Source organism: Strix uralensis, chromosome 3 (genome assembly GCF_047716275.1).
Source record: "Strix uralensis isolate ZFMK-TIS-50842 chromosome 3, bStrUra1, whole genome shotgun sequence".
Lineage (NCBI taxonomy): Eukaryota > Metazoa > Chordata > Aves > Strigiformes > Strigidae > Strix > Strix uralensis.
Genome location: NC_133974.1, coordinates 134,641,140 through 134,763,035, shown reverse-complemented (window position 1 = coordinate 134,763,035; position 121,896 = coordinate 134,641,140). Strand labels below are relative to the sequence as shown.

Here is a 121,896-nt window from a genome sequence, read left to right as displayed (position 1 = left end):
GACTGCCCTGTATACAAGGGCACAAAACCCAGCTGAAAATATACCAATCCTTTATTTCTGTAAGACCAACAGGTCACAGTCGGTCTGCTTAGACCCTTTTTCCCCAGAAAACAAAGAGGCAGCAAACTGCTTTTTACTTATTCATTCCTCATTTACCTGAAAGATGTTTGTTATTTTGTCAGATGCATTGATGTTTATCATGTAACACTCCTCGGATGGTCCTTGCTCAGCACAAGCTGCTTCCTCAGTGTGTGTCACTATGTATGTTCACTTGCTCTCCAGAAACCTCAGGTCCTTCTCAAAAAGTCTGGGAGGAAGGACAGAATGTTTCTCTGCTCCCACATCACGGTTTGGCACAGTGACCTATCACCTTTCTTAGAGTCTAAACCTTTTTCTTCCTTTGTTCAAGAACTACCTCAGACCAGAATCCAAAGAGTTGAAACTGTTAAAAGAGTATCAGCTGATATTCACATATTCAAGCAAATCTTCACTCTGCTTTAAGCCTTCCCGTATTCCATTTTTATGTGGAAAACTGCCTAACAAGCAATTTCCAAATAAATGTGACTCTCACTGCTCCTCTATTCCTATCGATGGGTTTTCTCATTCTGAAAAACTTTGCCCTACACACCCAGATAAACTTGGCTCGATTTTGGCGCTCCTGCGGGTGGCCGTAGGCCGTTTTTCCAACTGCCCCCACAGACCTGTCCCGAGGGGAGAACACCCATTTCTGCGATTTCAAGCCCTAGGGAGACACAGCCCCACGAAACCCCCGCCATCCCCAAACCCCCAGCAGCCAGGGGAGGCGCAGCCAACCTCCGGCCGGCAGGGAGCGCCTCCCGCGTTCGTGAGGGGGCCGAGGCGCCGCCTCGCTGAGGGCGGCCGCGGTGCATTGTGGGAGCGGCAGCTGCCGCGCTCCCGCCCAGCGCTGCGGCGGGACTACGGCTCCCGACAGGCCGCAGCGCGGGGCCGGCGGCGGGGGCAGCCGGGAGCCGTAGTCCCGCCGAGCCGCCCGCCCCTCCCGCGGCGCGGGTGGAAACCCCGTGCGGGGCGGTGCGCCGCTCTTTCGGGCAGCCGCCATTCCGCGAGCAGCGCGCGGGTGAGTCCTCGCTGCGCGGCCGCACGCGTGGCCGCCTCCCCTCTGCCCCCCCCTCCCCCCCCCCGCGCCCCTCACCGTCTCTCCCCTGCAGGTGCCGGCCTCGCCATGCAGATCTTCGTGAAGACCCTCACGGGGAAAACCATCACCCTCGAGGTGAGCCGCCGCGGCCCCCTCCCCGCGCTGCCCCCTCCCCGCGCGGCCCCGGCGGGCGAGGCAGGCGGGAGCGGTGCCCGCGAGCACCGGGCGCGACCCGGGGCAGGCCGGCAAGGCCTCAGCGCAGCCCGGCCCCGTGCGGCGGCAGGGCCGCGCCCCCCCGCCTCGGCCTTGCCGGGCCAGCCGGTGCCTTCGGGGGCCCCGAAATGTCGGGATGCCGCGAGAAAGACCGACCGGTGCCTTCTGGGGCCCCGAAATGTCGGAATGTGGGGAAAAAGGCCGGGCCTGCCCCGAGCTGCCTAGGCCGAAATGGCCGTGACAGCATCGGTGGTACGGCGGAAGCTCCTCCTGGGTTTTGTGCTTTTTTGGGGCTAATTAAAAGGCAGAGCGCGTTTTGACTCGTTGTTTTGTTTGGTAATAGGTTGAGCCTTCTGATACTATAGAAAATGTAAAAACTAAGATCCAGGATAAGGAGGGTAAGTTCAAGATGCACTTACTCCTCCCTGTTGGATTGATGTGTATCTTAACGCAGATGTGATTTGTCTGCAGCAGCCTTTTATTTTACCGTAGAATGTCATAGGTCACGTTCCTCATTTAATCTCGATTTATCTCATCGTTAGGCATTCCTCCTGACCAGCAGCGACTGATTTTTGCTGGTAAGCAGCTAGAAGATGGACGCACGCTGTCTGACTACAATATTCAAAAAGTGAGTAGGAAAGGCTGAACAGAGTGGTGTCGTACCAACTAGCTGGCACTACTGGAGCAGACCAACCTTTGCTGCTGCTCAGCCCAAGAAATGTTTCAAAGGGATTCAACCATATCAATTGATTTCGGGTTGGGTAGCACTTCTCACTGGGGAAGTACTGATGCTAGGCCTAGAACTGACAGTTGTTGCAGCCCAGTCTCTAGTTTCAATTCAGAAGAAAACATTTCTCACAGCTTCCACTTCCAGTGCTTCCCCTCCGTCAGCCCTGGCCTCTGGCACGCTGTGGTGAGCTGATTTAGGGGGATAACGTGAAAAATCCTGCTCACTTCTGAGAGCAGGCCAGTGAGTGCCACTAGAAAGGAGGAGCAACAAATAGTCCTGAGTTTGGCTTAGTTATATCATGAAACTATTGTGCGAGTGCAGTTAGAACAGTGAGATGTACTCACAATAGATTTTATAGTTATTGAACCATACGGGGTTGGGGGTGCAGCAGCCCCTGTGCTCTGGAGCCCATGCGTTTGCACATTAATAGCAAATAATCCTTTTAGAGCTTTCCTCATTACCTGGCACTAGAGATCTACTTTCTGTAGATAAAAGGAAAAGCCTGCTTCACTGCTACTCTTGTCTTAAGAAAGCACTTTGAGTCTCTTTCATGTGCTTTACAAATAGGAATCAACTCTTCACCTTGTGTTGAGACTTCGTGGTGGTGCCAAGAAAAGAAAGAAGAAGTCTTACACTACTCCTAAGAAGAACAAGCATAAGAGAAAGAAGGTTAAGCTTGCGGTGCTTAAGTACTACAAGGTATGTAGAACTAACTCTAGGAGAAACTTGATGAAAACTTAGCTCTCACCAGGCAGGACGTGAAGGCTCTTAACATGGTAGCCTGGTGTATTGTATTTGCAAACACCCCCCCTGTTAATCAAAGAGAAGCTGTTGCGGTTGGGTACCTGCTTCAAGAAGTTTGACATACTAACTATCACAAAAACGACTTTGCCAAAGAAAAATACTCAAAATGATCATCAGTGCTAAAATGTGGCGAGTGTATGTGTGAGATGTTCCCTCTTTGGCCTTCCCAGGTGGATGAGAATGGCAAGATCAGTCGTCTGCGCCGGGAGTGCCCCTCTGAAGAGTGTGGAGCTGGAGTCTTCATGGCTAGTCACTTCGACAGACACTACTGTGGCAAGTGCTGTCTGACCTACTGCTTCAATAAACCAGAAGACAAGTAGATGTACTAGACAATAAAAATCTTAAGTTCTGTACTGTTTAAGGATTTATTTCTACTTTCTAGGGCACTGTGTTTCCTCTCTGCTGCTAAGCAATAAAAATCTGAAACTTTGGATGCTGACTGCCAACTAGGATGAAATACTTTGGCTCTAGAACTGAAGCACCAACTTCTTTTAAAAAGAGTGGCTGTGGTTAGTTAAGTCCTTCGAAGGAGATAATGGGTAGCAATGGCAGAGGAAAAAAAAGAAAACGCAACACTCTAGCTAACCTTAGGAGTGGTCTCTAAACCTGAGAGGAATAGACAGTACAGTAGTCCTAATCTGGAAAAACAGGAGAGGAAGAGGGCTGCAGTCATGCCTACAAGTGGGGCAGTGCTAGAGAGACAGGGAGCAGCGTCCCAACAAAACGCAGACCACATCCCCATAAACTGTACAGCAGCACTGAGGGGGAGAAAGAAGATGGGTCTGCTATTCTGGAACCAAAAGATGGTTATTAGAAACGTTTATACTGTGATGGTTTTACACCCTTGAAGTGCTTACAATTAATTGCTGCAGTTTGTTCTGTGTTCCAATGAGGGAAGCTGGTTGCTTGACAAGATTTAAAAGCAGAATGTTGTTACGGAAGCATTAGATACAAAGAAACTCATGTGTGTCTCTGAAAGTCCATTTAATGTTAAGAGTTGAAGGCCAGCCAGGAATAATACGTGTTCTTGAGTGTTCATGTACTCAAATGTATTTTAAAATCCTGGATCCCAGGAAGTTGTCTGTTGAACTTCTTTTTCTTCATAACAGATAATCCCATCTCCAATACTGAATTCTAGATACTTGTCCAAACTCAATCCGCAATCCATACCCGCTTTGATTACCTGGACATCATCTTTATGATGCTTCAGCGAAGATAAAGATCCTACAGAGAGAAATTGTGTCAAAGGAAGAGAGCTCGCTAACATCAGAGCATGGAAGTGTTCTGGTTTGTCCTTACAGAATTCATGTTTTGCCTTGTAGTTACAAAATGAAAGCAAGAAAACGTAGGGATTATGAGCACTTGCAGATAATGAAAGTCAGACATCAGTCCTTCTCAGCAGGTAAATCCTGTGCTGCTCCTGCTTTCCTGTCAGAGGTGGTGGTTAGAAAAAAGACTGGATAGCAGTGCAGTGGCATGGGGCAGCTTTTCTCTAGTTGGAGCAACTCCCTCCCGAGCAGCATCGGGGATTGCCCTACGATCAGCTGCGTACATTTTGCACTAACTTCACTGGGAACCAGCAGTGTCCAATACTGAATGCAGATACATGTTTCTGTGGCAATTACACTTACCTTTCCAAATAACATCCCTGTTACGGATTAACTTGAATTTCATTTTTTTGTCTAGCAGCCCCTTCTGTACTCTGCATCCAGCTACTGGAATTTTGTTTTTTCCTACGGTGACAGAGAAGATGTTGAGAACAGAAGCTTCCCCTAAAAGAAAAAAGTGAAGTTGTACGAAGTACACAAGAGTAACAAAATGGCAATAAGTTGAAGCAAGCTACACTATTCCATGTGTCAAGCTTATAACAAAACAAAAGCAGCTACAGAGGAATATAAAACATTTGACACAGTAGGAACACTTCACTGGAGAATAAACTGTAAGCCACGTTGCGAAGCAAAACTTTTTAACAAGTCAGTGAAAACTCACCTATTGTGTTCTCCACCACAGATGGGGGTAGTCTGCTATTTAGCTCATCTTTCAAGTCTTCAATAAGCTTGTAGATTATATTGTGAAGTTTAATTTTTATTCCCTTTTTAGCAGCCAGTTGTTTAATGCTTTCATTGGCTTTCACACTGAATCCAAATACAACGCCTGGTAAATGAAACAATGGGCAAGCGGTGACTGTAAGAGATCACTCTCTAAAGGGTACGTCTGCTGTGTCTGTTCTTTAGTGTTCAACTTGCAGCATGCGTTAGAATTGGCGGTCAGCAAAACAAGAAACAGAATTTTACTACTATTTCCCTTTCAAGGAGGGACCATTTATTTCTGCCACTGGTGCACATCGAATGCTGCTAACTTAATAAATAAATTAACAAAATAAATGGCTCAAAAAAGCCCTCATAGAAAGTTCCCCAATGAGAGAATGGGAGGTACCAAAGCAGACAGTAAGTATTACACACAGCTCACCAGAGCTTACATAAAGGGACAAGGACCTCCCGTTTTTGGGCTGGAAAAGGAGTGTGGCTGTCCCAGTAAAGCTGAAAGTGAACTCATTCTCATCCAACTGTGGACTACAGCAGGTCCAAGGACCTCACCCCCTCTACAGCAGGTGAGAATTGCAGGGTACCAACAGGAACAGCTACTGACACAGTCTTTCCAGTTACCTCCCTGAGCAAAAGGAAGTTCTTCTGTAACCTCCTTTTCAAGCGTTGCCCTGTTTGAGCATCATAAAGCAACCTGAGTGAAGAGTTGAACCTTAACAGTTCAACTACTGGCAACAGCTTGTCAAGAGTCCTTCCACTGGCATGTGATTTCTAGCCTTCCCCGCCTGCTCTACTGTTTGATGTTACACATTTTTAAGACAGATACAGCTTTACCGTGTTGATGCTGCTAATTATTATTGAGAAACCAAAACCCGAACGAGACCCACCCATTTCAATAGTTTGTAGTACTTGTAAACTGATTTTTAAGAACACACTCACCATTGAATGCTTCAGCAAGATTTATATCGGTTTCACTGATATCTCCCATTCCAAAATGAATGACGTCCAACTTACATTCATCGTCAGCATCGTAGCTGTCCAGAATGTTCAGAACAGCTTCTACAGAGCCATCCACATCACCTGCGTGGAGAAACACAAGTCCTGCTGACGTTGTGTACATCAAAGAAACACTGAAGTAGAACTAAGGGGATGACAACTCCACGCCGTGCAACATAAAGTCTTCTGACAACTCTCATTCTCACTATTTTCAGTAGTCTGTTAAAACACATCTAACAAGTCTATCAATTCCAAAAATGAACTGAATCAATACAATAGGAGCAGAGGCTCCACATCTGCTGTCAAGTTTGCAGTTTTTCAGCTACTACCATCACTGTGAGGTCAAACCAAGTTCCTCCTGTCCCACTTCAACTCATCTATAATTATTCTTGTCCTTCATTTTGTTGATGCAGTACTGCTGCTCATAGAGCTTGTGGGGTTTTTTTAAACATGTACTTTTTAAAATTTTTATATATATATAGGCACTTGTATGGGTTTTAGTCAGGAGTAAAAGGGGTAAGGGGGTTAGGTTCCAATTTTCCTGTTGCTGCAGGCCTGCAGGAAGCACATCCTTCTGACGACTGGATGTTTTCTGATGCCCCTCCTCCTATTGAGAGAAGTTCAAGAATCTGTTCAGTTTTGAACTTCTGGTAACAGTTCAGAGCTATGCTTCAGACTGAACACTGGAGAAGCAGAAAAACAACGGAGCAGTAAACAGAACAGGACAGCACCTTTAACAATTACCGATAGCACATTTTTGTCCATCTCTGTTCTCTCCTTAGGCCTTGAAAACATTAGGTGCTTGTTGGCCTTGTAGAGCACTGCCTTCCTCTGTCTCCAGGTCAGATGCGCTAGCTTCTGTTGCTTCTTCTCATATTCCATCCTGTGTTCCTTTTGCTTGGCTTCAATAACTTCCACCTCCCTTTTCATCCTCTCCTGTTGTTCAGCATAGGTTCTCCACGACACAACTTCATGCGCCCTTTGCTGGGCAGGACGACAGAAACATTATCTTTAAAACACTGCTTCAGAAAACTCCACATTAACGCAATTTCATCCTTTTGCATCTCCTCTACAGGCGCACTCATTTTCTTTCACACGTAACAATAGGTTTTGCTGCAAGCATGGCAGAGAATGAGCACAACAGCTTCCTCTCTGGGCTACAGCATGACTCAGTATGTCTGCACTGCAGAAGAGAATAAGTTACTGTTCACTCTTCCATGTGTTATCTGTCTAGCTCTCGCAACACCTATTTCAAGCTGTATTTTATGCATATTTTCTTAGAAACTAGTTCTGTCATTCTAAATTTAAAACACTGATACCATTAAGTACTGGACTGTTCCCCGGGTAAGGCGATAGTGGGATCATATAAACCAGAAAAGCCTCTGTGCCTTTAGAAAGGGAACACGTTAGAACATATCCCAAACAACCGCGTCAGGAGCCATTCAGGCGCGGTCACTGCAAAGCCAGCACGGAGGAAGGCAGGATGACCACCAGAAGCAAAAGCATGAACCAGAGGTGACTCATCTTTACCTCCAGAGACAGCCTACTTGCTTCATGGGATTGCAGAGGAGGTTAATCTGGATGCATGGGGATGAGGAGAGGACAGTCTGGCTGGGGAGACGTGGGGGCAGTGGAAAATAGAGGCAAAATGCAAATCCTTATTATTCCTCTTACACGACACCTAGCTCAGGTCTCTTAATACCCGTGCTTGGCCTTCATCTGTCATCGCACTACCCAAGTGATTTAGAATGAAAGCTATCGCTTATTTTGTACTCAGCTCCCTCCCACCCACCTTACTGCAGTGTAAGTTTCCCATTAAACCATTCTTTCTGTACCTCAGATTCTACTTCAAGGATTTCATCTCCCGCCGAAGGGACTTCCTTCCAGCCCATGATTTCCACCGGGATGCCCGGAGAGGCTGCTTCTACAGCTTTGCCATTCTCATCAAACATGAAACGCACTTTCGCCCACGTCTTCCCTGCAACCAGAACACAGCCCTTCCGCAGAGTTCCTCTTTGCACGATGGCTGTGGTAACTGGACTAGTGAAAAGCAGAGGAGAAAAAGAACAGGAAAAGATTAAATTGACTCTTCTCCCTGTTTTCACGGTCAGTGTGGGTGAGCAAACACAAAGCAGAAGGTACTTACTTGTAATCAATCACAGGTAGAATATTCCTGTGACCCATTTTATTACAGCTCTAAGAAAATTTTAAAGTGACTTGCAAAAAGCCCAGAACCTGTACTGTGGTCTCTCAGTTTCTACACATCAATACAAAAATTGGCATTTGTGAAATCAGCAACAGACCGATTTTACACATTAAGTGACACCACCCCCCACCCCAAACTCCAACAACTTTCTAGAATTCAGTTCCTTTTTAGAGAGGGCAGAACACACCTTGTTTACAAGAACCTGCAAAAGGAGCAAGATTTTTAAAATAGTAAAATGTCACGTTACATACGATTCACCAAGAATTGTACATGTATTACATTACGACTATCAACTTCATTGTTCCTACTTTTTTAATGATGTTTTTAAAAATACATCTGTTCTAGCATTTTAAACTACTTCCTGTGCTTACAGGATTTCATTTCAGTGATAGGACGGATTTTGCCCCATCAGTTTATTACTTCTTTTTCTGGCCTGCATGCTGTAGAGTAACATTTCAATGCTTTTTACAAACACTGCACAGAAACTGTTACAGTTTAACAACAAGAAGTTCATGTTAAACATGAATACCGAGGTACAAACCACCTGAACAGCATCTCTGCACTGTTACAAATTGCTTCATTCACGTTGTAAAGGCAGCAGATTACTTACTTACCCTTTACCTTTGTCTTTGCGAGACTCAATTACGGTCCCCTCTACCAGACCTGTGGAATCTGCCTTCAGTTCTAACATCTCTGCTAAAGCAACAGTTGCTTCGGCTAAAACCATCAGGTTTTCACCCTGTATAAAACCACACATATGCAAAAATACATAGAATAAAGGAAGTGCCTAATTAAAATAAGATCAGAAGTTGAAATCTTAGGGCTTAAATTCCCCCCTTTAATTCAGAACTTCTAACAATGCAATAGAGTCCAACAGCCCAGACCCCTCTGCCTTCAAGACTAGATGGCACTAAAGCAATGAACTATCCATACTGCTGCACAGCTGGTCCAGAACGCACAACACATTAGGAAGGACACTTGCCTTGCTTCTCTGCTCACGGCAGCCGGGTTAAGAACGCAGAAAAAGACGCTGCCATATTCTGCTACAAGTATATTAGGAATGCAGATTTAAAAAAAAACCAACAAACAAAACACTTAAACAGCCAAACTGAAACTTGAGGACATCTACCACCTGATCAAGGCTCCAGGACATCAGACACAAAACTGTTAGTCTGTTTTCTTTTTTTTTTTCCCTTTGTTCTAATTACATGTGATTTTTGAGAACAGATACAACGAGCTACAGCATCCTGATCTACAGGATTTAGGGCAACAACATGTGCTACAGAGCTGAACGGAGAAGCCATTTTTATATAAGTCTATTTTAAAGTGTAAGGGCATGTCTTCAAAAGGTCTTGCCTGAAATTTTAGAAAATTACTTGGGATGCATTTAGAAAGACAGCAATAAGGCCAAGATACTGCTGCGTCAGTTTGGACAAAGTTGCTCCGGCCACCACAAAACTGAAGTTCAGATTCTAGTTTGGTTTTGTGCTGGGTTTGTGTGGCGGGGTTTTTGGTAGCAGGAGACAGGGCTACAGCGGTGGACGCCTGCGAGAAGCTTCTCAAAGCTCCCCGGAAGAAGGCGAGGACCCCATGGGAAAAAGAAGTCCTGGCTGTTGTAGTTCAGCGCTGGGAGGACTGTGGCACGTGGGGGTGACCCACGCCGGAGCATCTCGAGAAGAATGCATCCCGTGGGGAGGACTCACAACACAGAAAGTCTGTGAAGGACTGTGTCCCGTGAGAGGAGAACCACGCTGGAGGAGGGGAGTGCCTCCCCTTCCCTTGGAGGGACGAGCAGCGGACTGACTGAAAACCCCCCAATCCCTGTCCCTGCACCATTGGGAGAACGAGGTACTGATATTAGGAACAAAACTGAGCCCAGGAAGAAGGGAGGGGTAGGGGAAAAGTGTTTTTTAAGATGTGGTAATGCTTCTCACTGTCCCACTCTGCCTGTTAAGTGTTGCCTTGGTTAGTGTTTGAATTAAAGTGATGTTGTTTTTCTTCCCCTGAGTTTGTCTTTTGCCCATTTTATAATGGGTGAGCCACCCGTCCCTGTCCTTATCTCAATTCCTGAGCCTTTTGATTTACTTTCTCCTTCCCAGTGCTGGAGGAAAAGGGGTGAGTGAATGGCTGTGTGGTGCTCAGTTGCCCTCTGGGCTCAAACCACACCAGGTTTTTAGCTATCAGTTGTTTGTAAGGATAAGATGGTAAATCTTGTATGACCACTACAAAATTATGTTCCTGTGATTAGGCATGTGTTAGGAAAATATTTATTTACCCCGTTTGAGTTTTTCTCTTCATGCATGGCATTATCACCAACCTTGGTTTTGCACTGATTTCATACAATGAGCAAATATACGAGGAAACCAATTAGGATTACCCTGAAAAATATCCACTAAATTCCCATAAGAAAAATGAGATATTGTTGCTCGCTGAAGGTCTGAGCCTTAAAATACAATACAAGTATGTTTCAAATAATTCTGGTGAGAGCCAGCAGCACTTAGCTCATAGTAAGATATCAAATACCAGGAAGATAAGCATTTTATTTTCCAGCTGCCAAATAAAAATGCAGCTCTACCCACATATTAGACATTCACGAAGACCATTTTTTTCCACCAAAACTTTACCTTGAGCGCAGAAATATTTACAGCTTGAACATCACCTCCAAACTCTTCACAGACCACGTCGTGAGCCAGCAATTCCTTCTTTACTCTTTCAGGATCAGCTTCAGGTTTGTCACATTTATTAATGGCGAGGATAAGAGGAACTAAAAAGAGAACAAACAAACTCATCACCAACCTAACCAAAACTTGCCACTACTAGCACAACTGCAATAGAAGGTGAGCACTGGTTATGACCACTTAGAACAAATTATCTCACTTGGTGCCTGTTCCCTGAGCAGCCACGGGGATCTGAGCTACCAGGAGTAAGCTGGAGGAGTTATCCTAGTAGGGAAGGGGAAAAACCCCAAAAGAACAAAACCAACCCTCCCACACACCCTTATGAATGCTTTTGTCGCAAACCTGCGAGTCCTGCAAAAATATTAGTATTTAAATATCTTCACATATTACTGCAACATTCAGTGTATCTTCCAACACCTTCTTAGGGGAGAAGGAAGGGGCTATGACAGTTATTTCCCAAGTTCTGTGGATTCCAGTTCAAGGAGTTTTTCTTGAGAGGTGAATAAACGTTGGCAAAGTGCTCATTATTTGAGCCGCATAGTAACACACACCTCGGATACTAACTTTGTGTACTGGCCTTGCCATTCACTTCAAAACGTACTATTAACAAATTAAGCACCGTACCTCCTGCATTTTTAGCATGCTGAATGGATTCTACCGTTTGTTGCATCACCCCGTCTTCTGCCGCCACAACCAGTATGACGATGTCGGTAACATGGGTACCTCTTGCTCGCATGGCTGAAAAAGCTGCATGTCCAGGAGTATCGAGAAAAGTTATCTTTTCCCCAGAAGGCAAATGCACTGTGAACAAATGCATACAGTACATTTTAAAAATCAGAATCACAGAATCATCCAGGTTGGAAAGGACCTTGAAGATCATTCAGTCCAACCATTAACCTAACATTGACAGTTCTCAACTCCACCACATCCCTCAGCGCTATGTCGACCCGACTCTTAAACACCTCCAGGGATGGGGACTCCACCACCTCCCTGGGCAGCCCATTCCAACGCCTGACTACCCGTTCTGTAAAGAAAGGCTTCCTAATATCTAGTCTAAACCTTCCCTGGCGCAAGTTGAGGCCATTACCTCTTGTCCTATCACTTGTTACTTGGTTAAAGAGACTCATCCCCAGTTCTCTGCAACCTCCTTTCAGGGATGAGGTCTCCCCTCAGCCTCTTCTTCTCCAGACTAAACAACCCCAGTTCCCTCAGCCGCTCCCCATCAGACCTGTGCTCCAGACCCTGCACCAGCTCCATTGCCGTTCTCTGGACACGCTCGAGTCATTCAATGGCCTTTTTGTAGTGAGGGGCCCAAAACTGAACACAGTCATCGAGGTGCAGCCTCACCAGTGCCGAGTACAGGGGCAAGATCCCTTCCCTGTCCCTGCTGGCCACGCTATTGCTGATACAAGCCAGGATACCATTGGCCTTGGCCACCTGGGCACACTGCTGGCTCATGTTCAGCCAGCTGTTAATCAACCCCCCCAGGTCCCTCTCTGACTGGCAGCTCTCCAGCCACTCCTCCCCAAGCCTGTAGCGCTGCTGGGGGTTGTTGTGGCCCAAGTGCAGCACCCGGCATTTGGCCTTATTGAAACTCCTCCAGCTGGCCTCAGCCCATCTCTCCAGCCTGTCCAGATCTCTCTGCAGAGCCTCCCTACCCTCGAGCCGATCAACACTCCCATCCAACTTGGTGTCAGCTGCAAACTTACTGAGGGGGCACTCGATCCCCTCGCCTAGATCATCAATAAAGATGTTGAACAGGAGTGGCCCCAAAACCCAGCCCTGGGGGACACCACTCGTGACCGGCCGCCAACTGGATTTAACTCCGTTCATCAGCGTTTCACGTAGCTTTATTTGACCTATTGTAAATCAAGCATCACTCCTTCGAGAACTTTTTTAATGATAAAGACATATTTTAGGCAGATAACTGTTGGCATGGAAGTCAGAAGTGCTTTTGACTCCTGAGGGAAAAAAAAAGAAGTGTCCTGGGATCTTTCATAACCCAGAATAGCCTAATGTAATTTCAACTGCACAGACAATTGACTTCAAAGTTCCATCCACATAGTTATGACAGCTATCACAAGTTATGACTTCCTTTTTCACTGCTTACCTATAAACTGTTTATGCTGCAACATTTTTCCCCAATGAACTGGCAGCAAGTCAGCCCACTATGCAAGCTGGAGAATAAACTGTTCTATACACAAGCAGGTACACATGAATCCTACCGAGAAAAGCCCCAATGTGCTGTGTAATGCCTCCTGCTTCCATTGATGCCACTTGAGTTTTTCGCAGACTGTCAAGTAAGGTTGTTTTCCCATGATCAACGTGGCCCAAGATAGTAACAACCGGGGGCCGTGGGGTTAGTGCTGCTGGGTCTGCAGGAGGCCTACAATTAAAACAAAAATGTGTTTTGTAAATATCAAAACAATTCAGAGTGACACACGTGCTCCCTACAGCAAACGAAGAGCCATTTTCCAGAATTCAGTGATGAAGAGGTGAGGCCCGCTTCTTCCTCCTGGGATCACAAGTCCTAGCTACGCCACAGTTACCCCTCTTAGTGCTCAGTCTTACTGCTGCATCAATTAATACAGCAATTCAGCACAACAAATAAGAATTGCCTTTTCTTCAGAAAATGGCACAGGAAAAGCTCACCTAAACCAAATCAAATCCAAGTATCAGTTTTATGACCCAAGAAATAAAAATAGTAAACTCTACCTTTTAAATATTATCACATTAAGACTGTATCGGATATTATCAACATACCATCACAACAAAGAAAATACCATGTATGAAAAACACTTGCAGAAACAAACAGGATAAAAAGAGTCTAAAAGAACAGTTCACAGCTTACCTTTTCACAGCATCTGTGTTTACTCTTTCTTTTTCCTCTTTCAGTTTTGCTGATTTAAACTTCATTCCTGATTTTTTGACAACTAGTTTGATATGGTCTTCATATAAAATGGAATCTGGTTCTACTGAATCAAGGTCAATGTCTGTGTATAGCAGCGCTTCATAAATGTGATCTGCAGAAAGAATAAAGACATTTAACAATTACATCCACAAAAACATGTGGGACAAAAAACCCCCACTTCATACAGTTTAAGACTTATTCATTATTAGTTTATATCACGTAATAAGTTTCACTCACCAAGCATTTTTCTTTTAGTTAGATTTATCTAAAAGTTCCTGTTACACTACATACTTGCAGAGAAGAACGTGGTTCAGAAAGGTTGACTGAAAATGACTGCCTGATTAGATGCTACAATCTTATTTTTCACTCACATTTTTATAGCCTACTTTTCCATTAATCTCTATGCACAAAACAACTGAAACTCATCTAAATCAAACAGCTAAGAAGTGATTCGGTGAGGAAGAAAATTTGATAACTCTGTTCATATGCCGCTTTCTTTGGTACTAGAAATACAGAACATACTGCAGTAGTCAAAAATTGTTACACGCTGACCTAAGTACCATTACAAATCTATCTCAGAAATGTACAGCAAGACACGACAGACTTCTCTGCTTCTCTCCTCATCAATGAGAGGGAAGTTTGCCAGAAAAAGTACCCAGCTGGATAAAAAGAGATTGGAGATTGATATTATACAGACATGGAACTATTTCAAATGTCAATAGTCAAAACATGCTAATAACCCCCTGAAATATCACTGAAGACTGGTCAAGCTGAGCCACTTACAACCAGGAAAGGTTCATGGGATTAAAAGCACAAACCTGCTCCTGTAACTGTTAGGGCAGCCACCTGAAGAGGGGAGTGTTTCCAGACAAGTCCTGCCCGCTCCCAGTTAATCAAATGACTGTTTAAGTGGAATGCGTATCGCTCCTGAAACCACGATTCCTGCTCCCAGGTGAATACCTAACGGTTGGATTATGGGCTGAAGCTCTTTTGCACCTTCTCTCTATAGCCATGAATTCTTTACTCACAGGGGTCCAGCTTCGACAAACCAGGGTGCAATGTTTTCCCCTCCAGAATAATTTAGCACTTAGGAAACGGTCATAAAGAGCACCCTACCTGCATCTGAAGCCTTTCTGCTGGAGACAGAAGAGTCCTGGCTTCTTCAGGTTAAAATGTCTTGCCTGGTAATTTGGATGACCCAACTTTTTTTCCCATTAGTCTGCCATTGTGTCTACCAACACTTTGTTTGGAATGGGTACAACCTACCTTGCTAAGGGAGGAATTAGCAACCACTAACTAATGCCATCGTAGACATCTTCGCCTTTACCGCTCATCAAAGGGGCATGTCAGATTTCAACTGCTGTGTTTCCACAACAGAGTAGGCTCTCACCTATGTCTTTACCCATAGCTTGTGCAAGTTCCTCAACAGTCATCTTCTGCCTTATCTCCACTTCACCTTTTGTCACTGGTGTCTTCTTTTTCTTCTTTTTTGTCTCCTACATGGAATTAGATACGTATATAGGAAGACATAGCTGGCATAAACTAAGAAATAATAAAAACAATAAGAAGAAGACAATGATCTCAAGCCATATGATGTAAGCCTATCTTTTTTACTACAATACTAGTGAATTACAATAAATGAATGACTTAACAAATCATACTGAATATTAAAAATGTATAGTGTACTACACAATCTTTTTTCATTATTAATTTTTCAAAACAAGGAAAAAAATCAACAACATCATTTTCATTTTTGTAATAATTTCCTCCTGCCTCTGAAAGAGTCATTATGCTGCTGGTATAAGCACTTTAAGTCAGTATTTGAGAGGGAGTCACAATACAGTCATACATTAAGGACATTTTGTCTTATAAATTTAGAATAACTTCTCTATATTCATTATAAAGCTCTTTTCTTTTGTAATTAAAACGCTCAAACTGAGCTCCCGTAGTTTGAAATTTCACATAAACCCAGAGATTACTGGATTTTGTTCATTACCTCCTTTGTAGCTAGCTGTCTGCATTGCGATAAGGCAACACTGATTAATTTGTCTTTCTGCCAGAGCTGCGGATACAGCAGGACGGACCTCACGGGCTGTGCAGATGACTGCACAGGCTCCCATTGTGCTCTGTAAACTCTTCTGTGGGAGAGAGTACGCAGCTGCCGGCACACACCACGTAACTGGACCAGATTTTCAAACTTTAGTATCAACCCTCGATTCATTTCCTCACTGAAAATACAAAGGACACATTGAAATCAGTCTCAAAGCTGAGAAATGCTCTTTGCTATTATACGGACAGGAACACAAGGCACGAATGTTGTGTTTCAAAACAGGCTTTTTAATACTGAAAAAGTTGAACTATTTAGTAACCGTTCCAGTTTCAGTTTCCTTAAGTGCTTCACCTTTCTCCACCAGCCTGCCACAGACACACAGATCTACGAATACAGCCACAGCTGACAAATCTTTTACCCAACTCCAATGATTTTCAACAGAAACTACTCAAGTCCCCATTTCAGGTTGACACCACCTAGAAAGAAAAGGGACATCTGCACTCTTTGTGCTATAGTGACAGTTATCCAGGTGCAACCTACCTCTCTAAGCCAGTAAAACACATTTGCAAAATGCTGCTTACACAGTGTATACACCACTAAAAGACCATAGCACTGCAGTAACGCCGGTGTTGTCACACGGACAGAGACATCCTTTGAGGCCAAGGTCTGGCTTAGCAATTAAGGTTTACAAGATGCTTCTGTCAGATCATCCCACATCTTGTTTTAACCACCTTAATTTTGGTTTGAGTGATTTTGCTAATCATCCTGTACAACAATCTCCTATTTGAACTTCTCTTCTTGCTCGGAGTTGCCTATTATGCCGTCCTGCTCAGTGATGCCACTCTCTGCACCTTCTACGTCTGGTCTCAGAGGTGGCTTTGTACCCCTCCGAGCAGCTCCCCAGGAGTGAAACGCTCAGGTCTTCTCACAGTGCCTGCGGCCCCTTTAAAAACTCTCCGGTATCCGGAGACCTGCAGGAAGCGAGCAGATGACAAACGAACCAACCAAGAACAACTACTTTTTTTTTTTTTCCCCCCTAAAGAGCACTTTGAAGGGGCAGAATCGGTAAAGCCGAGGACCGCGCAGGAGCTGCCACAAGACGCTGCAAACACCCCAACGTAAGGTCACGGCGAGACCGGAGAAGCTCCCAGCGGAGCAATGCACGCGGGGCTGTCACTGCAGAGAAACCCCTCGGCACCCCCGCGGCCACCGGCGGCGAGGGCAGGCGCGTCCCGCAGCAACACCCGCACCCTGCTGCGGGCCGGCCGGCACCGCCACGGCGACGGCCGCGGCCCTCCCCTCCCCTTCCCCCGCTGCCCTCATACCCTTCCCCCGCGGCCCGCCGCCCCGGCACGGCGCTGCCCGGCGATGGCGGCCCCGACCCGCGCTCCCTGCGCAGGCGCCGGCCGGCCCGAGGCCACCGCGCAGGCGCAGGGGCACCGCGCAGGCGCAGGGGCACAGCGCGCCGCTCCCCGGGAGGGGGCGGAGCCTCTTTCTCCTCCCAGGGGGAGGGAGATCCCTTGCTAGGCCGGCGGCGGCTCACCTTCCTCCTAGGGTCGTGAATTTTTTTTTTTTTTTTAAATATATACACTTAAATTTGGTTTTTTCCCGCCTACCAGGAGGTAGTTGCTTTTCTTTGCAATGTCCTCCCGCCCACCTCCAATCTAAAGCTTTAACATGATTGATTTTTAAAGTTCTAATTGGGCATCTCTAAAATAGTATCACTTAGTAGACCAGGGGAAAAAAAAATCTAAGGGGGAACTCTAAGTGTTTTTTGAAAAATTCTTAACGTCCCCTCGATGCCTGCGAGCAGTTGGTGCCTGCAAGTTGAGGCGCGTTACAATCAGCGATAAGAAAAGCATCCCATGGTCATGTTGTACCCAGATGTGTACACTGCAAGGCCCAAAGGGGGGATTATTAAGAAATTCTTTTACCAAACAATGTTTAACTTTGTGTGTAACAAGGCCTGAGTGATGAAAATGTACAGAGAAATATCCTAACCTTGAGAACAGATACATCCTGGCAGAAATGCTCAAACGAGGTGGGTAAGAAAGAACAGCTTGGCTGGACGACAAAGTTGGGAAACATCCAAAGAGAACAAATTGTCCTCAAAAGACTCGTGACCATAACAGGGAACGAGGAGCAGGGGCCCAACTCCACAGACAACCACCGACATCACTGAGACCCCCGCACATGCGCAGGGTAGTTTTGCAACGCCAGCATCATGTAAACGTGATAGACGGAAAGGTGGAAACTTCTTGGAAAACATATCAATATTCATGTCTTTAAGGTATATAAAGGATGAACATTTGTTTCTGTGTATGCACGTTAGCTGGAATGATCCCCCATGCATCAAGCCCTGCAATAAAGATTGCCTGCTTTCTGAAACTCCAGAATGAGTTTTAGAGAGCTCCTCTGCCAGCTTTTATGGTAACACCCTCGTTAATGCCATTTGTGAAACCCAGAGATGATCCCAAGTTCTATCCTATGACATCCTTCGGTGTCTGCGAGGGACAGCACTGCTCTTACAGCAGTCTCCATCAAGCAGCTGCAAATTGCTTGTTGCCAGTAATAACTGTCATTTCCTCTACATATATTTGAGCTGTGTATTTTAGACACTTTGCCTGTAATACGGGGCTTGTGGTAGGACACACAAAGGTGGTTTTCCGTACGCCTGCAAAAGGCAGTAGCTACGTGTTTTGCTGCTCTCCACATCGTGCTTCAGCAAGTACTTGCTCTTTTATGATGCTGATAATTGACAAAAAAATAGGTGTCCTGTATTTCAAAGGCACCATCTGCTGATTAATGTGTCAGGTACCGATAACCTTAAAATGCACAGGGCCCTCGAGGGTTTCTCCAAAAGTAAAATGGGAAAAATAATCTCAAAACCAAACCACAGTAAAAACCACTGAAATATCAAAGGTTGTCCAAGGGGAATTAAATACAGCCTGTGCTCCCGCGCAGGGAGACAAATCAGGCAGAAAGACAGCGTGAGCACACAGACTCCGCAAGTGGAGGGCAACGCGTCCTTCGTGTGATGGGACTCTCTCCTGAGTCTGGGATTGACCTGAAAAACCTTTGATACGAAAGATAAATTTAGCATGCAAAACAGTCACCAGTTTACTGCAAATCTGCTTTTTGAGTTGATCTTCTGTTGGATGCTGCCTGAAAATCTTTCTGTGTGCTGCTGTAAGGCTCTGGGAATTAGCGTGGGATCATATTTTATCCATATGTCTCCTAACCACAGATTCATACTGTTTTAATTTAAAGCTTTATTATAGATTGCCTGTTTTTCTGAAGGGCAAACTGAAAACAAATAATTTCTGATGTCATAGGTCAGGACGATGGTTTTGGTTGCAGAAATATTTTCCACTTAACTATGTGGCCGTTAAGGCTTGGCTTTGTCCCTTAGTTGCAATTCTTGATTATTATTGGTTGCCTTTAAAAAAACCTGATTATGCAGGTCTCATTTTTAATGTGTAAATTTAGTGTAATTTTGATTTTTCTAGCTTTAATATTTCTTATTTAGCAGCAACATTCCCAGCAAAACTGTACATAGGCATGTGAAATTACAGTAAGCATGTATTCTAAAAAATTAATTGGTATTTGGGACAAATACCTGTTTTGAAATCAATGTTTGATTGATGTGAAAACCTGGTGTATGTCAGAGCAGTGTATTGTTCTAATGTCCCTATTTGACAAGAGATTGTTTTAAGAAAGATGAGATACATAGAACTGCGCAGGAGGAGAGGCACAGGCAGTCCCGACAGAGCAGTGCTGTGGAGAACTTTGTTCTCCAGCCAGGTGAGGCTGAAGCAGGACGGCACGAGGCCGTCAGGTGAGAGGGACAGCTGGATTTTTCTGCCCCAGAGGAAACAGCAAGCTCTGGCCTCTGGTGTGTCACAGGATCATGGAACTGTGGAGGTGGGAAAGCACTCCCAGACACCGACAAAAGCCCCAGCTCAAGCAGGGTCCGAGCGAGCCGGCTGCCCAGGATTGTGTCCCCTCAGGTTGGGACAATCTCCTCAGAGAAGCGTCTGGTTCCACTGTTTGGTTTTACGGCAGCGGCCTACCACAGCCGGCTCTGGATTGCCGCGGATGGCCAAGGCTGCTCATTTTTTGAAGTGCACTCCGTGTTCACACACTTCAGATACAACTTAGGAAAAAAAAAAAAAAAAAGACCCAAAACCCGACTCCCAAATTAGAAGTGTTGGAGCTGTAATGCCTTCAGCCGTTATACCCAGCTATGAACTCTAGGGGTTCTTCCCCTTATCCAAACTTACTGTAAATCTATTCTCTAAACCTGCTCTCGGACCTCGTTCGGCGGCCGGTCCATCCCTCTGCTCTTCCCCAGCCGCCGCGGAGCCCAGCGCGGCCCGCAGGCCCCGCGGAGGGGCGGCTCTCCCGCGGGCCGCGCGCCCCCCTGAGGCGCAGCCGCCATTTTAGCGCTGCCCGCCGGAAGAGGCGGGGGCGGCGCGGGCCGGGATGGCGGCGGAGCTGCGGGAGGCGCTGGGCCAGCGCCTGCGGGATTTGGGCATCGCTACGGTCACCGCCGAGCACCCCCAGGTAGGGGCAGGGGCCGCCGCTGCCTCTCGGCATCCTCCTTACCTTCCTTCCATCCGGAACCACCGCTAGGGACAGGACACGGTGGCGCACTCTGAGGCCCTGTACAGAATTTACAGAATTTTATCACTAGGGAATTTCTCGCCAAATAGACCTCCAGGCGCCGGGCCTGGAGTAATATTTTAGTGCATTTTGGGGCCGTTTTGCGCACAGCCGCCAGGTTCCCCCTCTTTTATTTCTGCTGCCCAGATCTCCCTTTTCCCCTCCAGTTCCCCGGTGATTCCAGGAGCAACAGCCCATCCACTTCTTCACGGCCCAGGCACCAGTCTAGGATGCTTTCCAGACTTCTTCTCCCTCCCAGTTAGAAGTGCACGTACCACATCATTCCAGTCTGGCTGCAGTGGAGCCGCAAAAAGGAAGGGTGTCGGGGCAGCCCTCCTGTGTTCTTAGGGTGATATTCTTGCTGTATATGAGACAGAAATGATTCAGAGAGCGTGCAGGAGAAGCATGTCACATTTTATTTGTGTTCTTTTAAAATTTCTTCATAAAAGGGTACAGTTTTTAGGCTGAGTATAACATTCAATATTTTCCAAGTATTTAACAGATGATACCTGCCAGCACGCAACTCTCAGTCTAATGGGATATATAGAGTCTCACACTACACTGATGATATTTTCCAGGTGTTCACTGTTGAAGAAATGATGCCCCACGTCCAACACATGAAAGGCGGTCACAGTAAAAACCTTTTTCTTAAAGACAAAAAGAAGAAAGGATTCTGGCTGGTGACTGTTCTGCACGACAGGCAAATCAATTTAAACGATCTTGCTAAAAAACTGGGTGTTGGAAGTGGAAACCTAAGGTTTGCTGATGAAAACGCTATGCTGGAAAAACTGAAAGTGGGCCAGGGCTGTGCGACACCCCTCGCCCTCTTCTGTGACCAGGGAGATGTGAGGTTTGTGCTGGATGCTGGATTTCTGGAAGGTGGCCATGAAAAGGTGTATTTTCATCCAATGACAAATTCTGCAACCATGGGCTTAAGCCCCAACGACTTTCTGAAGTTCGTGAGATCAACAGGCCATGATCCAATCATCATACATTTTGACGAACACATGAAGTAGATGCTGTTTTCTGTCACTAGGCATTGATTTTGTAGAGTATAAAAGCAAAACTGGTGAAAGTCTTATTATAAATAAAATTTTTCAAGTTTTGTCTCCTTATCATGAGTAAAATTGCCAATTACATGGGTTTTTTTTTTTCCAATTGTGTTAAGTTTATATTGTATAATCTGGTGTGAAAAAAATACCATCTTGGGGTATTAGATGTTTTAACAGAGTATCTTTCAATGGTGTTAAGTTTATATTGTATAATATAAAGAAAAAAATGAGAAAGAAAAAAGTGAGAAAAAAACCCAACCCTGTCTTTGGGGTATTAGATGTTTTAACAGAATATTCTTTACAAGACAAGACATGTTTGCAATCTACCACGAAATAACCACTAAGTAGAGGAGGTGTTATTTAAAGGATGTTAGAGTCTTTATTAATAAAATGGACAAACCTGGAACTTTCTGTGCATGGTACTGACCTTGAAGGTTTAAACTTCAAGGAACATTATTAGGAAATAACAAATTAACTTGAAGTTCTAAAATATTTGTCAGTACACACAGAACAGAGATGTTTAGATTGTGTACCCGTACCCATTTATCCCCAGCTACATGTTGCTTTCTTTTTATTATTTTTACCTAGAAAAAAATCAACTTGCCTACACTACAGAAAACGCATTTGATTGTCTACGTTTTTAGTTGCATTTTCAGAGTCTCCTCCCCTTGGGAGATGATGGAGCCTGCTGGTAATGGCCCCATGACCATGGGCACATGCCTTGCCCATTTTTAGAGCCCCGCAGAAGGGGCAGGACACCCGGAGTCACCAGCCAGCCACAGGTTGGGGGGACCCTGGTGCCAGCCTCGCCCCGGCAGCGTTGCTCCAGGGAGTAACGTTACTGCGGGCTCCTGACCCAGTGTCGTGTGTCTTGGGGACAGCTCCTCTCTCCCACCTAAATGAATAAAATCCCTCCCAACATTGTGTGTTGAAGACAGAAGTGGCAGAAACTGTGCAGTCCAATAAACATACTGTGGTAACGAGTACCCCCACAACACCCAAAGAGGGGAGAGGTGAAAGTGAGGGACAAAATGTGAAGATGATGGGGAAAAAGGCTTTTGAATGGAGCCTAACGAAAAGGTCCCGTACAAACTATGGCAAAAGGCAAGTGGTAGTGTCCACACAACTTGGGACAGAATGGAAATAAAGATTACGGAAGAGTGAAGAAAAAACCCCACAAAAGGCCTTGCCATCTTGGATGGCTGTTTGCTGCTGCACCATGCTACAGGAGGCAATGGGAACTGAGAAAGGGAAACACTTCGTAAAAACACAAGGCAGAAACCAGTCAATCTGACTGGGTTCCATTCTACACGGCCAAGACAGTTCTGCGAGCTGAGAACATCATTAACATGGGTTGGGTTTTTTCCCCTGTAAGGAAATCTTCTAATTCTACAGAATGAACAGCTGCCATTAACAGAGTAAGGAAAAGCATCTTCTAGGGCAAGGCAAGTTACTTCACAAACATCCTTACCATGGTTTCCTTGATTTCTGAAGGATTTGGCCGCTGTTCTGAGGGGTGAACTTGACAGAATACTTCATACACAGCAGTTTAAATCCTCCCCTCCACCTTCGAAAGACATGAACCAACCCCCCCCATCTATCACGGCAGTCGTCTCAAACGGGAAAGAAGTGACCTAAAAATGTTGAAGCTCTAGGGAGAGTCACTAGAAAGATGTCCAGATACATGTGATTTTACGTTTGTTAAGTGAAAGACTGAAAAGAACATCTGGTATTTGGGAATATTGGGTTGATTAATGAACTCTGGATTGACAAATGCATTACTAAATTAGCTAGATATTAAGATACAGTCTTATGTGTCTCTAAAAGTAAAATTTATCTTACCCTCAGCCTGTCACTCACTCTCTCTCTCCCCTTTAGGGTTTCTTCTTTGTGGTACCCCAAAATCCTTTAGCACTTAAATATTAAATTTGACTCGTCAAGGTTTTTTTAATCCAGAAAGCTCTAAATGTGAAAAATTGAGACATGTGCACAATAGCAGTTTACTATGCTTCACAAATCTTTATCTCTAAAATTTAACTACCTCTGTCCTCCCAAGAGATACTGAGACTTGTCTCAGCAAAAAACCACCAAGCAAAATCAAAGCTTTAAATACTACATCTGGCAAATCTATAATGATTTCTTTTTCTATTTACTTATGAAATTAGTGTCTTTTTTTTAAAATAATATCAAAATAGCATATAGTTAAAAGGTACACTGGCCTACACAAATAAACAACACAAAAACTACACACTGTCCAGAAAAATTCTGCTACAGTTTTATCATTTTCCTTCCAGAAGAAATACTCACTGAACACATCACCAACTGACCACAACGCCATTACTTCACACCAATATCCTTCCAGTAACATCAGTTTCCAGCAAAAAGTGTGTATAAATGTACACACAAAATAAGAATAAAAATTATTTGGTTTGGCATTTTAATAACATCATTAATAAATGTATACAATGGCAAACATTAAAAAAAAAATCAATATGTAAAGGAAATTACAGTTTTAAATAAGAGCTTTTTGAGTTTTGTTTCACACCTAGGTACATTCCTTTAAGGCAGTTTTATTAATATCAAAGCATTATTTACATATACATTATCATCTAACTCTAAAAATCATACATGAGCTCCTTTGTTGAGGCTGCATCATGTCTTGGGAAAAAGTTTAGAAATAATATGTGTTGGGGATGTTACTAAACCCTCAGCAGACTATCAGAAAAGTAAATTCAAATTATACATTGTGTAGTACTACAACCTCTTCTGTAATCTTGAACTAGCAGTGACAGATTTGGCAACTCTTGGGGTAAAAAGCTGTGTACTCTCCTTGTACGCTGTCCAACCGCTGCCGTGTTCCTCCCCTGGGAGTCTGTGTTTGAGAAAACGTCAAGCGGCTCGCAAATTAAATTTCCGGTTTTATTTTATTTTAAGGGCACAGACTGAAAAGATTAAGAAAGGAAAACAATAATTTAAGCATCATCAGAGCACAGAGAACATCCTGACTGCTCTTCTGCTCTGAAACTTCTTTGCAAAAGAAGGTGCTCACAGAAGTAGCTTCTGATCTTAAATGCAAACCCTGTCTGTGATCGCACAGATGCTTTAAGAAGATGTAATAATACACAAAAAGCAAGCGTAGAAGTTGTGCCGGGTGATCTTGGCCAACTTAACGAACACAGAAAGGAGCTGAGCTAACAACTGAAACGTCAGGAGATGTCCGTGCGACGGAAGCGACGCAGCGCGTGTGGCGAGGGCAGGTTACACATGCCCAGCAGCGCTCCTGGCCACGCGGCCACGGCGATACGCCACTCCTGCCTAACTCCCAGGGCCTCGGAGAGTCTACCCAAACACACACAACTGCTCGGGTTCTCGGAATACAAACACCATTTGGCACTACAGTTTAAATCTGTTAATTCAAGACACGTACGTTCTTCTAAGAATAGGAACGCTACTAAAGGGCTAGTGTTTGATAGCCTGAAATGCATCGGCCCTCTGTTTCAGAGCGAGCTAGGAGAATCCAGTCACAATCAGACCCTGAAATGAGCTTGAAAAAACCATCGTTTAGAGTCAAGAGATTATTTTCCTAACATTTATGGTATTTCATTCTCTCTCATAACAGCTATGCCTTTAGTAAGTGCTACCGGCATTCTAGACCGCGTACCTTTGCTTATGAATTCTGAAAAGGCAACTTTTCCTTCAGCCTGTGGCTCTGCCTACCTTGCAGCACCGAGTGGCACAGAAACCAAGCAATTCTTACTGCTTAGAGCGCTCTCCTCCTGGAGCACACCAGGGCTCGGGCTGTCTCACCTGGTATTGGGGGAGAAACTCGGCTGCCCCCCGAGCTCCAAGTGCACGCAGGAACACCCCAATTACCTGGACACAGGCCCTGAGCAACAGCACCTCCCCAGCCACTGCCATCCATCCCATCCGCCCCGCTGGTAACATCTCACAGCTCTCACTGCACGGCTTGGAACGCCCCGAATCCTCCTCAAAAACATCACGCGATGCCCCAAATCCTTCACAAAACCATCACGGGATCAGTTACAATATGGGAAATTATTCCACGTAGGCAGCAACTGAGCTCTGGCGGCCTACAAAAGCATCGTGGAGCTGGATTTCAGGAGTGCTCTGGGCCTCAGATCACTCCTGGGACTGCTCATCTGTGTTGATACTCTGCAAAACTCGCCATGCGGCCACTGAAATCCGTGAACATCCTGACACTGAGAATAAGGGATCACAAATGGATGCTAGTGGGATGCTAGTAATCAAAAAACGCCAATGATTTTAATGAAATACCAGAAATGTCTTCAGAGCAAGACTGGAAATTCTGTATGGTGGAAAGCTACAAAATTGGTCCTATTTTCACTCAAAAAAACCCTCAAAAATGTTTAAATTCTATGTGAAAACAATCCCAGGCTGAACCAAGTATTTTTACTGCAAAACCAAAATAATCTGTTTAGATCTAGATTTTTTAGCACATTTTACCACAACAAATATTTCAGAAGGAAGTCACTTTAAGGAAAAAACAACAAAAAAAAATTCCCCTTCTAAATCTTATTCAACTTTCCTCTTTTCTTCCTGTTTTTGACAAAATTTCAGTAAAAATCAAAAGATGACTTGCCAGTATGCTTTGGATCTGCTGAACGGCATTCTCCCTCCAGTGCAAGATGATTCTGTTGCACCTGTCCCTGACAGCTGGAGAGTTTAGACACCACAAAGCCTGTAAAAGCTGTTTGGGAGCTGAAGAAGCTGTAGCAGCTCTCCCAGTGTCAGCAGCAGCGGGCCCCACGTAGAGGCAGCCCGCCACCTCCTTCTGCTGACACCTCAGCCTTGCCTTCACTTACGCCACTGGAGATAGCTGGGGGGGAAGTCACCTATGTGAGTGCTGGCAGATGGGACACGAGGAGGTTACCCACTGAACCACCCCTTAGAACAGGAATATAAACGCGCTTACCCGTTTGTAATAAAACATGAATGTGGTAACTCATTTTGGATCTGCTTGTAAGTTCATGTACGCTTCCTCTGAGCTCTCTGCAAATGCTTTCACAACAACAAATGTATGCAACCACTGAATGTACCAATAACATTTGTTGACTTTAATATAAATCAATAATGAACAAAATGTATCTTACTAGTAAAAGATAACCTTAAGGGGAACAGATTGTAAAATGCATATGATATTATTTACATTTCTTTTTGCCATCAAGAAACCTCCTAAGCCACAATCAGCTCATGTCAACAGACAAACAATAAAAAAAATTAGTCAATACACAAACATCGTAAGACAGTCTTATCCTGGAAATGCCATTTGTTGAAAACAGCCTTATATTAAAATAAAAGTTATAGAAAACTCATACCTGACGATTTCCTGCCAGAAACATCTGAACATATATATGCAGAATAACTTGGGAATGTGAAAAAAACAAACGACAAACAATTTCTATATAACACCATTATCCCGTGACTCCCACTTTTGTTAGTTATTGAACTTTTTCATGTATGTAAACAGATTTTTCTCTCGCAGTATGCAACAAAAATCAGCATAGACTTTAAGAGCAATTTCATGCAGATTATGCTAACCAAATAAGGCAGTGAAGTGCCAGTAAGCTGTGAGGTTTTTGTATCTGTATATACAGTAAATTTCAACAAAATACTACAGCATTTACTTTAGATTTACAGAAGTAAATATAAACTGCTAGTTATGGGTTTTTTTAGCTAACTATTAGCAGAAGCTTAAGCAAATCAGTGGCTAATTTCAGAAACAGAAGATGAAAGAAGTTTTGTTTTTTTTTCCCTGGAGTAATTCTTGAGACCTTAAAATTCTTGGTCCTTAGGGAGATGAGAACTGTCCTTTATTCAGTAGATCTTAACAGTGCAATGTGCAATAATTCCTAAGACCATCTACAAATTTTCGGCAGTAGACTCCAGTAGAGCTCCTTGATTCAAGGAAGGAAGGAAGGTAGGTAGGTTTTTATTTCTTGCCTGCTCTAGTCACGAAGAATGTAAAAAATTCCCTTAATTTTTATTAATGATTCCTACAGTCGCTGTCTTGTTACTTCAGATATAAAGGCTTCATACTGAGATACTGAAGGACACTTTTCTCTCTGTGTACAGTTGAAAGGTAGAAAGAGAAAAGAACGTAAGAAAAGCTTAAAGTGTAGAAGTATAAAATACAGAGTTAAGTCACTAACAGAACTAACAGCACTAATAGCATGCATCAAAGATGTTTTAATGAAGTCAAGAGAAGGACAGAATGCCAGAGACAAGCTTTATACAAAGGCAGTTTCCTTGTCGTATAGACTACTTTGTTTTGTTAAACTATTCTTTCAGATTTATCTGTCCCTTTCTAAAAACTTACTTCAATATTACTTCTTAATGTGATTTCTTTGAACTTTCAGGAGATGAGAAAAATAAATTGTCGTTTTTACAGGCAAAAGACTAAATGGGATGAAGTTCCCTGTGTACACAGGCAAAATAACTGCTGAAAAACAACCTATTCTGGCTTAACTAATAAGCAAGACAGAAGCCAGTTAAGCAAGCAGTATTTACATCTGGTTAATGCAATGTGCACTTGTTCTTATATGTAATGCTGTTAGTTTTTTGTAAATGAAATTAATCTCATTTACATTTTGGGCAGGAAACTCACCACTTGGCCCACATCTCATGTAGTGGGCAATAGAATTAGGAGCTTTGTTGCTCCCTAGACCTGCTTTTTGAATTTCTGCTTTCTGGGATAGCTTCCACATCTGCAGAGAAAAGCATTTCATGTTATTCATTGTGTTCATCAGGACATGAAAAAAAACCCTCATGCATTAAAATACATTCTACTTATTAGTAGAGCAAAAGGATATAATAAACATTTTTTTTTTTTTTTTTAAGAGGAAAGGACAGAGGAGAGGGATAGAAGAAACCCACTGGAAGTGCCTATTCAACTGCACTCATTAAAATTCCTCTTAGCATTTAGAATAACCAGGTATTACTTTCAAAGCCACAATCAGATAGACTTAACTTTTAGATAAACTAATCCTAAATTTCTGCCTGCGTGAAAAGGAAAAAAAATAAAAAATCAGATGTAATCATGACTGAATGTACCTAGCACAGAACTTAACTCATCTTTGCATTTCTACCTGCTACACATCGACAGAAACGTTCACATTCAGTTCTGCAAAACAGAAAATGATCTTGCATGCAACAGCTTGAACGTGCAAAATGCAGTGTCTCCATTTGCTGTTCACTTAAAGCAAAGCATCAAGCAAACCTTCAACTGCAAGCAAATTATTGAGCCTGAACAACAAAACCTTTTTTGGCTGGCAGCCACATATTTAGTGTTTATAATTACCATGCAAAGCCCTAATTTATCATTTTTTAAAGGCAGCAGGGACCAAGGAATGAGCAAGTGCATCTGAATGGCCCAGGAGCGGTGGTGACTGGGTCTGGAAGGCACTTCATGGATCCTTCCACTAGTTGAGCACAGACGGAAAGAGACATCCATTATGTATCTATTGTTAAAGCATAAAGTCCAAAAAATGGAGGAAAAAATAATTCTTCTGTACATGAAAACATTTGTTGTCTTTCATATGTACTAAACAAATGTTGACAACTCATTTTTCAGTCACATTAAGAAGTCTCTAGCAGCATGCTTTCACTGCTGCACCTGAACTCAATGGAGCAAAAAGAGGAGCACAAAAAGTTATCATCCTCACCACTAAAACGCAATTCATTACAAATGTATAAAGCCATGCAAAATAGTATCTTGAGCTGGACAAGGTTACTCTAGAACTCCCCCAGAGGATCTGAGACACTAGTGTTCAAAGACACTAACACACTCCGTTATTCTGAAGCCCTTTGTGTTTAGGAGAGAAGCTGATTTAATGCTGTTGTCCCCCTGCCCCAAAGGAGTAAGGTAAAACACAGGCTAAAAAGGCATTAAATATCAGGCATAAATATTCACTGTCAGATTTGGTTTGCACGTGAAAGCTCAGTGCTGTGAAAAGAAATGAAACAATGCCAACTCAAGTGCCCCATGGGCAGTGGCTGGAAAAAATGTACTTCGTTGCCTTGTGAGTGAGCTTTAACTTCACCCCACAGGCTTAACCTTTAAAATTTATTTTTAGGCATTGGCCTTGCTCATGATTACAATCAGGGTTCAGTGGTCATGCTGGAGAGTTCGTAATAAACATATCTGGAGACAATACTGGTATTTTTTTGTCGCTGTGACAGTCTAAGGACCCAATCAAGACAAGGCTGGCAAATGAGATAACAGCGTGCCTGAAAGCTTATCCCATTTCTCCAACGAGAGCAGGTGATCTAAACAGAAGATACTACCTCTAGCAACAAACCTTGTTCTGCTCACAACAAGCAGTCTCACTGCAAGACACAGGCTTGCAATCAATTAAGAAAACTACAGATACTGGTAGCACAGGGTGAGTTCATAACAAGTACTATCAGAGCTAAGAAGATTTTCTCTCCAATTCCTTAAATAACTTGCAAAATGTATTATGCACGTCACTTCAGCTAACAGCACTGTTCAACTCAAAGCTAATTCAAACACACCTATAGATGAACAGAAACGAAACCAAACGCCATGACCCAAGATCAGAACACTGATCTCGCTGTGTGAGAGTAAACGTCTGTGAAATTAAGATTGTATTTCAGATTTGGATTTTTTTCCAAACGAGACAAATTCTAGAGGGGATACAGCACTAACTGACAACACACTGTGAACAACACTGAAGAGAAGGGAGCAATTTATCAGCCCAATCATAACGGATGCCTGCACGCATGCTAAAGGATGGCTGCTTTGCTTTTTGAAATGGCAATTTTACCCTGCACAGAATGGCTCTGAGACATCCAATCGTCTCCTCTCGTTCCTTTTCCCCACCTTCAAACGTAGCTGGAGCTCTGCAAAGAGCTATCTCCGCAGTTTATTACCAACTCTCCTGTATGAAATGGAGCCCTTGCAGACTAAGCTACAGGACGTCTGCTGCTCTTCCCTGAGGAGCTGTGTGTCCGCAGCACTTCTGCCCCTTCCTACTCACTGAGGAACTAAAGCACACCCCACACAGCAGCACCACGACAGCCACCGAACTGCCAGCAAAGTAAATTCAATTGTAAAAATCAGAAGATGACATTCATTATTTTTAATATATAGTTTGAATTATATATATTTTTTCTTCTAGATATATTTTTATTCAGGTTTTTTTACAGCGTATGTAATTTTGGCCTACAGTAAGTGTCAGAAACTATTTCCTCTTGCAAAAAATTGCTCATGTCTAAAGCCTCATGTAACTAGTTTAAGTAAGATACAATTTTAAACTCTGTTTATATTTATGATTAAGAAGCTTCAGGAAATGGCAGAGCCTGCGTTCTATTAAGTAATGACTTTTCAACATTCCTCTTTGATCATCTGGAATTTCATGAGTTATTGGCTTAAGCATTCTTGTAAATTTGCAAGCAAGGTGTTTTTGTTGTTTGGTTGGTTTTTTGTTTGGGTTTTTTTAAAGTGTGTTAATTTAACATTTTCCTGTTATTTTTGTTACACACCTTGTTTTCTATTATATTAGTGTTACTTCTATTAAGAAGAAAAAATGAATTTCCACCATCATCAGTACATGTTTTTATTACCATACATCACAAGGAGTCTCATGTAACTCTGTTATTTGACTCCTAATAAGACCATACACTTCACCACATTTGTACACCAGACGTGGAAAGACAAAGCATACAAAAGGGAAAAGGTGGAAAGGGTCATTTTTTCATTACAAGTGCTGCACATCATGTGACTACTTATTACCTCTTCATAAGAATTATCATTTATGTTTAGGATTATGAATGGCCTTTGTATTTATTAGTGGTCAAATATTTTAATAACTGTGAACAGTAGTTCATATTTATTGTGCAAGCTAGAGGCACTGAATTACTGGGCTCTAAGCTGTTCCTTGTGCAAAGTGCATTTATGGCAGGACATGGCATAAATGACAAGGGCAAGACACCGAAATCTCCCTAAACGCTTCATAAGTATCTCGTTTGTGAAAGAAGAGGGGAAAAAAGTATTTTTACCCCAAGTACATAATCAATGTGTTACTGATTCATCTGAAAGCACGAGCACAACTGAAAAATACTGTCTTTGTACCAGAAGTGCTGTTGTTCACTGTGCCATTTCTGGCAATGCAGCATGCGACTGGTTTGACATGCATTCAGTAACGTACAGCAAAATACCAAAATATTTGTAATGCGTGACAAATAACAACACAGCTGGCATTATAAAGACTTTTAAAGGCATGCAAAATATATACAGTGCAATTAATGTTTCATGCAAACTTTGGTGAGGTTACAATTTTACATTCAGACATGCTGGAGTAAACAACTGAACCCTATGCCATTGTTCTTAGAAAACCACAAGCCACAGATCTAACAGGGAATTCTTTTTTCATTGTAGTGAAATTTTCTCTAAACCCAGTGGACACTGAGAAGAACACTTACATGTCACATTAGACTATACGTGTATATATATAATACAACTTCCTTATACACAACCATACTCATACCACACAGTTTTATTATCTTCAGAAACCAGCAGTGGGGCTTCAGCCTCACTAGTGTTCACACATGTGGTAGGACCCAATTCACTAGTCAGAACTGCCCGTAGGTCACTACGATCAGATTTCTGATTAGCAGAAGGCTGTTCTTGGTTTCTCGGTACTGATCTAAATGCTGACAGATTTGCCTGATCAGTTGTTTTGGATGTAGATCTTGGAGGCAATCCACTTATATTACTAACTAATTCGGTGTTAAGGGATAAAAATGGCTGAGCCACAGTAAATGACCCTGTGCTGTCATTACCAGATATACTGACTTTATCATTAAACACACTCGTGCTTAGCAAAGTTCTCTCACGAAAATTTGACCTTTCCATCCTTGAGGTCTTAGGCACATCAGAGTTACAGCCTAAAAGATGTGGTTTAACTGCCTTAGCTGCATCGCTCTGTGGAACACAATCTACTCTGTAAGCCACACAGTGACAAAAATTAGAGGGTAACTGGTGTGCTGAGTACTCACTAGAGGCTGCTGGAACACTTCTGTCAGCGGTGGGTGGTGCTGGATCAACTGATACAGGTTGCCTACTGTCCTTAGACAAAAAATCGTGGATGCTTGTCCTTCGAGTAGTTCCTTCCGCCGTAGAAATCACGCTGCTTGCACGAGGTAAGGTAGCATAAGGATTGCAATCTCTTGATTGTCGCTGTGATACAGTTGCCTGTATCTTTTCTTTAACGGATTTGGCCTTCCCTTGAGTGCCCGATGTAAATTTTATTGGAGAGCTAGTAAAGTAGGTATCTTCAGTTTTACGAAGGCTGGGCCTTACAAGTTGTTCTGGTTTAACGGATCGTCCATCTGAGAAATCAACTGTGTTTTTCACACTTAAGGATCTCACAATACCACAACCAGCAGATGGCTGTTTTCTTAGCTTTTCCCTTCCTGTCAGCTCCACAGACTCAGATAAGCTTTTCATGACTTCATCTAAAAGATTCTCTTCACTTGCAGATTTCATCTGTCAGAAAACCCAAAACACCAATTTATGAATTGTCATTTTGACGTTTCTTAAGCAAGCTTTGCGGACATAAATGAAAAAATTCTAAAAAGTTTTTTTAAGTTTCCAGACCTAAAAGCCGTATTAAACATTTATGGTACATACTGATGAGTTTTCTGTACAGCTTACAAGCAAGTACTTTGAAAACCAGGTATCGGACAGATCACAACTACCTGGAGTTAGTTCCTGTCATCCTGATTAACTCAACAAGTCAGATGATCAAAACTTCCAGTCACCTTTTCACTCACTTGCCCTCTGTCATCACTCCTCACTACTTCCCAGGCTATTTCATAGACACTATTCTTTTGACTTATACTGATCACCCAGAGGTAAAAGCTTAAATTCTCTATACGCTCAAATCATAAAGAGAAGAATCTCAGAAAGTAATACAAAGCACAGAACGTTTAGGTACCCTTGGTGCCTAAACTTGCACCAGACAGCTCCCGATTTTTTCTTTTTGGAGAAAAGACTTCAGAGCTAGAAAAAGCAGTTTAGGTGAATACTCCTCACAGACTCAGTGGAGAAAGACTGCAGTCTTTTTCAAACTGGTGAGAGAGATAATTTGGAAACAATTAAGCTAAAAGCATTACAGAAATGCTCTGGAGGAAGACTGTAAAGAGACCTCTTCAATACCCTTCCAATCTGAATGATTCTGTGATGAAAGGGATTAATGAACAGCCATGGACTAGATTTGATGACTCAGGTGGTTTCTTTCATTTCTGTTGCCAGAAGAATATTGTCTAATGCTTAAAAACCAAAAATCCTTGTCAGAGAGACCATAGGTGAGAGGTCATGTTATGTAACAAAAAAATCCAGAAACACAGTCCAGACTCAAGTCACAGACTACCTCCATCAATTCAGCTGTGAATGGATATGTTTCAAGTTCAATTGCGTCGTTAAAAATAGATGGAGTCTCATCCTTATTCTTGAGAGGTCCTCGTCACAGTAACTGGCTTGCTTTATCCTAGAGCACTGCTGGGTTTTGGACAGATCTACTCAAGAAATTAGAATACTAGCAGAGACAAGGTGATTTTGGGCTTCTAACAAACCATCACTGATTTACAGAAATATTCTATTTGTCTTACTCCTCTCAGATTTCCATGAACTCCAAGGTCATTTTTTTTGCCCAGTAGAGTTAAAAAGATGAAACTGAAGCAGACAAGAGTCTCTCCTCAGGGAATGAAGTAAAGCACCTTCCTTCCCGTTGATGTACGACAGATCTGACAACAGCTCTTACTGAAGACAAGTGCTGAACTGGAAGAAGAAGAGTAAATCTACTTTGCATCTATGGCCTTCCATCTGAACCCTGATGAGCGTACCACGCATCAGTACACTGGACAATTTTATGCCCTAGAGATTGACTGTCTTACCAAATTCAGTGACCCGGAAAGGGTCAAGCTGCGAAATTCCAGATGATTTTATGTGTAACACAGCAAGTACAGTTTCTCAGGACACAGTCCACACTACTGAATGCAGATGTAAACAGTATCTCCACAAAGTTTTAAAGCAAATCTACTCGTTAAAAGTGTTACATCAGTTCTGTGTCCATATATGGGATACCACACAGTTAAAATATTTTTTAAACTAACCTCACTTGAGGTACTCTTGTTGCTTTCTTCTAAAAACTGTTGCAGGGTAACAACTTCACTTCCAGGAGAACCGGTTTTGATCTGTTTTCCATGACTATCCAGTGTTTCCGGCGTTCTTTGCTGGAGCACAGGACTGGACTGTGTATGACCTTTCAGATACTGAATAGGACTGCTGCTGCTGCTAGACCAAGCCTCATGCTCATGTAGCAGACTGAATTCCCCACTGCTGTGACTCTGTGGCCTGCTTTGATTGTTAACTGCACCTGCTTTTGGGGTACAGGGTATTAAGTATTTCCGTAAGAAAAAAAAAAAATAGATGAAAGTTGTTAAACAGTATAACCTACTCAAATCTGGAACATTATCAGATTCAGTTAACAATAATTCTACTTAAAATACTAAAAAAACATTTGTCCTTTTTTACTCAACCCAAATATATTATTAATACAATTGCACTCCCCTGACTTACCTCTTAAAGCTCTTTAAACATGATGTGATGGCTTCTGAACTAAAACACCACCTTTCACTTGTAATCTGCGCCCCCCATCTCCATAACACCATATTGCCTCCACTCTTGCTCAGCATCACTATGAGGCCCACGCTCTAATATAGTATTAATGAGTTTTTACATTAAACAAAATACAAAGAAGGGAATGGAAAGAAAATATTTTCTTCATAGTTCTTCAATAAGAACTATTTAGGAATGCTGCTCCTCTCCAACAGTTTCTGCCGTTACTTCTAGTTTATTACAATTGTGACCTGAAGGAAGCATATGCCATTAAATGCAAAAAAAATTTCCACAACACCATTTCTTGTTATTTTTCAATAATTGTGAATTGCTTAAATAGACGATGAATAAGGAATTATTTCCTACTCCATGTTACTCCTAAGAAATGAACTTAAGTTTGAAGAATGATCCATTGTTTACAGCAGAAATTTCTAATACCGTATAGAAACTGGGGCAAGGACTACCCCAAAGAATCTTTTACAGAAGGGAGTAAGGAAGAGACACAAAAATAAACTAATAAAAATCTTAAGCTAGCATACGTCTCTAAATTTCCAAAGAGATACTGCCATAAATATTAAAGTGAAGTCTTCAGTTGGCAGCACTCTAGTCTAGCACGTACAATGGTCTCCAGCTAGAATGGCCCTTACAAACAAAAATATATCAAGGCTCATAATATATGAAATTTAGAAAATATTGTTAAATCCAGGAATGTTGTTAGTCTTTTAAAAACAAAATACAGAAGTTTTGAGGATGGTATTACATATGCCATTTTGTCTGGTTTGTGTTGTATGCTATACAGCTTTAGAGCAGCAGTGCACACGTAGTAGGATGCGAGGAGATGAAAAATGGAGCAACTCCTCTGCTTAAAAACATGCAATTCTAACGTAATTGGGGGCAATTCTTATTCTGGAACATCATTACTTGGGTTAGGTTTGGTTTAAAATCGTTTGAAACTAATATCACCCTTATAATATTTATTAAAAACTAAGTTCTATTAATGCTGGTATCCTTTCCTAATCTGGGGAATGAAGGCTCTAACATGCTTAAAGAAAAACATGCTGTGGTATGTTGTGGGAGTATTTTTTTTTCTTTTAACCTATATAGATGATCTTACAGAGAAAGTAATGGAAATGAAGCGTGTATGCAAATTCCCCTACAGCATACCTTTGACTTCATGGAGTGAAGCATTGTTATTGCTATTGCTAGTGGATGTCCTGCCACTATCAAGGCTGGCTGGTCTGGAAGCTAAATGGAAAATTAGGAGACACTGTGATGAACAAAATTTTAGCAGAAGACATGGTACCTTTACATTCTGCTCTCAGAATGCTCAGAGGCAGGAATCATGCACTATTTCACAGGCTGAGCATGCCCATTGTCAACAAAGTGGTTTCTTACAGATCAGAAAGCGAAGGGATTTCCAGGCAGTCCAAGAGGACACTTTAGAAAAGGGCACTACAGGAATAGTAAGGTACAAGGGAGAGGAAGAGAGAAATAGAGTGTACATTTAGAATTGAAACTGATTGGTTAGTGGGAAACCAGGATTTCAGATGAAAGGATGGGCATGCAGAAAGCTGCTCGTGATTAGGTCACTTACAACAGATTTGACAAGGAACCTTGCACATTGTTGAAATGCCACGAACAGGAGGAGCAAGAGCATCTGCACAGATAATGTCCTGTACTCCTATCCAATACAACGGAAATGCACTGTTACTATCTTCAAAAACGTTTGTTGCTCATACTAATTTCAAGTGTTTATACTAGTCTTAAAACTTCACGTCTAAATAATCTATTACAGCTTTCACTTCATAGCTTTGCTTGAAGGAACACACAATGATTTTATAAAACACGGTACATGGCAAATTTAGGTTTCACTGAACAATAAACGATGAAGACATCAGGCCAGATTTGGGTTTTTTAGGATGGAAATGACAACTTCTTCTATTTCATTATTAACTCCAAATAAATTTTTCAAAGGGAAAATGTTTTCATCCTGTTCAGATGCACTTCACAGATACTTTCTACTAGAGATATAGAACATCTATCTGATGCAGTAGTTCAGAAAGAAAAGAGTAATCTGAAGAAATGATACTATCCATTCAAGAGATATGCAAATCACAGAAAGCATGCTCACTTGTAATGATGCCATTCACTTTTTTTTTTGCAAACGTCGTTAACATTCACATAATATATCCTTAATTCATTTAATTCAAGTTCACATCTTACCATGAACTCTTGATCCTGTACTAGAATCATCACTAATACCTTGTGGACTTACATCTTCAAAGGATGTAGTATCTATACACAGAGACATAAAAGACGATGTAAAATAAAATGAAATTAAAATATTACTGAAATACTTATCATCTGTAAAACAAACAAAAACATTTTTCAAACCAATCCATTTTTACTTAGGTAACATTCTGTAGGAAAAATCCTGAAACATTTTATAACTGCAGTTATTAAACCCATTTGGTATCTTAGCACTGCAACTCAATTATTTAGGTTGCTTTTTGCCGAAAAACTTAAAACATAAGTAAAGGCAATATTTATATGAAATTGCTGCTACACATAGTCACATCACTGTGCAAAAAGCTTCCACCTATACCTTTATTATTTAGCAACTGCTTGGATCTGAAGCCTGTAGAAGAGTTGACAGTTGCAAAGTTGATAGCTGTAGTAGAGAAGGCCATAGCTCCCAATTCTTTCCTCCTTTTACCCGTAGATATATCATCAGGACCCTCCAGATGCTCAGAACTACCTGTCCATTGTCCTCCTGCTAGGACCATGGACTGCACCAGGTCATTCATGGCTGGGATGCAAATGAAAGCAAATGATCAGCATGGTCAATGTATTTGCTTCTGTTCTTATTTTGTATTGCAAAATGCTGGACAGTTTTCTAAGCATTAAAGCACATTGAATACTGGAAGATATAAACACAAGATCATCCATGTTATGACATGCAATCAGCTCAATGAATGAGAAGTGGTGTAAGTCAGAGATATCTTTCAGCTCAGTATGGTTCTTAAAACTGATTTTATTAGTTATAATCACCATGCTTGTGCTGCAATGATACGCAATATGTGTGTCAGAAGCTTTGATAGACTGTTTGCAATGATAAAATGGAATGAATAAGGATAAAATGGGCAAAGGTGCTAATACAATATAATGTCAACAATGATACGGGATCCTTGTACAGTGCAGGTTACTGCAGGGATACTGTATTTTACATAATAACAAATAAAAGGATCTGAAAAAGATGACATCTGATGATATTCACCTTTACTTCACAAAGCTAGAGAAAATTGTCCATCCCTCATTACAAAATAAAATAAAATAAAATAAATCAATACAACATTTTGGCAACAACAAGTGATGAATACTCGAAGAGTGACAGACCACCATATAGCCTTGCACTATTTTCTACACTTTCCTTTAACAAAAAGTTACAGTGATCTCTTAACAAAAGGCTTATGAAATGTGTAATTTAGAACTGCTTAAGTTAACACAGTGCACTGTAAATTTATATACACAGAGATGTGTGTATATAGACAACTATGTATACAAATATATGCCATCACAATGCACTGAATATATATATGTATGTGCGTGTGCTTGTGCATGTACATGTGGGGGTACGTGTGTGCACATGTGCACATATATAAAGTATTCAGTGCCAAGGTTTAAAAAAAAAAAAAGAAAAAAGAAAAAAAGAAAAAGCTCCAGCTCCTTGTATTGTAGCAGGACTTGCACATTGCAAAATAGGAGGAAAAATACAGCGCAGTCCAGGGAGAGGTTAGTGAAAAATTAGTAATGGAAGCCAGTGTAGCCATTTAAAAGAAGCTGAACTGTCATAAAGTCTTACACATGGAGCGACGGTAGAAGGCCTTCATTTTGTCTTTTTCCTTCGGTCTGTTCCTCAAAAAGGGCAGTCTTTTCAGTGCAACCACTTTTATGTCATAGCATGAGGAAAAACGGAAACAGGGAAATGAAAGAAAAAAAGGGAGAAGAACAGATGGAAGTTAAATGTTGAAACTAAGGACAGAAATGAATGTCTGAGTTTAAGCTATGTATGCTATGCTAAAAGCTATCATTCCCATGCTTCCGTGTGATAATGAGATATGAAAACTACACTGAAATATGAAAATTACACTATGAAAACTTTAATATACTCAGAAATGCACCGAAAACAATGGTGAAGAGTGTAACACAGTTAGAAATTTCTGTCAAGCTCTTGAAAAAAATATATGTAACTTCTTTGCAGATGATTATAGAAATTGACGATTATATAGTTTTACTGTGAAAAATAACATTTCTTGAACATAAAGAAAAATGTGAAGCAAAAAAAGCTTAACATGAAAGCAACTCTAAGTACAACTTATACTTTAAAATATGTTCACATCATTATTTTTTGAGATTCATAACTTTTTATAATGTTTTGCCCAGCATCTCTAGTAGGACACAACCTATTACCAATCTTCATTTGTTACATTTTGGGCTCATTAATAGTTTTTGTCATCTACCGTCTTGTACAAAAATTACACAGACCTTATGTTCAATGTACTGTTTGTGTGCAGTGATTTTAATATTTTAGTGAAATAATCCACTTCAAATTTCTAATAAGAAAAATAAAATGAAGATTTATTGGCTGGAATGGTATACACCAATTTTCTTAGCTGAAAAAAATACCAAAGATTAAAAAGAAATAGCAAAAGAAAATCCAATGTGAGCGTTGCTGTAACATTTGGAGAGGGCTAAGAGAAAGTTGTGATACATAATACCAAGAAACAGAGTTAAAATTACTAATAGTATTAGAAGATGGAGGAGGGGGAAATCACAAGTTAATCTTGACCTTAGATTCAGCTCTTCTGCATTAGTTATTGATTACTGGCAGACACCTGCATTGTGAAGCATCAGATAAATGTGTCAGCTGACTGCCAAGCACACAGGAGCCACATGCAAACAACTGGCATGTAAAGATCCAGAAAGAAATGCATAATGAAATTACCGAAAAGGTCTTATTTATGCAGATATGAAAGCAGCGTAGTCCAGTCTATCAGCCCAAAATCTGCTTATTTTAGCGCTCTCAAGTCACTTTTGAGACACGAGCTTTGTCGTTTGCCTTGGTTTCCTGCTCAAGCAGCAGCTGGGCATACAGCAGCTTCTATTTGATATAGCAGTGCATATATACATACGCATTTACAAGTGCACATTGTAAATGTTACCCTGAAAGAGAAACCTTTCTGCCTCTCCATCACATGGTTCTGTGCTTGCACTTACAGCAACAAGTTTACAGTGCTATACATCTTACAGCTCCCAACGAGCGCATGACTGGAACAGCCACGAGTGTCCAAAACCAACACAGAAGTTCTCACACTGGCAGAATCTCACTCCGTCGTGATCGGAGAGGGACAGCAAACGCCCCCCTCTGTCAGCTCCTTATGACACGGGGTGGGGAAGACAAGAAAGGTACTTGTGCTACCTCTGCGAGATAGGAGTATACTAACTACAAGTTCACTTTGGAATTATTCGCTACATAGGTACACAGATATTGTATTATCTACAGATACTTGGAGGTACTTCGAAGTAACCAGAGTTTTGTTTTGGTTTGCTTCAGATCAATAAAGCATTCCTCCTCTTGTAGATCCTGAGGAAACAAGCCAAAACCAACATAAACAGAGATGCTGACTGGCCCAAAAAAAGAAGCAAGGCTGCTAAACCTCCCATAAAGGAGACATGCGTGTTGTCTATCTAATTGCATGTAAAAGTACATTTCTAATAACTCCCTGCCAAAGGAACATGAGGCACCGCATCAGACTGATTTTCTAACAGGTAAATAACTAAATAGTTTTGGCACTAATCCCATTCAAAGAGATAATTCTATTTCTAACTTTTTGTCACCATGGTGAAACATGATTCTTTTGTAACTTCTATAACCCTTTGAAGACAAGATAACTGATCCCTCTATAATGCTTTATAGACAACTGATATGGACAAGATAACCGATCCCTCTTAATTAAAAACGTCCACCCTCATCTTATTAACAAGTAACCAGAGGATGTTCAAGAATCCTTTGAGTCATCTGTGATTCTTGTTCATTAACACAGATCACTCCAAAAGGACTGATTTATGGCTCTCAGCAACTGTACCGAACAGAAAACTCCACTGCAACTACTGATGTCCTGGAAATCGTACATCAAAACCTGTCCTTTGGCAAAATGCAACCTCCTGAGACAAGGATTTACACAAGTAATTTCTGCCTAGAACAAAAAATACTGGATTGGCAGAGCTACAGCAGAAACAAACAGGACATCACAAAGTTTAGGTTAAGCAGCTTTAGCTCTTACCCCTTTATTCCAACAGACTTTAAAAACAGGATGGCAGGAGAGCTATTTTGGTCTTGGTAATCACCTACTCAAAGAAGTCTAGATATAATTCACTAACTTTTCTTCCTCTCTTCAGTATTCTATGAACATGTTCTTGCTTTCTGAGCTGAGAATGAATGATGAGTATTGCAGAGAATTCCATCGCTGGTCAGGAAATCTCCCATTTTGTAATCCTCCTACTGTTTGCCAGAAATATTCTGGGGATTTCTGCATGGATAGTATTAAAATCCTTACATCATTCCGTTCATGCACACAAGAAAATGTTAGGCAGACATCTTCTAAATGTTTTGGTAATAGAAAAAGGAGCCCAATATACTTTTTACTCCACCATGATACAATGTGTCTGCTACTGGTACTACTATTTAAACCTGACAAGCTTACTAATAGCCCTAATTCCTTGGGACACTGTTAATAAGCTGAAATGGCTGAAGTGGAAGATAGCAAAAACAATCTGTTTTTCTCCACCAAAAAAAAAGAAACTCCACTTGTTTGACTTGGGGTTTCTATGCAAAAAGCTCAGAATGGTATCCCACCCCTCCACGAAAAAAGGCTCTGCACGAAGCAGATGTCAGATCTGTTGGTACTCACCCGATTCAAACACTTAACACAGATATGAAAAGCAAAGGTGAAACTCTGCTATCTGAGGAGCACACGGTGTCCACAGCACCTGCAGGATTTACCTGGTGCTGCATGCAGTAAGAGCCATACAGGCACCCCCTCCTTTCCAGAGGACCTCTGGAATCAGACAGGGCTTCAAGCACTCTGGGAGACCTCAGGTGCTGTTTTCTCTGCAGAACAGGGTAACCCGATTTTTTCGCCAAGATCACCTATCTTTGTAAGAGAATAGGTCTCTTGAAAACATTCGCATGAGAAAATATCCTGCATTAGGAAAACAGTCTCCATCACCACCTTCCAAAGAAGAAAATCTACAGATTTCACATAGAGAATCTGTATCAGTAGTGGTAGCAGCAGGATAATTCACTTAGGAATTGGTATCTCCTCTCAGTTCTCTGACAGGGGATATGGGGTAGGAAACCTATACATCTCAAAGACCACTTCATGTCAGAGACTCTGTCCTCTAGCTTTTGAGAGCCGCTGATTTGTGCCAGTGACGGCAAGTTGGGGGATGTAAGCTGCCTCCTCTTGCCTTCTGAAGGACATGCAGGACGCTTCACCTCCGCAGTTCCCTCCGGATCCATCTCCATTCCCAGACGCAGGAGCTCAGGGTGAAACACGAGCTGTCTCCTCCCGTACCCACAACTTCCTTCAGCCAGTGTGGAAAGCTACAACACCTGAGCATTTGCACAGACAGGCAGCGACTCATGGGTTTTCTCTGTCTTGTAGCTTGAGTGGAAGCCGCTAGTGCCAAGCCACTTCTTACAGAAAAGAAAGGAGCCACTGTATCTTGATATTTAGAACTTACAGTCATTCTAAAAGCAGAAGAAATAAGACTGCAAAATGCACACCATTACTGGTACTTCTCACACTGAGACGTTCTCTTAACTTTGTGAGATGCAAACTGTCTCAGTAAGACTGTCAGCATTGAACTGGCACATAATTCATCCAAATTCTATCAAAAACTGTGGTTGCCATGGTGACGTGTAATGGAGGAAGGTTAGGATCCAGAATTAGATCAGCTCTTCCAGTTTGTGGATAAATACACTGGGATTAAGAGGAACACGAACAAGGTCCACAGAGTAGAAAATTAACGAGGTCTGAACAATTTCAAACCTCTTTTGAGGATCAGCCACCGGAACTTCCCATGGCTCCACCAAGAGGGTAACTGCACACTACAAGGTCCCAAGTATCATGCAAAGAAAACTGTCACATAAAAGAGCCCTTCCACAACATGAAATCACTGACACAGATGCAGATGGTCTAAACCAAAGCATGCACGCTCTTGATTCAAACCAACACACTTACAAACACACCTACTGCAGCTTCAGTCTATCCTGAATGCCACAAGACTTCCAGTTTGTGTGTAAAAGCAACAGTTGCTTTTTCAAAAATTCAAAAGTCCCTGTTCTGAACCTTAACAGACCCTTACGCACTGAAAAACACTAAGCTTCCCAAATTGACAAATTAGTGACAAGTGATAAAATGTACCCTTGAACTTAGTATTTTTTTCAGTTATTAAAAAAATACACACAAATCTGATTTTAAGTTTCCCTGAAACAGTGTTTTTAGATGTTTTTAACTTTGACTAAGCTTCTGCAATAAGCACAGAAGAAAAAAAACTCCATCATAGTGGCTTTAATCATTTCTAACACAGCAAGTTCATAGCTGGCACAAAAACCCAGAATACTGATCTGCTGTCTTTTGAAATGCAAGACATTAAATTTTAAAAAAAGTATTGCAAAGATTTTAAGTGAATTTTATTACACTTGTATTCTGATGCTTTTACATGCATGGCCAAAATGGTTTTGGTGCATAATTGTTGAATACAATCATGACAACCTGATAACTTGGTTGTAATAATATCTCCCAAGTTGTGAGAAATTGGGACAGTTGATGATTCATGCCAATAGCGGATAACAGAAGATATAGATAAGCAATGTACATGCTGCACAGAATGTGGCCTTCTATACTGTGGGCATCCTAACATGACTGCTGTCAGGCTCTTTCAAGGTTAGCAAATTCTGTCTGGAATATTTGATCTATCCACACCTCTGTAACCCTCCTCAGTCTCCCTCTCAGCCACTTAACTCTAATCTTTAGGAACAGTAACTATCCACATCATCTTAACAGGTTACGTCTCTACATTAACTCTTCCTAGTGCATACTCAAATACTATCACAATTCTTCACTGTGGGTTTTGTTGAGATGCCGGAGAAACACCTTCAGACAGAAGATCTTTTTAGCAACTGAAGGATGTTAGCACAGCCACAGCTTGGAAAGCACTTCCAAGAGAGGGGGAATGATTCATGCTGGGACAAGAGGGAGAAATAAAAAAGGGTGCCAGTGGTGGCATCTGACATTCTATTCAAAATTCTGCTTGCCTGACCCAGTAACATCTTACCCAAGCACTGTGAATGTATTTTAACATTTACCTTTAGAGCCATAGAAATGTTAAAAACTAGTTCCTGTCCAAACACTCCAGGAGTTTGCAAGAAGTCAGTATAGATCTGTCATTAATAAATTAATCCAGGCTTCATTCCTGAAGACTTAACAAGTTACCTTTAAAAATCCTCCAAGCACATAGCTTTTTCCAGCACCTCCTGACTTTTAATCAAATCAAGAAGACATGTAACCAAGCATTATTAAAAGAAAAATAAATGTTTTGCAGTACTCACTACTACTCTTTTTGGTCCCCAAGGTCTGGCCATCTTCAAGAGAGTTTGAGCCCACAGAGGAACTATCTTGACTGTCCTGGTGGGGCAGCTGAAGAAATCCTTCACTGGATTCTGAACGGGTAGGCATAAGGGTCACAGACTTCAAGCGTTCTCGATTAACATCCTTCTTAGATTTTATCAGCTTCCTCATTTTCAGAGTAATCCAGTTACCCCTTCTGTTATCAATAATACAGTACATTTATTGCATTTATAATACGTTACTTATGCCTTCAGACGTTTCCTAATTTGTATGCAAGAACACAGACATGATTCTGCTCCCCTGAAGTTTAACAAAATCTCAGTTTGCAGGTGGAACAGAATAGCTATGTCATGTTTTAGATTTATGTTTATTTTTATATCATGTTCATCAGTACCTTCTTGGCGGAGATGGTTCATAAAATTTGTACTGATCCATTATCTTCTCCTCCAATTTCTCCTTCTGTCTCCTTAATTCATTTAGCTTGTCACTGTAAACAGAAATTAATGATAATCTATGCTTCAAAAATATATATAACGTGTGAGCAGCATGTTCCTTTGGATATCTGTTATCTGAAAGTTGTCGTTTTCACAAGGGATTCTTATATAGCACTTGTTTCTTACTGAAAAATCAAGGAAGAGATACAGCTAACAAGCAGTCTTACATTTAATGTCATGATATAAAATTGAAAAATTTCCATTTGCCTTTATCACACAACAGTATTCTCCCCCTTTTTTAGTAATGAGGTACATATAGGCTCCAAGAGAACCAGTTAGATATGCACGTTTTCTCTTCTCTCAAATTCACTAAAAATGTTTAAAAACAAACACAGGAACTTTGCTTGTAGTGGAATGAAGAATAAATAACATTTTTATTTCTCATTTGATCATCACTAACGGACACAGTTGCACTGATGCTTTAGAACTAAAAATATCATGTTTGGAGTTTATCTGCTTTTCATATAATAATTTAAATTTTTGAAATAAAAAGAGAAGTATTTCAGAAATAGCATGTGTTAATTGCTATATAAAACAAAGCTTTTTTAAAAAAATATAGGTATTAGTGTAACTGTCCTAATCACAGTAATTTAATTGTTTTAAAAAAAACTCACATGTACTGCCTTTGCTCTACATGGAAGAGATCCTTGCTTTCCATATTCTGCTCAAGTAATGTTCTATTCTGTAGCATTAATGTCTGAATTTGATCTAGTAGATGTCTGTTTTCTTCCTCCAGATTTCCTTTAAGCTGGCTAAGCAGCTGTTAAAATATATGAAATGGTACATGCATATATATGTGAGAATATTTTACACAGAGATAATAAGATTATGAAGAAAATTTAGGTCTACAAAGGATTCTGGTAGTCAAATCAAACAGAAAACTTAACTAAATCATGACTCAACTAACATAAGCCTCTTTGATACTTTAAATAACTTAACACAGTTTACCTAAAATGAGCCCAAATTTTTGTATTGCCAGTACAACCCGCAAATTAATTTGTCTTCAGACCCGCTTCATTATCGATAAACCAAATGACTAAATCTCAAGCGCTTCGTTTCATTTTATGAATCTACAAATACACTTGTACAAATATGACAATGATACCAGCCTGAAAAACAGCGTAATTCCACATACCTCACATTGATTATTTAGTTTTGTCGATGTAATATCCAGTTGTTGGTACTGTTCTTTGAGTTTAGAAAACTCAGCTTCTAATCGCGTTTGTTCTAGTTTGGAATTGTTCAATAATGTTTTCAAATTCTTATGATCAGTTTGGAGAACTTCATTCTCTCTCAAGAGTTGACTGTATGTATGAGTAAGCCTGGAATTAAGACACCATAAAAGAATACACACAGATAGAAGGAAGCGTATTCATTACCCACGTTCCCTCTGAAACTTCCAAGGCCCTCTACTACTCCACAGAATACATATCAACGTTTCTTACTATCACATACTGTAGGTAAGTCATCTCAGTCTAATTTTTGTAGGCGTGCAGTCTGCCTTTAAGACAAACACTCTGGGTTTCCTGTATATTTTTTTTTAAAAAAAAGCAGGATTTCTAAATGTGGACATCGCAACTAGTTTTAAGATGCCACTTTTCAAAACATAAGAATCTTACACAACAGCTAGACCTTCTTGCCAACACAACATAGTAAGTAAATAGGAATGGCCCAAACTTTGGCAATCATGTAGGTTGCATATATTGATTCCTGGGCTTCCTTTGTCCTTCCTCCTAAAATGACTGTTTTGACGACTAATGGAGCGGAGCTGCTATAAGGTGAGGATTGCAAATATCCTCAATTGCTGCGTCAGGTATTAAGGAATGTGAGAGGATACAACACTTGTTCATCAGACTATACTGGCGAGTGCTCAGAGCTTTACTGATACACATACCAGACTTTCACTTTACCTTTCATTTTCATCACGAAGTTTTTTATACTCTGCTGCTACAGTTTCATGTTTTTCATTTTGTTGTAGCATTTTCTCCTGTTCTACCTTGAGGACTTTCTCCAATTCTTCCAGCTGCACTTTCTGTTTCAGCAACTGATTGTACCTGCGAACAAAAATTAAAATATTTAAGTTCCTTTTTTTGGAATGACAATATGGAATTTTTTTGAAAAGGTGATCTTTCAAAGTTTTAAGATCTTAATGTTATATTTAAGTAATACTAATTTTATTCATAGTAGTTATACAGGTTTTTTTGCTTTTTGCCCAGGAATCACAGACTCACAATTTTACTCATGTGTATTAGTATTTACCTATCTTCTAAGTCCTTATGCTCCACCTCCAGGTTTTTGTGTGCAGATTTAAGACTTCCATGTTTAGCAATCAGGGATTCATACTCGGAAGCTTGGCGTTCGTGCAGATGTTCCAGCTTTTCATGATCTTTGAGAAGCGAATCATACAACGATTTCAGATCCTCACGTTCCTTGAGCACACATTCATTTTCGTTTTCCAGAGCAGACTGCTGGATCAACAGTTGTGCATTCTGATTCATAAGAGATGTGCTTTGAGAATTAAGGGTGGAATTTTCAACCTGCAGGCATAAATATTTGACAAGAGTTGCAAATTAATTTCATAGTCTGGATTATCTTGTCTCTCTCCTCCTATAAAAGATTTCTTGAGATTAACCCTTAGCATCTCGGAAACCTTCCAGTTGTTCCATTACCTGACAACCTTTAATGGAAATACTTCTTTTCTTATACTCCAATAGACAATTTCAATTCAAAATATTCCACAAAAATTTTCATAGCAGTATTACAAGAAAGCACTTAAGGATATGCTTAAATTGACATGGGATGGGGTGGGTGATATAAAATTATTATTTACCTTCAAGTATCTGTTAAAGTGCTATCTAGATGAGAGGCACATTTTCTTCTCAGCATTGACAGCTCTAGCATCAAAATATCTCAGAGAAACAGATCATCAGTGATCCTTGTATCACATAATAGGATCTGTCACATGACTAAAACTTTCATATTGGCACAGATTTTTTTAAAAATCTTTATTGTACAGAATCTCTATTGTCACCATAAAATCCTTATTGTGGCCACATATCCTTTAGAATGAGACTTCCAACAGTAGCATCCATTGAACAGAGAGAAAGGGAAATAAAACAGCAGCTTCTAGAAGGAACTACCCACATTCCGTTTTACTGAGGAACTGCCATTCAGTTCCTTCTCTTCCAACAACAGTAATGTCAGTTGATCACTTTATGTATGTGTTGTGAGATCTGGTGGAAAGTGCTCTTCTCGTAGAAGAGTACGATTTCTCCAACAATTATGTCAGAACAGTATTAATGTCTACTAATACATTAAAGCCTTCAACATTAGACAGATTTAAAGAATCCCAACAACTTTACTTTGTGTGCCTCTGGTAAGATTAACCTAACCTAAACCCTTGGATATCTTAAAGAACTGACGATACCTAAGGTGCTTGTCATCTGACCTGCATTAAGCTAGCCTCCTTCTCTTTACTGTTCAAGAGATGAAAAACACAAGCTACTGAGAGGCTTCTAATACCCTCAGGATATCTATAAAGCAAAAAAAAAAAAAAAAGAAAGATCACTCCAGTGCACGCTGTTACTAAGGAACAAATCCCTTTCTGTTGGGACTGCAGCATTCTTTGTTACAGATGAGAAAGCTGAACCTTTCACTGGAAATGAAGTAATGTCTGACGGCAAGTGTATACTGTGAAACTTCCCAGACTCAATTCCAAGTTTGATTCAGTTCAGAATTTCCAGTTATCCTTTAAGACATCCATTCTTTTTTATGTTCCTTATGGGTATCAGAAGGAACAGCAGAATTACAGTTGCCTAAGGACAGTTTTGACAGAGTCCATGTAGACCAGCTTAGTTTGCGCTTCAGATTTAGCTAACTGTTAATCACTCTTACTTTCTTGAACATATTTCACCTTTCGTTATGATTTAGAGTTGATGTAGAGTTGTCTTGCAACTCGCCTGAAGCTATGAGCAAAACAACTGAATTCTCAAGGAAGGAGAACAACTCCCTTTCTCAGTCTGTTGGGTATAACATCATTCAGTCATCCCTGGCAATAAAAATTACATTGCTTGGTGGGGTTCACCACAATATAATAATAATAAAAAAATTAAAAGGCATAAAATGCTTCCTCCTCCCAATTCACTGTCTCAATACTTTCACAAATATCGACAGCTAACTCATTCTCCAGGTTTATCAGATTGGAAAGGCCTGTGCTGTTGTGCAATTCATGAGGCAAAAAAGGAACTACATATATATTCCTGTTTTTTTGACAAATGGTATTACAAAACACTCCAAGAGTTCTAAATCGCAGAGATATATCCTCAGTCTGCTTGAAATGCTCTACTTCCATGCCCACATCCACTAATTTTTAACAACTAGATGAGGACACAGTGTGTGCACAAATGTCCCGTTTTGTTCACAGGCTTGCCAGCCACAAAGCGGAGTACTGTGCACTAATGAGATTTCCACGTGGTAAATAGAAAGTGCATCTGTGGTACAACTATGTTCCGCTTTCCAGAAAGAGACACGATGATAACTTGAGCCATTCACAAAATGCATTATTTGTTTACTCGTTTAAAGACTCCTGCACTCTCTGACTTCCATCTACCTTCTATCATTTCTGACAGTGTTTACTATTTCTGCCAAATTGTGGACTTTGCATTCTCTAAGTAGTTCTGATTCTTAGAGCCCCAAAACGCATTAGATCCATTAACAAGAATATTTCACTTAGCAGAGAAAAAATTACATATGTATTTAATAAGCCTGTTAAAAGTATGAAGACAACATCTGAATTTTGGCCGTAAGAGTCTGTGGGCAACCATTCTTATAGTTTCCATGGTCACACATTACCTTTTTTTGCCTCTGAATTATCTGAATTCATTCTTCACATATTTATGTAGGTTTCAAAGGGTTTTTTTCAGATCTTCCGTACTTACTAACATCTTGATTTTCCTTAGGTATGGCTTTTACTTTTTTTTTTTTAAAACTCTATTTATAAAAATAGACAAAACACTAAATTTATTAGAGTCTCTTTGGACACACTACTTCCCTGACCTAATTTAGAAGTAAAAGACATTTTAAAAAAAAATTATCTTAGAAGACTGGATAAGAGAATCTACTCTATTCCTAAGTCAAGAGTTTAAACTGGACAAACATAAAGGATTAAAAACAACTTCTAAAAATGTTATTATTCATCAGCAAACAAAATGTTATTTGACTGCTCTTAGTACAGATTGTTTACACATTACTTTCTTTTCCATGTCTGTACCAGAAGTGAAATGTGATTTATAATACATTATTGCCATTAAAGCTTTCATTTGAAAAAACTTTGTATTATTTTTGAAAGCAAAATAGGAAAACATTACCTGCAGCTTGGCATTTTGAGTTTGTAGAGTTGTATTTTGTTCCTGTAGAGAAACAGTCTGTCTCTGAAGTGCAAGAATCTGAGCCTGCAGATTGCTATTCTGTGTCTCAAGTTGCTTTAATTGTGTCTTTAGGGCTTGCTTCTCTGCCTGCAGTGTAGCATTCTTTGAACATTAAAAAAAAAAAAGACAATTTCAGTTCACAGCTCTTGACTGAACTTGAAGAAAAAAAACCTTGTTTCTCCAAAACCAACAAAGCACCATGACTTTGCAGAGATTTACAGGAAGAAACAAAAGTATAGATCACCTTATACAACAAAGTAACACACAGTGATATTATCACTACAGGTTAAGATTGAAAAAATGGGTAACTAATATTGTACCTATGGAGAAATAGTAGAAAAATCTCCACGACTCATGTGAAAAAAGATTATATGAGGGATTTACAGATATCTGTGGATTCAAAAGGGCAAATTCAGGTTTCCACATCTCCTTTTAAATGCTGGTCATACTCTTTACGGCATCCCTCAGAGCAGAATCCAGCTGCTTCATAAACTATAATTTATTTCAGATTCTGCTTGGTACGTAAACGACGTGATAAATTGCTTATTTTCTTAACAATACTCTCGTTTGTTTTACTGCAACAGCTCACACCAAATAATTAAAACCAGAATAATGTTTAAAACACATCTTACATTCCTTTCCACTTCAATTAATCTATCTTTAACTTTTAATAACTCTCTAGTAGTTTCCTGATTTTCTTTCTCCCACTTATTGACAGGTTGGTTGTCTTCTCCACTTCTTGGAGGAGAATTCTGAACCATCCTTTCCTCTTCTTGTCTTTGCTTGAGAGCTTCATAGTTCTTTTTCACCTGAAATTATTTAGGACAACTTACATCAGGTTCAGAATTTTTCATTTTCTACATCCTAATTTATTACATGACCATACCACTTCTCAAAGAGCAGAAATTGCAATGTTACTGTATTTGTAAATGTGCTTTTTGTAGAAGTTTGGGGAGGTGACATACAAATTATTTGTGGATATGGATAGCTTAACCCTAACAAACACTGGTCTAAGAAGAAGAGACCTCTATTTTCTCTTTTATTTCGGTGCTTTCAAATGTATCCCCCAACTACTATAACCAAGTCCTACAACCTAGAAGACTGTATTTGTTTATTTTAACCAGTCCACTCAGGCTGTTCAAGGTAAACCAGAATATGTGACTGACAATGACTACTTTTGGCATCCCAAACTCAAATCAACTTCATTATTTATCTACCTGACATATTCAATGATCAATGAATAAACCCAACAACTTTTCATGTGATTTCAACACTGGGCTCGTATTAAAGTCTTAAAAAGCAGTCACCTTCATCCTGCTTGACATGACGCAAACAACACCCATCTCTTGCTATCTTATACAAAAGGTCAAGTGTAGAAATAACAATAGCTGTATAGGAGTAATTTAATCTTATAGAACAAATGTTGTTCTCCTTACTGTTTTAAGTTCCTGACGAAGTTGCTGGTTTAAATTTGTAGATTCTTCTAAACGAGCCTCCAAAGCAGCAATTTTTTCTTCTTTGATTTCGAGAGACTTCTTAAGTGTGGATTCTAACTTTGACTCCAAAAGCTTGTACCTACTGATCAATGACATCACACACAAAAAAGTCTGTATTCCAAAAAACTGAGGTATTTAAATTCAAAAATGTTCTGAACAGCAGCCTCATAGCTACTTTCAAAAATGCTTGTATGCTGACTCTATTCAAAAGCATGAAGACACCTCAGTATTATTATCCAGACCTATGTCTAAAACAAACAGAAGATGGTGGTCAAAAACATTTCTGAACCCTTCTTTCTTTTAAAACATACTAAGACATACAAAAAGCCACGTTCAGCGACACCAGTAGGGTGCTGACTTTATCTGGATCATTAGCATGTGTGTGATGACAGCACTCTTCCTTCTGGCTCCACTCCAGAGGATCCAGCAGAGACCTGAACTAAATTAGAATGTGAAGTATTTGGAGAGCAAGATTTTCATCAATTTCCATTTCCTGCCAGCTCACAAAGAGGAGGCACTAGGGAAGAAGACAGAATACAGTGCTTTGCAGGTGCATACTCATTTGATGTATGAATGTGCAAATTGCTCACTCAGCCCAGCTGCTGATATTTTAAGACTGTTACCACTGCCCATGTGTAAAGCTTCCACTTTTTACCATATTTACAGTACTGTAGGGCATCTAAAAAACCAAAACCAGATATTTGGGAGGTAAGTGGTCAGATTTAGATTATATCAGTTTAGGACAGTACCTCCTTTTTAGAAAATATTGAAAACCACACTCATTAATCACCTTTAAGCAGTGCAGTCACTGTATATGTGCTCAGAATCTGGAAAACATCCCACTTCTCCCCACAGTAGGATAAAACAAAACAAACCACTAATACCTCCCTTTTTAATCTTGATGGCTGAAAAAAATCTATCAGTTTAGTGAACGGAATAGATTGCAAGAGACTCCTGAATGGACAACAGCATTAGATCTAGTCAGGAACTGGAGCAGAAGACCAATGGCAAGAGAATTAATAAGTAGAAAGCTGTCCAGTAGCATCACGTAAGAGGACAAGAGTCCCAGATTTTAAGGTATGACAAGTAATTCTCAGGGACTTAAGAAACAGTAAGGCAGTCTATGACTAGTAGAATAGATGGCATTTCATCTTCTTGAGCTGAAGCATACATTCAGCTACAAATAAGAATTTCTATTACTTAAAAGTCGTGCAATTATGTAGAAAACAAAGAAGAAAGAAGACTAATAGAGACAAATCTCCAGTTTCCTTGTGAACACCTAATAATGAAAGATGGTACAAATTTTCTATTGTCATTGGGATTTGGGTATTTCAGATTCAGGGTCAAAATCCATAAATCTTTTTTGCCTAAAGACAACAGCCATTTGAAAGGCAAGAGAAAATGGAAAACACTTCAAAGTCAATTCATCAAACATGGTCAGCTTAGACCCCAACAGAAAGACTCTGAAGTCCTACCAAGAACATTCAATGAAGACCCACAAGCAGTTCTCCAATGAGGGAGAGAAAAATTGTGCATTTTTAATTTCTGTCATCAAAATGAGAGAGGGAGACCAAAAATACACTGAGAATTGACTTTGGCCATAATGAACCTCGCTTTCTAGCGGCCTGATGGAACAATTGCTAATGCCTCACCTAGGTAATAATATAAAGCAAGCAATCCAGGTACCTTTTGGATGAATGAGAAAGTTGAGAATAATGGAACGGCAGGGCAGTGACAGAGCACAATTTCAAGCCAACCACTTTGAGAACAAATATTCCCCATTCACAGTCACCCAGCTCTACATGAAGTTGTTAAAGATAGGTCTACATTCTGGTTTGAGGAGAAGCTCAGAACAGCAGCACAGCCCAAATTCCTTCACATCTAAAACTATTTGGTCACAATCGTGAGCTCAGAGGTAGGCTTTAGATAATGTTCTGGGCAAGCTTCAAGCTATAAAGCTTACTGGACACCTCCCCACAGATCAGTGAGAATAGGCACATCATACCCAGCCTCATATCCAAATATCTCATGCATCAAATATTCCATCTGCTTTTGTGGTGCTTGCACATGGTCAGTGCTGGACAATCAAATTTGCCGTAACACCTTTCCTGTCAGGCATTATCTCCTGCTGCAAAGCAATCTGGAAAGAACTAACCATGAGCTGTTTCTATGACAGTGTGGCTGAGCAGCACCAAACTACAAGAGATCTAAGGCCAGCACTAGACATGTGCCAAGTGCAGGTCAACCAGTACGCAATGCTTAAGCCTGCTCTCCAGGCCGTGCCCTTAATATATACACAGCAAAAACCATCCACCAAGTCCTAAAGGGTATTCCATTTTCAAGAAGAGCACTAAGGAAAGGTGGGGGGAATGAAAAGGAAATTACTTATTTGTGTCATTCCCACACACAGCTAACCTGGAAGCAAAGGAAGAAATGAGACAGGTCGTGACAGGTGCCAGAAGTATGCTGGAAGTTCATCTACAGATTATAATTTAATGAAAGCTGGATAAAATTCCCCATTCCACAGAGACATGGAACTCCAAATTTTCTTCCAAATTATAATTTCTAGATCTATTATAACATCATTCTGTACAATGTGAAGGAAACACTAGTATTGTATGGCCCAAAGTCATAATTCATACAGCGTCACAAATCAACTAACCTGTGAGAAGTGAACCCACTACACCTGATCTTTAGAAGAGCACTTGTAAAGGACAAGTGCCATTGTCTGGAAAGTAGAAGCAGATTCATAGATCTTTTCATGCAGAATAATTTGCAAAAGCACCTTTACAGACCAATATTCTCTCCCTTTGCAGGAGCACTCATTCCAACCACTGGGAATCTAGAACATGATTTAGAAAAATGTTGCTCAATCTACACTTCTTCATCTAAGCAGTTTAAGCTTCAACTCAGCTCAATGAACGGTTCTTCTCTGCATGGTATATTCACCTAAGGACAAAGCAAATGCATACTACACACTGTATGCTACACAGTAATGCTTAAATCAGAAGAAATCATACTAGTCAAAGTTCTGAGGACTTTTCTTGACAGAACTCTGTATCTGTGAGCTGAGAAAGGTAGATGAAAGACACCAGCAGAAAACAAGAGGTGGTAACAGATTCTCCCTACAGGATTCTGGCACCACCCCAGTAACAGAGCACAGGCAGCAAGAAAGGGAAACCGAAGGAAAAAAGAAAGTTGTTCAGTTTTCTTTCGATACAGAAGGCCCAAAATCACTCTACATGTTCATGACAATCAGTTGTAGCACCAGATCATGGCAGCAGCTTTTTGTTTTGTTTTTAAAGAGCACAACTGAAGAGCATCATGAAATAAAGACTGGCTAGAAGCTCATACTAGTCTGCTTTTCTCCTGTCACAAATTTTCCCTAAATCCCTGGAGGATAAGACAGAACACAACACACAGTAGAGGAAACAGATGTCAGGATAGCAGCTGCTTTATAATGGCAGGTGTGGTAGAGTGATAGAGCCAGTACGAAGTTTTGGAGACACTTAAGTATTGGATACTTCCCAGCCTGTCTAAGTGGGAATTGTAAACAGGTTCCTTTTGGTAGGAAGAATTAGAAGGAAACAGTTGTAAGGAAAGACTGAGACAGTTTAAGGTAACCATTATGTGACAAAAGCTTAAGAACCATTTCTATCAGTCAAGCAGTCAAAAAGGAAAAAAACCACTTTGGGCCTATTATCTTTTACTGCTACTGTTCCTGCTGCTAACTAGAACATAAAACATTTTAATTATACATCAACCGTACCTCCTGACATATTTCAAAAAATTTCTTAGTAGCAAAAAGTGACAATTCACTTTCACAGACAGCTGAATGTTAAAAGCACATCAACTACCTTATTAATTTCGGAGAACAGCAAGATCCATTTTGGGTCCATTAGCATGCCTTAAGAATCTCCAAGTATGCACAAAAACAGTCCGTAAAACTAGTTTATCTGTATGAGTAAAGACGACCTCCATTTCTACACTGTTCCAGGTAGGCCTGGACATTCTCACCTGTCGTCGCTGCTCTGTTCATCGTGCAAGAGACGCTCCTTGTTTAAGCCTATTTTTTCAAGTTCATGGGCAAGTTTTTCTAGATCATTGTTCATTTGTTGAGTCTTCAATTTTTCACTCACCAAGTCCTTACACAGGTAAAAATTACAGTCAGTATTATCATATTAATAAAATAACGTAGTCTTAATTCTAAAAGTGCTGAGGAAAGAGTCTTTTAACACTACGTGATTTGAGTAACGCAACGTTACATCTCCTTTCCTTCCAATTCTTAGCCTTCACCTCTATCAGACGTTACGTGTAACTATAACATGATTTCACCACACCTGTTTGCTCCCTTCCTTTCTGTAGAACTTCCCTTTCAAATTCAGTCTTGAACATTACAGGCAAGGGGAAACGTTTCAGCCAGAACAAAGACTAATATGAAGAATCTGAACAATGTTCATTGAAGAAAGGCTCCGTGACAAAGACCTCTGTAAGCAACCTTGCCCAATTAAGTGCAATATGGTTATATTACACCACTTGATTATTATATAAATTTTGATTATCTAACCCTTTCCCTACCGTAACCACTGAAGATGCTAATGGTACACAGATTAAAGCACAAAAAATACACGCTTTTTTCAAAAATACAGATATAATTTCTCTACATTACAAACAGATAATGACAGGAATGGTAACTAATTTCTGTTTACCTCTCGTAAAGTGACGAGGGTTTTCTTATCGATGGTAGCTCTTTTTACAAGTTCTTTATTTTCTTTTTCGAGTTCTTTCAGGCGTACACATGACTCTTTATACACAACTATTTCTTTAAATAGAGATTTATTTTCCTTTTCTAGATTACTAATTTTTACATTGTTTTCTTCTAAAGTACTATCTTTAATTTCTGCTTGTTGTCGAAGCCTTTTATTTTCTTTTTCTAGCTGTTTCTTATCTTTTTCCAGTTGAGAAGTCTCTTGTTCTAACAACTTATTCTCCTTTTCCAATTGCTCTAGGCGCTTACTAGAGATTTTTAACTCTTCTAAGTTCTTTTGCAGAGTCTGATTTTCAGACTCTAAATCTTGTAACTCACTTTCTAATTGCTGAATCTTCTTATTGCTGTTTTCAAGGGCTTTCTGTAGCCTTTGGTTTTCTGTGTCTAGGCCTTGGTAGCTGACTTCCAAGCGTTCAGTCTTCTTAAACGAGGCTTTCATGAGTTCAAGGCTTTTTTTAAGTTGCTCCTTTTCACTCTCCAGTTCCTTATTTTCTAATTGTAACTGTGCCACTTTAATGCTTGTACACTTCAAGGATTCAATTGTTCTTCTTAACTCTAAATTTTCTTCATCAAGCTGTGAATTCTCCTTTTCTAAGGATTCTAACTGAAAAGTGAGATTTTTTAGGCTATCCAAAGTTTTTTTCAGTTTTCTGTTTTCCATTTCCAGGTCTGAGTTTTCTTGTTCTAAGGCCTCAATCTTCTCACAAGTAATTTTTAAGTTCGTAATCTTTTTCTGTAATAATTCATTTTCCTTCTCCAGATGATGCAGCTCATTTTCAAGTTCTTCTGCTCTCTCCCCTTTCTCTTTATAGTGTTCCAGTTCTTTCCTGACTTGCTTTTTTTCAAATTCAATCTTATTTAACTTACTGCTGGTCTCTTTAATAGACTCATGAAGGATTTTATTTTCTTTCTCAATTTCTTTCATTCTCGCTTCAGCACTGATTTGTGAGCGTTGTCTTAGAGAAGCTACAGTTTGATTCAAATGTTCATTTTCTTGTTCTAATAGCTTAATCTGATTTGGGGGGAAAAAATTGTAAACTCTGGTGAACAACATGCCAACAAGTAATTCCTTGCCTATATAAACTGAAAGCTACTAAGATAATAAGATTACATCATACTTCCCTTTTATTATAAGATTTAAAAAAAAAAAATCTCTTATTCTACTGGTATTTATTTGAAGCACTACAAACACTGTATGTACACAAGTGGAAGTTTGACAACAAAATAAGTCAAAGTGAATCTTCAAGTATCTTCCTCTTAGATATCAGTAGATAAAAATAAAACTAACAAAGCACAAACAAAACCAAAGTTGTATCTATTTCTTAGCATCATTTCATTTTCATTTATGTTTACTCATATTTACATTATTTTTCTTAAACTCTGTAATTTCCAGAGCTATGTGTCCATGAAGAACAAAAATGCAGTCAAGTTCTAAACCAAACTTGAGATGGAGGTCTGGGAGCTGCAAAAGTGTCTATATTTCACTTGGGAAAAACAGAGGTGATGTGTGCGATAAGAGGGCATCCTGATCACAGTCAGTAACATTTTGTGAAGAAACACAAAGTTATATTAATTTTTGGGTTATAAAGAACCCTTGGACATGCTGTTCCAAAACAGCTTCCAAAGTATATCATATTAGAACTGAATTATTTTCTTAGGTAACATATTCCCAGATTTGCTTCAAGGATAAAGGCAGCATTTACATCTTGATTTTTAGTATTTTTTTACTTTTTCAGTTACTCCAAATCATTTGAAATTATCTGGGTGCGTAACAGACAGCAAAACGCAGGCAACTGTTTACATCAATATGTAAGAACACACTAATAACACAGCATAAGGGATGTTTCAACAATAAACTGTTTTGGAGAAAAGCAAAAGTGCTAGTTGCAATGAAAAACAGACCAAGAAAATTACAGACTGTTCTTTCATATTTACGTCTGAACGTAACTATTAATTACAGGATCTACGGCTCTGTTCCCAGCAATGACAAGCTGTTCTGAAATGATTAATGCGAAACTAATTAACAGGTGTCTGAAAACACAACTTTGCAACACTTCTTTACATAACCTGGTATGTTACTTAACATGCATAATTACTTTCCGTGAATTTTGCTTCTGCAACCCAAACTTAACAAAAAAATCATGATCAATGCATCCCTCATTTTTGATGAAATCAAATGAACCTTGTACAGTCAACTGCAATAAGTTTCAGCACAGAATTTGTAAAAGACATGAAAGATGCTGCTAACCCATCACAGCTCCTAAGTACATTATTTTTAAGCAGAAATAGTCCCACTGAAACATCAGTGCTAGTCCAACATGTTTAAAAGAATACATGTATCGCTGATGGTTGAACTGGGATTTACGACTTATTCCAGAAAGCTTTAGTCCTTTTTTTCCCCTAGAGTGCACTTCTAATACAATACATAAATCAATTACTGTAAACAAGATAAGCTTCTAAACTTCTAAACAAGAAAAGCTGGCACATTTTCCTTAAAATTATCCTTGGTGTTCTCTCTAAATGAAAGTAAAGCTTCAATGCAAAGCTTCCCCCACCACCACTTATTTTTTTTTCTTTCTTTTCCAAGTATGGAATTTCACTTGCTGATTAAATTGGGCTTTCAAAAAATTTCAGGATTTTTTAAATACAGTATTCTGTATTCCAAAATACTCTACTTTTAAATTAGCCTGAAAGATGTCAATCTCATCAAGAAGTATCAGTGGAATTTATAAAAGGTAACTACAATTCTAGTTCTGAAGGACTTGATTACTAAATATGGGATTTCCAGAAGTTTCCGTAAGTCCTGTTTCCTAGTGACTGCCTTGCACAGGTGAATTGCTCTCCAAAGACCTTTAGGAATTGTCAGCACCCATTAGATACAGATATGTCAGTGACATTCAGTACCCTCCCAAGCACAGCTCGAATCTTTGTAAGAGACCCAGATGCCAGTTTCTGGCAACCAAAAATAAATTCTGCTATCCACCTACAAGTCACAGCTAGAAAACATTCTAGTAAAGGGGAATATTTTGAAGCTGGGTGTCATGGTTCCCACCACAGCTAAGCAAGAGTCAAGTGACACAGGAGAAAGATCCAGCAGAGGAGCAGCAGACCAGCTCTGCTACACTGGTCTCAGTCGGGCCCCTTGGAGGGCCCGGCTGCTGTAATTCCCATTAACACTCCGACATTACTTCAAACACTGACCCGCTGTCTGGAACCTGTTCTCCTCCACTGCGAGGTGCCTGGCTTACCTCCAAAGTTCCCAGTTTTCTGTTTTGGCTGAGCTACACCCTCTAAGCAACTATAGCAAATGCACAGCCCACGAAAGCCACAGAAGCGTTACAAAACACTACAAAGTTTTAAAACTAACAGTAAAGCCTCAGTTAAAAATGAGTCATGTCTCTCACTGGCTGCAGGTCTTAAGACAAGCTATTTTGCTGCAGATGTGTCTTTCTGGCAGATCTGCTACATTTACAATGCCTTTATGCCTGTAAAAAAGTACAAAAGGGGAACAGTAGAGTACAACACAGCATTAAAATTTCTGATTCTGCTACTCACTTGTCGCTCTGAGTTTTCTCGAAGTGCTTCAAGTGTCTTTTCAAGCTGTGCTTTTTCTTTTGTCAAATCTTTACTCAAATTTTGACTGTTCTGAAGACTTTGTTTCTCTTGGCTAATTTCATTCTCTAGCTCTTCAAGCTAGGGACAAAGAAACAGACTTTTAAAAATGTACTTAATGACAATAGTAGTACTCTTCGCTGCGTTGAAGGTGCCCTTATAGTAATGAATAAAGAAGGTTAAAGGAAAGAATAAAATGGAATGTCTCTTTTTCATCTGAAACAACTAATCTCTTCTAGGAATAAATTTACTTCTGCCAGAATTTGCTCCCTGGCTCAGAAGACTGTATCTATAAAGTACTTTTGCATAAAAAAGTGGTCAGATTTCATTGGGCTCTGGATATTTCCCCAAGCATCTTTCTTTCTCTTAAAATTCTGTTTTAGTGAGATTTATACTGCTCCTCCAAGTCCCTCTGAACTCATAAGGGCTGAATGTTGTTTGATCTTACTTAACTACTTCAAGAGACACTTATGACGATTCCTTGGGAATTAAATATTCAGGTTTGTTTGTCAAATGGTTCCAACTCACAATGTCACCAGACAGCAAAACTGTTTACAAGTGAAAATAACCAAGTGTAATTTTTCTGTCACATCTAAGTTACAATTAGTTACATAGAAGCAACATACACATTGTATTTTTAAACAATTACCTGCTGGAAGGTTTATATTCTATGTCAAGTCCATCATCCACATTATCCAATCCTAGAGGATTCCAGACCCCAGGCAGGGGCAATACTTTTACAAACGAGTTATCTGAATTATACATTAAATTGCTGCTAAATACCGAGAGATACAATCACAAAAAGGCAGCAGAATGGAATTTGTTCCTCCACGAAGCAATTTGTTGATCCGAAATAGGCAAAGAGCATGGCATCACTCAGGCCAGAACCTGAATTAAATCTTTCTCTTAGGACAAGAATACTAACGTTTGACCAATCTTTTGCTTCCCTCCTCCTCTCAAGTTCAAAACCTCCTGGTCCCTTGCTTGGCAGACCAATGCCTGTTTTACAGGAATATTGGCACTTTGAGTGGTTTTTGCAGAGGAGAAGTAACTGGCTCAATCACCCCTGCAGGGATGCAGTCAGCCTTCATCTGGGAACCAAATTTATCCCTCATCTGCCCAACTGCCAAGTGGGCACTGGAGTGGAGTTCCTGTGGTCACTCTATCTCGTATTTATAAGATTTATATATTATATATTATAGTGGTTTAAGAGAAAGCGTGTCCAGATAGAAGTGGACTAAGTATACAGGATCCTTAACAGACATTTTGTTCAACTTCACATTTTGCTGAAGTGATGACTGTTCAGAACATTTTTAGGGGCAAGTGAGAAAAAAGATGTGTCGCCAGACATCCAAAATGGTAAGAATGGTTATCAGAAACCACAAGGACCTACTATCGCTTGCTTCTTATACCTATTCCTTTCTTTTGTACCCTCCTAACTGTCTTTCTGGTACTGTACAGAAACTCAAAGCAGCACACAGGCTGCTGCAGAAAAATACCATATTGTTAAGAAGTCAGAAGCAGCATGGAAAGATGAAGTACAGTAGGGATTTATTGCATTTTTTTTTAATTATCTCTTACCCACTCTTCTCTAAGAATAGCCTAACATCTGCTGAAGTAAAAGCTATTTCAGAAACTTCAGACATTTCACTCCACCGTAATCAGTCCCTGTTTTTTCCAATTTTTATTCTCTATAAATATCACTAAATTACTGTGCTTGATATACATAATTTGGAGAGCAAAATATTGTAGATCAGCACAGATAAATCTGACAAACTCCTCCCATTCACTCGCTCATCAATTCCTTAGCCACTCTTCTCTCAATTCTGAATGAGGACACATGACCAAGTTTTCTGCTTAGGTGAAAACTGGCTGATGGGTCTATGTGCACATACTTTCCCCTGCTTAATAATTACAAAAATTAAAATAATGTTGTCAAGTTTCATAAAACTCTTGGATTACTTATTATGTTCCCAAAGTTAACATACTGATTTTTTTTTCCCTCGCTGGTATAAGAGCTTTCTGAATGAAATGGTCACATTCTTACATCATTAATAAAAAAGCATTATTAAAGAGGAGAAAAACCTCTCTGGGGTTGTTTTCTTTTTACCATAAACTACAAAACACCATAACACCATCCAGACCCTAGTAATACTTTACCCAAAATAACAGCAATTCATAAAATTACCCTTTAGAAAGAACATGGCAAGCAACATTAGGCAACTTATACACAATTCAAACATACACCAACGATTACCTTTTTGCTAAGTCTTTGGTTTTCTTTTTCCATTTTCAGAATCCTTGAAGTGCTGCCTTCTACAGAACCCACTGCACTCTGTAGTTCTTCCACTGTCTTCAGCAAACTTTGGTTTTCCATTTCCAACTTCAGTAATCTGCTTGATGTCAGTTCATTTACCTCATGACCAAGTGATTTCTGTGGTACTGTAAGAGGAAAAAAAACCACCATTATAAGAAATTACTTATTCCCTGGAGTTCTTGGACTTTGCATTTTTAGACTTAGGGGATTCAGAAGCCTTGGACGGTCTCTCCAATGCCTTCTTGGTGAATAAAGGCAGCTAGGATCAATGACCCATCCTCCTTACCCAACACATAATACTGCAGATGCATCAAAGGAAATGTTCTACTCATCCTAATGTTCCTAAACACAGCAGAGATTTGTTTCCTGCAACTGAGGATGTATCTCTAAATCTCCACAAATCCTTTGTATGGCATCCAGTGCATGACCAAGCATGCTGTATTGGAAGAATCAAAATTTTTGCCACAGCTATCTCTGTAAACAATTACTCTGAGAAGCTTTAACACATCTTTCTTAACTTTGAGAACAGTAAAGCAAGACGACTCATGATCTGTGCTACAGAGTATAGAAGTTTGAATGGCAACACAATGTAACTCCAAGGTATTTATGGGTTTTAGCTGACAAGAATCACAAGAACAGAGACTTTTCATGTAGGCTATATCTCCAAGGATACACAGGATTCAGTAAAAAAAACCCAAACAAACAAAAACAACCAAACAGAAAACCTAACCCCAACAAAAGCAAACAAAAACCAACCCAAAACCCAAAACTGTCACATCTCTCCAGAGGACTAAAGCTCTGTACTTTAGAAATAACGACGCGTAATTTCCTAATGCTGTCCAGTGTCTGAGCTTTCAATTTTTCTATTTCATCAGTCTGCAAGTATTATTATGTTTACCTTCGGAAATTTCAGTAGTCCTATTTATCTGTTCAAGTTCCCAGCCAAGATGCAATGATTCATCCATACTTTGTTTCTGAGCCATTTCTAGAGTCATATTTTCCTCCATGAGTTCCTCAATCTTCTTTCTGTCCATATCACGCTCCTTAAAAATTATTGCACATGTAACTTCAAAAAAAAAATATGTCTCAACATGCACTAAATATTTTAGTATCCAGTATGCCACTGAGAAATGCAAAGTGCATTTTCTGATTTGCTAATATACAGTGAGACAGCAAGGGACACACAGAAGTATGGAGAACTTGAAGAGAAGTCTAACAACCAGTAAAGAGAAATACGCCAAGAACAACTTCTCATCATAACGTGTGGCAATGATTACTTATCCTTTTTCAAAGTTCACTTTTCTCCATATATCAGGAAAGAAAGTATACATGATAAGCACAGCTTGGTAGCCCACAAAGAACAAACGGACAGAGAAGCAAAACTTTTAACTTCTCCAAACTATCATAAGACTACTTCCAGGCAAAAAGCTGTAACAGGACTGGGTCCATGAAGAGCGTCTCAGCTGGCTCTTCATCAGTCCCTCTCCCCACACATGCCACTTTAACAGGAGTAAGCTGCAAGTGCAACTCTCAACATTTTGCAGAAAATGAAAGTGAACAGAAGGTAATAATCTGTCAGCCCTTACAGAAAACAAAAAAACCCACTCAGGCAAATTCTGACTTTCTATTTTAGAATATTTACTTTTTGGAGAAGGATTGATTAAAAACAGAAATTATTTTGGGAATATCCTTCTGATAAATATGTCACTGTATTGCCAGAATTTGAAATATGAATAACCTCTCTTAACTAAGTATTTAAGTGACAACAGACTCTCCTCACATAAAAAAACTGATCCTATTGTTATTACTAGCGAGTCTCTATTTCATATCACCGTATTTTTAGCTATCCAACTAAACACTGCACTGCCTTTAAGAAGAGTACTGCCTTGGCAATTTTTCCTTCCCAAGGCAGAACCAAAGCTACTGTAGGAAACTATATCTGAAAAGTGTCAGCAAATCAAGACATACCTTTCTTCTGTCCCACACCATTTTCACTGGAAGTTCTTTTATTAAAAATGGAAATGAAATTCAATTCATCAGTTGTCTCTGTAATCCTCCATTTACACTTACCATCTCCATATCATGTAATTTAGCTTTTAATTGTAGATTCTCTTTTTCTAACTCATGTAATTTATCTGAACGAGCTCTAGTCCCCTCTAATTGATCTTCCAACATTGTCTTTGTTTCTAGCAACACTTGATTGTCTTCCTTTAACTCCTGCAAGAATTAAGCAACAAAACAAGTCACAAAAAGAGGTATTTCCTTATTAATACAAACTCTGATACACATCACACCTAGTCTTAGAAACACTGCTCTCATGCTAAAACATTCATGTGGAAGCTGTAACTGACTTTTTATGTATAAAGAACAAATTTACAGCGATTTCACATAACTGCAACTGGTGACATTTTTATCAAAAGAAAATTTTACCTAACTTAAAAGAATTTAAATAGTGCCTAAACCATTCAGAATAAAAACGTACTCATAATTACAATCAAACCATGTGATCCGAGATGTGACTTGGAAAGATGTGTTGCACGTATATGGATTACAGCTAAGCAAAAGGCTGACATGAAATAAAAATTACAGGCATCAGGCTCCAAACAGACAAAAAAAGTACTTCACACACCATGTAATTGAATTGTGGAGCTTATTGCTACGTAATTGTGTAGATGAAATGGCTTACATGTGTTGAGAAGTTATCTAATTCATGCAAGAGAAGACCAAAAAGCTCAAAAGAATGATTTTCCTAAGCAGAGTATCATTTTTCTCTCAGTATAATTTTCCTGAGCAGGGACTGCTGGAGTTTGGGAGAGCACAATAGGAAAGTATCACCAAGCGCTTGCCCTGTTCTTTCACTCTCCCCTAAGCTCTACTCTTGGCCACTGTCAAAGGCTGGAGACGGATGTAGATGCTGCTTTCAGTCCATAATTTATCTTAGGATCAGCCTGAAGTCCCTAATCTTTGTGTTGAAGAGCAAAACTTAAGAGAATAATTTTCCACAGGCTTACAGAGCACCAGGCAAACTTACTTAAGCCCAAAGTCAGAACATGATGCTGAAAATGCAACCGCATTCTTAAAATACAACCTGCCATATTCAAAGGTCCTAAACAACTTTACGTACATAGAGGATTTTTTTAATGGCATCTGATGAAAATAATAATATGTAAAAACTCCTAATTGGCAATTTTACTCATGATATAAAGACAAAACTTTTCAAACTTCAGCATCCAGTCAGCTGCAAAATCTGAAAAAAGATCAGTGAATATTACATATAAATATTTATCCTTCATACTCCTCCCTACACAAATATTAACATTATTATTATGAAGCAAAGCCAACTAAGTAACATCTGTCTCTATTCAAGCATGCTTGAAAAATCAGATAGTTTACAAGCTATGAAACACGTAAACAAATACTAGGTTTTTTAGTAAACAATCTGTGAAAATGACGTTTCCACTGCTTTCAAATCATGTACACTACTAATCTCTTTTCCTTTACCAATATTTTTAACCACATGCTTTCAGTCCCTCTTACAACAGTAGTAGATACACGCAGTCTAAAAAGTCATTCATGTAAGATGATTTTCAAAATAGTTCACATACAAAGGTTTGCTCATACACAGGCAGGCTGATAATGCTCCCCACTCACAGTACCTGACTTGCCAACAGATCCATGCATGCTGACCTACTACATCATATACAGGTAACAGCCAGCAACTTTGAGGAAATTTGAGAACATAAATCACAGCACTGGACCTTTAACACTGAGCTCAAGTTGAATAGCAGTACCTTGTTCAAATTATGTCAAACACTGAGGAAAGATCCAGTGTTGGAAAGCAGTTACCAGCCTTTGTTTTTAAGTGGCACGTGAAGGTAGCTTTGGAGCCTCCTAAAGAATGGATGTTTCAGTGACAGCTGTTAAGGTCTGTATTTAGTGTATCTTTAGAAAGTTTCCTCCAGTTTCATGAGATTATTTCACATTACACAGTAAGATGAAAAAAATTATTTCCACAAGCAAAGCTACGAACAAGGCATCTTAAAAAAAATAGTCTTGGGAACCAAGACTGTTTTAAAAATTTCCAGAATGTCTAAAGCCCTTTTAACAATGTTTTAATCTGCACCATGCCCCTTAACTCTCACTACAGTCTGCTGTTATTTTTTTACACTGCAGCTCACTTGGAAAAAACTATCCACCCCATTTTCCATTACAAAGCTATTAACTCCCACGTCAGTCGATATGCTTTATTTCTGACTAAAGGTATTATTAGAAGTTCTGGATGAAGGACCTGCATTTGAACATCAAAAAGATTTGGGTTTTGCCTTGCAGTTTTTCCTCTCTCATCAACAGTAACTTCTATCAGAAGCAGTACTTTTCTGCTGTGACATAGGAAGTACACAATCATTAACAAGTTTTAAGTTTTAAACACTTAAAGAAAGAAGTCTCTTTCCAGAGGATGCTACACCACTGGTTGTTAGTATTATGACCTTTTCCAGCTGCATTAAGTAGAATATTGGGGATATTCCATCATGTCTAGGCAGCAGTTCAGTGGGAAGAAAATCTGGAGGTTACCACAGATCACAATGTTGAAATGTTGCTTAGGAGTTACTATATGAGAAGGTATACAGAAAAGTCATCTTTCCACTGTATTCAGAACTGGTGAAGCCAAAATGAGAGTGTGAGATCCAGCTTTAGGGACTCAATTTTAAGAAAGATTTGAATTAAGACAGAACCCAGAGAACAGAAAAAACACCTCCTAAGGCAGAATGCTGTGGGGCTGCAAAGCACAAAGAGCCAGAAGAGACAACACATGACACATCAGTCTTCAGAGAAAAAAAAGGCTGCTATGGAATGCTGCAGAGACTTCATCACTCGGGTCCTAAAGCACAGATTAATGCCAAGCATTCATTTGGAGTGGTATGGGTATATCAAAAATACCACGCTTAAAGCAGAAGGACCGAACGAGTTCCTGAGATCCCATCCAGGCCTGTGAATCCAAGAGGCCACATTAAATGAAAAAGTTACATAAAAATATCACGCGTAACAGTTTAGCCTAATATCTTGGGTTTGCTTTTTGGTCATTTTTACCCTAAAGAAAGGGCTTCATACCAGGATTGTAACAACTACACCTAGGCAACATAATATTTTTTCCAACAAGCATTCATTTTGAGTTCTCCCTGCTTTCCTAGCAGTCTTTTGTTTTTAGTGACCACCTTCAAAATTTCTTTAAACTTTCATTAGTTCTGACCCCCACAAGTAATTGTTTCTTTCACAAGTTCTGCCACCTTGGTATGTGCCAAACAAATTTGCCATTTACAGACAGAAGGATGGCCTAATAAAATCCCGCATGTTGGCGATCTGTTTCTTAAACTTCTAATTCATGACCGAACTGTGATTCTCTCTTGCCTGGTGACAGTGCATCTTTTTTTAGCATATTTTATCCATGGCATGCTGTCATCCTATACTCATTTATGTGTATAGCCACTGTTTCCTCCACACTTTACTTACAAAATTACCTTCTCTTCAGAGATGCACAAGAGGAGAAAGAAATTATTACGTTTATAGCATATTTTTAATTAACTCCTCCTTGGGTTTCTCATTACATAGTATATGTCCTGCACACAGGCTCCTAGTGATCTTACTAGCTTCGAGCTACGGTGAACACTGCTGACTTCAAATGAAACTGCATGCCATTAGAAACAAGGACTCTTATGTAAAAACTGTCATTTATCACAAAAGACTATCATATATCCCAGAGCAAGAAGCTCTAACACTGTTTTCATGTCCTAATGTTTAAGTCACCAAAATAACTCTGAAAAAGCCACAGCAAACAAAAATCCATGGTTATTTGGTATTTTTTTTTTCCTTACTATACCTCCACTCTAGCTTTGTAGAATTCAATATCATGCAGCCTCTCTTTATACCGGCTGACTTCACTTTCAAGCTTGTCGACTCGAATTGCCTTCTCACGAAGAGCATCTAATTCATCTCTGTACACTCTGGCAGAACGGGCATCTGAGAGTAAATTCATATTCTAGAAAACATGAAAATACAGAAATTAAAGGCAAGAATACTGGACAGTACACGCAGAAGGATAACACAGCTGCTTCCTTATTTAAATTGGGGTACTGCAGAGGGATGTAAGTTAATTCTGAGAAAGGTAAAGAAAACAATAATTTAGAGGCTCAGTCCAGATGATGTATTTCCAAGAAAACTGCATTGGCCTTTTTCAAGGAGAGGTATGCACACATGTGTACATTTCAGAACAGAATATTTCTTTTACAGATAATCTCAAACGACCCCAAATAATTTTATACACTTATTCCTAATAATAAATGAATCAGACATTCTTCCTCATTACCAACACACAGACTCAACGTGTAAAAGAAAACCAGACAAACTTTAAGTGCATTGTTTTTGAAAAATATTCAGCACATGTACATTCACAGGATATTTTGGTGGTAAACTGTTTCAATGTGGAAACAAAAAAAATTAGAGAAGAGATACTAACTCAACTCAGAATATTCTTCCAGTGTACTAGACCAAAAAAAGGAATAAATTACACGAGATTGTGTTCAGAGTGCAAAATAAAAAAATGCATGAAAACATACTTCCTAATACAAAAAAAAGGCAGAGGTGAGTGTGTGGATTGTTCTGGTGGTGGCAGCTTTTTTTAAAACAATAGATTTACAAAACAAATACCTCTTGCTGAAGTCTCTTCAGTTCACCTTCCATCTGTTCAAGTTCTTGTTTACAGTCAAGTAACTGCTCAGTCTTTTCCTCACTTAGAAGACAAACACAAAACCAAAATATGACTACAAAGCTTGATAATTATCTAGTTTGAGAACAAAATACTGAGATTCATGAAACTTCTCTCATTTAATCCAGACTTTCATGGACATGAGAGTGTAAAACCTAGGTATGTCATTATGCTTTAGATATTCTTTAGGCTATAGTCTATATCTCATCTTTTAAATTTGGCCAGATTTTTTGTAGTCCTTAATTCTTGTACACTAAGGTTTCCTACTTATGTGGGGCAGAAAACATTAGGGTGTGATAAGGGACTTTTTTGGGATAAGGGATTTCTTTGGTAAAAAGCCCCAGAATGTAGACATGAATGTGTACCAGGAGATTCATGTCCAAAAGCAAACGTAGAATAATTTCAAAATATACATTGAAAAGGTCCAAAGATTTTCCAGACAATGATCGCTGATGCATCCTGTCACAGATCAGGTAAAGCCAATTTTAAAAGCACTTTCATGCTTTTGTAATTTTTCTTTTTCTTACAGTGAAGAATTAAGGTTTTCAGCTACCTTTACTCATTAAAAGAAGATACCGCTTCATAACCTTAATAATTTTGTGAAATGCATAACGAATTTTAATTTTATAGAACCAACACAGTGTCTGTTTTAGTCTATTCAGAAATTTATAATAAAAACTATTTGACATAGAATACTACAACTCTTACAGGACTCATTCTTAACTCCAGCTAACACATATTTCTCAGAGCTCAGAAAAGGAGTTCGTTAAACAATAAGGAAGCGCAAGGGAAACATTTAATTCTCTCAAAGGCACAGAATACCTAATGTTCAAATTTCAATTGCCCCTCAGAATAAACAGTATTCACTGTTGAAAAAACCCGCTGTATCCACTATTATATGTCCCTAAAAGATATACTGCATATTCAAACATGTTACTATATAACTTAATATTTTGGAACAGAAGTATGAAACAAAACAGAAGTAAAGAAAGGGAGAAATAAGATAATTTAATGGACTGAAATGTATAATACAATCTAAAAGTAATCACACTAAGAAAAAATAAATTTGTTTTGAACAAATCTAGAACAGTTGCTTTTAAAAATGAGCTCATCTCACAAGTACCTTTCTGCAACCATACATCATTTCAAAGAGGTTGTTGACAGCCTACAAGCATACAGGGATCCACCTACGTACAGCTCACTGCAACATCACTGTCCCCAGCAGGTATCAAAGCTTTCCCTCTACACGGGGGTTCAGAAACCATACAGAAATACATATGTATTCTGTATTACGTTAGATTATTGTAACTCTTCTATTAACGTTCATATTCCTATACTATTGTTCTACATCGAAACACACTGGACTTAATATAGAAAACTAGATGTGCAATTTCCAGTTCTGGAGTTTCTTATTACAAGTCTCAAATCGCTGTTTTGCATCCAATGGAAAAATAATCTTTACAGACCTTTCGTATGAAATTATATTAGCTGCAGCGCATATTAAACCAGGTATGAGGGTTCGTTGCCAAAACCAGATTATAAATAATTTTTAAGCAGAGTATTTTCAACCCTGGAATCAATCTAATTTTAGATTTATCAAATACATGCAGCACTTAATACCAAATGCGACAGACAGAAGTTAATTTATCAAAGTCTAGTATTTTAAATATACTGCTACGCGTAAAGGAAATTTATTTACGAATTGAATTTAAATAGAGTGCAAAATGTGAAATGTTCCGAGCCATCACTGTTGCCCTAATTGCATGCTTCAGCTACAGACTAGAGGGGATTGTACTAAATTATACAGAACATACCAGTGTTCACTGTTTAGGCTATCTATTAACTGTCAATCAAACTAATAACAGCAATTTTTTCACTAATTTTCTTGGTGCAGCTGTTTATAGAATATCCTGGGCGGGCTCATTTCAGTAGACACATAATAATACAGACATCAGAAAAAAAGAGCCGTATCTTTTTGTCCTCTATTCTTCATGAAGACCAAGATGTAGTGGGGGAAGGGGATCCTCTGAGTAAATCAACCAGATACTTAATCCAGCCAGCTAGAGATGATCTGATCAACAAACTCTGATAAGAGCAGACCAGCGAGCTGATAACTGTGACTTATGCTGCCTTCAACTCTAAATTTAATTTTACCTGTCTCCTCTCTCCATGAAATACACTGCATTAAAAAAATCTGCTTCTAACCTACAGGCAAGTTACATATTGAATCTCCTCAGATTTAAACATTTGTATTTTAACTTAAGACTGCATATACTTCACTCTGCTAAACAACATTACACCTTGCTGTAGGGAGACTGGATAATAATAATAATACTGGACTATTACTGTTCTTCTCTTTAAATAACTCTTCAATGCTGCTCAGATTGTTCCTAGACTATGAAGTCAAAGCACCCAATGATACTTACTGAATCAGTTTTCTTCATAAAATAGAAGGGATAAAAAAGTTTTTCATTAGAATATGGAAAACCAAAGGAATAAAGATCTTTGTTACAATGAGACTGAATTTTCACAGTACTTGAATGAGGGGAGGAGGGGAATATACCCCTGAGCTAAGAGGTCACCACCTGGGGGAGAAGACAACACTCCCTTAACTGGCTGAAGGGAGCAAGCTGGAAACTGTAAGAAACTATAACTGACCTAAGCTGTTAAAATTTACTCATTTTACAAATTACGTTATTCCTTAGACATAAATAACCACCCCCTGCCAGCAAACTCAAAGTCTCCTTCACTGCATCCATGTTTGCAGTGGGTCAAGAGATTTAGTGGAGTTGGGTTTGCATAATTTTCTTTTCAAGCTATTCTCTTAGAAACATATGAATACAGATATATTAAAATTATAGTCAGACATTCATTAATGATAACGAACAATAAAGGAAGCACAAAGGACTTGTCTCTGAAACAACAATATGGACACAATATGTAAAAAGAAAAAAAAAAAAGGCAGTGCTGCATTAGATTAGCTGTATTTCTAAAAGACAATTTCGGTAGAGCCAAGAGCCCGTTACTGTATTGTAACATGCTCAAGAGATCGCTCAAATGTGGTTAGTTTTTCAGAAAGTTCACAGTACAAAAGATACAAAATTACCACAGCACTAGTTCAATGATTTCAATATGTTTATCATTAAACCATCAGTATAATTCATAATACAAATTAGGACACAGATGAAAAGTTGTATTTGTCACACTCGTCCACAAACATGCTTACATGATAAAAATACACTTCCTGCAGTGCAATAACTAAAAAAAGCATTTAAAACTGTAATTTAACATTTGAAAGAATGAAGAATTTGTCTAGAGAATACTACTATTGTGCAAAATCAACAATGTTTTAAAATCCTCAACACACTTCTGCAATCTATGTGTACTCACAGCTCTTGCCTAAGCCTTCTTATCTTTGCTTTGGCATCTGCTAGCTCTACTGACAGGTGCTGTCTGCTTTCTGTGCGCTTCATGCCAGGAGACCCACAAGGTGATTGTGCTGCCGATGCGTGAGGTAGAAAACGGAGACAGTCCCGTTCTTCTGAGAGTTCTATGATAGTCTAAGAAATTAAAAAACAAAGAAGAAAAATGAGAGACAGAGGAAAAAAACTATAGAATTGCATTCAGAGCCATTTATGTCAGAAACTAGTATTGTTTACTGCCTTAAAGACTGAAATGAAGCAAGAATTATGGAAAAGTTTTGCCATAAAAGAAGAGAGAAGCCCCACATACACCCCTATACCTAAAGCAAATAAATAGTCACAGCTATTTAACAGTACCACTTCGCTATTCTTACATTAGTCAGATTTAGACTTTTTTGTCCACAAAATCATTGGTGCTCAGAATGGACTGAGTAAAGAAAGGGCATGAATTCCTTGAACATGAGGATAAATATATATCTCTACAGAAACTGGTGTTCTTCAGTGAGCAGCAGCATCCTTGCCAATTGAATAAAGCATCTGACCTATAGGAATATTCCTATTTCATCATATAAATAAAGGTGTTATCCTAATATGAAGAGCTCTTGTATTTTGAAGTTACTTTTCCTTTGCATTGCAAAAAAGCATTACCATGCATCCTCTCCCCCCATGGTTAAGTTTCTGTTTTATTCTTATTAAGGTTGTGAACTGCAAAGACAGGTGGTAACTGTCAAAGGAATATTTGGAGTAATTGCAACATTAACATATGCATATTCTACTGAGGGGCAAATCTGAAGGCACCAAAATGATTTGTAACTTGCAATTTTTATTAAATGCATTTCTGTTTCTTGATTCTTACACAGTACAACGATTGTGCCTCGTGGTAAGCTTGTACAACTTCCTCTCCTAGTATGGATTCTGCTCCAGTTCACTCAAACCTGTACAATAGGGTATAGTAATATAACAGACATCTTGCAGTGACTAGCCTGCAAACCGACAGGGCACCAATTCCTGGAAACAGAGCTGATACAGCTCTGGACTGTCTGTTTTCAACTACAGGTGAATGTTATTTGAAGTTGTTTCAGATTCTGGTTTCGTGCAAGCTATCATCTATTACTAACTTCTCCAGTTTGTCACAGTATTCAACAACTAGTATGTGCACTGTAACTACCTGAAACAACTTTCTGGCAGTAAGGAATCCTTGCTTAAATAGGCTAACAGAACATACATTAAACTATTAGTTATAAAAATGGTAAGCTGTAGCATCTTAAAAAAATTATTTCCTGTATTTCTCTTAAGCAACAAACCACATCCATACCTCTGAGTGCTCATCTCTTTCATCTATAAGTCTTTTTAAATGTAATGCCATATTTTTCAAGAGAGGTTCCACATATTCTTGTGTCAATACAATAACATCCATCCACTGCAGATCAAACACATTTTCCTGATTATGAGTTACCTACACGGAATGAAATGGAAGAGAAGAAACATCCTCTTTAAATTGCAAGAGTAGAAAGGAAGCATAAAGAAAATAAAGTAGAAACTCTATGGGTGAAATTCTCTAGACCAGCTATGAAAAAAACATTTAAAATAGACTAAATTGTATGTAATGGAATAGCTTCTTGTCTACCTGAAAGTACTACCTTGTACCTCGGGCAAAATGAAAAGGTGAGTATGACATAATATGTATTACATATCACATACATGGCATCTGAACTATATTTTATAAATAAATCTGCATATGAAAGTTCTACTAAACTAAATTTGCTGTAATTCAAGAAATTCTTGGAGCAACAAACTTGCTCCCTGGTACTGCTTTAACAATGTAATCCAAAGGAGCTCAATCATGAAATCTTTTTGGGAATCAAGTTCAAAAATAAAGGCATTTTCTGCTTACTAAAAACACCAGATATATAAATCACAGATTGGATTTACTTGCTTTTGAACAAACACAGTTAATGTCCTTACAATACAGCGTTCTGCCTCTAGAAAAGTTTAAAGCACAAAAACCCCAATCTACCTCTTGAATATGGGCTGCAACAGCTGCTCTAGTGTCAAAATCCAGACTTTGTATTCTTTCAATAAATTCTTCTTTTTTCTGACACTAAAAATAAAGACATCTATTTTATATACATTTATATATAAAATCACAAGTATTTTCATTCTTTCTTTGTATTTCTGAAACCTAAAAATGATAACGCTGACATTACAATGATCACATTACTAAATTATTATCCAATAACTTTGCTGACCAATAAATACTTGGTTTATGCCATGTTACAGTAATTACAACTTTCAACACTAATAAAATGATAAAGAAAATATAGGTATTGAAATAGGGCAAGGAAGAGGTTTCTTAAAATAGCTATTAAGATTTTATGATAGTGAGTTTCACAAGCACTTTTTCAGCGCCCTCCTCTAGTACTCAGGTTGCTTAAGTTGTTACGAACATACAACTGGTTCTATTTTTTCAGTTTAATTAGCTGAATGGTGCCAACTTTCCTAATAAAACAGCAGTCCATCAAACACGTTTATTGGATACGTGAAGCAGTTTCAGTAAGAGAATTCTTCAGTACTTGACCATTTTCTTCCCTTCTTTACAGTATCAGGTAAAATAACAATATTGCAAATAATGAACTACTAGAAATCCTTCATACACAGTTTGCCATATTTGTACAACAAACTGTAAGAGATGCACATTGTAGCCATTTTAACTATAAGAATATCCAGATTTTCAAGGAATGCAATAGCACCACTAGAACAAAGAAGGTCAAAGTTATATACCACCTCAGGTATTAAAATAGTAAGAAAAGAGATCAGTAACACTTAAACCATTTCATACAGATATAAACATAATTAAACTTACCTGAACTGCACAACCAAGTAAAAGCAGGAGGAGTTTTTTTATTTCTTCAGTACCTGACTCTAAGAAGAAAACAAGAACAAAAAAATGGTTGGTGTAAAATGGTAATTTGAGCTTCTTCCCCTACCCCTCAGAAAACATCAGATTTTCTCATTATTTCATAAAATTTATGTTAACCTAGTTTAGAAAGCAAAAAAAAGATGAAGAAAACGCCATCTATCCATCTTTCAACTTAGTCCTCTTTGCCATTTAACTGCCAACTTTCAGTGTTAACAAATAGCTTGACATCCATAATAGTTTCAAATGAAAAAACCCATCATTTCAGCCCTTCATAAAGCAAAACTTCAGACTGACATTTTCAGAAGTGCTTTGCAGACCTACAACCAAGTTCACACATGTAATCTCAGGTGTCTCGAGATAGGTACAAACGTGCTTAAATTATTTGCCACCCCCAAGCGCTAAGAGTTAGATGACATGTTCATTTAAATTACTTTATAAAGCGATATTAAGATATTCATCTGCACATCTAAAAATCAAAATGTATTTCTAAATCTGGCCTTAAGCATCTTAACCTCCTAAAGAAGCTTAAATTACTCTGTTTACAGATTAGTAAAGATGTTTCTTACTTTTTACATTCAAAATGTCCTTGTCTTGCTACTGAATATATGCTATACCTAGAATATAAATGCCATAAAGCAAATGCTTTAAGGATGGCAAAATATCTTAGGCCAGTTGGAATTAAATTCTATATGGTCATGTATTGTCTTGCTCTACTGAAACAGAAAACACCATCCATTGGGCTATCTAGGAATAGGAGGGTCCTAATAGCATCCTTTCTACAAGATACTCTGGATTTCAGCCAAGAGTTTATTTCATTGTTAGCTAACCAGACAAAAGCTATGCTGCCAAACATAATAATGTTGGGTCTGGCTAGAAATCTGACCTTTATTCTGCAAAACTGTACTCTGTGACACAGCTGGGGTAACTCCTACCGATACTGAGAGATTCACTCTCGGTCCAAGCAGCACACAGTGGATGTCTCGCGCGTACTAAAGAACGCACAGTCATTTGGAACCTGACCTAAGTTACTCAAGTCCCTTTTTTCAAAGGACTCTGTTGGTAACCACAAACGATCTCCAATGATCACGAGACAGTTATAAGCATCCAAAAGAAAACTCAATCAGAACCTTCCTTCCGAAAAGGCAGTTTACAATCCTCTTCTACATCAGGCAACTAAGTCTATTTTGGATGAACCCCCGCACACCAAAGATGTAACCAGACACTTAAAAGCACTTGAGAAATTGTTCTTTCATTTGATCCACTACAGCATTTTGTAAGGGAAGCAAATGTAAAATCCTTCTCAAAAAGTTACAGATATGAGGTAATCTTGATCAAAAGAGGAAATTAAAAAGAAATCAAGAAAATCCTAAAAGGATACAGAACTCTTAACGATTTTGACTAGCTTCCAGTAGAGTCAAGCCTCCTGCCATAAAGCAGAGATGAAAGACATGCTAAGCTTCTCCACCTTCCTCATGGCTTCAGGAATTATCTGTGCATTATAATATTAATTAGAGAACCTTTTTTCAACATTGACTCAACCTGCTCCTTTTAGAGGGAGATATGTATAATCCCAGTGAACATGCAATGTTTGAATTTTTCAGAAGAGGTTTGTCAAGGAGATACGTTACTAAGAACATGAACTCAAATGGGAGATCTTTAATTATTTATACAGACTTCTTGTATCCCAAAGACTGGAGTTGTGAAGTCTTTTACACAGTAACAGAAAACATCAATGAACATGTTTCATCAGAAGCACGCTACTTCAACTAAAGAAGGGGAATTCAACCTGGCTGCCCGTCTTAATCAATCAAGGTTAACCAGAATATTGTAACAGAAGGAATCCATGCCAACACCTCACATCCTGCATTCACTTAACCCAATAAATTCATCACGCTTTTGTTTTGTTTTGTTTTTTTTTAAAAAAAGCACACTGCTTCAGCACCTCTTGACTGGCTTTTAAAAGCCTACCTGAATATCGTTTCCATGTCTCTCCCCTACATTCCCTGAAGAAACACAGCAAAATATTGAACAACCCCAGCTTCCCACAGCTACCAATCATCGTGTATGCTTTTCTCACTTTTTCTGCATCACAAATACAGAAATAGATCATTCTTTTCTACACCCTCCAACTTGCTGCTTGAACTTTGTCCCTACCCTATCCTATCCTTTGATCTTCACTGCACTCACTTTTATCCCTGACTTCAGATCCTCTGTAGCCTTCCATCCACCCCTGGCTTGCTCCCTCAGAAATATCAACTGGTTTTAATCTTTCCTCTTCCCCCGTTAAAAAGCATTTGCCTCATTATTATCTCCTTTTTCCTTTTCCTCTGTAATTTAAGTTAACATTTACAATCACAGCCTGTAGCTCTTCTCCTCCACTCTTCTTCTCAAACTGGCTTCCTGCCAATTAGCTCAACAGAAATGGTACTTGATAAAGTCTCTGATGACCTCTTTTTACCAGCATTCTATCTACATTCTCCTTGATTAGCCAACTGCCTCTGATACAAACATGTTTCTCTTCCTGAAATCTTATCTGACCTTGCATTCTGCAACTTGTCGTCTTCTGGTATTTCTCTGCTCATCATTCCGTAAGTGCAAAGGGGAAAAACTGGGAAATACTCCTAAGAAAAATCACAGCTACAGCCTAAGCTTCACTAGACCAAATCCTAACCACTATCAGAGAACTGACTTTTACTACAGGGGCTTGCCTTGATGTAGTCAGATTAATACAGCAAGTCTCTCAAAAGGTCACTGAAGTTTGATTTTGCTACAGTTGCCCACCAGAGAAAAAAAAAACCTTAAATATCCCTACAGGGATGGGATCCTATTCAAGTTAACACAGCAAGAGCAGGCTTAACTTTCAAAGGGGAAAAGTTCTGGAAGGAACCCCAAAGAACAGGTCTATCTTCTGATTTAGATCAAACTCCACGATGAACTCAAGCAGGGATCTGAAACACCTTCAAGAATATTGTCCATACATAACCAATATTTTTACTATGTGGGCTATGCTAGAGCCAAGTCCATATTTTCTCACAAATCCAGTAACATCCCCTCAGGAGAGCAATGCATACACCACCAGAGGTTCCAGGTGCCAAACCACAAAAGCTGCATAGACTTCGCTGAGGTCCCAAAACAGGAAGAAGCTTTCTTATTAATGACTAAAGCATAGTTTTTTTTATGTATACAACCGAATACTAAATTATCTTTGTGGGTTTTTGTAGTGCATTTTTAATAAAATTTCATCTTATACTACACAATATTGTTAAGATGCATTTTGTTGCAGTATCTTAACAAGAATAAAAAAATGTTACTACAAAAACAATACTATGACCTTTTTTAAAATCTGTTTTTCAACTAAATCTGGTCCCTAGGCAAATCCACGGATTTCCAAAAACCTGAGGAAAGTCTGGAATCAAAATATAAAAGCATGATGCATTCTGATCTTCTGGAAAAGAAGAGACCACATTCACACTTCTGGGTGCATACGATGGAATACAGCATCTACACATGAAACTTAAAAGGCTGTGACCTCAGAAGCAAAAGCAGCAATATTCAAAAGCAGAAAGTAAAAATCAAAAAAATTAAATCAAGATACCTACATAAATGGGATATATGCAGATGAGATATGGAAAGTATCAACATTATGAACCCTGAAATTGAAAAGTGAGGTAACACAGATGGTTCTTCTTGCTCATGAGAAAGATCTTGTCTCACGTACACAGAAGCATGGCATATAAGACATCTTAAATAAATAAAAAAAGCCAGGGGAAGCTACACAGCCTGTTAGAGTAGTTCCTAACCTCTCTGCTGAGGTGCTAGAACATCAGAAGTAGAACACCTGGGACACATTAGACCCAAGTAAATAAATTCTGCCCAATCCATAGTGGCTCCATGCAGGCCAGGTGTGTCTGCTCCGTGCTTCTGGAATTGAGAGCATGGTGCAGAGATTCCCAAGTGGCTGTGGATAGTCAGCTGGGTCCATACAGGCTAATTTTCTTGGTCTGAAAATTGCAACTTTCAGAGCTGGAAGCAGAGAAGGTGGGAGCATGGAGAAGACAGTGTCAGTTCAGGGCAGAAAGCAAAAAGGTAATTGCAATATTTTTCAGGTAACGATGTAAGAGAAGCAGGAGACTTTTGGGGAATGAAAAACAAGAATTCGGAGCTGGATCAAGTGAGATGCATTGAACTGCCAATTTTCTCAAGAGTGGATTAGGTAAACGAAGTTGAAAGTGTAGTAGCTGGGAATACATGAAACTTATACTTTGTCATATCAGTGGCTCACTGGTTGCTGGGAAATGCACTTCGTTTCAGTATAAATCCTAATGACAGCCAGTGCTGAGCTTTGGACAGAACACATTTTTGTAAAGCGTGGACCTTTGGTGTGAACAAAGAAATTGTTACTCATCATTATAAAACCACTTATTTGCTGAAAGTATTTACACAATCTTCTGTTGAAAGGCTTAATCCTATAAGAAGTGTATTACCAGTGAAATAACAGAAACTGTTATACCGATATAAATTTTAAAATTAAACTAAAAAATTTAAATTAGGTTTATTAAAAATAAACTTACCAGAAAAAGGATTTTTGCCAATTATTAATACATTTGGCAAAGACATCATGATCAACTGCTGCAAATTCTCCTATAAAAATTAATTAAAATATTATTTAAATCATATATACATGTATTGAACGATAGCAAACATCAAATACTAACCACCACTAAAGAGAAATTAATATTATGTAAGCAGTTTAACACTTTTCAGGTCTTCATACATACATGTTCGATACTTAACTATTTGGACTCTAAAAGAAACAACTCGCAAGTATGAATTCCTTCTACAAAAGCCTTGTTTTATGGGTTTGCAAGATCATCTCAACATAGTAAAAGCCTCTCGTGGGAATGAGCTGACTTATGGATCTTAAACCAACTAGATTCTGTGCTTCAGAATGCAGCAAGACTCCTTTAAATGATTAGTGTTGATGTTTCTCTGACTAGTTTATTGATAGATGTTTATTTTCTTGGCTCTAGGTTGCATTTATAGTATAAAAGATCAACGTCCTCTATTTCATGTCTCAGTGGCCTCGCCCAAATGGGGATGTGAATGTTACAGTTTTTCCCCTGCAGTTATCCTGGGACAATCCTGAACATAAAGGTACAAAATCCTATTTGCACGATCAGGCAGAGTTTTAGCTTCTAACTCGCACACGCTCAAGCAGCAGCTTTGCCTATCTATTCTACAGATTGTATCAATGGCCAGTTTCTGTCAGCCAGTAATGGCTGTAATCGGGTCAAATCCCCAGTCTAGACAGAGCCTAATTCTTCTGAAGCAGAATAGTCTTCCTCCTGTTCCCAGATGTTTATTCACAGCAGATGCCATCCTATCAGCAGCTCTGGAGTCATGCTTTTGTTTTTCCACAGTGACAGATTCATTAATACATAAAATGTTCATATTCCAAAGCAACATATTCCAGAACCATCACCGCTTTACATCCAAAAGGCACATATTGTGGGTCACATTGTAAGCTAAAAACCTAACATAAGACAACTCATTTGATGTCACATTTGAAAAATGACAGCATTCTTGAAAAACATGCTGTAGAAATTATTAGCTGTAGCTATACCTCTCACCAGTTAATAGAAGACAGAAAAACATTGTATCTGAATTAATACTAGACTGAAAAATGTGTACTCTCATTGCACATGCCTAAGACCAATTAGGAGGGAAAAAAGTTTTGACCTACTCAAACATCACGAATTTCAACCTACCATGACTCTTTGTACTTCTGAGTCTAAAGACAATTTTCAAATTAAAAAAAAAAAGATACAAAGTGCACCACAGGAAGTTTTAAATCAATAAAGAACAGATAAAATATGAGGAATTCAATGAGTATTTATAGCTACTACAAAAGAAAATAGTATGATTTAAAGAGTAGGGCCTTGGAGGTTTTTTTGTTGTTTGGTTTTTTTTTGTAATAGCTCAAATAATTCCATGATGCTATTGTAAGGCTTTTCTTACTGTGAAGCAGACCAGAAGCAGGGGTAACCAAGAAATGTGTCTTCTATGGACTAATGACATTAGCACCTCCTTTCCTACAACACCTCTACCTTGCTTCAATGTCTACCACCTTATCTGTCACACAGTGTTAACTTCATCAGCAAGCTTGGTGTAACTGCTCTCAGTTTGTGTTTGTTTTTGAAATGACTGCTTCTATTAAAAACCTGAAATTGGAGCCTGTGCATCCCAAAATTCAGAGACTTCTTTTAACTGTCGTTTAACCTGCAAAAATAAACTAAGCCTGTTTACAAAATTCTGCCTTGCTTGTACAAACTTTTAGAGTTCATTAGCATTTACTTTATTAAAGACTCTCACATCATCTGTCAAATGAGGCTGACAGAGCACCCACGAGAGTCGTGGAAGCTCACTGTATTCAAACCTCCCAAGCCCACCAAAACTTATAGGGGGATCAGTTCTCCTGAATCAGCTGCTGAGAACAATTCCACACTCTTATGCTGCCAGGAAATGTGTAGGCTCAAAAGACTGTTTTGAGACCTAGTAAGAGCTTGGTGATGCTGTAAGGAAGTTAAGTAGCTTCACTGGAAAAAAACCTGCAATTTTAATTGCAGAGAAGAACAAAGATGACACAGGAACCAAAAAACTTGTATAGTTTAATGTAACTTTCTAATTTTGAACGTTACATTCTATCAGTGCAGGTTTTTTGACCAGTACATATACAACACAGATGCAATTATTTGCTAAACTGAGACATTGTTTTCACAACATGGGTGGAAAACACGTCGAGTAAACCAGCGTGGACAAGTTCACAATAAAAAGTTTTAAGAGTTAGGGTAACATAATGCTAAAAATTAAAAATCCCAGTATCTGTCACTAACTGATTCCCACTGTAGTATTTCAGAGGTTAATTAATCCCGTACCTCAATAGACTGATTATGTTCCATGTTGCCTTACTCTCGGATCTCGGGCATCCTGTTGAGGACATGCAGGAAGCCTGATGCCTGTGCAGAACCCCGCCTGAAGCACTGCGGGGTGAGGGCTCCCACCTCTGCCAGGTGTACCCCAGGCTGCGAGAGGCCTCTCAGATGGATTCCAAGGCATCCATCAAGCATTGGCCTTTCTGCCTTGGGTCGTTTCACGGGTGCCAGGAACTAAACTGAGCCCTCCTTGAAACCGAGTTTGCTAAGCTGCCTTGCTAACCCCTGCACGGGCTGTGGGAAACACCAGCTGCACCAAGACTGAGCGGAAACAGGGACTTCAGTCCATTCTGTAACACTTCTCTCCAAACCCAATGAACTATCACAATGCATAAACCTCCCTGCATGCATGTGGGCGTACCTGAGTGAACGCCAACACACGCAAAAAGCAATTTTCAATCTGAACAAGCGTTTCAGTTAGGCTACTAAATGCTTTTACTCCTACTAAAATGCCAGACCTGTGATGTTTGCAAGTTCCCTCACGTGTCCTATTCTGAAGAGGCTGGCATCTCACAAGACTAGAAGCCCGTGAGACTGGGGAGGGAAATGGGGGAGAAAAAGTGTGTGCAGTTCTCTATAGCTTACACTTACACAGGACAAACTTGAACCATTGAAGGCATGGTGACCTATTTTAACATTTCTTGAATTTTTAAAAATTTTTAAAAAGTTCTATTTATTTCTAACACAAAAGTTTGGAGCAACCTTCACAATTCTGAATCATTCAAAGGTAATTTACCTAAATGCAACCAATTCTGCCTGATAGCGTTGCACTAAGACTGGCTGATACTGTAAGGCCAAAGCTGCCCTGGGAATGCTTTGTGTTCAAATAAGATCAATCCTGTCAGTGTTTGAGCCTTCTGTTGCACCAGTTGTGAAACACTAATGCCTGGTCAAAAATGACTACCATCAGGAAATGGAAAAGCACGTGGGTCTTAGCGGGCAGCACTTATACCCACGTGTAGTAGCTGCCAGGCAAAGGATGACATGAAGTATGCATACACACCAAGTGCTGCGCAGAAGGATGCACAGTGGCTGACCTCCGCAGCGAGTGACAGCTGGCAATCTTGACTGGACTTTGGAGTTTTTGAAAACATATACTACATGCGTACCCAGGAGGAAAAACATACATCAGTACAGGCTCTGCTGAGAGGCAGATCAAACTCTCAGATCTGGACTCTCCTGGCAGAAAGGAGCAGGGAAATGTGGAAGGGCACTAAAAGACACACTGTAAGGGACACTGGTGCTATCTGCAGTGTCCATGTGCACACCACTCTATCCAGGCTCTCAATCTAGAAGGCGTGCTACCAGCTCTTACCTATTGCACAAAGCACACAAAAATTCCATGGCTATTTTACAGCTCCAAATTAGATCGTCACTGCATTTACTATGAATTCCCATTTGATTCTTATCATCTGATTTTTTTCTACTGAAAATCAAATTAATTCTAAAACCAATAAACTTCACCACTTTTACGTACAAAGATTACATTGCTAAGACTAAATGTACATGTAATAATTCCTCCCATAGGTACAAAACTTGCCTCAATTCAGAAAATACCAACCAATACTGCTTAATGTACTATATGAGTAATTGAACATGCAGAATATCTGTTATATAACCAGATCACCATTCACAGACAAGTGTTTCCAGATTACTACTACAGCTGTAAATTAAGCGTGATAAAAAATTTGACCAGATTTATAAAAAACCATCCCTACAAGTATCTCAAAATATTCATCTTATTTTTGTTACCCTTAAAGGCATAACTATAAAAGAATACTTAGAAACAATTCTAGGCAAAATGTAAGAAACAATTACTGACCTGATAGTAAGTTTTTATTTGTTTCACCAAAATAGACAAATTTTGAATCCTTAATGATGCATCATTGTTTACTTTTTTGTTTATCCTCTGATTAGCGGACTTTGGATTACTGGGGAAAAAAAAAAAGAGAAAGAATAAATTAAACACACTGAACATTAATCCTTAAAGCACTCTATCCAACAGAAATGATATGGTTAATGTGCCAGCATAACAACTTTTTGCTTTAGCTACCATGCCCCTTTTTTTCCCCTCGACAAGTAAATAAGGAGCTGTGGAAGTGACTGCCAAAGGCAGCAAGAAGTAACTTGAAACATCTGTCTCCGATACAGCTACTCAGATTAGCACCCTTTTTGGCTATTAACGCAGTATGTAATTGGGAGCACCCATCCCCATTACAGGAGACTGAGTATCAGAAGAAAAGTTTTGTGGCTCTGCACTTCTCCACAAGCAGCCCCATCCCTGAGGGAATACAGAAAGCAGAACACAGCTATAACATAAATATTCCAGCACACGCTGCAGACATCAGGAATCATTCTCACAATTACAAATAATGGAATTCAGTCTGGCTACATTAACAAATGTCTATATACTGAAAGACTACACAATGCTATTTTACTATCATACGGCACAAAAGCAGAGTGTAAGTTTTAATTTTTAGAACCATGAGGAATATGAAATACATCATGCTAACACACCCTAAATTAATTTAGATTTATTTACAGAGGACTGAAATCTGTCAACAAAGGGATTATTAATTGGAGGTTTTCTCATGTACTCTCACATACTACCAGATTTTTCTCTGGTTTATCTTGGCTTCAGATAGGAAATCAATCCCTTTTTCCTTCACAAAGTCAAAAGGATCTGAGGAAATGCAGATGAGTCACCCTTTTTCAATATCTCGTAACATACCACCTTATTAGTCACATACAAGACAGCGTGACAACCACTCATTGTGATCTTTCAAGGAAAACAATGCAGAATCAATGCAGCTCCCCCGCAGCACCCTGTAAAAGGCTTAGAGAATTCAGAAGGGATGGCCAACGTGAAGTTTAACTTTTACAAAGGTACTTGAGACAGTTGCACAACACAACTTTTGATAGTTAATGATAACTATTTGTGTTGTTGAACGATATCATCAGATAAATGCACAGCTGGCTGGAGTACTGCACTCAAACAAGAAACTACCACTGTCAAACTGGAGGTTCCCACAAGGGTGTGTGCCTTCTGGGTCTGGTTTTATTCAACGTTGTCATTAATGATTTAGACAATGGAACACAGAATACGCTTAGCAGAACTGCCATTGGCAAAAATTGGGAGGAATTAAAAAAAACAAAAAACAAGAAAACCTTCAGAGAACACCATGGCAATTGAGAACAACCCTGATAAAGTACAAAAGTGGTGTGACAGCAGTATAAGGGAACTCAGTAACAACATGTTCAGGCAAAGGATTATACTCGGGAATCAAATGCAGAAAGAAGAGTAACTTGCTATATTACAGAAATGACCTGAATATTGTAGCGGGCCCAACCAAATACCAAGGGAAAAGAAATACCACTGCCAAAAAAAACCCCTAATTCGTCAATTTTCTAGTACAAGTGCTGTCTGAAAGAGAAGTAGCTATTCTATGCATGGTACAGATGCTGCTTCAGTTCTTAGAGCCACACTTCAGGGCAGGTCCCTGTTTGCACAGACTTTTTCCACAGGTGAACCACCTGGGTTCTAAGCAGCACACAAAGGCTCCCCCCCTCAGTTCCTTGGGCGTACCGTATTACTGGGTGACATACAGGTACCCCTGCCCCTGGAGACTGGGAACTGCTGATTGAGAAGCACATCCATCTCACAGCGAGTTCCTGCAAGGTTCCTCAGGAGGAGACGGAACGGAGCAGCTTACAGGTCAGCACAAACTGTCCTGGCAGGACACCGAGGCCCTGCAACCTGAAAACCAGATACGAGGGATGCACACAAACTGAAGGCTGTGCAAGGACACCCCAAAAAGAACATGCATCATGAAGAACAAATATTTTATCTAAAGTAACTACACCGGAATAGTCTCCCAGATCATCAATATACATGTGATTCATACGTTTCTAGATAGATACTCAACTGGAATGTCTAAGTGTCAACAACCAACCCCCCCACATGAGCTATTCCCTCTACTCTACTGAACACAGAAGTATCATGATTTGTTTTGATGCAATTTATCACTTTGGTAGTTTCACGTGCTCCCTCCACAAGTGTCACCACAGACAAAATTTACGTATTTTTCATTTTATGTTACCTAAACAAACTTTTATTTGCCTTTTACAGCTTTCTTTGGTTTTAGCATGTTAGACTTTTCAAAAGACACATTTATGACTTTTCTTCAGGTTATTGCTATCAGAATTCCCTGGCCTGTAAGCATGAAACAGTGTAGAAGAAACTAGATAGAAATAATGTAGAAGAAAAATTTCTGGGAACGGAAGTCAGATCATATATAAACCACACCTCCAACATAGTCATTTTGAAAAGAAAAGCAGTAAGCATAACATCTTTTTTCTCATATACATGAATATAAATCTAGGAAAATTAGGACACGGATCCTTACACAGGTAATTGCCTCATTCCTAAATGCTCATCACCGCGTTCTTAAAAATACTATAAACAATTACAGTACATTTTAGCATATATTACCAAAACTATGTGATTAAGATGTCAACCTGGATTTATTAATTCAGCCAACCTGTAGCTGCAAAAGGAACTAAATGGGCTAAGAGTGATTATGCTTTGCAGATGTGCAGAACTGAACTCCTTTCCAAACTGAATTCATTCAAATTTGTTAAAATCAGAAGAGAAAATCCAGGATAAATCCTGCTGACCTGATGGCATACAGAGATCAGCTGAAGTCTCCTATTTCTACATTCCTATCTCCAAAAGGCCGATTTGGGCCCTTAATCTTCATCTTTAATCTTAATGACTATCGGATTATCTCCAGGCTTTTTCATCATCTTCAGCAGCATTTCTACAGCCATACATTTTAGATGACTCTCCCTTTAGCGCACTCAAAACAGAGGGCACTGGAGTTTCCTGGATATTGTAATAGCTCTTACTTCAGTATCAGCACAAAAATTAGTGTGCAACCACAAGAATTCACAACACAAGTGTCATAAAAGCTCAGGCTTTACACTTTCTCATTTCGAAAGCTGTACTAGAAAATTTAGACAGATCTTGTAAGAACAAAAACTTTAACATTTGCATAGCACTGTGGCTTCATAATGGTAGGTAAACACAAATCTTTACACACTTAAGACAAATTGTTACTATCCCCATACTACAAATGGGAAATGAACACAGAAACAAATTCCTGAACAACCACAGAAACAATCAGTGCCAAGGCTATCTGTGTGGAGGAGGGAAAAAGATGGGCAATTAGAGCCCAAGATCTCTTAGGACACAAATTCCTAGTTCCACACCTTGGTCACCACCACCATCTTCACATTTTGCAGGACAATTATTTCACTACTGGGACTTGCACACACCAAAGATGCAGCATGTGAACTTTGAGTTTTATTTGATGATATGAAAATTAATTTTTGAAATTAGAAGGCATAACATCTGGGCAACATCAGGAACTGTAGGGTGTCATTGTACTTATACCTGCACTTTGCTTCTGAATACCAGCATTTCTCCTCACAGTACAAAAATAAATAATTCACATTTCTCAAGTGATGCACTAACAGACACGGAATCTGAGCACTTTTAGAACACTTTAGCAGACGCTTGGCAACAGTACAACAGCAAGTCATTCTTATGTTTCATCTTCACCTTAATCCTTAGAAACTCAACAGTGTACTAACAAAGTCCATGAGACATTCTGAGGTATAAGTTTTGTGTCAAAGATAATGTTGATAGATATCAATGATTTTTTTAGATCTTTCAACTACTTTTGAAAGCAAAGCAACATTCCTTTACTTCCACAAATTCACCCCATGTATCCCACTCCCCCCAATACAGATTTTTTTTTTTTTAATGTGGTACATATCTTCATCCAGCAAGACCAACTCAATGACTGACACACATTCCTTACGTTTTATGGAAATTCCAGGCTTCTTTTTTGATAAAAGTTACACTGTTTTGGGTCAAAATGATTCATTCCTGTGTCTTAAAACAGAAAGCATTCCACTTTTTTTTTTTTTTTTTTTTTGGCACAAATTACAGGAAACGGTTTACTGAGACTGTGAATTTTGCAGGGAAGGCTTGGGCCACAGATGTGCTCTGGAACTACATCTTTACCACTTGAAAAAACTCACAGTCCAATCACATGGTCCTTCGCCAGTGCACAGTATCAACAATCAAAATCAGAATGTCAGCCTCAGGACAACCTGGTGCACAGAACATATCTATTTTAATAATCTTAAATTTTTCCAAAAGATTATGGTGACAGGTCCAACAGAAACACAAAACTCAAAGTTCCCTTAACATTTTTCAGTAGAACTTGAAAACAGTTTATGGTAACAAGAAGTTGAACCCCTCGCTCTTGAGGATCAATAAAATTAAAGTTACTTAAATATCAGTATTAACACTATTAATCTCTACCAGTCATTTTTAATGTAATTAAACATGTAGCCTCAATAACTCACTCTAGTTAGCAGGAAAGTTTTCCTTCTTTGATTTTGTCACTTTTTTGGTAAAGATTGTTGTGCTGGCTCATTATTCTTCGAACAGGGGAGGTAAGTTGTCTTTGACAGTCTCAATCAGTACATGTTAGCAATGACTAGGATGACTTTTACTTGGAAAAAAATTGCTTCTAGCCTTTCCTGAAGTGAAATCCTGCTCTCAATACCTTCTAGTGCAAACGGGACTTCACCTCTGTAGTACGGTAATTTACATCTTCCTAACCACATTATGTCATTAAATGATCATACTTTACAAACACAGACTATTAATAGGCTACCTACTAAAATGACCCACATGTTGAAATGTAAACATTTAAAATAGAGGCCGCTGGGTAGAAGAATTCTTCAATGTTGGTATTTACCAGTCTTCCCTAATTTTCAATCACTGCTTTCTAGCTTTCAGATTCTGTTTGAACTGTCAGTTTTGACTTGCAACATGTTTTAAACAGCCAAGAACAGGCCTGATGGATCACTTCTTGACCATGCACTGTTACCAAAAGAATTGTGATTAGGTCCTCCAGCAGAAGAGTCATTATTTTAAAAAATAAACCCACCTTCATTCCCAATACTGATAACCAGGCCTCATTCTCTCAAAGCCTCCAACTTTAAACCTCAGTAGTCTCCTTAATTCACAAAACACCATTTTAAGTAATCTTAATTTAGTCAATATGGTCCATCCTCCTAAGTATTGATGTCTTAACTCATTCCTCTCGACGAGGAAATAACACAGCATGATGTTAGCTACACATTTTCCATTGTTTTTTGTATAATTGTATTTTGTCAGACTGGTTCAAAGCCGAGAACAGACACACTAATTTTCTTATCAAGCATTTGAAATAACTAATGAGAAAAACTAATGAAATATAATGTGCAAATACTTTTCATACAGAAAGCTAAAATTCTAAACATAAATTGCCAAAATCTGTATCGCTTTCAAGAGCATGCATCTTTAAATTAGTTTACATTTTTTGGCAACTAATTTATTACAGATTTTAATAAATTACTTGTATCTGTATGTTGAATTGTTTTATTTTTATGACCAATAAAATTTTGATAATAAGTAATTTTTATTAATGCTAAACAATTCTGTTTATTAGAATACATTGGGTCCAACACCAGTGAAATAAACTAGTACATGCTGTTGGAAATACAAAGATGTGAATGAAATAATTTTGAAAATAGATCAGTTCTGAACTACACTTTTGTAAAAATAGCTTTAAACCCAGTTTTTTAAAAACATAATATTCTAGTGGCTACTGCGCTAGTTACACTATAAACATATTTAAGGCAATACACGCTCTGAACTCTGAACTGCTCCTTTTATTAGGCAGAACTGCTTCAGTGGCAAATAGCCTAGCAAAATAGGGCAAATCTGTCTAGAAGTCAATAGGAAGCAGAGCAGTAACAGATACCCTTAAGCAATTTTACATTTAAGAGCAACCTACTTATGACAAGATACATTAATTTCAATAGCAATAAAAAAAGACAGGAGCATCTATCCCAATAATGCATTAGTTTAAAACTACTGATTACAGAGAGAACTTCAGTGGTTTTGAAATACTACCAGTGTCATGAATTACAGATTGAGACCTCATATAATCGGGGATTATGTGTCTTTAATTTTTCATTGACCAAAATCTATCAGAAATGGGAATGTGATAGCTTAATGGCTTCATGCTTAAATCTATGCAGACTGCAAACCAGTTGTGTCCTCTCTTGCCATCTGTTCCTTGATGGTACTTAATCATTAAGTCTAGTATTATAACGCACCCTAATTTTAAATATATCATTGTTTCAATGTATTTGTTAAGTACAGTGAAATGCTGAAACAAGCACTTTGGAAAAGATTCTACACAAGTGTACATCTCAAGGGGTAATAAAAACTGTTATTCTATCTGTGTTTTAGCTCACAGTAGCACAGTATTCACCTTTATGCAGAAATGGTTTTGGCCTAATAAAGCCATATCTCTTGCAAAGTCCCTTTAATTAGAATACGGAGGCTTACTCTTGCTTTCTGCTGAATATTTCAACAATTACTGGTATCAGAATTTTTTCATAGATTTCAAGTAATAACACAGCATTTCCATTATTTACTATTAGCAAGAAAATAATAAACACGTACAAGATGTGCTTTACAAAGACATTTAATAAAGCAGTGTCCTTTTACTGTGAAAGTAAAACCAAGACCTTCACTAGAGAATAAGATAATCTCCAATTTGCTTCCAACATTTGAAGCAACACCAGACAAAGCAGTCCACTGAAGCAATGAGGTTATCAGAAGCACCTTCACCTAGGGGACAAAAGGAGCACTGGCCTTCACGGGTGTACTGTTCCATCAGTTATAAAATCATCAGCCACAGTCAAAGGGTCAGTCTGCAGGAGTGACAGTGTCAAAGAATGGGGCAGATCCTGAAGTACAATACTGTCACTATCTGAACCTTGGGATCAAGCACATCCTAGGAACGTTGGTGCAAGACAGCATACTTCAAACTCCCTCCTGCATCTATCAGTATGACCAGTTTCTGCTGCCAAACAGTATTTTCCATGATAAATGTATCAAAAAGATAAATAAATCTTAACTCCTTCTCTATACCTCTGGCATGTGCTCATCAGGATTTCTGTGCTGACAGAAATGGATTTGAATGGATGACTTCCTTGAAGAATAATAATTCGGGACACAGACTATCCACTGTTGAAGCACGCAGAGAAAACTTGGCACATTCTTATCTGAAAAAATAGATGGCAGTAAAATCCTTCCACCTCTTGAAAAGCATCATGCAAGACATGCAAGCCCTGAGGCTGCAGTGTATCGATTACACTGACAGACCTGATGGCCGGGTGACATCACACAACACACACATGACTATTACAACCGGAGATCCGCAGTCTGAGTCGCTGAAGATGCGAGGGATGGACATTCTAGAGTTGGTCGAGTGTTCACTTTGGAATCCTGCTTAGCCTTGTATCTTTGTGCACATCCAGTAAAAGGATGCTCTAATCCTAACGTGGGATAAGCAAGCAAAGGTTGTGACTTACATTAACCACTCCTTCTCTGCATTTTTTGCACGCCTTTATGACAATCTACCTCTTCCTTGTAAAACGCCTGTATTTCTACCCTTGAGACAATACTGTTTGAGCAGCCATCAATGCACAGTTCAAATGGCCATGTAGTTCTGCAGACATCTGCTCAAACATGCAAAGGTGCCATTACAAATGCTGAGATATCCTTTACCACACAATAATGTACATATGAATATTGCAATTTAAAGACACTTTGCTAACTGTGCACTTAGCAAAGATTGACTGTATGTGCCAAAAGTTCAACAGTTGTATCAAAGGGGTTTTGCCTCATGCTAATGTGAGTTTCAGGAAGTAGGTCTAACATCAAAAACCTTTTGGCCCTTGTGCAAAACCCCATTTCCTAGGATTATGTCCAACATCATAAACTATTAGGAGGCTGAAGCTCTACGCCTACTTCAAAAAAACCATGACCAAGTGGCCTACAACAGATCGGCTGGCTGATGGGGATCACAGGGAACACTGCCAAAAACACAGGAGTGGATACTGAGCACGTGCAGGGAGCTTTTTCCTACTCCCTGCCTTAGCTCGCAGCATCTGACCAGGCTGAACTACTCACAGGGTAGCTGCACAGTGCCTAAGCTCTCCTGCTGGCACTCACAGCAGTGGAGCTGCCTAATTACTCATGGCTGAAGAGTGCTAGAACAGCTGTATCTGAAGCAGTGCCACAAGCCTTTGTGCCGGGTAACCCTGTCTCTCCCTTGTCCGTCAAGATGAACCTGCTGTGCCTCACGACCTCAGGGCTGCTCTGGCCAACTGCTCTGCTGGGTGGTCCCACTGTCAGTGGTGTTATCTGCATGAAGAGACATCCCCTCACATCTGTATGCTCCCAAGTTTACACATTAATGTGCAAACAGCCAGACAAAATCATAGCATATTCAAAAGGTCTGGTGACTGATCTTTAATTTCTCCCTCCCAGAGTTTTAAAAAAAAGCAGAGTTCAGAACAGCCCAGATTTACTTTTTATCCTTTCTCCTTTCATTAATAGTAATAAGGAAGATGCATGCAGGTGAGCAAAACGTAAGAGAAAACGAGAATAAAACAGTTCACCTGTCATTTATTAAGCACACACGTGTATCACTGAATTAACACCCTGCAGAAACCCCTAACTTCCAAGTTTACAGAGCAACAGCCGTCTTTGGCATCACATAGTATGAAACAACTTTACTACTATTGTTTCAACTCGACTATCAGATGCACTTTTTTCCTATCACACTAAAAGGTTCTATTTTAAAAAAAAGCTTTCTGCCAGAGAACCCAAATAGCAAATCACTACTCCCTGCCTCAAGTAACCTGGGTGAGCTCCCCGCATCAATAAGAATGCAGAGCAGCCTCTGCCCCACAGCTAGCAAAAGGTAAGCTGGCTCCCACCAAATTAAGAAGTTTCACTGATGGAAAGGAAAATCTATAGGATCCAGAGCATCACAAAACACTTAACACTGTCACACAAAATAAACTCCTGGGTATTAAATCACCAAGAACTCTGAGAGGAAACAACTTGACAAACAAAACTTTTTTTGAGCAAACAGATGAGAACCAGAAAGTCTGACAAATACGCTTTTACTACTTCAACAAATCTAAGTAACTTACAAGGGTTATCTTGTTGGTTTGGTTAGTTGGTTGGTTTGTTGAGGTTTTTTTAATTGCTAAAGGCCTAGTAGCAGATGCTGTTTGAAAAGGTAGAATTAGACTGCTGTAGTACTTGTACTATACTACTTTACGAACTAAACTAAAACAAAGAGGCAGCACAGGATGCAAGAGCAAACAGTCTACAAGGGACAAGCAAGAAAGAAGGTGGCCATACCACAGAAACAAAGTACTGAGGACAATGACTACCCATTCGACTTCAAGCGTTGTGTGTTATTCAAGCATTGTGACTCTCAGGGTCAACTTTTTTACCTCTGAAATGAGCTCAAATTTTAAGAGCTATTCAGTCCAATACTAATTAACAGAGTAACTGAAAACTATTTGACTTTGTGATTAACACCTCAATGTAACTGACCATTAGAACACTGCAAACATTTACACCCGCAATAATCCCGTGACAACACTAGGATCAGCTTTACATAAGTAAGCACTCACAGATCTGGATCACAAGATGCAGCGTGACTTGATACCCAACATCAGAGGGCATTAAAGTGCAAAAATGTTTTTACAATCTACCTTGGAAAGAACACTGTGCAAACATACAGGTGGTAGTTTGGAACAAACATCAGAAACAGTTATAAAAGAAGCAGAATAGGGTCAGAAAGTTGTCATCACAGATAGGAAGCAGCAAGCAGTACAGAAGAGAAGCATATAAACACTTATTGCCCTTAGCAAGTGACATTTGTGGAGCTAACAGGCTAAGATATTAATAAGGTAAAATAACTTACCTAGGATTTTAAAGCAATACACATTTATGCAGTCTTCTTTATTTAAGCTTAAAAAAAACCTCTTTAAGAGATAATAAATTTGTATATACAAATTCTTCTCTTCTACCCTAAGCAATTTCCAACACCACAGCAATATGTGCTTTGCTTTATTTGATAATCATAGCACTACCAAAAATAATTTCTCCTTGGAAGACTTGGAAAAATGTTCACTCATTTACTTTGAACCTTGCTGAATCTATACATTCTCAAAAATAGTTAGTACTTCAGATGCAAAATAGCCTGACCATAGGTAAGCATTGTGGCACACTGAGTATTAAAAAATGCAGGAAATAGTGATGTGAGATCAGCCTAGTTAGATGACAACAAAGCTACCCGAATATTACAGTGACTGCAGTGACTGAAAAGATCTTAAGTCATAAAAAGACTGCCACATAATTTCCATTAAATACTTTTAGTGAGAACACTATGACTCTAGAAGTCCCTTTTTTATGAAGTACAATAAAGCCTCTATAAGTAAATTAATAACAATAAAAGACACATCTTCCTCTTGGTCTGTACCAGTTTTTAGACCACCACGTGACAGATCTGAGCCCTTTGTACACAATATTCCAAGGAATAAGACAAATTCAAACGCAAGGCTCCTGGAAATAAGGGGATTGCCAAAGAAAATAGGTTATGTTTCTTGTAAAAAATGTATCCATGTGAGCAACTGCATTGCTTCAGCACACTGAAATGTGTTGCAAATTTTGCATGCCCATCAACAGATGTACAATCAATCCCCTCCTGACTTAGATAAAACAGAGCAGTACCTGAAGGACCTTACCCCGTTAACTACCCAAAGCTACAAGATAAACATACATACAAGGGCCTGTAAAATAAATGCCTTCTTTTAATCTTAAAACATTAACATTCATATTCTTGCTGAGATGCAAACCAGTACTTAGTAAGTATGACATCTGTCTACATTCTATCACACATCAACTAGTACCTGTATTTTACTCTTGTCTGGCACATACAATACAATACTCTAAATATACAACAAGTATATTCCCAAGCTACTGGGAAATTACACCAGACATTTTTTGCTCACAGGCCTACTTAAGAAAAATGAAGATACCACACAAACAAAAACTAGAGCAAATATTTCCCTGCAGCTTAAAATAAGGTAAAATTGTGTAATAAAACTAAGTGGACTCCTATCTCCTGTAACTCTCGAGAAAGGAAGCAAGTTTTTGAGTGTATCTAAACGTACCACACAGATTCAAAGATTCACTCAAGAGCCAGGAATACAAGACAAGCCTCTTAAAAGTTCATCCCTTACTATTTCCCAACCCAGAAATGCAATGTAAGAAAGCACACCAACTGAGTCTGGGTCAAGCAGTAGTCTTGCTTCAATTCAACGCCTTAACATCAATTAGTCCAATGAAATGAAGGGTGGCATTTTGTAAATACTGCTTAATGACAACTGCCGAAGAGGCCATGTCTCTTTGGAGCATCTTAAAGCATAAATACAGGACTCTAAAACAAAGAAAACAAACAGAGACTCCCACAAAGTTATTACCAAATAATCTCTGACCACTGAGGTCATGCACTCTAACAAAGCAGCATTTTGAAAAAAATATCTTGATCCCTAAATAATTACTACATAGGGAAAAGTGGTACAGTATGAAAGACAAGGAAGGCAACAAACTGGTATTAGTTTAGAGGAAAACGAGGATGAACCAAAAATAAGAGGAACGTATGAAAGAACACAATGCTAAAAAACCTCTTCTTAACAGAAGAAACAGATGAGGAAAATCTAGAAGTAAGCTTCTCAAATTTAACATAGGATTAAGATGTGCTTGATTTAGTAACCAATTTGTCAGTTAGCTAGATTAGTTTTTACAAGAAAGATCAGAGCACAGCAATGCTTTGCAAATGTTTGTGGTGTAGAGATCCCCAAACTAGTCATGAAACCTGAAGAAACACAGTCTTGCCAGTGAAAGATGCAAGCGGATCAGCCTAGGTAAAAATATTTGTAGCTAACCTAAAACTCTGGAATTTACTGCTGCTATACTACCAAGAAACATGGCAACGTTGTAGGGCGGCTCAAGGCGGCTCAGCCACTTGGGCAAACACCTTTCTGGTATAAAAATTAGAGTAAAGCAAGTGCTGTATTGCCTGTCCGTACAACACAGGGAGTCAGGACAGTGGCCGTATGGAAGCAGAGGCAAGTAAAGAGCAAAGTCAGCCCTGCAAACAGAAATATTACAGCCAGCCATAACTGGAGCCAGAAAGCTCAACCCAGCCTCAACACTGGGTGCTGCTGAGGGCAAATGATGCCTACGCGAGCCACCGGGCCATCACCCCCAACCGCCAAAGCACAGAGCACAGCCACTAGTGCGAAACCGGGAGGCGTCTTCCCTGGCTCCGTCACACTCGCGGCATTCCCCACGCGGCCCTGTGACTTCTGCTAAAGCTGACTCTGCCGTGGGCAAGGGCAGCTCTATTCTGTAGTGCTGCCCTGTGCTCTGCGGCTCTGCCTCATCCTCTCCCTCCCTCCGGCATCTCTGCCCTGCGGTCTCCAATGCAGTGTACGTGTGGCTACATACAAAACAGCCTTAAGTGAGCTACATCACAGGAGACAGGTTGTCAGTACACTCCTCCTTACCTTTCCTTGACAATGAAACACATGAAATAACATGCCTGGAAAGCTATTAGTGAGTTTATTTCATTATTTTCATAGAGTGCTTTGAAACAGCACATAGAATGTGAGTGAAATGCAAAATACTATAAAACTGTACAGCCATAGTGAATACACGTTGTTTTCTTACCAGAATATTTTCAATGCTGAAACAAGCTGTTTTGATTCTAGATACTTCAGTTAAGACTGCTATTTATGGAGCAGGTAGATAGAGCACCTGCAACAGAGGACCTCTGTATGTATTAAGAAATGTTTTTTAACTCAGCTTTTATTCCCTGGCCCCAGCTACTAGCCTAGACTAAAGACAGGATAAGTAGTACACTACCAAAAAAAAAAAGGAGGCAGAGTCTAAGAAAGGTAAGACAGCACATCAAGAAGAGAGCAACAAAGTGGATGTATACACACAGAGGTAGATTAGATTATTTACTTCCTAATCTTCAAAACACTGCGAGAAACAAGAGTGAAACAGAATAGTTTACTGAACGGAAATAAAACAGGGTAGACAGGATGAAGGAAAGTGGACACCAACTGTGGAAAAGGGTAGAAAAGCATCAAAAACACTAGTAAAACAGAGACATAAGCAAAGATCAAACACTTTAGGCATTTTACGTTCAACCCACACTTTTTTCCCCTTTAGCTGTCAGAAACTCAAGTGCCTCAGAAGTACAGGTATCAGCCTCTGTCCACCTCATTTGTCCAATTCAAAGCTCACTGCAGGCAGATGTTCAAGTCTAAAATTAATCATCATTACACCGTTAAGAACTGTATTTTCCTTTTTTTGTAATCAAAAGATTTTAATGCCAACAGTCTTGACCAGAGTGCACATCCTGCTGGACCATTTGTTAAAGAATTAGCTTCTTTACAGAAACCCCAAGTGTTATAAATTCAGCTTTCCTTAAGAAAAATCTAGGCCCTACTGCTGCAGAACCACTCTGAAGAGCAACAACTCTCAAACTACTGGAGTGACATCCACCTTCCATTAGTGGAAGCCTGACAGAGCACGTCTGAACAGTGTGAATCAAATCCATTTGCTTCAAGAAAGTGAGAAAGGTGCAGACTTAATAATATTTGACTTTTTTTTTTCTAAAATAAGTGCTCTAACTCACCAATTTAATTTTCCCCAAAATTTTTTTCCATTTCCCCTCCCAGCCAGAACCTGGCTGCCTCTTGGTATTTGGTCTTCTTCACAAGAAAGAGTTAATTGGATTGGAGTGCGTGTTCCTGCACTCTTTCACAGAGCCAGGCAGCTGGCTCAGGCACTAGAGATGGAGTCCAGTTTTCAGGGAAAGATATAGGCAAGCCAGAAGTATGGGCTGGCAAGCTCAACTGTTTGGAAAAAAAAAAAGCATACAACTAAAGACTAAGAGCTCAGAAAAGGAGTCAATGAAGCAGTCTACACATTCTAGGCACACACCACCAGAGTGGTGGAAGGAAACAGTCAGCCAGCCCGCCTGGAAAATTCTATGGGCATGAAAGGCCTGATGTGGATACAGTCAGTGAAAACCAGAACGGCAAAAGGGAGAAAAACAGGAGAAGAATAAAATACTTCATCCTTTCCAGTAGTTTTCAGCATGTCTGGATGCAACGACTGGTAGGGATAGTATCGACTGATACAGTCAATTAAGACAAAAGTTATGAACGGAATACTGTGATGAAAGCAGACAGGTTCTCCAGACAGTGGATTAAATTAACAGTTTCAGAGTCTGCTTCTGTATGGGAGCAATTCCGCATACCGTTTGTCCACTAGTTCCTTTAAAACCAATCCGTTGCCACAAATACAAAGCACAGTAAAATAAAACCATTAAAACTAAAATACAGTTTCAAGTCTTTGTTACTTGACCAAATATTAATGGTGGTGCTAAATGTAATGAAAGTCCCTATCTTGTAATTACTTGCAGCTGCCTATTTTTATTCAAAGGAACTAGCAAGACTCTTGTCAGTTTGGGAACCACAGTTTGTACTACAAGACTTCCAGCATTTCTTACACAATCCTACTGGAATTCAATTAACAAGTATCAGAGAACAAGACCTATCAGAAATGAAAATAAAAAACAGTCTCTGTTTCTGCAAGAACACCTTGATCTTCTTGGATCAGAAGAGTATGTAAAAGTTACAGTACTAAGACTAAAGAAAAAAAAAAAAGGTGTTGTTAGGTTCTGGAAAAAATATCTTTAGCACAACTAAGTATTACTTTACTGTAGATGTGCAGCAGGTGACTAACCCGTTGAATTACACTGTTACACTTACTTCAGTAGTATACCAACATATTTTACTCAAGTATATGAGCACTTCATAACGTTCCAAGTATTACTATAGAGGTACAGTAAAGGTACGAAGTATTCTTGGTATGTTCCCCCACCTCCCTGCCATGGCAGAACACCAGTGCAGTGATCTCTTGGTTTCTGATTTATATCCAAGAAGCATGACCCCTTCCTGTATCAAAGAACACAAAGAAAAAGGCTCTGATTTAGAAAGACAGATGGGTTTCTATCCCGAGGTATCAGATACTGACTGATCCCAGCAGAAGGTAGGTAACCGAATACTTTTCAAGAACTGGACCTAAATTTAAACAGGAAATGAGAGACATTCTCTCAAGTTAGGACCTAATATTATAATGCTGAAAGTCTCCTTAATTAAAAATAAATTAAATTATAATAATAAAATTGGCCTATAGCATCTCCAGCAAAGAAAGAGCTCTTCAGATGTAACTGGACACTGAGCGGAATCTGTGTGATTTTCACATGTACTAAAATATCCAAAAAGTCCAAAGACATACAAGGAGTGTAATGAATTATTCTTTCTCATGTACGAGATACTAATAAACTCAATGCTGATAAAACCTGACCATCTCAGTACCATTATCCTGCAACTACTCCAATGCTGACATCTATTTCCTCTGCCTGAATCATTACAATTGTTGAAAATAAATTTGGTCTAGATCAGCGCAAGGAGAAACAAATGCCATACTAACAAACTCTCACTTGCAGCTGACAGAGGGCAGGATTAACTCTTTTAACTGAACAAAAACCTTCTCTGAGTAACACAACTTTTTTTTGATTGTGTAACTGTTTACAAACCATGCCTAATCCAATATTAACACTCACTTTTATGGTCACAGAATTTGTTTTTTTCAACATTTGGCAAAAATAAAGTATTGAAGGATAAATAAAGCAGAACCACAGCACCTCTAACAGCCTCCACTTGTTCATGCCTTTAACACCCTTTAAAGCATCTAATGCTGCAATGGCTTTCCAACCCCAGCAATCGACCTGCACCGCCACCACCACATAACAAAGTCCTTAGCTGACAGGTACACACTAGCTGTGTTCTCACAGCAAAACATTAACAGTCTTAAACATCTCAAAACTAGTGTAAATAATAAGCACCATATAACTCAACTCGTGTAAAAACAACGTCTAGTGGTGCTTTCCACACATTTCTACAATGGCACTCCTAGTGACTTCTCCAAGAGCTTCTAAGAGTGCCACAGCTCCTAGTTCTCATGTGAAGGAACTCACTGAGAGATTTAAAAAAAAAACCCAAAAAACACAACATCCAACATTCTGAAGAAAAATATTTTGCTTTTGAAGCCACCTGATACAAATTTTTCTGCCACATTTCCTCAACATATGGTAGTTAAGACTGCAAGGAAAAAAGAGAAATACTAATAAAATGGAAAATATTGAAAGTTATATTGATGATTAATAGGAGCTGCATCTTTTAAATGTTTTTGCAAATGAAGACATGTTTACTAGGTGGATATTCAAAGTGAATAGGACTAGAAGTTAACACAGGTTTCCACAGTGACTTCACCAGACGGAATCTGTCTGCAAAACACAAAACATTTTTTTCCCCTCTTTCAATCCTGGCAAAAAACCCAAAACACACCCCACACACCTCCCCCCAAAATAAGAACACAGTTCTGGAAACTTCAATTCTAAGGAGTAATCAATCATAATAGGTTTCAGTCCCCCCAAAATGTATTTTAAATAAAATACACTTTCCAATGTAGTTACATATTTGTAAAATGAATTTATTTGTATGCCAGTCCTTTTTTAAGCACCTCTAGTTTAAGGTAGTTTTAAATTGTAGTGACTACCAAACTATTTTATTTTAAATTTACATCTCCCATGTGTATTTTTTTTTTTTTTTATACATACGCACACAACTCCTTCCAAGTCAACCACAGTAATCACGGTATGGGGTCAAAGATGCACAAAGTCAAAGCCAAATTCAACGCACAGTGCCTTAAGCATGCGAATGTTCCCTCTCGTAGCTCTCCATTTTACATACACGTATCCCACATCAGTTATCAATTTATAGTCTTAGTATTCCAAAAAACTACTGATGAAGTTTAATTTCAAGACTATATTCTTCAAAATCACCTTGTTCCATTTCCAGTACTAAATTTGCCTTCTGGCTGTCAAACGTTTTTACCAAATAGAAGCTTTAAATGTTAAATGTGTGGTCATAACTGACAAGCTACTTAATTTATACATAATCCAAGAAAAAAATAAATGAACTGTAAAATAAAAATAGCATGCTTCAGTGAATGCATCACTTAAAACTCTTACTAAAATATGCCAGAAATACACTCGAGATTTTTCTCAGAAAGTTCAATTCCACCAAGTTTTCCATGTTTCTCAGTATTACAAAAGTGAATACTTGGAATTTTAGTTGCACAGAAGTAGGTGACAAATACTGGTTTTAAAAGGATGCAAATTCAAACTTGTATGTAGTAACATGCAGATCTTTTTACACAGATTATACAAGCTGAATACCAACAGCAAAAACTTTTAAAGTGCTAAATATGACTAAAAGCCATAAACAGAGTAAAAGGATGCCCATCACTGAGCAGTGTTCCTGAGGAACAGCTGTCAACACAAGCTGCTCACCCACTGATGTATCTATCCAGCCATCCATAAGCTTAATTTTTCATACCTATACAAACAAGAGACGTATTTCTCTGTAATGACTTAAAATATCAGAAAAGTAGGTATGGAGAAATTTTTTCCACTGGTAACATTTTTATGATTATATGACTAGACACTTGACAAATGTCTTACTCTCTAGCATTACAGTAGCAGGCAACATTCCAGTCAATACTATGATTAACAAAAAGTTGCCATAGTTATAAGGAAATTTTTCTATCAATCACAGTTTTCCATAACAATTTAAAAAATGGTGTGAAAATGTTTCCTCTGTGGTTCATTGCCAGAAAACATTCTATACTCTCAATTAAAATATCAGTTTTACTGCACAACTGCTATCTACACTAAGTTGGAACTGTGAGAAGAAGAAGGAGTCAAAGGACAGTCCATTTACTCAGTAAACAACATTATGTGACTCGCATATGATCCTTAAGTTGTATGTCACGTGAACTAAGATATGTATTAGAATGTTATTAGCCAAGCAAATTTATCCAAAATCTTGTTTATGGACATGACTTCCAGTAGAACGAACTTTTATCCTTCTCAGTGGAAATCTGGGTAACTATTTACAGTCATCCAATTTTCCAGTAAGTTCTACATGTCATGATTCAGCCTGTATTACACTATACATCCTGTAAATACATCACTCAAACATTAAACTGTAAAGAGTATCTGCTGTGCTCGGAAGTCTCCTCTTAACGGACCACATGACTACTTCAAGTGTAAAATAAATTTACTGAAGTCGATATGGGGGAAAAAAGAGTTTTCATAAGCAAGCAAAGCATACAAGAGCAACAAGGCAACGGCAAAAAAATAAGCCCAAGACACAACTTGCACACACTCACATTTGCAGCATGACTTCGTTCAGAAACACGCCATCCACTAGCGCCACATATTCCTCCAGGTTGGTCCCATTTCCTCCAGCTAACGGTCCAAATGTCTTAACCTAAAACATAATCATCATCACCGTGACACTAACTCCACCTTATTCTCTGCCGCAAGGCATTTATCTTCAAACAATGAGCAAATAAATGAATAACGTGCGAGGAAAGATGAATGCTTACCCAGGTGACAAGAGGGCTAGACATGAACTGCTCCAAAAGGGGTGTGAATATTTCGTTCTCCATCTTACAAAAAAACGGTTAACATCAATGTAGCTCCTCTGATGCAAAAAAATATGAGAAGTCCTTCACTGTAGCAACTCTCTGCAGTGCTCCAAGGATTTAGCTGGAGTAAGTGAACCTCATTTTTACCATGCAATGCAACAAAAAAGTCAGTGCACTGGCAACTGGGATTTATCTTCCTCTTTCATGGAAAAATGCATTTGAAAGTCCATCTACGCCTATTTCAGCCTTTCCATTGATGTCTCTCCCTTCCTACATACCGAAAGGGTAGAAGGAAGGAAGGAAAGAAAAGAGGGAGGCTGCCTAGCTACTGGGATTCTGCATCAGACAAAAAAAAAAAAAAAGAAAGGAAGGAAAAATCTGCTTCAGCAGCGGCAGCTCCTCAGAAAGGAAGGAGAAATTCCAGTAAAACTCTGCAGGCTCATCCTGCCCCTTCCCCACAAAAAAAAAAAAAAAAAAAAAAAAAAGAAATCCAGACAAGGGGAGGCAAAGAGGGGCAGAGACCCCCACCCCCACTCCCAGCTAAGCCCCCCAGGCTGCTTCTGCACACCAGAAAACCCCTCAGCACCCCCCCGCGATGGCACAGGCAGCCCACAGAGGGGGAAGCAGCCCCCGGCGGCGATGAGAGGCTATTTTAAACCAGTTCCCTTTTCTAACCCCTTCCCTTTTCCACTAAACTACGCCGCAAGCGGGGAGCGGAGCGGCACACGCCGCCTCGCCGCACAGCCTCGCCCTTCCCCCGTCCCCTCCCCTCAGCTCCGCTCCCTCCTCGGCCCCCCGCCGCCCCGCGCTCCCGGCGCCCCCCACCCCAACGCCCGCCTCCAGCCCTTGTTCCTCCGCTCTGCCACCACCCCCCGCCCCGGCGCGGGCTCCCGCGGCCGCGCTTCCCCCGGCTCCTTCCCGCTAACGGCCGCCGCGCCTCGCCTCAGCCCGCCCGGCCGCGCCGCATCCCCCGTCCCCTCCTCCCTCCCCTCCCTCCCGCCTTTGCCCGGCGGGCGGGTCCAGCGTATGGATCCCTCCGCCGCGGTCGCCGTGCGGCAGCCGCTGCTCCCTCCGCCGGGGATCCCTCCGCCGGCGCGGGTCCCTTCCCCCCCCGCGCCGCAATGAGAAAGGGGCGGGGCGGCTGCAGGGCTCGCGCGGAGAAACCGGGGTGGAGGGGGATGAACCGCACCATCCGCACCCCTCCACCGCACGCTCCCGCCGGGCGGGGGAGGTAGGACGGGTTTTCTGCGGAGGTGAACTCCAGACACAGCCGAGTTAACGCAGAGCGCGGCTTTCTGGGGAGACGGAGCGGGGAGCGGGGCAGAGCCCAGGGTGACAGGCGGGTCCCGTGCCTAAGCCATTGTCCTTAAGCTCGCTCTGGCCACTTCTGTTCCAAAGCTCCAATGCTGCATTAACATACGGCACCGTATCTGCTTAATAGATTATGTAGTTTATCGACAAAGCATCTCCCAAAATCTCAGGACCAAAGCCAGCTTCTCTTCCATGGAGTAGAAATTAAACCGCTGCAGCATTTTTCCTAATACCTTTCGTTTTACACACAGTTAACGCAAAACAGTACAGTGAAAGTGACTGAAGTCCTTTTGAAAAACAGCACACTAACAGCTAAACAGATCAGGTTTTTTAACCCAAATACTGGATACAGTGTTTGTCCTAATGGTCCAAGATCAGAAAAAAAATTCCAATCATGACCTTTTCCCCATATGTGAAACTGAAGAGAATGTTTAAGTAAGAGATTAGAAAAATAAATCATGGACCTGGAAATATTAGTATGCAGTTTGTATTCCAGGGGGGTTTATTTTTTTTTAAACAAAGTTGCATAGTTAAGTGACTTTCTTTGGATTCTCACAACTACAGGTTTTCAGCAAAAATCAGGTCTTTCCCTCCCAAACCAGATATTCAGAGTGAACTCACAGTCCTGTGAAAGAAAAGAAAGAAAGAGCAAAGGAGAAATCTGCATTCTTGGAGCTGAATAAGAATCTGGTGATCCATGGGTGAAATAACTGCCAACAAACTACTAGCCCTTAAAGGCAACTACAAAAGCATTTTTGTAAAAGCCTGACTAACCAACTGCTACGCTCCCTGTATCTGGCAACAGTACATAATATGCAATTGTGCTCACAATACTACAGAAGTTGCCTGGCTCATCATTTTGCTTCTTGTGGACTCTAATTAGGCAGTAATGATTTTGGCATAAAGCAATTTCTAAGAATTAGAGACTGGCTAGTAGCAGTTGATAGCCTATGTAGTAGTCACGTGTCAAAAACACTAGCTGGCTCATGAGTTCCTGAAAAACATTTTATACTGAGATTTCATAATATTGAGATAAAGGTTTGATTAAACAGTTTTAGATGTTTTTACTTCCATCCACACCGTCCATTTTGCATGCACTCTCAGCATTGCTGTAGATCACTGTTCCGGCAGAAATACTATTATATTTTAGATAAATACTGCATACTATCTGTATGAAATGCACTGTAACCTGTTTTATCTCAGATGATTTACATTTCCTTATTAGATGTGGAGATCAGAAGAGAAAGTTTCAGAAAAGCTATCCAGAAACAGTCATCCAAAACAAAACCAAAAGCAAAAATTCATTTTTTTTTTTAGACTAAGAGCCCTCAAAACCTGTGAAGAAGCTCTATAGTTTCTCTGTACACTTTGTCAAACCAAGTGTAAGAATATTTACCTCATTTTCAGGTAATACACAGACATCAATCAGAACAAACTGCTGAACGGGCAGCTATTTACAATGTAGTAATAGCTGGAAGAAACTGGACAAGCGAGAGATTGTTCAGTTGCCTTGAGCATTCAGGTCAGCCCCCGCAGGATACCTACACGTGGTAGGGACATTGTTGGCACCTGCTGGTGTAGCCAGGCTTGACCAGTTGTGGCTCTCCTGGACCACCTCGCTCCCTCGCTTGTGCTCAGCTGCAGAGTGATGCAGTTTAAACTGCAGCCCTCTAAGAGAGGTGAGATGACGTGCTGTATGACAGCAAGCTGGCCACCGTTGATTCCTGAGCCCGTGTTTGACAGACGCCCCTTGAAATGAATTAACAGGGAGAAAGAAATGTTAGTTAGTTTTCTGATCCCAAACTGAATATGGAAGGCTTCCATTTTCAGCGTAGCTGCCAGGAGTCTTCAGGAGTATTGACCTAGGAAATACTTGCAAGTGACAGCTCTACTTCAAGTGGCAGGGCAACATCCATGACCGGTAGCTTGCGATATATTTACCTGCATTGTTTTAGCACTTTTTACCTGGGAAGACTCCTAAAAGCAAGTTTGATGATGACACAGGGGTAAATCCCAGAACTTTGTTACTACAATTCAGTACCAGCTGAGGAAGTTGGCACCTGGAGTTAGCTGACCCAGAAACAGAGAAGGCTGGTAGCAGGCAGTTGCTTATGAGCTGGCTGAAATCCTCCTCCCTCCACGCCTTCCCCCCAGGGTGCAGCATCTGGATTCTCAGGTGTCTAGCGAGGTGTCGGCTTAGATCAGCACCACTTCCTCAATTAGCAAACCAGTGCGCCAGGTAACACGGTAACTGCTCCTCCTCTCACAATCCCAGCACTGCACACTTCCTAAAAATCACACTCGTGGCTTTCAAATTTCATTAGTGTGCGTGCAGCTCTCCTAACTGGTACGATTCCATTTGAAATTATAGCTCAATCTTCCTGGAAAGGAAAATACTTTGTTTTGGCTATATTGGAATTGATAAGCTAGTTTGAACGATTCTTTTACTTTGAAACAGTAAAATGCAGAAGCATTATTATTAAACTTCAGTATTTAACTATTCTAGGAATGCATATTCAGGAATATTTTTGAACTAAAAATCACCCTTTTTATAATTTGAAGAAATGCACAGTCTTGTTCTTTCACATGTCCATTCTCCAGACCAGACCTGGCAGTATTTAATACCGTGTGTATTAAATACTACGACTTCTGAAAGAACTGATTTAGAGATCAGCCTTGTTATTTGAAGTGTAGTGTTTGTTCTTCTATGGGCAAAGCACCCCTTTGCACTTCTACTGCATCTCCTTTGGTACCACAAAGATTCTACACAGAAAATGTGAAAATTATAAACAATCTGTGCCTAGACCTCATATCTGCAAATTACACAATTACTTCATGATTTCACTTTGTTTTACTCATCACATAATTGCCTATGCCTGTTGTTGCAAAATAAAAGTTGAAAAAGAACAACTAGAACACGAAAGTGATGCCTTAAGTCTGCAGACAGCAGGAAAGCCTAAATGTGGTACAGCCCCATTTACCTCAGAGTTTGACAAAAGATTTCTGGTCATCCCCACCCACAGTGAGCCAAGGGAGGGGACTGGTTGGGGAGAAGAGTATGAACAATCTACCCATCTTTAGCTGATGTCAGAGACAGTGGTTTTCTCTTCCTCTCCTACGCAAGCAAAGGAAAGAGGCGGCAGAGAGAAAGCTGGTGCTGCTGTTCTTGCCTGCTGATCTGCACTGCTGGGTTGCCAGGCCTTTCCCTGGCCTGATGAAACTTCAGAACAGGGCAAACCAGGAACCAACTGTGGCTGCTTGGGATGCACAGCAGGGTTATGGAAGCGCAGTCAAAACTTGAGTTTTCTGAACACGGGCTGGCTTGACAGAACAGTGCCTAGTGAAAACTGCAAGCAAATGACAAGGACAGTCAGCTGGGGCAATAAAGGGAAGCGTAAGGGCAATGAAGGGATATGTCGTCTTAAGTATAGCTAGGAATTCCCAAAGGTCCCACAAGTACAGCGCACTAAAAGTTACCTCTTGTTCCACAGGAGTGGAAAGAAGGGGAAATCCCTCCGTGACATGAAAAATGAAGTGGAAATTCCACAACAATTCTTGAATTTTTCTTTCCTGCTACTGCGTCTGCTCTGATGTGACCAAAATTCCCCATCAACTTTAAGGGAACTTACTGAGGAAGAACTCTAAGTAACCTCAGAAGGAGAGTATCTTGAGTGAAAAATTAAGAACAAAACAGTAGGGGCTTGGGGAAGATGGCTGTTGTCTATTTAAGTTGTTTAGATCCCAGACATTTTACAGTTTATGTCCAATTATACCAAGTAGCAAGAAGTAAGTAGCGAGACAGCAGACAAGGATTACCCTGTATGGATATCTGTGATCCAGGACAGTTCACTGCATCAGGTCAATGCAAACGCATCAGAAGTTCTGAACAGGTATTGACCCCTTCCAGCCATGCCTAGCTACCATATCCACATCCATCTGATTCATTTTTACCCATGTGGATACTGAATGCATCATTTTCAATTGAATGACTAATAGAAGTGCAATCTAGCACATTCCCACAGATCTAGGCAGCTTCTGATAATGATTTGTTGTTAAAAATAAACGAGTTGATTAGAGTAAGTTCTAACTTTAAGTACTTAACTCTTCGATACACTGCATCTTAAACTCCAGAGAAGTCAATGCAGTATATTGACAGGGACAGAACTGCAACAGGAGAGCCAGATTCTAACTCCTACTCTATCACTGAATTGCACATTAGACAAGTCTTATTTTACTTGAAGAACCACAGGGGTACTTAAAACCGTGAAACAGTTGGTGCAAGTATTATATTTAATGCCGCTCTTCATCTGAAGGGGAGGCGCTTACAGCTTTTTGTTCCTTCTCAATCAGACAGACGGGCAGGAAGGATGTTACTGTGGCAAGTCAGGTGATGTGATGAAAAATAAACAACACCGTATTCATCTTGATTTTTAAATTTAATAGCCATTCCTAAATATTTCCATAGGCTTAGACTCCTAAGAGAATGTCAGACCGATACTGTGTTACAAAAAAATTCAGCTGAACTTGGTATTACAGTTCAGATCATTTTCCTGCTTGGCCAACAAGACATTTTTCTGTGTTCCTGACTTTCATCTGTGAACTACAAGACTGTCTAATAACGTTGTCTATGAGTCTATTTGTTGCATACCAAGAAAATAGTTGGTTTTTTTTTTCTAAAAGCACGGATTAAAAATTACAGCAAGAACAGCCGTTACTTAGGACAATAGCTTTGGTACTAACTTCTGTTGCAGCCAGTGGAGCGAGACTGAGCAAAAGCTCTTGCTGACATGCCTTCTGTCAAACGAGTTCCTGCCAGTCCGAGTAGTGTTTCTTATGAACTGGGTCAGAAAGATGAATTATAGGGCACGCTCTGCGTTTCCTCTGACAAGGAGCGAAGTGCAGCCCAGTCTGCTAATGGTTAGCAATTAGAGCTAGCTGCATGTATGCAGATCTGTGGCTAGAAAAACAAGAGGCTGACACTGCATCAGCAGCTCTAATGCCATCTTGGATCCCTGACGTACAGAAATGTTGAGCTGATTTTCTTCTCTAGTGTTTTTCTTCAGGAGAGAGCGCTCTCGCCATTTGGCTTAAGAAACCAGAAGAGGTTCTGTATCCCCTGTGACAGTCTATCTTACCTCTTCAAACTCCACTTGCCTCACTTTTATTATGACACGAGGCTTGCTTTGCTCCACACAGCACCGCATTACTGGTAATTGCCTCCCTGTCCTTTGCCACAGACTCTTGCTGGTGCCTCCCTACTTTCATCCCGGTTTTTGCATCCTTGATGTCACTTGACCCCAGTAGCTTGGGCAATGCTGGCATGAAACCCATATTTATCAGCTCAGCAGAGGTTATTAGCTTCCATTTCACATCGAGCCCTGCATCACCTTTGATGTTAGCATGTCTCATTAGAGAGGCATTCCTCACCAGCCGGGGATGGTGTTTAGGATCTTCCCAAGGTCAGTCAATAATGAACTGGATGGAGTACCTTTCTGGGTTTGAGATTTCAGTTTGTGTACATGGACTTAGTTATGCCCACAAGAAGAATGAAAAATACACAGCACTAAGAATATAATTGTAGTACAATCATTTCTGTTCAAATCTCTGAGCTCACTCCCTCAGGATTATCTATTCATTTTCATGTCTGATTTTACCCCTGGTTATTTGTCAGATTATTTACGTCTGAAAACAGCTTTTCTCTCTGTGAAATACTAGTGCAACAATTAAAAGCTCTAAAAAAACCAAACAACCCTGTTTTGCCTTTGGGAAAATCTTTTGACAGGCTTGTAGAGCAAGAAAACACAAATTATTCTCTTACATCCTTACATTAATAATACTGATATTAAAACATTTGAACTAATTAATAGAAAAAACTAAAGGTCATGAAAAAATAACTAATCCTGGATTAAAAAAAAAGGTAATTACACTTCCTAGATAGCATTCCTGATTAAGTGTCTTGCAAGGATGTGGATCATGAGCCACCTAAAAGTGGGAACAGCCTACTCATTCACACCTCTGTAAGACCCCTTTGTTTGCATTATGTCCAGATGGTTCTATTCACTGTGATAGCAGTTTAATTGTGAATTCAATGTAATTGGAGATGAACACAAAATTGGAATTCTTACCTATTCCTGTTCATCTCTGGAAAATACGCTATAAAGGTTTGTAAAGGCACCTCAAAATTCCAAAGCATCGATTCAGAGGAGGTTTTGTGAATCCCAGTAAACACTAGGGCCGTTTTCAGTAGCGCACAGTTACTGGCATGTTCATATCATCCTCACTTCTATTACATCCACGGAATGAGTTAACGGTGTGTAGTAACAATACCTCCGTTATTTTCTACAGTCTATTAGAAGTAATCTTGAGAAGGAACTCCAAGGTTCTTATTATGTATACAATCATAGTCTGATAGCTACCATTATACTAAATGGAAAAATGATGTTAAGTAGAAGCAATTAAAACAGGGACCACTATCACACATGAACAAATCTGAACTTCTTAGTTATTTCCCTTTCTCTTATTTTCTGATACACTTACCCTGCCATTTTTTACCCAAATCTGCCCCATTTTAAAAATTTTTATTCAAGTATTTTTCTATGACAGCTGATTTTACATCCGCCGAAGCCTACAGTGATACATTTGGTCATTTTGATTAGGCTTCCTCAACCACTGTCCTATCAACAGCTGTTTCCTGTATATATTGCTTTCCAGTGTCTAAATATGTTCCTTGGGGGGATTCTTCTTGACAGCTTTATATACCTATAAAATGCTATATTTTTTCCTAAGGTGGTCATACAGTTATGATTTTTACATACTGCTCTGTAACAAAATTTCTGAGATCGTCTAAGTTAAGGGTATAGTGTAGTGTGCTGGTGGCTTAAAGGTCAAAGGATGGTTTGGCAAAAGAGTAATTTTCCCCTGTAATTTCAGACTTATACTGAGACGTCGGATTTTTTTTTTTAATCGACTATGAAGCAATTTCACACACTAGTGATTTTTCTACTGCTTATATTAATAATCTACTAAAATGATTAGATTTGTTTGATTTTTTTTTTAATAACCTGGGTAAGATTAGAATTCCTATTTCTGTGTATATTAGTCTTGATTCCAGCTCGGTAATTCTTGTGTGGGCCAGAAAGGGTTTATTTTTGTTTAAGATTATTACTTTTAAATATTAGTGACAGGTCAAAAAATGTATAAAATATTAACTGTAAGTAGGAGAATATTGTAGCCCTTTTCACAGTGTTTTTTGGTTTGGTTTTTTTTTTTTTTTTTTCCCCCAGAAAATGCTATACTGAAATAGTAATTAGTTCAAAATTTATTCCTCACAATTCCTTCCTCCTGTTATGACCTACAGGACATTTTTGATCGCAGTAGTCCACCTTAACAGTCTACCTTAAAAAGATGAGATTATTCAGCTTGTTAAGTCTGTATCTCTGTAAAAGGAAAACACCTTAACAAAGAATGGTTTGTTGCTGACCTGCAGCTGGTTATGGTATTTCATCTGAAAGCCTATTTAAGTCCTTAATGGTAACATTTATTCCCTCTCCCTCAGAGGAGTATTTTACAAACAAAATTAATTAACAAACAAGGATAGCCAATTTTGTGCTATAGTTTAGGCTGACAGTCACCCAAAAGGGGTGTTGGCACTAATAATAATCATTATCTCAAAGTATCAAGAGGTCTTCTGACTCTGATGAGAGCTCTGCTGGAGCTGAAGCTTTCATCCTGGGGTGACGCATGTGGAGCACAGCAAACAGCAGCTGGCAGAAAAGCTGAAGCTGTGGCAGAGGACACGGGTACTAACCGTGGAAACAGCCTACATGTAACCTCTGACTCAAATTAGCAGCATCTGAACCCTTGATTCTTTACCCAATTCATCCTTAGTTCTATTAAAAAGATGACTGACACGCCTCCAGCTTGTGAGGCTTTTTTAAACGTTTCAGAGCTGATTCTTCTACAGTGAGTGGATATCCACCCTTGCAAATGATTCAGATTGACTTGGCTTCCCAACTGCTCTGCTTGCAGCTCGGACGGTTTGCTCTGTCTAGTTCTTCCAAAAGAAAGAACTGCTTCTGTCTTGTGATGCAGTTAAGTGGAAGCTCGTAACAGGGAAGTATTAGAAGTACTGTAGCTTCCTTTATAGCGACATGGACTGTGTTTAAGAAATTAGTCAGGCATTTAGGAACTGCTAATCCTTCTTCTGTAGAATACAAGGCTTGTTTCTTCGAAGGAATTTCTCACACAAGGGCCCAAGACATAGTTCAGTTTTACCTACTAAATGCTCTTGCAGCAAGACAACGATAAAAAAAAGTAAACTTAGGGTATTAATGTAATTTCCGTGCCTTACTGCCAATTTTTCTTGGGCTGCTCTGTGACGGCATTGTTATGATAGATAATATCATATTTATGTCTGCTCTTTGAAGAGCTAATAATTATCCCTGTGCTTAATAACCATGATAACAAAGAGAAATCCAGCTATTCTAAAGGTAGTAAAAGTAGTTTAATAGCATACAGGTTTAGAAATAAATTGCAGTTCAGTTATCACAGGTTTGGGAAATGGACACCAAGCAGAAGGCTTCCTCTAAATCACCAAATAAATTCTTCCCATAAGCATCACATTTTTCACTGTCACTATGGGTCTGCTCAGTTTATGTATCCTAGTCTGTAACAGCAGGAAATTCACAATGTCACGTAGGGTGACAGTTGATTTCTCCCCTGCTTTTACACCAAGAAAAAAAAAAAGTAGTTGCAGAAGGTGTAAGAAAAACAATGGAACAGGTAAGTCAAGTAAATGCCCAATTTCTAAATAATAAGCCTTCATTCCTAGTACGATCCTATTTTAAGTGAAAGTCAAAATTCTGGCTGCAGACATTATATAACTAGATTTACTTTATACCAGAATTATAGAATTGTAGATCCTTTACCCTATGTAACACTTATCTGAGCTTATTTTAACTGTGACTTGAAAGTCATTCTAGGAGCTACTTAAGCTTTTTTTGTCAATGTACTACAAAGGAAAATCAAGATGAAACTGCACCTACTCTGTATTGTGTTTAAACCGATAGTGCCCCCTTGAGGAGATTTTTTTTAATATGTATATATGCACAGGAGTAGACAGCTTAACGGTGACTGCTCAACTACAAGGTAAACCAAACATAGTATTTTTATCTACAAATAAGGCCCCAGACAGTTCATACATTTATGAGATTTCTACAGTCTTTCTGTAAGTCTACTGTGGACGCAAACAAGCCTTGTTGCTTCCAAACCTCTCCGTAATTTTGGCTCTGCCTAAAAATGTCTAACTAGATTGTTATATCCGGCTATAGGACAAATTCTGCAATTTTGTACTGAGGATGGTACTTGTAGGACCATTAAAGTAGACAGAGTTCTCCGACTCAACCCTCTACAATCCCAGCCTTTCGGGTAAATGACACCACAGACCCTGTGTGCCTTTGACTTTGCTCTGTTAATGCTGATGAGGCACTCATTTGTCTCAGGATACATCTGCCTGTGGAGCTCAAGTGTGCCTACAGCTCAAGGTTCTGTCCAAACTGGAAACCAATAAGCCAGTTAAAATATTAGCAGCATAGCTACAGTAAGTCTGGATTCATCTGCTGCATGTTTACTGAGAGCGCCTAGTAGGTTTGCACAGCCTCTACTATTAGAGCTAAATTTCTACTAGTATCTGAGCAGACTCATTTAAACCTATCTCAGCACATCTGCACAAGCTATTAATTATCACATTGCCAAATAACTATGTATAGGTACCATTAGAGGAGTACAGGAAACAATCAGTGAAAACAATGATTTTTTTTTTCCTCCACTTTGAAGATTTCCTATGCTATGACATACGAGACTAAAGATGATAGAAGAAAATACTTTTAAAACATTTTTCAAAACTAAAAAGCACGCTAAAATGCCAGTCTCCCAAAAGCAATGTTCTCTCTAAAACAGGAAGAAAAAAAGAAGTCTGACAAATCTTGAATAAAAATAATGATGGTGGTTTGCAATAAAAAACAACATATAAATGCTTCGCTTCAAAAGATGGCGATGGGAAAAAAATTCAGAAATTTGGGCAGGTAAGGACTTCAGAAATAAACAGGCAAGATGTATTATGATACACCAGATGATTAGAAGGAGAACGCATGCTAAAACAAAAGTTCCTTGACATGGAAAAAATACAAGAGGAACAGATAGGAGAAATTCTGAAAGTGACATGTATAAAGTTTAGTAAGAGAACCACCGATTTGAAAATCGAGAGTTGCTGCTGTTACAGGGTGTGCCCACATAGGGGAGTGGAACAAATTCATTGTACTGAGCTCAGTCACTTCTTACTGAAATGATCTGCATCCATACCATGCAAATCTTCGTTTGCAGCAACTGGCAAGATATTACACATATGCTTCTGTTAGGAAGTAGTTATGTGATGGCACAGTAAGTTGCTATTAACTTTCATACCGATGCCTCGGAGCTATACATTATTTTGCCGTCCCTCTAGGTGCTTCACCACACAACTTGGCTTCTCACAAAACCATGCAGTCTGCTTATGTGATCTAGTGTCATGAGTAGAGCTCCACCATCCTTTGTACTTACAGGACTCCCATTAGATTCAAACAGTCTTATGCAAGAGACTGGCTGAGCCCTGAAGGAGAAGCAACATGCTGAAGGAGGCCCTGATAACAAATCTCTCGCAGCCAGCTATCCGTTCCTATGCGCACCCAAAGATCCAGTCCCCCAGTCGAGACCTTGGTTGCTGGCTCGTTACACCTGCTACTGCTGTATGCCATTAGCATGATACTTCATGATACAGACTCAATATGCACCTTAAAAAAAAAAAAAAAAAAAAGAACCTTATCAGATACTAGCATATTGGGTAGATGTGACCTTTTCTCCTCTAATCAGGCACGCAGAAGTGGTCACTACAAAGGATTCTGGTTAGAATCACTCTTGCCCTATATATCTCAAGCCATCTGCTCCTAACCAACCCCAACATCATTCAGCCTGTCACAAACCGTCATCTTTTCGAGCTCCCTATCCTGACTTCTTAGTGTCAAACCTCCTCACTCATGTATTCAGTGGTAAATGCACTGAAGGCCTAGCACAAAAACCACCACTGCAGTCTTCAGGATTAAACAGTACCTTGTGCTCAGGGACTTACTCGGCCTCCATCCCATCCTTTCATGTTGGTTCAGCTTCAGTTTGCCACTCTGGAAGTGCTTCTCTTTCCCATCCATTATCCCCTCTGGCATCCTGGATTTACAAATGAAAATTCTACCACAGAAAGCGCTCACTGGGTATATAGCAAGGAGCTAAACATTTTGTGAAGGTCAGTTTGAATCACTCCATCATATTATAGATTAGTATACAGGACAGAACACCACATGAGGCCTTGTGGAGGCATTTCCCAAGTAAAAAGTATTGCATTTCATCTGTACAAAAGCTTTCAAGACATATTTTTCTCATATAAAATTATTCTGGCACAAAAATGCATACAAACAGCAAGGAGCCAATAATATTAATACCAACCATATTAATACCAAACATGCTAAATTGTATTTATTTCACTGAAAACCATGTGTCTTTCTGCAGGGAATGTAAAATTGAATTTTAAATACAGGAAGTGCTCTATTACTGCTCTGGCACTACAATGCAAAGTTGCTTTGTTGTTTGCTCTAAAATAGTAAGCTAAGGCTGTCCAGCCAAGGAAAGCATCAGGACGGAGTCTTCTGAACTGTAGCACCAAAATGTATCTTGCTGGTCTCTTGTCAGCTTTCCCAAACAAGCACTTTTTCCTACTTTATCATGCTGAACGCATTACTAGTATTAAGACTCCCAGCAGAGTCTCAAATGCAATTTCTAACCTCCCTCCAACCCTTGAACTCCATCCAACTCTCCTCCCGGCCTAAAGCCCTGCCAGGATTTCTGCAAGAGTGCAAAAGCATAGCTTAGCTTCACCCCATGAGCCTCAAAGCCCTGTTTGCCAGCCCACTATGGTAATACGCAAGCCAGCAGAACACCATAAAGCCTTGCAGAGAGCCATCCACTGCAGCCCATCACGGCAAACATCTGAAGAACAGATACTGAACTCCGAGGAACCTTGGCTGTGGCAGTATCCCAGTATTAGGAACTAAGAAAACATCATAAGCGTGCTCCCCCTCCAGAAAAACCCAAACCCAACAACAAGGAGGGGAGGAATTAGAAGCCTGGTCTTCCAAGGCCCTCGAAGCCTCCTCACATTGGGAATATCTCAAAGTTTATCTCAAAGACTGTCCAATCAGCCTTTCTACCTACAGGCTATTGCAAACAAAAGCCAGTTGCTGACCTCTGATCCCTTCAGCTGAAAAGCAGGGTGGCTTTCAGGCTTCTACCCATTGAGAAAGCAGAACTAGGACTGGAAAAAAAAGGTCACAGCAAAAATCTTTGTGCACCAAGAGCTTGACACTCTCGGACTTCCATTGTTAACACCAATTTGAAATCACTAATTTTTGTACCACTCATTTCATTTCACTTCATTTCATGTCTTTGTTTTCTACAAAACCTAAATAGCCTGCTTGTTCACAACTTGGTAAAGAGTGTTTAGAAGTTTAATAAACTTGCCATCGTTAGAAGGTTTTATAAGGTTAAAAAAGCATGAGTAAGACATACGGTGGATGAAGTAAGTCCTATACAATGACAGCATAGCTCCCAGCTTGAAGTTCTACTGTGGAGTAATCCATGATAGTCACAAAATAACCCACAAAGTTCCTGCATCACTCGATAACGAATATTCTATGAAAGCATAGTTTCCAAATTGTTTTTTTTTTAAATCATAACATTAAAGCACAAGTAAAAATCCCATATCCTGAATACATAGTCCACAAATTTAAACTACTTAATAAATAACTCATGGTGCTTTCATAAAAATCAACTATGAAAAGTTACACAAAGCTTAATGAAAACCATGCAGGCACTGGAATTCTACACTCAGTCTGTCCTCCAAGTAGGAACACAAGCAGCCCTGCTTATGCTACTATCGTTTAGTCTGTTCATAAAGTTACGAGAGGCTCCACTCTTCACCTCCCAACTCTGGTTTATTGTGCCCTGTTGTCAGAGGTACCCGCGTGGCAGCTGTACTCAGTCAGGGAAATGCTGCTCAGCAGCTCCTGCCCATGTACAACACAGCCTCATCTCTCCCTCTGTCCCAAATGGAGCCTCTGGTGTAAGCCCGATTAGGTGGCACCTCAGCAGACAAGAAAAAGGAAATATCAGAGTAAGAAGCATATCTAATTTGCTAATCTAATTTGCATAATTCTTCCAATATCTGACTTGCTACAAGATCTATACATCTGAGAACTATGAACAGGTCAGACTATGTTCTAGACGAAACACTTCCATCTTTATCTCCACTGAAATATTCTTTCCTGCATATCCAATGGATTTTTCTGTTTCAGAAGCATGAAGCACAGTTCCTGTGAAGCACTCTAATGCATTGTCTTTTTTGTTTTTCCTGGCTTTTATAATCAACAATGCAATGCAATTAGCCAAAATTCTTGGGGGCAACTGAAACATGTGGATAATAAATATCAGAAATGCAAACTCTACTTCGGTTCTTCCAAAGCGCCTCCAGAACCAGCACTTCTGCCTGTGAAGTCCTAAATGCCTTCTTGAAAGCCAAGCTCTGCGGTAAGACTAAATGACTCAAAACAAACTCCTGTGCCTAACCGTTGCCTGTAAAATTCTTCTTGCACTATGCAGACTATGAAACTCCAAGGCTGGAAAGCCTCCAGATCTATTCTAGTTTCACTCTCCATCTATCCTCAGGTAACACTTCAGTAATCCTAATAATGAGTAGCCTTTTTAAAGGGAAGTTGTAAAAAGAAATTAAAGTGCGTATTTCCTCAAGTGTTAAGAACTGAAGAGAAAATGAAACTAGCTAGTATGTAATAGAAGTCTTTCTGCTTAGCTGGCATGACACTTGCCTGAAGATGTTTGAGCTACTAAAGAGGGATCTGGGACTTATACAGAAAGTTTCACAACCTCAAGAACAGAGAAGATATTTCCCAAAAATCCATATACAATTTCTAAGGCTACAATTTTTTTTAACTATTATTTTCAAGGACTTGTGGCAGTCACGTTCCCTGAGCTTTTCCTACTCTTACTCTGCAATAAGAAAAATGCGCTGGCATCTGGAAATTTATTCCTATGTTTTTTAGATTAGAACATGAGACAGAGTGAAAGTTAAATCGATTTAAATCAATTTATCTTCTCTTAAGGCAATTACGACCATATGACCATAAGTTTTCTAGGTAGGCCAAAACCAAAACCAGGATCATGCTTCTGTCAACTTTGAAGGAGTTAACGTATTATTGTGTTGTCAGTAAGGTTAACAGTGCAGACTATGATCAAAGCTAAGGCTGTATTAGTTACCAATTTAGTACAATGAAATAAAATCAGTAGACGGTGCTGAGAATACCATGTCTGCAGTTCAAGCATTTTAGCTAGAAGTAATTTTCAACTGGTCCCCCTGAACAAGCTCATGCATGGTTCAAAGCTGGCCCAAGGACAAGCCATTGTTTTGGAACTTTTTAGAAAGTGATGGGTATTTGGTGCTCAGCTGTGACAAACCTTCTGGCTGACTAAACCAAATCAACAGGCAGTAAGTGGACAGCCTGGAGATTCACTTCAAAACTACAGCAGTGCTCCAAACCCAAATGCTTATGCAGCTTAGAGTGTGTAAAAGACATCTTTCTGTGCATCAAACAAAACTGACAGACATGAGAATAAAACTATAAAGAAGGCTATATTTTGCCTATCTGAGGAAAAAAAACCAACATTTGTACCACCTAAAGAATTCTAGCACAGTTTGTCACTGAGCTTGTAGCCTCTATTACATACTGTCTGCTGTAATCTACTTCTCATTGAGGAGCAGCAACGAACAGCCCACTTGGTGAAATACGTGAACGATGGCCATTTTCAACACCAAATAAAGCCTAAAAATCTTTGTATAGTATATTTAGCTTGTAAATGTAAAACCATTCCGAACATTTCATAGGAATATGAACGCTGCATTAGTCAGGTACCATATTTGTGAAAGGTTTTCATGACAAGCAGACTTGTTTAGACTTTTGCTTTAGATGCATTTCAAATATAGACAGCAGCCAAAGCAGGAACACTCCAGAAGAGCCAGGAGCAATAACAACACAGACCTTATCAACCAGGGTGCAGTCCTGCAGCAGCCAAGCAGAGCAAAGTTGGTGATAATAACAGGTGCTATCACCCAAAAAAAAGCCTCAGACAAGGCAGGATAACAAGCAGAACCAGCAAGTCCAGGAAACACCTTGGAAGCAGCAAGAGAGTGAACACAAACCTGTTTACAGCAGAGCTCAAGCAACAGGGGCCGGTGCCTGAGCAAGCCCAAATGGGCCTCCCGGGCCAGTCAGCTGGGGGTGTGTGGTCAGGTGAGGCTGGGAAGGGTGATTAGGGTGCACCCAGGGCCCTGAGAATAGGGACAAATCTGCTGAAATCAATTTTATCTACTGTGAAATATATTTAACTCTAGAAGTTGCTTGACCTCTTCCAAATATAGAAATAGAATGTATGCCACGTAATTCCATGCTGCTGGGTAAACAAAAGATATTAACACATCCTGAGAAAGTAATATGTCTAGGATCATCTTAGATTTTGTCATAATACTGCATTGATTAAATGAAGAATTTGGTTTCTGACTTCAGACAAAAATTTTAGTCTGAAAAATGTTAAAATATGTTTTAATATGTTATCTTCAGACTGCTTCAGTTAGGGCTGTATATATGTTTGCGATACACTAAACTAGAGAGCTTGCCAATGTCAAAATTCGTTAATCATCAGAATTTGACAAAGTAAATTGCTGACTTATACTGAACAATCATACTGTGCTGTATCTAGAGACCTTTGATCTGTGCGCTGACCTCCAGATAAGATTTCCTCCCAAAACTGAGTCAAATAACCAACTCTGCTGGAGAAATGATGCTATGAATAAATATACAGTTGCTATGTGAACTCAGGATTATTATTTTAATTTTTATTAAACCCAGCAAAATAGTTTTAATTCCTTGGGACAGTATCATCCTGCTTCCACTAGATTTAGGATGGAACTGTGATTTTTAAGGGCTGGAATTCCCAGAGGCAGTAACTCCGTGTCTCTCCCCTGGCACTCTCTGACAGCTTTTTCTACGGCACAGAAAAGCAGGTTCTCTGTCTCAGATGAATTCTTGCTGAAAGAAACCACACCTTGTGAGAAAAGCCATCCTATTTTAAACTTAAAATGTTTTTTAAAAATCACAGATGGTATACGTGTGCTCAGGATGTATGTTCAAATTTAAAAGGAAAATGGCAAAACTCCAGTCAGAGCTATCTTCAGAGCCCTTGACTGTAACCCATTACACAATAATCAATCCTAATCTAATTATACTGATTACATGAAATTGCTGGTGAGACTGAAATACAGTATTATCTCACGGAGAAGTTCTACTTACTAATCAATGTCAGAAATTCCTTTAAGACCACTAGATACCTTGCTGCACGCTACAAACTTGGACCGACTATGGTAGTGTGGACCCAGAAGATGCTGCTTCTGCTTGTGTAATACCAATGCTCAGACAAGGCCAGGAGGCTTTTTTATTGGCAACAGCTCCAACATTTTGTGGTGTCAGCAATGATGTGCTGACAGCCTTCCTGGTGACGGCAGGACAATGGAAGACACTGCTGAACTCCAGAATGGCAGGGAAGCTCTTCCATGTGCAGTCTAATTAAGGGTCATGTCTTAATTTGTAATTAAGAATGAAGAGTCACGAGGGAACATTTCCCAGTTTTGCAAGTGCCTGAGATCAATTACTGGCTGAACAATGAGACCAAGTGTAACCCTCGCAAG

The 121,896-nt window shown here is 39.5% G+C and overlaps 4 protein-coding genes across 22 annotated transcripts; 2 read left to right on the top strand and 2 right to left on the bottom strand.

The window, feature by feature from the left end:
* The first annotated feature begins 948 nt into the window (after window positions 1-948).
* RPS27A (ribosomal protein S27a) lies at window positions 949-3,222 on the top strand. The gene is made up of 6 exons (XM_074864516.1): window positions 949-1,096; window positions 1,188-1,249; window positions 1,671-1,725; window positions 1,870-1,955; window positions 2,625-2,756; window positions 3,032-3,222. Exons 2-6 carry the CDS (start codon window positions 1,202-1,204, stop codon window positions 3,179-3,181), a joined length of 471 nt encoding a protein of 156 aa, XP_074720617.1. The 5' UTR covers window positions 949-1,096; window positions 1,188-1,201; the 3' UTR covers window positions 3,182-3,222.
* Window positions 3,223-3,826: 604 nt separating this feature from the next.
* On the bottom strand, window positions 3,827-17,319 carry MTIF2 (mitochondrial translational initiation factor 2). 4 transcript variants are annotated; one of them, XM_074864515.1, is made up of 14 exons: window positions 17,073-17,319; window positions 15,694-15,925; window positions 15,088-15,193; window positions 13,638-13,809; window positions 13,012-13,172; window positions 11,411-11,587; window positions 10,733-10,872; window positions 8,723-8,847; window positions 7,738-7,942; window positions 6,634-6,886; window positions 5,846-5,986; window positions 4,851-5,015; window positions 4,493-4,633; window positions 3,827-4,085 (listed from the first exon to the last, which is right to left on the bottom strand). In XM_074864515.1, exons 2-14 carry the CDS (start codon window positions 15,916-15,918, stop codon window positions 3,916-3,918), a joined length of 2,181 nt encoding a protein of 726 aa, XP_074720616.1. In that variant the 5' UTR covers window positions 15,919-15,925; window positions 17,073-17,319; the 3' UTR covers window positions 3,827-3,915. The 4 variants fall into 4 exon arrangements, with proteins under 4 accessions (XP_074720616.1, XP_074720614.1, XP_074720613.1 ...); XM_074864513.1 differs by lacking the exon at window positions 17,073-17,319 and adding an exon at window positions 16,288-16,985 and having other exon boundaries at window positions 4,493-4,594; XM_074864512.1 differs by lacking the exon at window positions 17,073-17,319 and adding an exon at window positions 16,288-16,980.
* Window positions 17,320-20,186: 2,867 nt separating this feature from the next.
* Window positions 20,187-21,527, top strand: LOC141941582 (prolyl-tRNA synthetase associated domain-containing protein 1-like). The gene is made up of 2 exons (XM_074864551.1): window positions 20,187-20,313; window positions 20,991-21,527. The coding sequence occupies exons 1-2, from the start codon at window positions 20,233-20,235 to the stop codon at window positions 21,426-21,428; spliced, it is 519 nt and encodes a 172-aa protein (XP_074720652.1). The 5' UTR covers window positions 20,187-20,232; the 3' UTR covers window positions 21,429-21,527.
* Window positions 21,528-23,884: 2,357 nt separating this feature from the next.
* CCDC88A (coiled-coil domain containing 88A) lies at window positions 23,885-104,288 on the bottom strand. 16 transcript variants are annotated; one of them, XM_074864546.1, is made up of 35 exons: window positions 103,653-104,288; window positions 103,434-103,534; window positions 84,870-84,978; window positions 80,627-80,696; window positions 75,999-76,057; window positions 75,153-75,236; window positions 74,451-74,591; window positions 73,104-73,273; window positions 69,656-69,737; window positions 68,829-68,987; window positions 65,024-65,170; window positions 63,852-63,996; window positions 62,894-63,078; window positions 60,580-60,717; window positions 56,966-58,036; window positions 56,274-56,401; window positions 52,197-52,338; window positions 51,393-51,569; window positions 50,701-50,862; window positions 47,594-47,871; window positions 47,245-47,388; window positions 46,470-46,656; window positions 45,949-46,094; window positions 45,235-45,327; window positions 44,822-45,036; window positions 39,008-39,091; window positions 37,751-37,954; window positions 37,369-37,440; window positions 36,740-36,826; window positions 36,541-36,597; window positions 36,310-36,390; window positions 34,641-34,906; window positions 32,523-33,012; window positions 28,111-28,210; window positions 23,885-27,568 (listed from the first exon to the last, which is right to left on the bottom strand). In XM_074864546.1, exons 1-34 carry the CDS (start codon window positions 103,713-103,715, stop codon window positions 28,146-28,148), a joined length of 5,802 nt encoding a protein of 1,933 aa, XP_074720647.1. In that variant the 5' UTR covers window positions 103,716-104,288; the 3' UTR covers window positions 23,885-27,568; window positions 28,111-28,145. The 16 variants fall into 16 exon arrangements, with proteins under 16 accessions (XP_074720647.1, XP_074720648.1, XP_074720649.1 ...); XM_074864547.1 differs by lacking the exons at window positions 36,541-36,597; window positions 36,740-36,826; XM_074864548.1 differs by lacking the exons at window positions 36,541-36,597; window positions 36,740-36,826 and having other exon boundaries at window positions 52,197-52,335.
* Between the last annotated feature and the right edge of the window lie 17,608 nt (window positions 104,289-121,896).

Excerpts from the sequence above, each read along its gene's own strand:
- RPS27A (XM_074864516.1), top strand. The coding sequence starts at position 1,202 with ATGCAGATCTTCGTGAAGACCCTCACGGGGAAAACCATCACCCTCGAG. Across the intron at positions 1,250-1,670 it reads GGAAAACCATCACCCTCGAG|GTTGAGCCTTCTGATACTAT; the intron begins GTGAGCCGCCGC and ends GTTTGGTAATAG. Across the intron at positions 2,757-3,031 it reads CGGTGCTTAAGTACTACAAG|GTGGATGAGAATGGCAAGAT; the intron begins GTATGTAGAACT and ends TGGCCTTCCCAG.
- MTIF2 (XM_074864512.1), bottom strand. The coding sequence starts at position 16,310 with ATGTGTTTTACTGGCTTAGAGAG. Across the intron at positions 15,926-16,287 it reads TGTTTTACTGGCTTAGAGAG|TGAGGAAATGAATCGAGGGT; the intron begins GTAGGTTGCACC and ends TTGTATTTTCAG. Across the intron at positions 7,943-8,722 it reads CGCAAAGACAAAGGTAAAGG|TCCAGTTACCACAGCCATCG; the intron begins GTAAGTAAGTAA and ends GCTTTTCACTAG.
- LOC141941582 (XM_074864551.1), top strand. The coding sequence starts at position 20,233 with ATGGCGGCGGAGCTGCGGGAGGCGCTGGGCCAGCGCCTGCGGGATTTG. Across the intron at positions 20,314-20,990 it reads TCACCGCCGAGCACCCCCAG|GTGTTCACTGTTGAAGAAAT; the intron begins GTAGGGGCAGGG and ends GATATTTTCCAG.
- CCDC88A (XM_074864534.1), bottom strand. The coding sequence starts at position 103,715 with ATGGAGAACGAAATATTCACACCCCTTTTGGAGCAGTTCATGTCTAGC. Across the intron at positions 75,237-75,998 it reads TACTTGGTTGTGCAGTTCAG|TGTCAGAAAAAAGAAGAATT; the intron begins GTAAGTTTAATT and ends CTTTATTTTTAG. Across the intron at positions 36,391-36,540 it reads ATCCCTTCGCTTTCTGATCT|CTTCCAGACCAGCCAGCCTT; the intron begins GTAAGAAACCAC and ends TTTTCCATTTAG.